The sequence below is a fragment of the Emydura macquarii genome, unplaced genomic scaffold, assembly GCF_026122565.2.
Source record: "Emydura macquarii macquarii isolate MOO-44397 ecotype Brisbane River unplaced genomic scaffold, CSIRO-AGI_Emac_v2 contig_3, whole genome shotgun sequence".
Classification (NCBI taxonomy): domain Eukaryota; kingdom Metazoa; phylum Chordata; order Testudines; family Chelidae; genus Emydura; species Emydura macquarii.
The window spans coordinates 1-134472 of record NW_027130140.1 but is presented as its reverse complement, the minus strand read 5'-3'; the positions used below and the strand labels follow the sequence as shown (position 1 = coordinate 134472).

At 43.3% G+C, this 134472-nt stretch overlaps 1 protein-coding gene across 1 annotated transcript; it reads left to right on the top strand.

Annotated features, from left to right (window-relative positions):
- The first annotated feature begins 28004 nt into the window (after positions 1-28004).
- LOC137140791 (aromatic-L-amino-acid decarboxylase-like) lies at positions 28005-95352 on the top strand. The gene is given in 14 exon segments (XM_067540365.1): positions 28005-28122; positions 28125-28204; positions 34788-34901; positions 37153-37272; positions 41457-41591; positions 42772-42915; positions 47744-47810; positions 51769-51863; positions 55081-55148; positions 72125-72201; positions 76515-76534; positions 78681-78779; positions 87004-87105; positions 93673-95352. Coding segments are annotated over 14 exon segments (1449 nt in total). The 3' UTR covers positions 93883-95352.
- Positions 95353-134472: the final 39120 nt, after the last annotated feature.

Sequence of the window (134472 nt, the reverse complement as noted above, 5' to 3'; positions counted from 1 at the left end):
GTAAAGACTCGCTCAATCGACCCTGGAAGTCGACTCCGTAAATCCACCCTGGCAAGTAGCATAGTGCTGTGTTGATGGGAGGGCATTTCCCATCGGTGCAGGGCAGTGGAGACACTGCAGTAAGTAGACGTTAGGAAGACGATGGGAGATACCCAAGTTACTGTACGTAGCTTGCGTAGCTCCCGTCAACTGCCACCAAAATCCACGCCCAATGTAAACCAGGCCTCAATGGCACATAGGTTTCTAAGGGTATGTCTACACTGCAATGAGACACTCGTGGCTGGCCTGTGCCAGCTGAATCAGGCCTGGGCTAAGGGAATGTTTAATTGCAGCGTAGTTATTCTGGGCTCTCAGGTGAGTTCTGGGATCCGCCCACCTCTCAGGGTGCTAGATCCCATGCTCCAGCCCAAGCCTAGATGTCTGCACAGCAATTAAATAGCTCCGTAGCCCAAGCCTGAGTCAGCTGGCTCAGGCCAACCACAGTTTTTAATTGCAGTGGAGACGTGCCCAAGTGTAAGATGTTGGCTTGTCCCCAGTCCTGGAAAGACCACCCACTGCCACACCAAGGGTCTTTTCAGGCACAGTTTTATTTTCAAAACATAGGCAAAGCACCCCACAAACTCAGTTCACTAGTCCACCCTGGGCTATGGCTCCCCGGAGATTTCACCCTTTCCCTCGGTCCTTCCTGCTTCAGGACCCACTGCAGGATTCTTCCTTGCTCCTTTAGCTGAGTGCTTTCTTCTGGGAGGCCCTTTTCCCCCAGCAGCTTCCCACTGCTGCTCCTCCTTCCTTACATACAGCTCAGCTCCTCCCTGGCCCCTCCTGAGCTGGACCTGATTAATGTACAGGCTGGCTGGGCCCAGGCCCCTGACCCTTAAATGGGCAAGCCACTCCGTTACACCAAATCATCTTTGAAAATGGGACTTAGGCTCCTATATCAGTCAGATGCTTGAAAATGTTGCCCTGTATCTCTCAGGGTGAAGCAGTGGGCAGGGAAAAGATCTGTTCAGGCTATTGGGTCATCTTATTCCATTTGTCATTGATATTTGGTGTCTGATGAATAAATAATAATCCCTCACATCCCTAGATCAGTGCATTTTTCCTCCACAAAGGAGAAGAACCAATAAATCTAGTTATTTTAGAACTACAGGGGTTTAATGATTAACTGGAAAAAGTGCAGTCTGAACACACCGGAAGCAAAGAAAAGGGCAGCGTGGGTCTGCAGGGTTGCTGAAAAGGCCTGGGAATTCCTTGAAGCTAGAATTCCTCAGTTGCTTGTTTCTATCTTATGTTCCTGGAAAAACTACTAAGGAAATGAGCCATTCCCCAAAACACCTGAAAAAGAACTGAAATCTGCAAAAAAGTAAGGACAAATGAATACATTAATGAACTTATCTTAGAATGCCGAAAGATACCTCTGTACCTTAACCTGGTAGCCCAGCCATATAAAGTTGCATATTTTCTTAAACATTAACTCAGTGGGAACATAGTAACATAATGGTTTAAAATTAATACAACCATAACTCTAAATGATATTTCATTAATCATCTGTTGACGTTCTCATGGGTGTAGAATAATATTTTCAGTAACATTAACTTGAAAGCACTATTTATAAAGTTTGATATAGTAAAAAAACATTTGTAGCAGTCTTGCAAAACATATGGGGAATCTTGCTGAGTGTCTTTAGCTGACAGGATGGGATCTTATAGGAAATTCCCACTTCAGACCTACAGTATCTGCCTCTGTCCAGGAATAAGTGAGTGGCTCTGATGTTGGAGTTATGGTAAAACCCTGGAAAATCTGATTTATAATTGCAGCCTGTCTGTCCAGTCAGAAAGCAAGACTGAAAACCTGTAATTCTTCTTCGAGTGCTTATTCATGTCGATTCCAATTACGTGTGTGCATGTCGTGTGCACTGTTGGCAGGAAGGTTTTTCCCCTAGCACCTGTCGGGTCAGAGCAGGCACCCTCGGGAGTGGCGCCCCCATGGTGTTGCATGTAGGGCCCTTCTGACCTGCTGCCTCCTCAGTTTCTTCTTACTGCCCATGACGGTCATTGGAGCCTCTTCCCTTGTTCTTCGGCAAGCCCTTCCTCTAGTCCAAAAAAAAAAGTTTAGTTTGGTTAATAGTTATTAGAGTTAGATTGCTTCGGGGGTGGTATCCTCCACTCTTCCCCCTCCCAATTCTTGACTGGGGCATGCCTCGGTTTCCAGGTTTTAAACCATGCGGGACTTGCCACAAGCCCATGCCAAGGGGAGACCTGCATGAATCCTGCCTCAAGTGCCTGGGAGAGGCACTCCAAGCGGATAGGTTCAGGATCTGTAGGAGTTCTTGCCCAAGGACGAAGAAAGAGAGGAGTATCAGACTTAAACACCTCCTTATGGAGGCAGCGCACCATCCTCAGCTGAGCACCGACTCAGCACCCGACACATCAATGCGGAATGTGCTGGCCTCCATGAGGGAGGCTGCGGTGCCAAAGAGGGAAGTGGTGCTCCGAATGCACTGGCACCATCATTCCACAGTACTAGGGCCGTCCCTAGTGTGTGGGGGTCAAGTCTTCATTTGTGGCCCATGCCCTCATGCGCACATACACCCCCACACAGGGCAGGAGGGGCTGGCCCAGTTCCCACAGTGTTGCCCTCATCTGCCCTGGGGAATGGGGAGTCTGTTCTTGCTTACCACATCCCCCACACTTACCCGCCACATGGCACCCGCTTCTCCCACTCCAGCCTTCACGATGCGCAGGAGGTTCTGAGAGGCGACTGCCACTGCGCATTGCATGAAGAGCCGGCTCCCTGCAGGCCGGCACCAGGGGTCCTGGCCCCCTCAGTACGTCCACTTCCCGCCCGGTCCCAGCATGAAGCCTCCGGCCTGGTCCCCGCTCCCAGCTGCCCCGATCCACCCTACCCTAGGTAGGGCTCTGTCCGGTATCGAAGTCCCGGCACCATTCTCTTTCACCGGTGCCTCAGAAAAGGAAGAAAAAGTCTGACAGGGGCGCTTGCTGACAGTAAGATTGGCAGGGAGAATCCTGGGTGGGTCCCATACTGGGACACCCGGCGTGCCTCCCCGCCCCACGGTACCCACACTGTCAACTCTGGCCCCACAAGGGGATCCATTGAGTCCGGTGCTTTTGGACTCACCCAGTCAGGAGAGGCACATGGGGGAGCTGCACTCTCCTTCCACCCCAGACATCCTTGCGACAGCGTGGGACTTCATAGCCATGATGGCGTAGATATCCCTCCCTCCAGAAGGGAAGAGCAGACGAATCCTCCAGCACCGCAGAACCATCGCAGTACCGTCCAAAGGCAAGTCGGCTATGACATGGTATTGGTTGCCCTCACTGCAGCACTGTGCCCAGGACCAACCTTGTTCAGCCCCGCCGTGGTCTCCAATCATCAGGTTCAGAAGTGGAGTCGTTTATATCTAAATATAGCTAGCACCGATTGCAGAGACCTCACCAATGGCAGGGGCAAGGACAAAACCCCTTTGTGGGACCTTGGCAGGTACCCCAGTAGCCCTTTTGGACTCCTTTGGCTTACCACCAGGCCCAGGGTTCCTATTCTAGAAGGTCATACACTATCGCCTCACACACAAGAAGCTTGAGGCTGTGAGTACCATGACCATCTCCCCATGGTGCCGAGAGGGAAACTGATTGCGGCACCAAAGGAAGGGAGGATCCTGGTACAAACTACAGTGCCAAAGAGATCCGCAGCACCACGGGAGATGCAGCAGAGGAACTGCAGGACCCCACGTACTGAGACGACCCAGCCCTCCCTAAAGCATCCTCGTCATTATCACCAGACGAGGCAGTCGTGGGGACCTCTGCTACCTTCCCCTCCTTGGACAATAGGGCCCATCAACAACTTCTGGGGAGGGTGGCAAAGAATTTGGGCCTCCAAGTTGAGGAGATGTGGGAGTCGGAGGGCCCAATGGTTGATATCCTGACCCCGGAGGGCCCCTCCTGGGTAGCACTCCCACTGATCAAGACAATTCAGGACACAACTAAGACTCTGTGGCAGACACTAGCGTCTAACCCCTCAATGGCCAAGGGGTAGAGCACAAATATTTTGCTCCATCCACTGCCTAGGAATATCTATTCACGCAGCCGCAGCCGGAGTCACTGGTGGTGTCTGTGGCATACAACAAGGAGAGGCAAGGGCAACAGGGGCCTACGTCCAAGTCCAAAAACTCTAATAAGCTGGAGCTCTTTGGTAGAAAATGTTATTCTACTGGAGGGATCCAGCTTCACATAGCAAACCAGCAGTCTATTCTTAGCCAGTACAATTTCAACTCCTATGATGCTATGTCAACATGTAAGAAGTCTCTACTAGTGGAGTCCAGGCAGGAGTTCACTGCCACCATCGAGGAGGGCAAGGCTATGGCAAAAACATCTTTGCAAGCAGCTCTAGACGCAGCTGACTCAGCCACCCCATCTCTTCTTCCTGTATCTGGACAATTGGCTTATCGAGTCACTCCAGGGACCAAATAGAGACAAAAGTCAAACTGGTATGAGTAACATTCAACAGCCTGGGCCTCCGCCCAAATGTGCCCAAATGGACTGTGTTCCTTACCCAGAGGATGGAATTCATAGATGCAGTGCTGGATGGGCAACAGCATCTCTACCAGAGTCCCGCTTCAAGGCCATGGACGCCATTATAAGGGATCTGAGTCACTTTCCAACCACAATGGCAACGGTTTTTCTAAGGCTGTTGGGCCATATGGCCTCCTGCACTGGTTGCAAGGTTGCAACTCAGTCCTCTCCAAACCTGGCTGGCATCGGTCTACCACCCAAACAGAGACAAACTGGACTAAGTAGTTTCACTTCCACTCTTGGTGATCAATTCCCTCCAGTGGTGGAGAGACGGGGAGCTGGTTTTCCAAACGACAGTCAATGCTATCCCTAATGATGGATGCATCAGAAATGGGTGGGGAGAGCATCTGGGCTCCTTCAGGACCCAAGGTCTCTGTTCTCAGGAAAAGCTGTCCCTCCACATAAAAGTCTGAGAACTGAGAGCAGTTCAGCTAGCAAGTCAGGCCTTCTGACCTCACCTAGAGCATAGGTACATTTGGTTATGACAGTCAACACAACAGCAAAGTTTTATATAAACAGACAGGGAGGAGTGCACTCGTCTCCCCGCTCAAACTGTGGGACTTCTGCATCACTCATTCCATTCACGTAGAGGCATCTTACCTTCCAGGAACAAGAAATACAATAAATAAGAGAAGCAGGGATACCTAGCGTTTAGGGCAATGTCCTAGGAGTCAGAGCTCCTGGGTTCTGTTGTTGCCTCACTCTATGGCTTTGTCTTTGGCTCCTGTTAGATAGTTTTAGTGATACTGGTTTTCATCCACCCTTAACAGAGAGCTTAGATTTCCTATGATGAGACACAGACCTGGAATACATCAGAGTGCCCCATTATCTGACCCAGCTCTCATGGTTCCACATGCTGATGTTCACCCGTCCTTGCTCCTTCCCACAGGTACGTGAGGGGATGAATCGCCTCACCATGTTGCATGGGGACACTGGAGCCGCTCAGGGGGTAACCCTCCATTCACAACCCCCATTAACAAACACACATTTTTGTGAACAAAAATGATCTTCTTTGCTGATTGTCCCAGCCATGTGCAGTTAATAAAGATCCCATTTCACAAAGGTCAGCTGTTCACCCTGGGTTTCTGGTCAAGCCCCAACTCTGTTCATCCTCAGCTCATTCTGCCTTGAATCATTCTTTGTTCCCTGCCCCTATCAAACTGCTGTTACGCCAGTACGGGGTGAGGAGATCCATTTCTGTCCCACATTTATTTCACCAGGAATCATGAGCATGTAGGCTGCTTCGAAACCCTTAGGGAGAAAGAGAGCTCAGGGTCAACGTACACTGGGAAACTCAGCTGGCTTTGAAACCATTTTCATTTTCAGAGACCCATTAGGGGTTGGACTCACTCGGCTGGTCCAATCATGGAGAAGGGAGTTGAGCTTTATTCAAATTAGTTTTTGAAAAGATAATTTCTCAGACTCTTTAGGGTAGAGCTGTGTCCTGCCCAACTGTACTGGTAGGAAACACTTTGACTGTCCGTCAACAAAAATTATTTCAGAACACGGTCAATTTCCCTGTGCAGTTGAGCCCATAAATGTACAGTATTATTTATTCCCCATGAAAACATCATTCCTTGTAGTGTCCCCTTTGGGAATGTCTACACTGCAACAAAATACCTAAGGCTATCCCAGGCTAGCTGACTCAGGCTCGCAGGTCTTGGACTGCAGGGCTATAAAATTTCATTGTAGACATTTGGTCTCTGAGACCCTATTGGGAGAAGGAGTTTGAATTTAATGTTAAAGGTAATGAGAACCTCAGGGAGGAACTTCTAGGGGCAATGGAGGTGTTAGGAGAGTAGAGCAAGGAATATGACATTACTGAACAGATGTGATCCAGATCCTACTGGATTTTTCTCTACAGAATCTCCTCGATCCACCATTAGGACAAGTTCCAAAACCCTGATCATTCCCCATCTTGATAATTGCTTTTGGATGGACTTAGAAAAGAGTGTGATGAAAAGCCAAAGCCAAAGAGGTTGCAGGAATCAAGGTGAGGGATGGCCAGGGCCTGGCCCAGGTCCTAGTGGAGAAATCCGTAGGATTTGCAACTTACCTTCTTTTTCAATATTTCAGGTATTTGTGTGTAGTGTCCCTTCCTCAGGGAGACTTATGAAAGTGCTCTGTGTAGTTATACATGTTAATAGATAAAGTGCCAGTAGTTGGTACTTCAAAGTAGGTAAGATAGCTCCTGAGTTTTCTAGGACCAATACAACTCTTTGTGCACTGCAGATGGATTCCTTTGTACAGCTCCTTACATTTGCTTTTCACAGGAGGTATGATCTGGCCAAATGGGAGTCAATTCTGTTCAGGACAAGGTGGAGAACTCCACTTATGCACTTCAATAATTTGACACCTACTCAGACAGTTTATCACATAGTGTTTTATGGAGCAGACATAAACTGTCCAGCGGTCAACAAACAATTAAAATAGAGTAGGGTGCCCAGCAAAATTGCAAAATGTCACTGTGACACTGGGCCAGAAAGGGCTGAGAAAGTTTGCAAGTTGCATGGCCCAAACCTGACCTTTAAAGACCTATTATAGGAAAATACAATGGTAATGAGGGTCATTCCTTACAAGTAGACTAGAACTTTGATATGCAAGTGTATTGTTGATAGTTATTTGATGTTGTTTACATATATCTTGTGTGATGGGGCCAGACCTGAGGGCTATAGGAGGGTGCTACTATTTGAGTCCGGGGGGGAGGAGGGGGTGGGTGGGTGCATGCCTGCCCACCGCTAAAGGCCCCTTCCTCAGCCTAAGGGGAGGAGCCACCAGATCCAGGACTCAACTGATTACGGGGGACAGCAAATGAGAAAACAGGAAGGGGCGTGAGGGTCAAAGGGTCAAACGGAGGGAACCAGAAGGGGACACCAAGCAGAGAACCCAGGACAGCGCCCACTGCTTCCAGAAAGTGTCGGGGGAGCCGGCGGATGCCGCCCAGAGGAACTCTGCCTAGATGCGTGAGTGCACAAGGGAAAGGAAGTAGGCCCCACAGTCGCAGGGTGTTAAGCCCCAGGCTTAACAAATCCCTGTTCCCTGGGTAACACACCCGAGGTTACTCCAGGTCAATCGGGTCACCTGAAGCCAATTAAGAAGCTTGCCACAGCAGTTAAAAGCCTCTGTTTCAGGCAGACAGGGGCAGTTGAGAGGGAGTTGGGTGAAGGAGCAGAGCAGAGCTGCTACAAGATTTGGAGCTAGTGTTGCTGCTACCACAGCACCAAGCTATGGGAGTTAGGAGAAGCCTGTCCAGGCACGGCCGGGGGACGCAGGCCTCAAAGGCCTGAAGGAGGACCAGCGCCGCTCAAACAACTGGACGGAGAGACTCAAGGGAGGAAGGGGGAAACCCGCCTACCCGATTCCAGGGAGTGGACTGCAAGCAGGGGGGCCATGGACAAGCGACCCAGGGAAGGTAGTAGCTCATGAACTAAGCCACTTTAGGCTACTCCTCGCAGGGTCCCTGGGTCGGGGCCCGGGGTAGAGGGTGGGACCGGGCCCCCCCACTCCCACCCAGCCACACCACCATCGTAGCTGTAGGAAGTGCAGACCCATGGGGCCGAATAGGCCGCCCTCACCACACTTGCTAGAGGTTAGCAATGTAGATAAACTGCTTTCCTGTCTATTCTTGTTGTTTTCTTTGATTAAGAGTTCAAAAGGGAATATTAACATCTAGATGGACCTTTGGTGTAACAATAACATTTGCCTGTATTGCTCTTTAAGGTGTATGTAAACTGTCTGTTAATTGTGCTAATGTAGCTAATTACCTATGTGTGCCTAGGAAGTGAAGGTTTTACTTCAAAGGACACTATACATTACTGTTCTCTATTCAAGGAAATATCTGTGGACTGTCTTGATAGTTTATATAGCTATTGCTGTCTGTATTGTCTGAGGAAGGACCCATTGAGTAAAGATCAAACATCTCTTTCATCAAAGCCTACGTGAGGGAGTTACCTGCAAGTGCCCACCTTGCTTCAACTATAAAGGAAGCTTCAGGTCTGATCCTTTTTATCTCAAATCTGTCCAAGCTTGTCAGGGAAAGTTTGGATTGCAAGAATGGGATCCCTGCACCAGCCTGGAATCATCCTGCTAATTCTCATGGGAGAATTTGAACAAACTCTGTGCATGGACTATTTCGTCTTCATTACCTGGACTGGATTTCTAACAAAGAAGCTCTAAACAAGGACCCGAAGCTGTCTGGGTAATTTCAGAGACTTTGCAATTTAAGAACTTTGCAACTCAGTTATCATTTCTATAAACTGACCTAGGAGCTTTATTTTCATTTGTGCATGTATACTGACCTTTTAACCATTACTCTCTTTCCTTTTTTAAAATAAATATTACTTTAGTTAATAAGCGCTGGCTTTAAGCGTGTATTTGGGTAAGATCTGAACTATTCATTGACCTATTTAGTAATGTGTCTGATCCTTTGGGATTGGTACAACTTTTTTACATACGATGGATAAAGATTTTCAGTAATCCCCGTCGTATCTGATGTGGCTCTCTGGGTGCTAACCAAGGAGCTAGATAGTTTTAAGGACCAGTGAGGTCATCAGAAGCTGTTTGTTGTTGGCGTGGTATATCTTATGGAAGAAATACCACCAGTATTTAGGGCTTTTCCTGCCCCATTCTTTGCAGTTTGCCCTGTTTAAACTATCTCAACATGCCTCCCTGGGAGGCCAACGTCACAGTGGTGTAGTCTGGCTAGGATACATGTTACCACTGATTAATTGAGTTTTGAATCAAAACCCCGCGCTTTTCAAAAATTAATTTTGATATTTAAGAGTTTAAGGGTTAAAACTTAGTTACAGTAAGTGAGCTGAGAGCAATCTGAGGTCTTAACAGAAAAACCCTTGAAGATTTGTGTATCTTTTAAGAAGAAAGCTGCAATCAGGAACTAAAGAACCTGTTAACAGTTGATGATCACAAGACCATAGGTCTGCCTTCCATGGGGGCAGGTACAGCTGCTGAGACAGAGGGGATGAGGCTACTGCCACAAGAATATGAGCAGCAAACATTCCAATGCAAGAGAAACAAACTTAGTTCCATCTGGGAAAAGAAGCCGAAGGAAGAGCCAAAAGAATCTCAGAGGAGGAAAGAATCTCAGAGGAGGCGATTAAAAATTCTGCAAGCTGTGACGGAAGTTACCAGACTTAAGCTCAAGATCCAAGAAATAAAAGAACAGCAGAAACGGTATCATCCTGGAAGTCTAGCTTCTTTCAACGGCAGAGATTGGGAGAGAGCCTGTCCAGTGTACAAGAATTTTGGTATGTTTGGTAACTATGTTTAACCAGTTTAATATCATAACCCAGTCCGAGGAAGAGTATGGATGTGAATCTTCTGTATTACCTGTAATCAACAGGCAGATTTGTGAAGAGGGGGTGTATGACTCTAAGTAGTTTATGGGAAGTGGTAGTGAAGCTTTGTTTAATCAGGCCAGTATCATGACCCGGTCTCAGGAGAATTATGACAAGAAAAGTAATGTTCCTAAACCTATGTCTGTTGAGGCTAATGACTCACCCATGGAGGGAGCTACCCTGGTCTCCAAGTTTATGTGTAGCCAGTGTGACAAAGAAGAGTATCTCTAGCCGTGGGATTGTGGATCGTAGCGGTTTGTCTGTTCAGAAGGGCAGTTTATCTGCTGGGGGTGAGGTTGTCTCCAGTGTTCTGTCTGTGGAGCAGGCAGAAGGTATCTCTCAGTTTATTCTGACTGAGGATTTGTCAGTTGTACCAGAGGTGGTTCTGGATTCAACTAAAACCCAGGAAGGCGGTGTTCCTGAACCTGTGTCTGTTGGCGATAATGACATTGAGACTAGGGTTAATCCAGTTAATGTCATAACTGGACCTCCAGGCCCAGATGATTTTGATGCTCCTAGTTTGCCTCTTGCTGTTGTGGGTCTAAATAAGGGTAGTGACATTATAACCAAGTTGCATCCGATTAGTGTCATAACTGGAAACCAGACTCCAGATAATCCTGATACTTCTAGTTTGCCTGGTTCTGATGTGTTTCTGGGTAAGAATATAATTACTTTCCCTAGTAATGCTCACTTTACTACTGTAGTGGCATTTCCATCTTCAATCAGCTTGTCCCTTTTCTGAGATATTAAATGTCTTTCTTCCAAGATGCTTGTTGATGGATAGGATTCACCTAGGACTTCCACATATTCCCGGGAAAAACTGTTTAACTAACTGGGCCTATGAGTTTTACGACTGCTGAGAAATGATGAGATGTCTTTATACACAGTCAAAATCCAGGGATGTGCTGCTGATATTTGAACAAGAAGCTCCCTTGAAGCATTTTCTCCTCAGTCTGTGAGAAACCCATTTTTACCAGCAAAGCATGTGCTCGCAGGGAAGAGTGAAGGACTATCCATTCCCTTTTCCTATTCAAACAAACTGCTCCCCAAGAGCCATAACCAAGGAATGTAGCACCACTGTACAAACAAATTGGCAGTAAGTGCATGTGCTGGGAATATTTACACCATATTCCTGAAAAAAATACACAGTGTTACTGATGGAAAAGCATTGTAGCACTTGGCTATAGCAGCAGGAGGAGGAGGTGTCAGGCAATATCCTCTCTGGGAGAATGGTTTGCAAATATCTGACACTTCACCCAATCTCATGCTTTCTAAAGTGTGTGGGGGAAACACACACGATCTGAGAAAACCATGCATTTCTACATATCTGTTAGCTAGTTCCTCCTTTTTTGTATTTCTTTTTCATTTTCACCACTATCATTCAGCGTTGTGAGGAGGAATGTTCAGACCAATAACTATCCCACAACAATTTAAGGTTAAATGACCTGTGGATTAAAACAGTAAAGCATTCATTTGCTAATCATGTGTCTGCCTTTCACATGACTTCTTACACAGTGGAAAAACATTTCGGTTCTTATTAAAACACGTTCTTCAACCAGAGGTACCATTTGAGTAACATTAATGACATTTTAAAGAACACAACTCTCAACTGAGCTCACTCTCAATTGTATTGTGTGTCTTTAAAAAAAACACCAACTATTACTCTGGTTTAGTACTAAACTTTTATATATATATGAACCCCATGTTTTCTGATTATTATCTGTTTGTAATCAGTCACACAAAGAATCTAAGAATTTTGGAGGGAAATTTTCAAAGGGTGAAAAGAGCTGCACAAAAGAAGCCATTCGCAGTGCACAACAAGAAGTTTTATTGGTCCTATCAAAACCAGGAACTATGTTACGTATTCTTGAGCGCCACCTCCTGGCACCTTGTTTATAAACTATTCACATATATACAGTTTCCTCTTGTAACATAAGGCACTCAACTCCGGTTAAAAGTCAATGCCTTAACTGCCTTTTGGGCCTTTGAAAATCTTCCCTTGGTCATTAAACTTTGAACTCCAATGAACAGTTAAGTTATCCACTTAAAAATAAAACCAACAGTTCCAATCATTTTAATGTTTTGGTGATACAAGCAAACACAGTATCTGTTTCGTTTCTCTTTACTTATTACTAATGGATAATTTAGCCTGTTCAGGTCTTTCTGTTTTGTCTTGCTTGCTCCCAGCACAAAATGTGCTTTCTGTCTTCCCTTTTCAAAGAGCTTAATGCAGGCTGGTTGCTGCACAATATTTTTTTAAGTATTTATTTTTATTGCTATATCTATAGGTACATAAAGTACAAATACATAGGTGTACGGTACAATCCTTGTGCTTTGGAGTTAACAAGACTATCAGATTTAATGCAATTAATTTTGTTGCCAAGTTCCAGCTCATCATCATCTTCTCTTGCCTCTGTCTTTGTGCCATACCCAATTATAAACAGGACCAGTGCTCAGCAGAGCTGTGCAAATAACTGATTTTTTGATTGGCTGGCCTATACCAAAACAAAATTGGGAGGGGGGTTGTCAATCTAAAACAAAAATGTTTTGAATTATTTAGCAAATCCGAAAAGGCAAAAAAAAAATTGGTTTTTTGTTTGGGTCAAACAAAACATTTCATTCAACCTGAAACAAAATGATTTGTTTTGGTTTTGTTTTCCAGGTTTTATTAATAAAATTGAAGCAAATTGCAAAACAAAAAGTCATTTAGAAACTGTTGAAATGAAACATTTCAGTTTTTTGCAGATTTCGTTTCAACCAAAACAATTTGACGAGTTCAATGCAAATTCATGAAATGGTTCATTCAACCCAAATCTGTATTTTTTCAGTGAAAAAATATGTGGGGAAAATTTGCACTCAGTTTAAATGCAGGATTTCTCATATGCATAAATGTGGCTATATCCAGATTATTTTTAGTTATGGTTTATCGTTACTTCATTGTCATGCACAGTCTATTTTAAAAATAGTAGCCTCTTTGAACTGTGATGAAAGATTTTTCAGGCCATTAGAATGAAGCAGCCAAATCTAGTCCCATCTTCAACAATGTAGAAGAATGATTGTTCCTCTCACAAGATCCATCTGCTAGAGGAACAGCTAGAGAAAAAGGCTAAATACACCCAATGCAGTTCTGGAAACCGCTTTTTCTAAGAAGTGCCCAGTCATTTTGAGTGCTTGACATTAGACACCTGGTCTTGGCTAAAGGATGTATAAACCATCTCATTAGCATGAAAGTGTGAATAATCCCATGGTCTGTTTTGTCTAATCTATTGCCATATATAAAGTGCTTGTCACTGCGGTATCTAATGAGAATTAAGAAAGGAAAAGAGTGTGTGTATGTAGGGTAAGAGAGAACAGCTCTCCCTTCTTTGTATACGAAAGCATTGTACCAGACTGCCTTTTCTCCTTTGCTGATGAAGTGAGGATTCACCAGAGTGGGGATGCTAGTGTAGGAGCAACAGGAGAAGTTCCTGGATGAGGAGCATCTGGGCTTCTCCTTTGAGAAGTGAGGAGTCCATTCCACATTGTTGGGTTGGGGGTAGTTTTGCTCCAGTATCTTACGAAGCATGGGCTGTGCAAACACGTATTTTGGTGTGTGGCAACATGGAGTTATGCTTGTCAAAGCCGATTGTGGCACATTTGTACAGCGAGGATGAGAAAGAGATGGTTTTGGGAGCTGATAGCTGTTCCGATGACCAATGAACAGCAGATTATTAGCTAAATTTGATGGAAGATGTTGGAGGTGTTAAGTGCAACAGACCTGTTTGTGACATTTAGAATGGCAATAATCTACAATGGCTAGGGAAAAGGCATCATGAAATCCGGTGAGACTATGGTAAATTCATTGCCTGGAGGTTCTGCACGTCACCTCACAGCTTGAAATCTTGGAGCTGGTGGAGGGCAGCTGATTTCACAAGCATGAGTAGAATCAGTGACCTTTGTTCATGTGAGTCTGAGAATATGTATATGCAATATTGATTGGAATAGTAGTCAGGTACATATTACATTTAGCAAAAGGACCATATCCAATCTGGCTAGAAAAGTGGGTGAGGTCTGAGGGAAACAACTGAAATGATTGTACCTGAATGCAAGAAGTCAGTAATAAAATGGAGGAACTGAAACTGCTGATGCTGGAGGTCAGACCAGACATAGGGATTACAGAAACATGGTGGAATATCACTTGTGACTGGAATACAGATATTGAGAGGTATGTGCTGTTTAGGAGAGAGAAGAATAAAGGTAAAGGTGCTGAGGTAACCTTGTACATCAACAAAATAGTAAAATGTAAAGAAATAAGTGATAATATGGACAAAACAGAATCTGTTTGGGTCAAAATCTCCTTGGGGAAGGATTGTAAAAGGAGTTCTATTGGGCTAGTGGTAGGGGTCTTGTATGGGCCCCCAGAGTCAGACTCGGATATGGACAGAGAGCTCTCTCAATATTATTAGAGAGAAATACTTTTGGGAATTGTGGCATAGTGGAAGACTTTAACTTCCCTGAGAAGGATTGGAGAATAAATGCTACTATTACTGGTAAGGCCCAGTTATTCCTGGCCGTGATAGACAACAATTTTCTTCATCAAATTGTCATCGAACCACCAAGAGATGATGCAATTTCAGACTCGGTTTTGGTAAGTAGTGAGGACATCATGGAAAAGCTGGTCGTAGGAAAGAACCTTGGACTGAGTGATCAGAGGTGATTCAGTTTAAATTAAATTGAAGGATAATCAAAACCAGGCTGTCACCCGCATGGGTTTTTTTTATTTGAAGAGGATACATTTATTTGAAGTCTGGGACCCTAGTAAGCCATAGTCCTTCCAACCCTTCTGCAAGGGTTCCCCCTTCCCATCCTGGGATAGAGGGTCCTATCAATTTGGTGAATCAAAAGAAGGTCCTGCATCATTTTAAACTCATCCTTATTATGCCAAAAGCCTAGCATAAAAACCTTTGCTGCTATCTGGGAAACCCAGTTTGAACCAGTAAATACAAACCCACCCTAGGAGGTGGTACCTCTGGGGGGGGAGGGGGTAATGCTTTACTCTCAACTGTTGCTGTTGTAGCCAACAATGATATAGAAACCATTTAAAAAACTTGATACAATATGGTTCCCAAAAATACTGCATGCCATTGCAATATCCGTCACACTATTACCCTCAATTTGCAGATAGGGATCTGAGGCTCAGAGTGACTAAGGGCATGTCTACATTGCCCCACAGTTCACATTAATGTGGCAGTGTGAATAGCAGTGCACACCAACATGCTACACTATAACTCCCCCGTGGGCATGAACTTAAATTCCCAAGTTTGTGCTAAAGTAAGACCACCTGTAGGTTCATGCCCACACAAGGGAGTTACACACTACAGCACTTTGGTGCGCATGCTGCTATTTGTAACCCCTTCATCCAAACCTCTGAGCAGCATAGACTTTGCTCATTGTGACTTGCCCATGATCATACAGAACACATGTTGCAGACTAGGGAATTGAACCGCTGCCGCCTGAATTCTAGGCTAGAGCCCAAACAACTAGACCCTCCACCTTCTCTAGATGCTTGTTTCCTCCAGTCACATTTAAGTCCCATCTAGCTGAGTGACCGCCTCTTCTGGCATGATACTGCAGTCACCTGAAGCACTTTGGTTAACAGCTCTGTGTGGTAAGGAGGAGAGATGACAGCAGGGGGTTCTGAAGGGTCTATGAACCTGGAACTTTCCTCTCCACCAGAGCTTGGATTTGACAATATTTAGGACACACTGTGTACCTATTCTATTTTTCTTTCTGGATTGGGGAGGGGAGGGAAGGTGTTTTTTTGGGTTTATTTGTTGTACTTAGTTAATATTTATTTTTAAAGCACATGTGATGCTCTTGGAGTAGGAGATGAGACCAGGATACATTTAAGTAAATAAAATAAATACCACTTCATGATCATTTACTATTACGCTGCTGTCATGCTTGTTAATGCTGCAAGTCACATGTGGTAATTAAGTGCTATTGCAGATTCTTTTTCTGCTATCCATGTCCTCAGATTCATCTCCTAGTTAATCCGTTGAGGAGAGTCTACTTGTGATTTGCAGAGAATGCATTTTAACTCCAGATATGATGTAAGTGTGATCTTTTTGATTTTGGAAGGCTTTGTTTGCCTTTTATTCTACTAGAGGTTTTCTACATCACAAGCTTATCTTACTTTTGCCCGGAATATCCTTACATGTTGTTCAACTACTGGGCCAGTTTGGCTCCTATCATGTGATGAAGGCCTTTCATACGATATCACAGGACATGTTCAAACAACCTTACACAAACATGCCTAGGTCCTAGGGTACAATCAGATCCTGATGGATTGTTTTCCAGTAATGCTACAGCCTCCTATTCAAAAACATCATCTCTCCTAATTCATTAGCAAACCAAAGAGCTCACTCAGGACAGTGCAGAGTCATTAAATGCCTTGGGGTCATCATTTCATTGGTATAGCACAAGTTTATCACAACTTGTCAGAAGCGGGATGTAACGTTGACCGTGCAACTGAGAGTGTGTAGCCCAGTGTTTCTCAAATAGTGTTCCGCAGAACCTACAAGTCGAAGGGTTCCACAAAAAAGCGGAACCGCGCTGCCGAAATAAACCTAAATCGCGCGCCGCCAAACAGCTGATCGTGGCACCGAAAACAGCTCCGATAGCCCACCACCGAAAGTTGCCTTCACCGTGCCGCCGAAAAGGGGTAGATAGTTTGGACTTTTTGGCGGAGGGTCTGGCATGGCTGGGCAAGGGTTCTGGGGGGGAAATATAATTGAGAAACACTGGTGTAGGCTTAAGTGTGCTCAGACTGCTTTTATTAGATGCTGTGACTAAAGTATTTGAACTTTTTGGCATTTACTCAAACTGATCCTGAACTTTGAACCTTTTAACATTACCTGTCACTTCTCACTCACTCCTATTTTGCATTTAGAAACAGTTTTTTGGTAAAGGTGAGCTGTCTAGTCTGTGTTGTGACAACACAAGAAGTTTTTCTGGTGAAATAACCAATATCGCTAGGGTAACATGAATGAATTTACACTGCTGTAGTACTCGCAGCAGAACTGACGCATTGTAATAAAGAATTCAGTACCCTTGATTCTGGCTACTACCGCAAAACTCTATTAAGCAGCTTTAGAACATAAGAACAGCCATACTGGAACAAACCAATAGTCCATCTAGCCCAGTATCCTGTCTCTGACAGTGGCCCATGCCAGGTGCTTCAGAGGGAATGAACAGAACAGGTGATCAACCAGTGATCCATCCCTTGCCATCCATTCCCAGCTTCTGGCAAACAGGGGCTAGACATACTTCAGACCATGGCTTTGCATCTCTGCTCATCCTGGCTAATAGCCATTGATGGACCTATCCTCCATGAACTTATCTAGTTCTTTTTTTGAATCCTGTTATAATCTTCGCCTTCACGACATCCTCTGGCAAAGAGTTCCACAGGTTGACTGTGTGTTGTGTGAAGAAATACTTCCTTTTATTAATTTTAAACATGCTGTTTATTAATTTCATTTGGTGACCTCTAGCTCTTGTGCTTTGAGGAGGAGTAAATAACACTTCCTTATTTACTTTCTCTACATCAGTCATGATATTATATACCTCATATCCCCTCTTAGTCATCTCTTTTCCAAGTTGAAAAGTCCCAGTTTTATTAATCTCTCCTCATATGGAAGCTGTTCCATACCCCATATCATTTTTGTTGCCCCTTTCTGTATCTTTTTTGAGATGGGGTGACCAGATCAGCAGTATTCAAGATGTGGGCACACCATGGATTTGTAAAGAGGCAATACAATATTTTCTGGCTTATTATCTATCCCTTTCCTAATGATTCCCAACATTCTGTTAGCTGTTTTGACTGTTGCTGCATGTGGAGTGGATGTTTTCAGAGAACTATCCACAATGACTCCAAGAGCTCTTTCTTGAGTGGTAGCAGCTAATTTAGACCCCATCATTTTATATGTATAGCTAGGATTATGTTTTCCAATGTGCATTACTTTGCATTTATCAATATTGAATTTCATCTGCCATTTTATTGCCCAGTAACCCCAGTTTTGTGAGATACCTTTGTATCTGTCTGATTTTGACTTAACTATATTGAGTAGTTTTGTATCATCTGCAAATTTTGCCATCTCACTGTTCATCCCTTTTTCCAGAAAATGTATGAATATGTTGAACAGTACTGGTCCCAGTACAGACCCTTTAAGGACACCACTATTTACCCCTCTCCATTCTGAATATTGACCATTTATTCCTACCCTTTGTTTCCTATCTTTTAACTAGTTTCTGATCCAGGAGTGGACCTTCCCTCTTATCCCATGACAGCTTACTTTGCTTAAGAGCCTTCGGTGAGAGATCTTGTCGAAGACTTTCTGAAAATTTAAGTATACCACATCCACTGGATCACTCTTGTCCACATGTTTTTTGACCCCCCAAAGAATTCTAGTAGATTGGTGAGACATGATTTCCCTTTACAAAAACCATGTTGACTGTTCCCCAACAAATTGTATTCATCTATATGTCTGATAATTCTGTTCTTTACTATAGTTGCAACCAATTTGTCTGGTACTGAAGTTAGGCTTACTGGCCTCTAATTGCTGGGATCACCTCTGGAGCCTTTTTTAAAAATTGGCATCACCTTAGCTATAGTCCAGTCATCTGGTACAGAAGGTGATTTAAGTGATTGGTTACATACCACAGATAGTAGTTCTTCAGTTTCACATGTGAATTCCTTCAGAACTCTTGGGTAAATAGCACCTGGTCCTGGTGACTTATTACTTATTAATTTATCAATTTGTTCCAAAACCTTCTCTAATGACAACTTAGTCATATGTACTGTCAGGAGTTGGTGAGGAGAGTTAAAAAGGTGACGTGAGCACTAAAGGAGCAGTAAATCCGACAGAGTTCTTTGAATTATGAGAGAACTATAGTGGAGTGTGAGTTTAAATGACCAGTGTGGCCATGCTTAGATTTTGTGATTTATTATTCTTTCAGAGTGGCATTTAATTCCCCTTTGTCCATCCATCTTATTGTACCTCCCATTCTCCACATCCCATGTCCTCTTTGGAACATAATGTAATGTTTTAGTTCCTGACCTGTAGGTTGATACCACTTTTTTGTTGGCTAAGGCAAGTTAAAGGAATACAGTCAAGATAAAAAAAGATATGAAAATAACATTTTTCTGTGTTACTAGAACACCTTCAGTGATTAAAAATGAAAAAAATATGTAATAAACTGAAATTGGGTTAACTTTTTATGAAGTTTGCTTACCTTTCACAAGTCATGCAGCTAACATAGTCAAATTAGACTCGGCTGCCCTTCTGGTTTTGCTATAGACAGTTTCATTTTCTACTTCTCGTGCACTACCACAAGGTTGTTGCTTTTGATTTTCCAATCCTCTACTAGAATGGTTAAATCCTGAACCAAAAACTGTTTCCATTAAATTTAAAGAATAAACTTGGAAAACACTTCTATTTATATTGGACCAAGTTCATAACAGCTGTAACTCTATTGACTGTGGAGCTGGTTTGCTGTGAACAACTCCTCCAGCTATAGGCATGTGAGTGCCTTACTTCCTGAGGGCATGTGATCATAATTTGACCATTGCAGAAATCACATCCCAAGGACTGAAAATCCAAATCAAATTCCAAAATAAAGTCAAACACAAAAGTGACATCAAAATTCTGGGCCTTGTTTGTGTTTGTGTGTTTGTTTTTTAAATAAAACATCTTTCACCATTGAAGAGATATCATCATTAAGCTAAAGGTCACAGCTAGAGACATAACCATGAAATCACGCTTTTAAAAGTGTGATCAACTCTCAAAACAACTTTTAACTCATTGTAAGTGTAATGAGTGTAGTATGCAAATGTTCTGAAGTCAACAGCATGAGAATTGGTTGTGTGAGATTTGATATAATGGTCTTGTATATAACAATGACCAGGCCATGACTGTGAAGAGTTCATAGCCTTCCTGAAAGCAAACTAAGTCTAAACAAATTTTGAAAGACAATTCACTGTGTTCCTCTATGGAAAATTTATGTTACGGAAAATAAATCTGTAGAAGAATAAAGGGGGCCCTTTTTATATATTTTAAGAAAAGTGTTTTTCTTGTTGAAAATGTTTTAGAGCTTCCAAAAATATATGTAATAAAAATAAACAAAGGGAAACTGAGGAAAAAAGCTGGAAACATATCTTGACCTTAACCTACGGTAATCTCAAGTGTGTATAGCTTTATTTACTCACAATTACCTGCCTAATATTCTATCTTTGTCTGACTGCCTGGCCTTACAAAAGAGTATTGTAGTGTTCTACAGAAGTGGCTGAAACCACTGGCTCTTACACCTAGCATTGCTTCCATGATTTGGGTAATTATTGTACAAAATTTTGGCGGACTGTGTGCGCGTGTGTGTGTGTGCGTGCGTGTGATCAAATTTGTTTAGAAAGTGTCAGTGTCATGAAAAATAATTATAGTGCCTCACCTAATCCCAAATCCAGTCGACAGTAGTTGCTCAGCTGCATGGGTTTGCTTTTTAGATAGATTCTTTTTTCCTAAATATATTTAGGATGGGTGTGGGAGAGGGAGATGCTGCTGCTGAATGTTAAATGCAAAGCACTTGGCTCTGATAGGCTAAGGGGAAGTGGAGACTCTGCCTATATAAACTGACAACAGCATCCTCTGTGCTTTATTACTGTGACACAGAGGAGCAAAGAAAGAGGGAGAGAGTAGAGAAGAAGGAATATCACCAACTGGCTGTAAGTAACATTCTTTGTTCTTGTAGCTTCCTGGTTACTAAATCCAAGAAGATTAATGCAACAGTTTGTTACTTAACTCTGAAGTTCTGCTAATTAATTTTAAATATACAGCCTATTTTATTTTAAAGGAGTAAAGCATAAAAGACATTTGCATTTTTAATCTAAGTTTGCACAGTTTAGTGTGTGCCTCTCATTTTGTATTTATTTGTGCATAAATAGAACATGCCCATTGTTTTAGTTTATGCATATGGATGTGTGACAGCCTTATGGAAAAATTAATATGCTGCCAATCCAACTGCCTGGACAACCATTTAGACCTTCAAAAATAAAAAAATGGCAAGTACTGAGGAATGAAAAGTAGGATCCACCTTATCCCGGCTTAACTCTTATTAAAGCGAATGGATGCAGAAGCAATTCACAATCAGGTCTGTTCTGTTGCCTGGAAATTTAAACCTGTTTGTGTTGCCTCTATTTCATTCAGCACATTAACTATAGGACCCTCTCCTGCAGTTCTTAGTCAGGCATTGACTTCAGTGGGAATTTTGCCCAAGAAAAGACTGCAAATCAAAGGTGTAATTGTCCTGTCATTGAATTTAAAAGCTAAAATCCCAATGACTCCAACAGGGCCATATGCAGATCTCAACCCTTTCATTTACATTGGAATCTGCAACAGTTGGGCAGAGGGATAGATAACACATTGTTCTACTCTACTGAAAATAAATGTATAAACTTATCACAATATCTTGAGCCTATGCTGCCCTCAGTTATTGAAATATGCACGCTGTTTTAAGTATTATTCATATGTCTAATCTATAGGGCTTTCTGTTTGGTGTTTTGTGTATCCCTCCCACCCACGCCCCAGAATATCCATATATATGTATGTCTCGTATGTGCATTTAATAATCTCAGTCATTGATGTTAGCTTTTTTGTTCTGGTTTTGCTTTGTGCTCCAGGTTGGGTCTGTGTAATTAGAGAACAGGTAGGTGGTGTTCACACAGTTAGAAAGCATTAAATAGTTGGTGATTAAAAACCTCCATATTCTCTTTGTGGTGTTTATTCTTTCTCTCTGCTCAGACATTTCCTGTCACTCTTTAACTAACCATAAGTAAGTTTAAAAAAATAACATTATCAACCAGAAACAGAATTTTAAAAAACCACAATACTACTGCTGCTATTTTGTCAATGTATACATAAAAATAGTATGCAAATTATAAATGGAAGCAAACTTAGGAAATAATAATCAGAAACAGTTATTTACATATGTATTATATTTATAAACTTATTGCCTAAGTTTCTCTTGGTATGTTTTATATCAGTTTGTTTTATAAATATATAAAAATATATAAAATACATAAAATATAAGATATATAAAAATGTATGGTGCTCTTGTTATTGATTTTTAAAATAAATAGAAAATAAGTTGTGAATGAACTTCACATACTCAATGCATACAATCTAGGGACTAGACACAATTCTACAGTTTCATACATATATCATTAAGATAAAATGTCAATTTGTTGTAATGTTCTAATTATAAGGCAGTATACTGGTTGGTCAAGGTGATAAAAGGCTATAATGTCAAGCGTAGGTGGTAGCGTACAATACAATATCTAATGATATACTCAGGAAAAATCTAAAAACTAAAGAACTTTAATTTTATAGAGAGAGACTGTTATTGGTCTATATATATATATATATATATATATATATATATATATATATATATATAATGTAAATGCCATGCAGTGACTGACCTTGCTGCAGAATCATTGTTGCCGTGTTGGTCCCAGGATATTAAGGACACAAGGTGGATGAGGTAATATCTTTTATTGGACAAATTTCTATGTGAGAGAGAGAGACAAGCATTTGAGCTTACACAGAGCTCTTGTTCAGGTGTCCAGCTAGCTGCAGTGACTCAAGAGCGTGAATGCCAACCTCAGGGCAGACTGTTAGGAAGCAGGGCACAATCCTCAAATTGTTTGTGAGTTCTGTCTTTAGATTTCACCAACCAATTATCAAATGTAAACTCCTCACTATAACAGCACTATATTTAGGCACTATAACAGCCTAAATATGGAATCATAGATAGTCCACTTGGGTACTCCATCTCTCTCATCACCCAGGTGAGTGTATCTTTGTGATAGATAGTCCCTTACATCAAAAATCACAACAATATTCAACTTACTCCCAGTCCCAAAGGACCAGTCACTTGCTCCAGGTCAGTTGCACCTTAGATCTTACAGCAAACACAACACTTGTAGCCATCCTATAATAAACTATATAAAGATGTATTAAGCAGGAAAAGGAAACGAGTTATTTACAAAGTTATAGCAGGTAAACATGTATATAAAATGAATTACAATCTTAAATTTCAAACTGTAATAGAAGCTTCTATAATAAGCAAGCTCTGTATGACCTGTAGCGCCAGCTCAGGCTAAGCACTGGGGACCTTTTGCTTATGCCTAGTAAGCTTTCCCCTTCTCCCCCCAAGTCCAAGCAGCACAGAGATACTGTTCTTTCTTGTTCCCATTGAAGTCAATAACTAAACTCCATTGCCTCTAATGGAGCATGACTGGACCCCCAACAGCAGATGATATATGATGGTGACACATGGTCATACATCTCTGTTGAATCACTGGAGACAAATGAAGCTCAAGTAGAACAGTTTTTGGTAATATTGCACTGTGATGGAATAGTCTGCCATAGAGTGCAGTTTTGTCTAGTTGTCAGCATAAAGTCTGCCTCCTCCATCACTGCAGACAGACACTCATAGGGGAAGACTGGCCTGCTGAACCCTCCAGAGTGGAAGTCTAAATGGGAAGATTGTTCACCTGAAGGGAGCTGGCAAAAGCCTTGCAACTGACTAAGGGTATGTCTATAATGACGGCGGCAAAGTTGCCACTGTCAGATCCATCTTTCTGGATTGATTGAGCGGTCAGTGTAGACCTGCTCAATGGATCAGGAAGTTGATGCAGTAAATCCATCCCCTCAAGTGGTGAAGTGCTGCGTCGAGGGGAATGCGGTTCCCGTCAGCACAGTGCAATGAAGACGGCGCACAGAAGGGAAGCACAGCAGTCGATGGGAGTTACGCAAACTACTCCGTGTAGCTTGCATAACTGCCCTTGACTGACACCGAATTTCCAGGTAAGTGTAGCCCAGGGCCAAGCTAAGGCAAGGGGCCAGTCCCAGAGAGTTGTAATTCAGGTGTCTCATGCACTCATTCTCCTCTATGGGTAAGTCTACACAGCAAAGAAAAACCCGTGGCTGGCCTATATCAGCTGACTCAGGCTCATGGGGCTCGGGCTGTGGGGCTGTTTCATTGCAATGTAGACTTTTGGGCTTGGGCTGGAGCGTGGGTTCTGGGACTCTCCCACCCCACAGGGTCTTAGTGCCTCAACTCCAGCCTGAGCCTAGAAGTCTACATAGCAATGAAACATCCCTGCAGCCCAAGCACTGGAAACCCAGTGGACTGGCGTGTGCCAGCCACGGGTGTGTAGTTCCTGTGTAGACACACCCTATGAGCTAGGATCCCTCGCTGGACTACATATCCCATAATGCTCTGTGGTCTCCCATCTCCTTTAACTGTCATGGTGCATCAGGGGAAAAATAATGCAGCCAGGAAGCCTAGCCCATACAAAGAATGGGAGCATGAAGCACCAGAACTGCAACTCGCATGAGGGACCACAGTGGACCCAGTTCAATAATGAAACTAAACATTTTAATGTTTCTGAATCAAAACATTTCAGAACATTCCATTCTACAAAAAATGTCCACTCTCTGTCATGATTTGTGATGAAAATAAATGTTGAAATTTTAGAACTAGCACATAAACCAACAAAACTCTTTTTGCTGGGCTAGATTGTACCTGAAAGCATCCCAGGATTAGCCCTATTTTGCCTCAGATTTATCCATCCTAGGCATAATTTCCTCCCTGCTTTCCCATTGCTTGGAGTAATCTGCTGCTAGCCTATACCAGGAAGCACAACACTTCTTCCAGCTCCCTGGCACACACAGTTTGCAGGCTATACTATCCATTTGGATGGTGCAGCTTGCTCTGTCGGTGCCTTTGGACAGCTTCCCGGGCAGGTAGCTACGGGTAGCACAGCAATGGCACTCTGGGGCTATTTGCATCCCCAAAGGCACAGAGATAGAGTGGTGCTTGTGATTCCCCAAAAAGGATGGTCTCTGGTTTTTTTATGGGATAGAGGGTTGGCTAATTACTATCCTTTCACCCCTGTGCAAAGGCCCATTGCGTCTTCAAATTACAACTAAAATTTGTATAAGTGAAAAGTGAATTTTGTAACCGAGAATAAGGTGGGTAGAGACAATTAAATAGGCTGAATAGAAATACGGAAAATGGGAAGGATCATCCATCCCCAGATCTCCTGTAATGAGAAGATATTGATCAAGTTGGCTATGCTCACCTAATGAAGATTTCTTTCTCATTGCTCTAGTGAGAAAGTAAAATCCCTGTAGGTCCTGAGTAAACTCTATATCTCAAATCAAAGTTAATATACTCTAGGGGTGAAATCCTGGCTCCGTTAAAGTTGACAGCAAAACTCCCGTTGACTTCAATAAGGTCAGAATTTCACCCCAAATCATTATCTGCATTTTAGTAGAAGGTGAGCCTAACCCACAAGAATTTGGATCTGCAATTGGATCCAAATATCTCCAAACTTTGGATCTAATGCCCCACTGCTTAAGTTGCAATAAGTGTCCAGAACACAACTAATGCCATTAACACAGAAGTGAATTAATTATATCATTTTCTGATTCTATATAGGATTATTCTCATAAGTGCAAAGATACCTTTGAATTGAAAGAAATGTCAGCTCCCAAAGAAAATCCTGTTATAAGGAAAATTTATTTACAAGATGTCACACATTAATAACTATAGTATTAAAATGATGAGAGAAAATATCAATTTATTTGTGTATACATAGAATGTTGCTGAATTGATGTCCTTTAACTTGTATTTTGGGAAAAGACAATGTCACATAAAGAAATTTGTGTTAAAACTCACTTTACATTCAGAAAAAGCAGAAGAACGGACAGCTTGTGGTGGTGGATGGTTCACTGGACATACAAATGTCAAATGAGGCATTAAACTGAACTAATCCATGTTTAAAAGTATACAAGAAATCAACTATTCAGCACTGACCATGGTTTATTCATACAAAGCTAAATTTTAAAGTCTTTACTCAGTTTTTTAACATGGTCCTCACTCAGGCAAAACTCCCATTAACTTGGCATACAAAGGTTAAAATTTTGACTACAACTCCCATCTCCCTGAAGTTTTAGACTGGGAAGAGAATAACAGGTATTACTATTCATGTGGCTTTTAAAGTATGCTATAATTATGAATTTATAAGCTTATAAAACAATCAGAAAATGGCTACAGGCAGTACTAACTGAGGGCCATGCTGCGGATATTTTGCAAACAATAAAATACGTAGTTTGCTTTTAGAGAAAACTAAGAAAACATCAGACTTACCATTGAGCTGTATAATTTCAGCAGATGTATATACTGGCTAATGGTTTACATTAATTTCTTTACAAACAGTGTGACAGAATTTCAAACAGTAACCATGTGGCAATGGCCTGTTTGATATTTGTATGATAATGCTGAGCAATAAAGCCCTTGGATTGCAGAGAAGACATACTGTTTGCTCGGTGACTGTCTTTCAAATGGGAGATCAACCTCAAGATTGGCCATCAGAACCATATAAAAAAAGAAGCCATATTGATGACAGTAATTTACTTTTTGCAAGCTAAGAACGTCTAGATACAAGATCAGGGAGAGAGGTCCTAAGCTAGCTCCAGTAATGTCATCTCAGTAAGGCACAGAGCTGCTATTAAGCACTTCTATGATTTGTGTTTTATGATTACATAACTCTAACACAACAGCAACCAGAGTCTGGTGTTGACTGCAGGCTGTAGCTCCCGGCAGCCCAGAACCCTGCCTTCCTTACCACAGCACTCTTACATGACAGTAGCATGTTCCACACAGCTTCTGATCCTCTTTTGTAGCATCAACAGATTTATCCGAGGTGGGCATTTATTAGTGATCTCTTTCTTTTTCAGTATATGAGACAGTGCTTGCTGTGATACTATAAAGACCACAATTACTGAACCAAAAGATTCTACCTCTTTTCAAGACCTTAGCCAGTCGTGAACTTCCAACACAGATATTTTATATCTAAGTAAGTTACTTGCATTCTATTAACCAGGTGATGCTCAGGTTTTTCCCAATATAGTCAATCTCTTACAAAGCTAATACCTGATTGTATGTGAGGAAAGCAGAAAATCACTTGTTTTCACAATGCGTACCTGTGTTTCACCAACCAGTTCCACTCTGGATACTGAGAAAACAACTCCGTGAATACAAATGAGTGAGTGTAAAGAACTCTGAGACCATTTAAGCACTGTACAATGGGTCTGACCTTGCATTATCTGAGTGCTCAAAACCTACATTGGCACCGCACCAGTGGAAGTTTTGTGTGTGCAAGGATTACAGAATCAGGCTCTCTCAGAGTATAGCTCATTCCTACCATTATTGATTATTATTATAATCACTATATTTTATTTCTTTATTACTACTAATAATTAATTGTGGTGGGCCTAGGGTTCCCATTAAGGACCAGAGTCCCATTGTCCTATGTATTGTACAAACGCAGAATGAAAACAGAGGGTCCTTGCCTCAATGAATTTAAAATTAAGCTATGACCTAAAGCAAAAAGTGGATATAACACTGACAGGGGGAGTGGAACACAACACTAAAATTATTGTGGAAAGCATGAAACCCTCTCTGTCTATTCATTGTCTTTTAATATGAAACAGTATCATATATGTTGTATAATGCTACAACTGAACGGATTTTGTGTGTGTGTGTGTGTGTGTGTGTGTGTGTGTGTGTGATATATATCTCTGGATCTTAATGGATTAGACTACAGTGCCTGAGCTAAAAGATTCAGGGCTGGTCTACACTAGAGAGTTTTGTAGACAAAAGTCAGCTTTTGTCGACAAAATGGTGGAGGTGTACAGACTTGTTAATAAAAGCTGTAGTGGACTCATCAACCTCTCTGTGTTCCCGCTGCCCATCATGGGGGGCAGAATGCCACACTGAATGGGTGTGGGTGATATATGCATACTAATAAACTAAGAATGGGCTAGATTTTTTTTTACAATGAGGCCATCTTTAGTTTAGACCCCTAAATAAGTGGCCAATTTTAAGAGATTCTTTCAAAAGTGACTCCTTTTCTCCTTAGGTTTCTCTGATATTGACAATTAAAACACCAGCTCGCATGGATACAACAGAGTTTCGGAAGAGAGGGAAGGAGGTGGTGAACTACGTTGCGGATTACTTCGAGCAGTTAGATAAGAGACAGGTCTATCCTGATGTGGAACCAGGATACCTGAGGCCCTCATTCCAGATTCTGCACCTCAGGAACCTGAGAGCTTTGAGGATGTCCTTAAAGATGTTGAAAGGATAATTATGCCAGGGGTAAGAACATCTGGAAAAGAGAGTTACAGCCGATGGGTGAAATCCTGGCCCCACTGAAGCCAGTCGCAAAATTCCCATTGATTTCTATAAGGCCAGGATTGCATCCTAATTTTTTATACATAGATATGACAAAGCACTTGACACAATGAACGTTTCTATTCTTATCAGAAACAATCACTCCTATATTTGTGCTTCAAGTGGGCCTGTTCTTGGAATTAATCTCCTCAATCCTAGATAGGATTGGAAAAGTCATGTTTCATCAATTTCATCTTGATCTGATCTATAGTTAATATGCTTTTTACTCATAAGGAACAGTAGATCTTTTATAAACCAGGATTTTTATCCCAAACGTGCAGTACACAAAACACGTGTTTGAATTTCTTGTTTAAATATCAAGACTTTCATGTGGCTTTTCTTTTTATTACTAGTTTGACTAGAAAAGCTTTTTCCACCTATTTGGTCTGTTAACTTACTCTCATAAATGTTGGCTTCTTCCAACATCTTTTAATGCAGTTGGCCCTTATCTAAATATCACCTTCTGGATCAGTGTTGGAACTGACCATGCAAGACACAGCAATTGGCAGTGGCTCAACTCCCTGACTCCCTTTTGCTGTTATCCCAGTCAGGATTAGCTGTCATTCTTCTTTTAAACATGAGCTTGTTTCTCAAAGTGTCTGGGCAGGTTCAAAGGTGAGTGAGTGGTTAGTAAACTCTTTAGTCTGGGATTTCCCTTTGTGTTCTAACACAGGAATGAACTGGAGTTATTTCTGAAACTTATATAGCCTCTTTTGAGATAGATAAAATTCTTATTACTGTTCTAATGCTAAACATGGATGGAACTCTTGTAGTGTAATCTTGTTTAGTATATTTTTGTGCTAATTTTTATCCCTTTTCATCTGCCAATGTAAATATTTGTTCATCTGATATGCTTTATCTATTTGCTATGGAGCCAACCCTGCTGTCTTTTCACAGGCAAAACTTCCACTGAACTCAGTGGGAGTCTTTCCACTAAGGTCAATGATCAAGCCTTAAATACAGCTGAGATAAGCATAGCAAAACCATTGTGAGTAAGAGAATTGTGGCCAAGGTGTGGAACCGTAGCTCACAGTTACCTATGTAGTCTTTTCTCTCTATAAACCTATATTGAGCAATATAATTATATGGGTGTCTAGGTTTAGTCTTGTATATACCCTGTGGGTCAGATGCTCAGTGGTACAAATTGTCACAGTTCCATTGATTTCAATGCCAATTACACCAGCTGAGGATTTGCCACATATATTTTTATGTAATTAATTAAATTTAGAACTGTTCAGGAATGGGAATGTCCATTCCATGAGCATTTTTGACATTTTCAACATTGTTTATATTTCAATTCAGAACAAAAAAACAAAAAACAAAAAAAAACCTTTGAGATTTTCTACTAAATGGAATATGTTGGGGTCATTCAGAATGGTAAGTTTTGATAAAACTGAAATGTTTCATTCTGATTTTGATATTTTTGTATAAATTTAAATTTGAAACAGTCTTTTCAGAATTAAAAATCAAAATATTACACTGAATAGCATAATCAAACCACTTTGTTCCAATTTTTTTTCAAAAGGAAATTTCATCAGAATCAACATAGCCCAGATGAAATGACATTTTCTGATTAACATTTCACTTGATTGGTTTATCAGTGTTGATAATTTAGTCACATAAATGCCAGAAAATTCTGAATCAAGGTTCCCACAGTAACTTTGACTCTGCATGTCTTATATATCTTAATGACCAAAGTCTCACCAAATATTGGCCAGGCAATACATTATGGACCAAATACAGAATAGTAGAAATTGCCCACAATTTCTTTATACGGGCACATATGTAACATTCTGTGTTATCCTGTGAAGGATTTTATCCGTTTACAGTTGTTAGTATTTTTTTAATGCGGTGGGAGATAAGATGCAAATGATTTCCCTTCCTTCCCCTCAGCACTTCTCCACCCCAAAATCACTGAAACTCCTTGCAATAATACTTGGCTTGTAGACAGTAGTTTTCAATGAGAGTACTCAAAACACCTTACAGATTGCTATATTCAATATATTCACATTACCCTTTGGTGGAAACGGAAGCCCAGAAAGGTAAAATGATATGGCTGAAGTCATACAGCAGGTCAGTGGCAGATTTGAGAATGGGACACAACTGTCCTAACTGCCAGTTTCATGCCATATCCACTGTAAGAATAAGACAAATGTATTTTGATGGGTCTGTGTGGTGATCTCTGCCACACAGTCATTCCATAGGCAGAACAGTGAGGGCTCCACTGCAAACTTCAGAATGACAAGAATCAATGGCATCATAAGATAGTGTTGAATATTTACTCCTCTCAACCTCCACACAACAGAACAGTAGGCTTCTGTGAGTCAATAAGGAGTAAACCTTCTTTTGGGAACCCCCTTAAATTAGTTAATTGAGAGAGGCAGTTTCAAAGGAGAGTTTTCACTATATGATCATGGCTATTTCTTCCATTTGAAACAGATCCCTCCCCCTTTGTGGTGGCCCAAAGTGACCAAGTTCAACAGCAGGTGCAACCACACAACAACCAAGGGTTTAATCCTTGTAGGATTTAATTCTTATAGGAAAGGTCTTTTTGCTGAAGAAAGCACATGACAGAAAAACTTGGCAGAGATTAGGGGAAATCCAACAGATAAATATCTCTGAGTGGTCTCAGGCTTAGTGTTCTTGGACCCGAGGCACTTGTAGCAATTTCTCTTTCCTCACCCCCTCCGTCACTGTTATTTATCACTGTGAGGCTGACAATAAAACAAGCACCCGCTCTACCACATTCTTTTTGACATTTGCATAAATGTGTCAATGCCCATGTGGCAACTTCCACAGATGCACAGTGGCTTTTTGCAGGGTAGCAGCCCCACTGGGGTCAGAATTATTGTCCTTTTTCTTTTCATGCTGTGGTGCAGCTAGACTCTACTGTGTTTCATCATGGAAATGGCTTGCAGCTAGTAGGCAGTTTAACTTGATTAACCCAGGATGAATGTCACGTCGTTTTAAGGATCACGCAGGATTATAGCTCTGGTGATAAGCACTTGCCTTGCTGGCTGATTATGAATGTCACCATGAATTTGTGCACCTGGGTCTGAGATTGGTGACGATGGGAGTTTTTTTGTTAGGAAGAACTGAGCCTTTTGCTGGAGTTTCTGTGGCATTCATTCTTCATGTGAATCTTTCATCTTGTAATTATGTGCAAACAATTGGAATTAACGCCACACACAACTCAGGGGTGTTTTTCATGTAAAAGGCTACAAATGAGCAATAGTTTTGCACATCTTAAATATTTTTGGGTAGGCTTATAGCTCCAGCCCTGATTGGTCCCCCTTGAAGACCCTAGTCTAACCCTTAATCAGCTAGAACCTGGGGTTTAAGATTTCTGGGTTTTTTTTTAATGGTTAGATTCTGAACTATTTAAATGTGAACTGTGTATTTAATTAAAGATTTATCCCCTATTGGAAAGGGATTAGGTGACATAATAGATCTTTCCCTTCTTTAAGTGAGCGTATTTATGGCCTATTGCACAGCTCTTTATCCTTTTTTCACAAACCTCCTCCCATGTAGCTGTTGAGTTGTATTTTGGGGCAATATTACCCATGAGGCAAGCCACGGCTATTTAAAAGGCATAAAAAGGGGGGGAATTAAGGGACTAACAGATGCCACCGGGCGACACGGTGCTGCTTTCAAGTGGCAAACTTAGAACATTTATAACATATACTGTACTTTCCAAGTGATCCATGTCATAAAGGCAGGATCCCTTCCCTTTGTAATAGGTAAGACTAAACCTGTCAGAAGTGGCCAGTGACTTTGGATGCCCCAGGTTTTGGATGTCCCAGTTCAAGACAGCTTGGATCTGATTTTTCCAAATTCTGAGCACCCTCAACTCCAGTTGAAGTTGAAGGAATTCTTAAACGCAGCCCTACATTACTATTAACTGAAAAGTCAGGCCTTAACTTGTTTTGCCAGATTTGGGTGGTCCTGTGTAACAATGTTTCCAATGCCTCTAACTCTTTACATATTCAGCCAGTTCCTGTTCACTATGATCATATCATTAATGACAAGACACGCCCGAGGATTTGGGTGAAGGTAAGTTAGATATTCTTTAGATACAGTGAATCAGTTAAATATTGGAAAACTTGAAAGGGATGAAGGAAAGGCATTATGGGAAGCGTGAGTCTCTGCTCCCACCATTATTAAACAATCAATTTATAAATATCTGGAGGATAATAGGATTATAAGGAATTTTCAAAATGGATGTGTCAAGAGCAAATCATGCTAAACCAACCTAATTTCCTTCTTTGACAGCATGACTAGCCTAGGAGATGGGGTGAAGCAGGAGATATGATACATCTTGGTTTTTAGTAAGCTTTTGATGTAGTCCCACATGACATGCTCATAAGCAAACTAGGGAAATGTGGTCTAGATGAAATTGCTATAAGAGGTGCCACATTTTGGGGGGCAATCCAGACTTGTAAGAGATTGTGTCTCTGTCTGGCCTGTATGTCTGGGTGTCTTAAATGCAGTATCTCGAGTGTCTGTGTGCTGTGTGGCCCTGGTTCAGCGTTCTGACCCCAGTGGCCTGCTACAACACAACAGCCTCACCCTGGTTTCCACCAGCCTCAGTTGATACTTCCAGGGGTGACCCCCAAGCACATGTCCAGTCCTGAATTTCCCCTAAATGGTCTGCCCTGAAGTGTTCAGCCTTCTCCTAGACCAGACAGAGAAATAATAAATTTGTTTGCTCCTTTAAAGAGTCAATACCCAGCAGCTTGTCACATGAACTGGAGTTAACAATTATTTCAATTCAAACACAGCACTGGGTTGGTTTAGATTAAAATAAAACAAGTGGATTAACAACAGGACATAGGTTAAGTGATGCCAAATAAAAGAGAGAACATTGTAGAGATGGTTACAAGTAAATAGAAATGAAAACATGTATCTAAGAGTCTAAAACTTCATTTAGCAAGGTACAGTCTTTGTTTAAGGTCGTTTCTCTCACCAATTATTCTTTGTCTAGTATGGCTGACTATCTCTTAATCAGGACCTTTTACAGAAGCATGAAGTGCTGGTTTCCTTTGTTGTCTTAGGTGAAAAATAAAGATGGACTTTTCTCTGTGTCCCTTGTTCTCAGTGTTAGGAAGGTCTCCTGGGAATTCAATCTGCAGTATCTCCATAGGGTGCAGGAACCATATTAATTCTCTCTCTCTCAAATTCAGGCTCAAGACAATCCCTGATGGTTTAGTTTGATAGCTCTGTTCATAGCCAATATGTACATTGAGATAAACCCACATTCCTTTGTCTAGGAAAGACCTGTTTATCACCTTTACCAAAGACACTAGGCTGTCTTTGTCTTAAATATGTTTTAGTAACATTATAAGAGGGGATTAATAATGTCACATATAAGGTTAAAACATGCGTTTTACAATGATATTAATGACCGGTGTGTCATTTGTTTCCAAATGATACCTTACAAGGCATATTTTGTATGAACACCATTGCAGTAGTGTGTAAGGTGTGAATACAGAAGTGCTTAGGATCATACTTCCCCCCCCTTACAAAACTGCAGTAAGATCAGCTCTGTCTGGACCATATGCAGTGGGTCAGAGCACTCCTTCCTGGACAAGGCATCAGCCGCAATCTTTTCTTTCCCCTTAATATGTACAATCTCCATGTCATATTCTTGGAGTATGATGCTCCAGCATAGTAGCTTAGAATTAATGCCTTCGTTTCTGTCTACTCAGACGAGTGGAGAATAGTCAGTTAGTACCCTGAATTTCCTGTTAAAAAGACAGGGCTGTAACTTCTTGACTGCCCACACTATGGATACCATTCCTTTTCTGCTCAGTGGGTGCCTAAGAAAGCAATGGGGTGTTCTCTTATTCCGCCTCACTTCATTAAAACATCACCTAACTCGATGTCTAATGCTTCTGAGTAGAGTTCAAAGATTGTGTCAAAATCGGGACTGGCAAGAATAGGCTTTTCAGATGAAATTTTCTTTACCTTTATCTTAACATGTTTAGCCTCCAGGAAAAAAAAAAAAAGACTGGGGTGGGAGGAGCGGGTCTGATAAAGCTTCAGATATGTTAAGGGCTGTTATAAAGAGGATAGTGACCAATTGTTCTCCATGTCCACTGAATGTAGGACAAGAAGTAATGTGCTTAATCTGCAGCAAAGCAGATTTAGGATGGATATTAGGAAAAACTAAAGTTTCTAACTATAAGCATAGCTAAACTCTGGAATAGGGTTCCAAGGGAGGTTGTGGAATCCCCATCGCTGGGAGTTTTTAAAAACAGGTCAGATGAACACCTGTCAGGGATGGTCTAGAGATTTACTTGGTCCTGCCTCAGTGCAGGGGGCTGAGTTTGGTGACTTCTCAAGGTCCCTTCCAGCCCTAGATTTCTATGATCCTGTGAAGTCTAGGTCTCTGAACGCTAATCCCTGCCCTTCATGACCTTCAACAGGTACTGAAAACAGGACGGTTTCCTAGATATCTGGATGTACCATTATAATAATTAACAGTGATATTTATTGTCCAACACAGGTGACCCACTGGCAAAGTCCATACTTTTTTGCCTACTTCCCTATGACCAATTCCTTCCCAGCTCTTCTTGCTGATGTATTGTGTGATGGTATAGGATGCCTTTCCTTCTCCTGGGTAAGTTGGTCATGGCAAATGTTGCTGTACAACATGAAGGGCCTATCCTGCAAAGACTCAAGCATGTGAATAATTTTACTTAGGTAAATAGTCAGTACTGAAGTCAATGGGTCTGCTCATGTAAGTAAAGTTATTCATGTGCTTAAGTGTTTCATAACAACTATGGAATGACTATAGTAATGAAAAGCTTTCTCTCCAAAAGATGGGGCAGTCAGTAGTGATGGGTGGGGAGGGAAACGCTCTGTCTATTCTCATTTCCTAAAGGGACACTACCAGTCACAAAAATGAGCTCCCAGTAGTTTTAGCATCATAATATCCTATTTTTCAAACAAATTGTGTTGCAGTGTGAAACTCACAAGCAATAGGGGGCACTGACTAATTAATTGACACTATAAGGGGAAATAATGATATGACTACACAAAACCCTGTCAGATACAAATGTAAGCTGAAAAATATTTGTTTTCTTCTAATCTTTTTTCTAATCATTTTAGGTGTTACAAATAGAATTTTTTTAATGAATTATTGTTAAGTGGACTTACTTTTAAACTAAGTGTCCTTCAAAACAATATTTTATTATGAGGACAAGTTTTTCAAGCTGAGGGTGATGTGGGAAATGCAGGCTCCTGCGTTAAAATAAAGTCATTGGCAGGACTGGATGTCTCCGTTCATTGCTAATGGTTTATAGAGCTTTTCAACTCTAGATTGCTCACTTGCTTGAATGTAGCCCAAATCAGCAGAGACTGGAAGTTGTTACTGACAAAATGGTTGTTTGCTGGCCTATGTGACAAGAGTTGGTGATTTCAGTCAGTTCCCACTGGAAAAATGGCCATACTATAAAAAACATGATCATGATGGGCAGTCTGTATGGCTATAGAAATTGCATTACCCTCTCAGCCCTCAGCGTGCTCTTCCCAGGTCAGAACTGAAGCACTATGGCCAGGCAGCATGGCAAAACCTGCATTGCTGCCTTTGTTCTACCTGATCTGCAGATACAGTGAGGATCTCACCCTCCTGCATTATCAGCCTGTGAGCTTTCATAGCATGACAATTCACTTACAAATAGAAATAAATAATGAAGCCATCTAATAAACTCTTCATTGAGCAGTTAGTATCAAGCAGTGAGAGGACAGGGTAGTGCAGTAGGACCCATTCTGCCACTCTTATTCATGTAGAGCAGCATCCTAGTCTATCTTGGTTCTGATACCTTCTTCATCACCTGAGCATCTTCCAGTAGTGCAGTAAGTGATGCAACTAATATCTGTCATGTGTGGTTCAGTCTCTCTCTCATCCTCTCCCCAGGAGGAGAATGGTGTGTGCAGTGGACTGTTTTGGGTTCAGGGATTATTTTAAAAATTGATGTCAATGGAGTAAGGTACTACTCTGTGTGAGTAAGTGTGGCAGAAGCAGACCCTTAGTTTGACATTTGACAGTCATGTGTAAATGAGAATAAGGTACATCGATCTTTTAATATGTAGAAGGAGTAAAGTATGGTCACCCACTCCTGTGAGCACTACACAGCTGCTACCTCAAGCAATTTCTTCTGCGATCACTGCCGTGCTGGTGCTTCCACCAAGCTTTCTCCACTCTCTACTACTAAAAGAGCAAGGAGATAAGGGAACTCCCTTCCCCTTAACCAGCTGGCTGGGCAGGCAGAGTGACTCTTCACTGACTCTCTCCTGTCTCCTCTGCACTATGCTCCCATGATCTGTACAGTGTGCCAGGTTGGGCAGAGCACAGGAACACAAATGAGCTCTCTTAATCTAACTGTGGGGAAATCCCTGTGGGGTCTCAGGGTATGTGTGCACTGCACACTCAGCCCAGGCTTGAGCCCAGGCCCCCTTCCATCCACACACAAATCTGTCTGACTCAGGTCAGCAAGCACTCAGGACCCGGGTGCTAGAACCCTGATATGGGGGTGGATCAGACCACAAGTCTCACCAAGACTCAGGTCAAGGCCTGTGTTTTTGCAGTGTGGACTCAGGTCAAGCCACAGACCCACGTCAGAAGGTCTGTGGAGTGCACTATGGACACGTTAGCACAGCTCTGAGACCTGGGTCCAGCAAGTGTACATTCAAGTTTGCAGTGCAGTGTGGACGCTCAAGCACAGGCTTGGACACACTGAGTGCACAAGCCCAGGTTCCAGAGACACCCTCAGAGACCAATGTTTGCCCACAGACTGTTGGCAAATGTAAGTTTTAAAAGGCAAGCCATTTTACTTGATTTATTCCCTTTGTTTCATTTCCCAATACAGGCTGCAAGCCCGGCTTGCACAGAGCTGGAGATTGTCATGCTGGATTGGCTGGGAAAGATGATTAATTTGCCGGAAGAGTTTTTAGCTGGGAGGGATGGAGAAGGTGGAGGAGTCATTCAGGTAAGATGGAATGAGAAAACAGATCATGCAGTCACTGTGAATGTCCTCATTGTTTAATAAAACCTTCCAACTAAAGCACTAATGAACGGAAGATCAAAATGTTCCTGCTTTGTGGAACCCCTTCAGATTTCATAGAAACAGAGACAGGCTGTAAGAATGAGCAGAAGCCCTTTATTGAACATAACACAACACAGAGAAACTTTGCACACGATTAGTACTTACAGCTAAGAGATCAGTTTAAAGACAATGAACCTCCTTCTGCTCCCAGTTTTCCCTTTGACTTCCGTGGGAGTTGAAAAGGTCCTGATTCATTTGCAAAATCAAGTTTGTGCAACAAACGTTCCTCCTATTTAATATCTGCATACAGTCTCTTGACCGTCACATTTAATAGAGTAAATAGAAAGAAACGTTTCAGTCATAACGTTTTCAGTGTCCAAGGTCAGGGAAAGTGTATTAGAAAGCCTGACTGGGAGTGTGATCTTTGGTCTTATTTGTATATGATGTTTAAAAGGTGAGATGCTGATATTTTATCAAGGGAAGGTGAACTAGAGAATAGTCTCTGGTCACATGGAGAGCACATTCATTTGTGTATCAATATGGTACAATATAGTGGGGTATGAGAGTCCTATTGTCACTGTGGAACATGTATTGTATATTGGCACTAAGTGTCTGTCCATGCTGCTGCTGGGAGATGCAATTCTCAGCTCGGGTAGGTGTAGACACGCTTGCTCTGCTAGCTAAAAATAGCAGTGTGGCCATGACAGCTCGGGCTAGATGCCTAGGATCTTGGATGAGATTGTACGTCGGTGGCGATCCTGAGACTCAGGTAGGTTAAGCTATTTTTAGTGCACTAGCTTGATCGGAGCTGGCATGTGTACATCTATCATCTACCCAAGATGGGCATTACGCCTCCCAGCTGCAGCGTGGCTGTCCCCTAAGAAGTCTCATGATTTCAGGATGGAGTGGACAGGTATATGCAGGGAGAGTTGTAATTGTTTAGGCACCTAAACTTTACACTCTTACACAGTCTGGCCTTTTCTCATCATCAAGTGGAACCTTAACTTTGAACTATATGACATTCGTTTTTATGGAGACTGTATTTACACGCTTAAATCCATCTTATCAGGGCTTTTTTTAAGCTGGGACTTTCCTTTACTGGGAAGTTTTTATTAAAGTGTCGCTCAGTGACACCCTGATATACATTTCTTAGCTTGGAAACTCTGCTCTGGTCAGTCCCAGAGTTGCTGCCTTTTGCTCAGGCAAACACCAAAGTAAACACTACCCTTAGCTCCCTTTATCTAGCAATTCCCGCTCTGACTGCACTAAGTATTCTCCATGCGTAAGGAGGCAGGAGGAGGATACGAGGCTGGCTCTTTGCCCTCCCTGATGTGGTGTTTTCCTCCCTGGTGTGGTCTGTTTTCCTACTAGCTGTGCATGCTTACATGGTGACTTTACATATGTGGGGAAACTGACATTGAGGGATGGAACAATTAATTTGGTGAGGTGGGGGAGCACTGTGGTTTAACAGACTATGTATTGGACTGGGGGGTTTTAACTAGCCTCCCTCTCTGACTCACTGTGTGGCCTTGGTCAAGTCACTTAACCTACCTGAGTCTTAGTTTTCCCATCTGAAGATTGTGGCTAATGATAATTTACCTGCCTCGTGGGAGAGTTTTGAGACATAATGAATAGTTCTAAAGCACTTTGAGATCCTTTAGTAAAAAGTGCTGTGTAAATCCGAGTAATGTTAAAATTACGTAGTATGGTAAAATGATAACAAAACTCAGAAGTACCTATCTCCCATCCTTCCTCTTCATCCAATGGGCCACACACTTCTCCCACGATATATAGACTTTCCTACAAGATCTGACATATGAGGAAGGATGTTGTTAAGGAAGTGGTCTGGGAGTCAAGACATTTGGATTCACTTCCTAGCTCTGCCACAGATTCCCTGGAAAACCTTAGGTAAATCACTTAGGGTATCTCTATACTGGAGCTAGACTTGCGTTAGCATGCTAAAAATAGCGGTGTAGTTGTGGCAGCATGGCTAGATGCCCACATATCTTCCTTGTGTTTCAGAGGGAACTGAACAAAGGTCACATTTTACAGGGAACAGCCATTTCAGTGAAAACAAAGGGCCCTGTCTTTCATCAGGGTGGGGTCTGGATTGTTCCCTCCCAGAAAAAGCCAGTGATTCCATCTCCTATAACAGAGGGACCGGTCCTCTGAATCTATGCACATCTCAGGGGACCTGTAGGAGGCAATGTGAATCTATGCAGTTGGCTCTAGTCTTCCATCTGTCACCTTGCCCCCCAGAGAAGGGCAAACACACATATAAAATACACTGAGAGAATGAATACAGACAAATGAAAAAAGACAGGATGTATGGGAAACAGAGTGACAGCCAAAAGGGGGAAATGGGGAGTGAAACATTTAAACATTTCAACCCTTTGGACTCTGCCTTCTGCAAGATCTTTTCTCATCTGCTAAGAGGGGCTGCTTCCTCTCATTACTTTGGAGACATTTATTGAGATCCTGTTTCCAAGGCTCCACTATATGTAACAGAGCAGAGTATAGTAGAAAATTCACTGATAGGAACATTTGTTAGAGAAACAAATATCATTTTATTAAGTACACTTTATGCAACAAAATGAAATATGTAGGAATAAGATGAAGCTGTTTAAAATTAGAATCTAACAGATATAATGAAATTAAATAATCCAGTTCACAGACTAAATCTCCAAGGCAAAAATCTATTTAAAAATTAACCTGCTCAGTAAATGCTATATTTCCCATATAACAAACAGAACAAAATCCAGACATCAATGAATGCCTCTTACAGAGATAGACCTGCTAGTTTGTGTGTGCGTGTAACAACAATATGTTGGGTTTCTGAAATTTCTCCATTAATGCTTGTTCTCTTTTCAAACCCACTTGTATCTAGTCACAAGGCCCCCTCAGTCAAAAATACACCTAACACACTCACTCCAGTGGCATGTATGGACAGAATAAAATTGCCAAGGCAGCCACTCAGGTTACAATTTACCTTAAAATTATCCCTTAAGTACAGACTTTCCACAACTTCTAAACCTGAGAAAATGAGTTTATAAAATGATGGTCACAGAGCAAAAAAGAAGTTTGCAGCATGTTTCTGGTTGGTGCATGGAACAGGGGAAACCACACAACAACTAGTTTCTTTTCCTATATTTCACTTGTAAAACTGACAGATTACTGGCTGCAAAAACCACCTCTCAATAACCATAAAAAATTCCAGGCAAGAATGAAAACTGAGTTACTTACTGTGAACCAACTATAGCTTAAATATTTTTATGCTTGTGTTGATGATTCTTTATTTCAGTGTGCACTTTAGATAAATAAAGGGTGTTTATCAAACCTTTAGTAAGTAGCTAGCTACATTGAATCTATACTTAATGATTTCTCTTCTGATCAATATGTGGTTTCTAACAATCAACTTCTTGCCCCAGGAAATTATAATTAATAATATAGAGTACCACGATTTTCATAAAGCTCTACAGAAGTAAGAGATGTGGTCAGATTCTGATCTCAGTTACACTTGTGTAAATCCAAAGCAATTTAATTGGAACCAAGTTACTCATTAGTTATACCGATGTAATGGAGATGATCAGTATCTGGTCCCTGTCCTGAATGGGGACACTCGTTTCCTGCAACCAGATCATTGTGCCTGCGTGCTCATTGAGGTCAGTGAGGCTCTACAAAGGTGCAGGGGTCTTTTTGTAAAGAGCTGATTCTAAGAGTGGAGTCTAAATCATCCAAGCATAGAAAATGAAGAGAACCATCAAACTAAAGAGTGAGGAAAGGAGAAGCAAAGATTAAAATGAACAGAGATTTATTACATGGTCACTTACAATTTCTTAAACATAATATTATACAGTTTATCTGACACCATCTTAGGCGCACATTTGTGTCCATCTTCTAGCAATGCTTCTTACCAGGCATGTGAGGAATCATATGAGTTCTCAAACGATACCAATCTGTACCATTTATTTTTGTACAGCTTTCACTCTAAGGCAGATCTTAAACATGCAACATTTTGTTTTCAGTATTTCTCCCTCATGTAACAGGTAACATTGGTTTTATCACGGGACCTCTCCCTTTTGAAGCTTCCTTCACTATGTCCCATAGAGTCTCTCTCTTCACCACAGGGCACTGCCAGCGAGGCTACCTTGGTTACCCTGATTGCTGCCAGAACAAAAATAATCAAATGTGTCCAATCAGAAAACCCAGAGCTAACAGAGGGAGACATCATGAGCAGGCTGGTGGCCTATGCATCTGATCAGGTGAGTACATCTAAAAATGACACTGGGAATAATGAGGTTTATTCTACTTGAAAAGTGTTTATAGTCATCTTTTCATTCTTTTTGTACGGCACCAAGCACACTGGGGCCTGGTTCATGACTGGGGCTCCTAGGAGCTACCCTGATCCAAACAATAAATAACAGCAACAGGTTAAAGCATTGTACTGTATGTTACAGATTAAGAGCCCCATGGTGCCTCCCTTCCTCACGTTGAGTGTTTATTTTGCCCTGCAAGGAATCCCATTAAAGTAAATGGAGATACTGTTTGTGGAGTAAGGTGCTAATCAAAATGAATAAGTGGCCAATAAACTGACTGATTTGGACGTTGACACACACAAAGATGTACTGCATGAGTTACAAACAAGCCTGGTTTAGTACCTGAAAAAACTACAGTGGGTTTAAAAAAAAAAAAAAAGCCTACTGAAATCTGAGTGTATCAATCCAAGTTTGCCCAACATAATCCTTGTTTTCTAACTGTGAACAGTACATAGCAGATTTACTTAAACTATGAGTTCTCAGCATGGCCAGGATCATGAAAGGCTTTTACCCTGCCTGAAAGCAAACTTTGGTCTTCCAGTTCAGCTGTGCTTGCATTTTAAAACTGCTAATCCTAACAAAGAGGGCCGAGCAATGTCACTTCTTCCAATAAATATGACATTTTATTATCTAAACGTCAGTGAGATAGGAGGAATGCTCCCACCGCTTGATATTTAATTGGAACTAATCCACTGGTTACGCAGCATAAAATGGCCAGACTTCAGGGTTAGCTAGACTTTACCATCAAGTGCATTCCTACACATGTTGCTACGTAAGAATACATCTTATCAAAGCCATTGTCCCTTAAGAAAATTCCATTGCAGAAATAGGGCCACTGCAGCAAATGGGAGTTTGCTGTTCATGTCAATAAAAGCAGGATGTAGACCACAGAGTAAATACTGGGAAATGAATATTGTCATGTGTAGCAGGATCTGTAACTGTGTAATGGCGATACAGACGTTAAGTCTGGGCATGAGAGGGCACAACTCTCATTGATTGGAAATTTTAGTGTGGACAACCCCATCACATTGTGGATCTCAAAAAATATTATCTGTGGTTTGTTGGAGTTAAAAACTGAGGTTTCTGTGGAAGGTTCATGTTTTAAAACTCACCCATTTAATTGCAGGCCCACTCATCAGTGGAAAAGGCTGGATTAATTGGTGGAGTAAAGATAAAAAATATCCCTTCAGATGACAAATTTTCTGTTCGCGGATCAGCCCTAAAGAAAGCTTTGGATGAAGACAGAGCTGCTGGTCTGATCCCATTCTTTGTAAGTACTGGCTTTAACAATCTTGACTGGTGGATTTATTGCATCTGATAGGCCACTTTAAAGATGAGCAGATGATACTGTATGTAATGTAGGAACATATAGATCTGCACACTAACTAGAATATGGAAGATCATTCCATGAATGTTCTCCACAGTACATGAACTTTGCATATGGTCTCTGTTTAACATTTTTTTCAATGGGTGCAAGGGGAGGGGAAAAAAGAAAAGAAACTAACTGAATTCCCCAGGCACTTTGGAGGTTTAGGAGACATTTCTTTCCACAGATGGCAAATCATGTGTGCAATGGATTGCCAAATAAAGGCTGTGTCCTTTAATAAAACTAAAGCAGAATGAGAAGATGCATTTAAAAGGAGGAGAGATGTTAGACTAGACAGGTGGATTGATGTGGGGGAATATCTTGGCTTCTTTCTGTACTGAAATATTATGTTATAATCTCTTACACACACCTCCAACTGCTGTTTGGAAATCTAGTGTATTTATTTTTGAGACTATGAATTGCATGTAGATCCATGTCAGACAAAATATAAAATCAACACCCAAAATGACACAATGTCTAACTTAAATATCAGCAAACAGACTAAACACCTCCCTAAACCATCAGACGCTCAATGCTACTTTAGCAAATAAATAATCCTCTTGGTGTGCCCTGAATGTTAGCAAGGTGAGGCTATATCTGACGTGTGTGTGTGAGTGTGAGTGAGACTGTATTACCATTCAACAAGATGACAAATGTCAGTAATGAGCTGTAAGTCACCACTATTGATTTTAACATTATTTTCCATTCCTATTAGAATTCATGCACAGTGAAAGTGTTCGTACTATGTGATCTTTCAGACTGAATACAGTTGTCTTTTTAAAGTGTCGTCATTTTGAGTGACTAATGAAAAATAGCATGTTCTTATTCATAGGATCTGTTCCTTGTGTGAATTCAGAATACCATGTGATCACTTTCAACTGCAGTAAATTTTTAGTACATTTTTTTCTTCTGTTAGCATGGAAGAGTTAACACCACGCAGAGAGTGAACAGTAGTCTATTGTTCTGCATCATCAACAAAATTGTTTGCTAATTACCAATAATTTACATCTGTGCAAATCTGCACAAATCTGTGCAAAACAATGGAGCTTTTAGATTTTTAAGAGGGTATAATTATGGCTAGTAAAACTTCTATCAATAGTGTTGTCAGTGAAGGGAAAAGCCCAGCTTGGATCTCACAGTCCATGTTGAGTCTGCAGAGCTGGCATTTAGAGAAAGCCCTGCCTTGTCATCTGAAGAAATTTGATATGGAAATTATTGGGAAAATACAAATGTGCAAATCCACAATACCATTTCCATAGAGCTTCTGTTCAGAGCAGTCTTATTTGATTCACAGTAGCTTATACTTTGTCTTCTCTGTTCACTTAGGGTAAAATTTTCAAAAGCACCTACATGATTTAGGTTTCTAAGTCCCATTTTCAAAAGTGATTTCGGAACCTAGGCCTCAGTGAAAGTCAGTCTGAAGTCACTTTTGGAAACTGGACTGAGAACCTTATATCACTATCCACTTTTGGAAATCTCATCCTTCATTTGCTTGTTTGCTTGATTGATTTATTTTGATTACTCGTGGCTCTGATTTTATGGTATGTTAAAAGACTATGTCATGAGCACAACAGATGTTTCCCAAGTGTAGTGTGATGCTGTTTTCCTGCCTTGGAGAAAAGGACTTGAGTAATGTTCTGATAGCCAAGTGAATTCCACCAATTGCCTTCCAGTGGCAATAAGATTATTGTCCAAAATGAAGCAGGCATCCCTAAGGTTGCTTACATAATTTACTTGTGCCATCGAACCAGCTGCAGAGGAAATGCATTTGTAATGGAGATCTCAGTTGCCTCCACTGGGGCAAGTACAGCACAGCAAATGGTATAAGCAGCTTTAACATGCAGTGGGAAAGTTTGGTTGGTTTGGTTTAGTTTAACTATTACATTAGGCAGTTCTGATTTTATTAACAGCATGCTTCATTGTTTTGTTTCTGCATTTTGTAAAAGTGCAATCATGCACCATCTCTCCATGTGCTAGCAGAAAATGAATTGAGTTGCTTTGCTGCTCAAACCTCATCTACACACCCACTGTGGAACTCCCCTCAGAAATATTCACCATCTATTAATTTTTTCAGCTGTGGAAAAGGGAAGTCAAAGAATCTGTTTACAGATTCAGTGACACTGTTACAAAGGGTATCTTTTTTAAAACTGTATGTTGTCCCCACTGTTCGCTTTGCTGTGAAATGCAAGCCTTAAAAGGAAGCATAGGCTCAGCCTGAGTTAATATGGCCACTTCCATTTATTTGTATACATAAAATATCTCAGCAAGGATTAGCTGAGATGTCATGTATCCCTATTGCTGGCCTCCTAACCAAAAAGGTGTGCTCATTCTCTCTCATATTGAGCAGTAGCCCATGCAACCCATTTGTGCTCCCTTTTCTGCTTTTCAGGTGCTTTTGTTCTTGAATAATTTGGAGCTATTTTATTCTGTTTCTGTGACAAAGATACGCACGTTACTGAAGAAACATCTTACACCACCTTATTACTCAACTCTTCTTATTCACTGATCCTTGTCTCAAGAGAGAGAGAGATGCAGAGTCAAAGCAGAAAGTTCAGCAGAAGGACCCTGACTGAGAAAGAATTGGTGACAGAGATCATAGAGCTGGGTTGCCTCTAAGTTCCCTGAGTCAGAGATCTGGGTTCCCTCAAATTTCATGCAGTCTCTTGAACAAAAATGGTTTAATTAGGAGTATGGGGATGGGAGGGGGAGGAAAAACCCTCTATTTTATGTGCCTGATTCTCCTCTCAAATGTACATGTGTAAATCAGGAATAACTCCATTCCAGTTAATAGAAGTAACCTAATTACAATACATACGTGCAAAGAAGCAGAGTTATGACTGTGTGCACGCCACAGTAATTTTGGCATTTCCTGACTTGGTTCCTTAACATTGTAATCATCGTTCTCTAGAGCTAATTGGTGTATGTGCACAGACACAGCCCCATTTTCATAAGGCTGCTTTCTCTTTTTAGGGCCCAATTTGCACCTCCACAATTTGCATCCCCATTTTTGTACCTATAATTCAACTGAAGGTGCAGTTCTGAGTATCTCTGTTTCTTCCTGACTGTGGAAGCAAATCATATAGCCAGCAATGCAAGTACTCTAGTTCATTTTCAGTTCATTTGTGGGTACAAAATCTGGGTGCATACTACACCAGTAAAATAGAGACCAAGCCTCAACCCTTTTTTAAAAATGTACCACATAATTCCTAAAGGGAGAGGTTCCTATTGGGAGTGCTTCAACCTAAAGAGGGGTTGCAAACAGGGACCGGAGGGCTGTGCCACCCTGTCCTTCACGTATTTCTGAATGGGAAGTGGAAATCAAGGTGGTCCCAATGTGGAAAAGGGGATGGTGATGTGGAAAAGGCTGAGAACTCTTACTTTTGGTACACAAGTTTTTCTCGGTGTGCAAATAAATCCCCATATCCATGTGTTTGCCATATCCATTTTTTAAAGAACCTCATTTGTTTCCAACCAAAGTTCACAGTAGTTAGATTGAAAAGACCTATTAAATCAGGCCTGCCAAATTTTAATCATCCATTTGCCATTACTCCCAAGGTTGATTACTAGGTGACAATTAAATGTACATGTCCTATTGATATATATTTTTATTATAGCATATACACATTTCACATTGTGATTGCATGTTGGTAAATTTGTGAGAGCGTAAATTGGTGTAATTTATTCACCAAGACAAGCCAGTAGGACAAGATTGTAGAAGGGTATCAACCAATAGTAAGAAGGATGGTCTTTGTCTTAAGGCACTGGCCTGGGGTTCAAGACATTTGGGTTCAATTTCTGGCCCTGCCATAGACTCCCTGGGAGGCCTGGGATAAATTAATCACTTTGGACCTCAATTTGCTAGCTACAAAGTAGGAATAATAATACTTTCTTTGTCTACCATGTGTATTGAGACTCTAAACTCTCCAATGCATAGACTGTCTCTCACCATCTGTGTATATGCAGCACCTAGCACAAAAGGGCCCCTCATTTTCATTGGGGCCTGGATATGTTTATACAGATACGAATAATAGTAATACACAAGATAAAGTACCCCCACACTTTAGCTTACACTCTGCTGTTGGTTGCTTTCCCTGCTATTGCTCCATATTTTCACCCCCTCAGTGAAAATTACAACTTACATTCACCCACTTTTATCTTCTTGCTAATGTGAAACTCTCTCCATTATTTACATCACATTTGCATTTGGCCCATTGTGTTCATAGTGCTGCAGACAGTTCAGAAGAGAGACATGCACAAATAGGAAGAGTCAGGGAAGCAAGCGGAGTTTGATTGTTTAGCATGACCCTAGAAGAGAAGAGCCTGTGGAAAAAATCAACAGCCTGTGATAGCACCTGTAACTTTTCCTTAAACCACATTCTGAGCACAGCTATACCAGCATAAATCAGAATTGATTCCATTTCCTTCAGTAGAGCTACTATAGATTGACACCTGCATAGCTGAAATTAGTGTTTGGAGATGTATGTGCAATCAAAATCTTCTGTGCAAACTCCCACAAACCCTGGAACAGTTTTAGATCCAGAATGGCACACTGCAATTCAGGTGTTGAGTAGGGACTGATTAGAAGGGTACAATTATGTGTAGGCATTCAGATGTCCTAAATCACCTGTGTTCTTTCTATTCCTTGAGCTCTTTATGGCTTGTTGTTTCTCAGTTAATAATGTCATTGCTGGAAAATTTGAATTTAAAGTGTTGCCTTTTTTTTCCTCTTTAGTTTTGTGCAACACTCGGAACCACACCTTGCTGCTCCTTTGACAACCTATTAGAACTGGGTCCTATTTGTAAGTCATTGCCCGCTGCTTCTCTCTAAAATTTAAATATAAGTCAGTGTCTTGCTGATTCATTTCCTGGGTGTTATGCAGTGTCAGTGACCGAATGCAATAATTCCGTGTATAAATCTTTCACTTGCAGTTGTTTTCTCAGATTGCTTCAAGTAGCAAACTTGTATTTTCAGACCAGATCGCTAAAGGGTAAGATGGCCATAGCTTCAGAGTTTTGTTTTGTTTTTAAGAACCCCTCCTTCGTGGGTTACAAGATATCCGAGGGCTACAAAATTCTTATGTGCTTGACTTTGTGGCTCCTTTCTTTGATCTGTTCTGCGTGGGTCAGAAAAGCTCCACATGAAGCAGATTGAAGAAAAGCTGAGCTCTGCGTCCTTCCTTGTGTTCCTCTGTCACTTGCATCAATCAGGACACACAGGTGAATGAGATGAGAAACAAGGATGGACTTAAGTGACAGGTCACAATTTTATTAATTTAACTCTATTATCTGTCCTGCCTCCCCATACCAGGCATTTACATGGGTCCAGTGCAGGGTTACAAGGCTTCTGTTACATAGCCCATAACTGGGGGTAGACTTTCCTCAGCCTATTCCTAAGATTCAGCTCACTCTGCTAAATACTCTCACCCTCCCTCCTGTGAGGGGGACATAGCATACCAAAAACGGGACCTTGTTCCTCACAGATTTCATGTCTCCCCTTTTCCCAAGACCTTCAGTCCACCAGTGAAATCACAGATCTCTTTCATTCCTGGGAGCTGGCTCTTCTGGCCTCTTCTCTGCACCGGATGCCGGCTGCAAGTTGCAACAAGCTAAGCAGTCACACAAGTTACTATTATTAAATTCTAACTTCTATTCTATTTAGCCTTAACTACACCTTCATAATGCTGTGAGGAAGGCAAAAATTCCTGCCAGGCCTCTGCTGATTTGGCCCAATGGAAAAAATTTTTTCCTGACCCCAAAAACAGGGGGTTGGACAAACATGCAGCACTCTAATAAACATGGCTGCTGTAGTACAACTGTAGTACAGGGAAGGATTTGAGATACTAAAAATGGAGCAAGAGGCTCCAAAAACTTCAGTCAGCATTAGGAGATCAAAAATCTTGAGTTGGACTCCACCAAAAATCATGAGATTGGCCCAAAAATCAAGAGACTTTTTTAAGAAAAAGGTTGTATCGTGTTTTTTCAGTCTGTATTGTAAGTTTTATGAACTTATCCTCTCTGACTCCAGTGTCTGTGAAACAATTTATTGGATAAGATGATTGTGGCCCCTGCTGCAGGAGCTCTGACTCCCATATTTGCTCATGTCCACAGGTCTCCCCACCAGTTCAGTCCCCAACTGCCCCATCCCCTCAGTTTACCCACAATCCACCACTCAGTTTAGTCTCCCAGCCCCCATTATTCAGCCCTCCTGTCAGTCAGTCCCCATTCCCCCACAGTTCAGCCCTGTCCCCTGCAACCTCACCTCTACTCCTCATAGTGCTCTTTCCCCCTGCTCCCAGCCCTGGGGGGTGACAGGAGGGTCCCCACTGCCCTTTCCCAGGCTGGGTGGCGGGGGAGATCTAGGGACTCGTCACCACCTGTACTCCTTCCCACTCCAGGTGCTTCAGCAGGGAGGAGAGGAGCAGAGTCCTGTTCAAATTTCTCACAGGAGGGGATGGGGAAGAGGGAGCAGAATTGTTCTCAGCTGCTGGCCTCTTTCTTATCTGTTCCTCTCCTATGAGGACATTGAGAGGAGGGGAGAGACTCTGCCAGTTTCCATCTGTGAGGAGGCTGGAGCTTCTTGTGTCATCGCTAGTCTGGCTCTGACACCCTCTGAAATCCCTTCACTCGTGATAAAATCGAGAGGGCAATGTGGGAATAATGAGTGGGGGGAGCAAGGAGCCAACTGGTTCCCATCTTCTTCTGCCTGGCCAACGGGAGGCAGAGAGCTCATAGAGGACGGGCCATGCCTGAGTTGCTCCAAAGTGTGCTCCCCCCTTTTTCCTTAGGAGCTCCCTACGGGTCCACTCAAGTTTTCCACCCATTGAACTCTGTGGATGTCATTCTTCCTTTCTTTGCTTCCTCCCACTAGAGAAATGAAAGAACAAACAATGGGACAGACAAGTATTTTCCTTACCCCTCCTCTGATGCAGCCACTAGGGGCTAGAGCAGGAGGGTTGCACTGACTAGACTGAGTCAGTGACTGCTGTTGCAAATTATGCTGACAAATTATGAAAAGCTTTGGACTTGAGCAATGGCTGGTATGAAACACATGCTTGCTGCATTATGAGAGTGACATATAAGTATACATTACACTTAATTTTGGATTAACATCATGTCTAGAACAATCAGTTTTTAGTTATAAAAAAACCTGAACGTTTTGATTGTTGCCATTTTTCATTTCACCATTTTGGGCCCCTTCAAAGAAGTTTTTTAGGGCACAGGGACTAAACTGTCCTGGTAAAACTAGGATGAGAGTTGATGTGCTGTGAATTCATCACGGGGGAAAACCCAGTGCATGTTGCCTTGTTTGAACGCGTGAGTTGTAATAATTTGTTTCTGTGTGCACAGTACAAACAGGCTTCAATCTGTTCCTATCCTGCTTTCTAGGGCTGTTTGTCATCATTTGCTTAACAGCTGGTAATGAATATACTGCTCAGGAAATAGCCCTCCACGACTCAATGTCATAAAATAGGGACGCAGCAGATTAGGGGTAGAGCAACAAGCTGTGAATGTGGGGTTTTTTAAAATCACTTTTTGTGTAATTGCCCTTGTGTAGAGGGGTCAGCACAGGACTAGTGTGCCACTTAAATCACACAACTTTGTCCTAGCCTCTCTGCACAGGGGTGAATTTCACCCTCAGTGTACATATGTAGATGTCATAAAATGAGGAACACATCTAGGGCTGGGTGAATTCAGTCCAAAACAAAAATAATCTCAAACCTTTGTTCAAATAAAAGCTGATGGGGGACACACATTTTTGTGTGTGTTTTTTGCAAACTTTTATGCAAATGAATTTTAGTTCACAAGACTCCAAAAACTCGTGTAATTAATCTTTGCACATGAATACTGATTTGAATGTGTGCGCTTGTATAATTATATGTATGTGTGCCAGAAGCGTTTGGTGGCTATCAAGACTGATAAATAGTTTGTTCACTCTGTTTAGGTCCCTGAAAATTCATTTCATATAAGAATGTATCATCTTGGAGCTCTCTCCATTGCTTTAAGGCTCCAGGAAAGTTAAAACTCTTGTTGCTTTTCCAGTTACAGAAATTGAGAGCTTTCTTTATAGAAATTACCACGTCACTAGATGTTTTTTCAAGAAATACCTATGTTTAAACATCCTGAATTGATTGTAAGTTGAGATTTTGTATTGCAAATTAATAGTAGCTATAAATTGGAGTGTTTAAGGACTCGATCCTGTTAAGAGAACTGTGCAGGGAAGAAGAGTCTGTGTGCATGGAGTCTTTAGCAGAACAGAGGCCTATGTGACGTGACCACTTAGATCTCTGTCCTAACTGAATGAAATTGATAACATATGAATGGCCAAAAAAAAACAAAAAAAAAACCCCAAAGTTCAGTGTCTGTGAATAGGGTGACCAGATCACAACAGTAAAATATTGGGACACATGGGGGCGGGCAGGCAGCGAGGATCTGGAGACCTGGAGCTCCCAGCCACTACGTGGGGGATCTGGAGCTCTCTGCAACTGCAGGGGCTCGGAGCTGCAGGGCCGCCCACAGCGACTAGGAACTGAATTTTTACCTGAATATTGGAACAAATGGCATCCCAATCGTACCTCAATTGGGACGCAGGACAAAGGGTTAAATATCAGGACAGTCCCGATTTTATTGAGACGTCTGGACATCCTAACTGCGAATCCCCTCTCAGTCACTTGGTGTAATGAAATTAAGAAAATGATTTAAAAACAAACAGCTGTCTTTGTTTCTTTCATTTCCTTTTTTTTTTTTCCCCCCCCCCAGGCAACAAGGAGAATATCTGGATGCATATTGATGCAGCATATGCAGGGAGTGCTTTCATCTGCCCTGAATTCCGACATCTTCTAAATGGAGTGGAGGTTTGTGATGCTTCCCAGGGGTACCCAGCGTTGTGTGGCACCTTACCATCACCTGTCCTTATCTGTGAAGCAGTCTTGTCTGTGCCTGCTGTGGATCCGCTCTCTGAAACCAACAACCTCTGGCAGTACAAGCACTGCCTTCCCAGCTCCCGCAGGCCTCACTCTGTATTCAGAAAAAATGGGATATTTTGATATAATCCTGCCATTCTTGGAGGGGACAGGGACTAGACTGGCTAAGTGCAAGGGCTTGTGGTAAAACACACAGACCTATGCTCCCCCCATTATCTTTTCACAGTGCTGGAGGGAGTGCTAGGGGCCAGAGGAAGGAAATGCTCTTCTCCAGCATGACCAGACTTACACAAAGTTTGGTTTCTATCCGTCCCCACAAATCAGCAGAAAAGATTCCAAAGGGACACGGGAGTTGCTCCTTCCCACAGTTTGGATCCTGATCAGGATATAAACTTCCAAGTATGGCAGGATTATATCAAAATATCGGATTTTTTTATTCAGTTCACTATTGAAACAAGGGTCAGCTGTTAAATTGAATCCAGATCCAAATTTCCCTCAAGTTTAGGTATAGGTCCAGTGTTTTGGTTTGGGCCCGTCTTCGTCATCATTCAACAAGTTTTGCTTCAGGCTAAGCTACAAAAGGCAGTAACCTAACCCTACTTCATAACTGTGGCTTTAGGCACATTTGTGAGGAATTTGTATCAATAGGATAACATTAAAAGATTTGAAAACAATAGATCCAATTTTGATATGCTCCTCTTTGGATGAATCCTCACAGCTGCTTTTAGAGCAGTGGTTTCTTAACCTGGAGTTTTAGAGGGGTCGCAAGTGCAGAGCTGGTATTGGGGGTGGCAAGAAAGGTAATTGCCTGGAGCCACAGGGGTGCCATGAAACTAAGTTACATGCCTCAGCCCCGTGGGGGTGGGACTCAGGCTTCAGGGGTACAGTAGTTTGGAAAGGTTAAGAACCACTGTTTTAGAGGATAAATGTTGTGCAAAAATGCAGACTTGAACACAGACAAACTTGCTCCAGAGAGAAGCAAAAATTAGCTTTGCCAACTCTCACAATTTTATCATATCAAAAATGGCTTTAGTTTATAGTGGTTACCATTTCAGGTAAAACCATTTTTGCAATCTTTACACTAAAGCGGTTATGATACCACCATTTATAAAAATTTGCTGTTCAAAATACCAAGTAGCACAGAATCAGCCAAGCATATATAATAATAAAGCTGAATAAATTAACAACTACTTTCTCACCTATTTTGAAAGCAAGGCACAGAAGTGTTAGTATATTCATCCCAAGGGACATATAGGATCAGACTGTGGCTGTCGTTATAACAAATGGTGTTAATAGTTGAAAATGGGTCAGTTGAAATTTTCTTCCAGTAACTCTCAGGTTCCTTTCTCTTTTCTTCTGACTTAGCCCTGGTCTACACTTACCGGGTGATTCGGCGGCAGTCAACGGGAGTTATGCAAGCTAGGCAGAGTAGCTTGCGTAACTCCCATCGACTACTGTGCTTCCCTTCTGCAAGGCGTCTTCACTGCACTCGCTGATGGGAACCACATTCCCGTTGATGCAGTGCTACACCACTTGAGGGGGTGGTTTTACTTTAGACTTCTGGATCAACTGAGTGGGTTTTCACTGACGGCTCAGTCGATCCAGGTTGGTCAAACTGATGGCGGCGACTTTGCCACCATCAGTATAGACATACCCTGAGTCACTAGGCACTTAGTTGCTTAGATAAGGGTGCTGTAATTTCCTGATGCTCCCCTCACGCAGTCATATAAGTCCTTGTCGTCCACATCAGTGGAAAAAATATCACTGTTTGGTAAAAACAGAAATTTAAACAGAACAGCACTGATAGGTAGAATAATAAAGGAGGTGGGGAAAAAAACTAACAAATGAAGAATTTCTCTCGCATACTCTTTTTTTTATCACCAAATGAAGCTTGCTCTAATTTCCTGTGTGGGTTTTATTTTATTATTTATTTTTATTGGTACCAGTAGGAAATGAATCAGCATCCATAGCAGAGCCAGCAACTGTCAGTGTAGCAACTATTCAACAGCTCTGAATAGATTCCCTACCTCATATATTAGAAGGATAAAGAACTCCTCTAACATGGGCAATCACTGGCCTTTCACCAAAGATGAGGAAGTTAATGAGAAACCAATGTGAAAAGATAGCTATTAGGTGGCCATTGGGCTTCAAGATTCCCTTTCTCTTTTGTGTCACTGATGTTGAACATCAATGGCTGACACAGGACCTAAAGGAGAAGACTTTTAACACAAATGTCCTTCATACCTTTCACGGAACAGGAAGCTTCTATCCTGAATACGTGTAATGTAAAGTTGACATTAAAAATTTAACATACAGCCATGTGTTCTCTGTAGAACTCGTTAAAAGTTGTTTTTAGTTTAGATGAGAAATGACTTATTGACCAAATGAAAAAAATGTAGGGAAAAAATGATTTGTGACCAGCTCTAATTCTGTGACTAGACTGAATGAAACACAATGCCAGATCAAAATCTATTACGTGAGTATGCATGCACAGATAAAATATATCTCTATGTATATAATATTGATTTCTCACTCTCTGTGAAATACTGAAATCTAGGAACTCTTGAGCAGAAAATGGGGTAAAAACCAAAATAGGTGTCTTTTGTTTATAATGAGATTTTTTTGGTTTACATTGAGATGGAGCTGTTTATATATGATATATGTGAAAATAAGGTACAAAAAAGTCTACATTAGAAGCACATTATCAATGGCACAAGTCAGACAGTCAAGATTTAGGAAATTCCAGAAGTTAGCTTGTCTAAGCACCCTGAATTCTGCTCCCTGCTGTGTATGCATAGCAGCTCTGATTCAGCAAAGTGTAATTCAGCATGTGCATAACTCTGAGCATGCATGTAGTGCTGTTTACCCCGAAAGCTTACATGAGGCATACGTGGTAGATATTCCTTTTGCTGCTCCTCTGTGTGGGGTGAAATTCATCCAGCATGCACGTGTAACTCTTATTTACTGTAGATGGAGTCACATTTATGCATATGTGTTATTTTTAAACCCCCAGTTCAGGAAAGCATCCCTTTTTCTTATGTTTTAGTGATGTCCTGAATGTGGGTACAATTGGGGAGGTTGACAGTGCTTTTATAACTCGAGGACTCAGACATATTGTTTCTAATTATTTTTTTAAAAACCCTTTCAGTTTGCAGACTCATTTAACTTTAACCCTCACAAATGGCTCCTAGTGAACTTTGACTGCTCTGCTATGTGGTAAGTAGTACAGGATACGTAAGGTTGTCAGAAATGGTGAACTTCATGATGAAGGACACACTCTCTCTAAATACTTATTCCCTTTGTCACATAGAAATATGGAGTTTTGTCTAGTGTTTGCCTGATGTGAATGATTCACAGTAGCTTGATAAACATTTAACTGAGATGGTGGAAGATCAGAGATGGGTCTGAGCTCTGCAGTTGGGAGCTAGACATGAAAATTCGGGGGGTTCAGATCTAGTCCATTTTGTGCCCATCTCTGTAAAAAACCTTAAATACGTTAAAAACATGAATTGCACACCTCACCAAGCTTCTTTCTCTATTTTAATATGGTCTCTGAGTCTTGATTGCACACTTTAAAAGCCTTTATAGAGTCTGGACTTTGGTAGATTCAGAGTAATGAGAATCAAAAAAGCATTTGTAAATGTTTTTCAATGATTTTCATTATTCATGTGTGATGAGCAAGACTGCTTTGTGTGTCCCAAAGAGTCACTGCAGAGAATCCTACAAGTGCATCATGGGCACAAAGCGAATTGACCTAAAGGAAACAATCATCATCACAAGGATACTAATAACAGTAATAATAAAAAGAAGAATAAAAAATTCCATAACAGACAATCCCATAGCTAAAACTTAACTTCCCAACAAGAACAAGTGTATTGCCAGTATCTCAGTCATACACCTTATGATTATACTAAATTCCAAAAGAGCTGCTCTGGAAATGGTAGATATTGTCCATGAATTTTTTTTTTTTAAATATGCAGTTTTCAAAAAGTGAAAAAAATTGCCTTTCGGTTTTTATTCAAAAACTTAAAAATTTGAAAAACTAAAATTTTCATTTTGGAAAAAGGCCATTTTTCATTTTAAAAAAATCAAATGAAAAATGTGGAACGATACTAATTATCAGTACTCTCCCTCTTTCCTTATCTTCAGCATTTCTTCTAATGTGTGCAACAATATGAGACTTTTGTGCCAATGTCTTCATCCCTTGTTAGAAATATATACAACACCATGTAATAGGAGTTTTTCAGCTAGTAGGTTTGAGTTGCTAGCTCTGAACTGTCCAGTTCATTGTCCTACAGCAAATGTACTTCTTTTTTGTAGGTATCAGTTGGTTCTTAGGATTATGATTATTTATTACTTAAATTACTGTAGCACCCAGGACCCCCATCATGGACTAGGACCCCATTGTGCTAGGTGCTGTGCAACTGCAGAACAAAAACACAATCTCTGTTTCAGGTGTTTTGATTCTGCCTCATCCTTAGTAGTTGTTACCCGATTTGCGCATCACCATGGAGTATGCTTATTTATTAGGGTTACCTTCCTGGAAAGGGTGTGTGATTCTAGGGGTGTGATTCTATTAATGTACTGCTTGTGTTACTTATGTGTTCATATGGCTACAAGTCCCCTCCCACTGGAGCTATCCTGCAGGACCTAAGGTTTTCAGGGCTGGGTTCCTCCAGCACCAGATTCAAATAAACCCCCCACAGATACACACACACATTCCAGATTAACCGAGAGCGTCTGAACAGACTGGGCTATCAGCACCCTCAGCTGATCCCTTATATGTCCCTGAACTCAGCAGGCTGGGTGACACCATATTTTCAGTGGCCACCCCATACGCCCCTTTGCAATGCACCAGAATAGAGCACACTGCTTGAGCAGGCTGGGTCCAAACAGCACTTTTTGGCTGCCCCCCCTTATTTGCCCCTTGACTCAATCAGGCTGGGTCAAACAGCACTTTCAGCCTCCACCCTTATTTGCCCCTGGATTCCGTAGGCTAGGCAGAGCAGCACTTCTCAGCTGTCCCCTTCATATGCCCCTTTACACCACAATTGTTCTAGTAGTAATCCCCTTGATGAGCAAACCCCATAGGAGTTTTGGGCACTCCAGGGATCTTTGGCTTAGGTAAAGAAGCGTGGCTGCAGAGTAATATAGGGAAGCCAAGAACACAAAGGAGTAAAATAAAGTTTGGAGAGAGAGAGAGAGGCAACCAGCTTGACTATAACAGTTATTGTATTGCCAAGTATATAAAACTTATGATACTAATATTAATACCATACAAGGAGAGGAAAAACAATCAAACGCTTACATACTACACAATTACAGTTGGGGTATGGGAGAAAGCTATCCCAGGCTTTATTACAAAAGTTATACCAGGACTGAGAGAGAGAGAGTGTTGGGGGAAGGGGAAAGGGGGGGTGGGGTCTCACCACTCTGTGCAGCTCAGAGGTTCCCAGGAGACAGTCTGGTCAGCTTAGGGTCTGGAGCGCTTTGAGACAGGCAGAGCCCCCAACACGATCAGTCAGGGAGAGGGGAAGTTCCTGTGGGACTGATGCAGAGTTTAGATCCAAGCATCAGAACAGGGGGTTGAACTTTGATAGGGGTTTTTGTAGATGCCAGGTTTGTTTATGGATAAACAATGTCTGGACAAAAGGAGCTGATCATTCCTGGCTATGGGCAGTTTTCCTTCAGAGAGCTCACAATGCAACCAGGATACAGTGTTTTACATATCAATACCTAGAATGGTCTGATAACTGCGGAGCTGGATGTGTGCAGGTGTGGGTTCATTTACATCAAGAGCATAGATCTCCCAACATGCAGTGCGTCCCTGCTTTGACAATCCCAGAGTTCAGTGTGCCCTGCTTTACCAATCCCAGAGTTCAGTGCGTGTTCCATCTTCGATGTAGATGAGGCTTCTGTTCTCCAGTGATGTGTTAATTGAGATGCCTTCTTTTTAAATCTTTGATGTAGATGAGACATGGAGAGTTGTATCACTGTTGATGGGAGGGTTTTAGTTGTGTCCGTTGCCTTTTCATATTGAGATGCCTTTGGTTTCTGGTTCAAGCAGCCTTTGGTTTCTGGTTCAAGCAGGGGCTGGGGGATTATTCAGGTGAGCCACAGAGAGTTGGGGTTTTGCGCCCTGGTTCCCAAGAACACAGAGCTGCCAGGTAACATAGTAGTCACATCTCAGTAAAGAGTATTTTGTGGTTTAGAATAAAGTCCCTAGAGTGGAATTCTCACAATGAGTTGTGTCTCTCTGTGTAAAGGCCGGAATTTCTTTTCTTGCTTTCCCTTCAACTCTCTTTCATGATTCAGAAAACCTGGTGTCAAAGAAGCCTCTGATGGAAGTGAGGAAATGAACCAACATACTCTCTACTGTGGCTCTCTCTCTCAGTTCTGTTCTCATAAAGTAACGGGCCTCTTATGGCAACACAAAGTAGTAATAAGATATTTGGTGACGGCATTCATGAGCAGTTAGGGCAAACAGTTTATTTCTTTGAAAGAAAAGGTTGTGCAAGTCACAAAATAACTACTCAATGATGCAATACCTAGACATTTTAGAGTCTGAGTTTGCTCTTGCTTGCACAGACATAATGTAAACCTGGTGTATATCAGAGAAGACTCAGGCCCTTAGGAGGATATTTTCAAACCTCACTCCCATTTGTGCCTTGGAAAATCTCCCTCTTAGTCCCTTCCCCTCAGAACTCTGTGAAGTCAAGTACTGTGGCACGGGCGGCTAGTTTAGCCTTCTCGTGGGTACTGTGCCCTCTTCGGCTACGACTATGGCGTGCCTGGGTGGGAGCGGGGGGGGCCCGGTCCCGCCCTCTGTCCCAGGCCCTGACCCAGGGACCCTGTGTGGAGTAGTCTTCAAACTGCCCAGTCCGTGACTTACTCCCTTCCCTGGGTCGCCTGTCTTTGGCCCCACTGCTCGCAGTCTGCTTCCTGGAACTGGGTGGGGAGGGGTTCTCCCTCAGGCCTGTGCCCTGGATCCCTGGCCATAGCCAGACAGGTACCCTCTCTTGTCTCTGCTACCTTTGGGGTTGTAATACATGGCAGTGGTTGCTCCAAGTCCTGTAGCAGCTCTCCTCCGCTCCACTCTGCTTCTTCTCCTAACTCCCTTCCAGCTGCCCCCTTCTGCTTGACAGGGAGGCTTTTAACTGCTGGGACAAACTCCTCGATTGGCCTCATCTGGCCTAATTGCCCCGGAGTAGCTCCAGCTGGATCACCCAGGGAACAGGGATTTGTTCATTCTGGGGCTAATATAGACCCCCTCTACTACTCTTCTCCTGTTGTTGGGGGAGCCTGCTGCCCTGGGGAGCCCCTGTTGTGCCTCCTTGGGGGCCCTGCCTGCTTGCCCCCCAGATGACTGTGGGGGCCTACTGCGGCCGCTGTGAGCACCCTTCCCTGCTGCTGCTGCTGCTGCTCCCGCCCTGGCCCCAGCCTTTGGGGCACCCCTACCTCTTCCCTTCCCTCCTCCCCCATTCCCTGTCACTGCCCCCTGCTCCCTCTGTAGTTCTCCCTACCCTGTAGCCTCCTCCCTGGTTTGTTTGTTTGCCCTGCCCTGCTCCCACCCTGACCTTGGCTTGTTTGTTTAAACTCTCCTGGCTCTGCCTTGGTCTGTTTTTGTTCTGTTTGAATTGCCCTGGCCCTACCTTAGTTTGCTCCCTTCCCCGCCCAGGCTCAGTGGGTTTGCCCCTGAGCCTTCCCCGCCCTGCCTTAGTCCCACCCTTCCCCCCTCCGCTGCCCTTTTCCCCCTCTGCCCTGGCCCAGTACTCCTGCCCCATGGTGCTCATGGCCCCCCTCTAATTCCCCCCCTGTTCTTTTTGTTGCCCCTCCCACACACTGCACCCCCCCCCCCAAGTTGTGATAGTCCTTGCCCCCAGTGCAGCCAGAGGAGCCGGTGTTCCACCCAGGGCTAGTGAGTGTGTTCCTTGTGCCCCTGCCTGGACTGGCCTTCCCTTCTCCCCCTGTTTTGGCGCCCTCCTTCCCTGCTTTCAGCCTAGCGGGGAGGAGCGGTTGCCGTCTTTTCCCCCTCTCTCTCCCCTCCCTTCCCACCCCCTTCCTCCTCCGTGCCTCCCCCCCCCCCCCCCCAACGGACCCGACGCTGTCCCCTCCCAAGATGGCGTATGTGTCTGGGGCCGGGACCCCCTCCCTGGACGCCCCTGACCCTTGCCCCGAGCCCCTCCTCCCGCCCAAGGCATCTAGCCTCGCCACCCCTACCGGGCCACCGGCCGTCAGGCCCAGGACTCTGGCGGCGGACGCCTCAGGTTGGGACTCTAGGGACTCTGCCGCTGCTCCAGCTCCCGCCCCCCCTGCTCAGGGGGGTGCGCCCTTGGCCGGGAAGAAGGGCCAGGGGAAGAAAAAAGGCAAAGGCCCTGCCCGGGCGGTGCCCCCGCCCGTGGTGGGGCCTCCTCCCTCCCCCGCTGTCCCTTCACCAGCTCTGGGGGCGGCGCCGCTCCCAGGGCATACGCCCAGGTCGCTGCAAGTCCACCGCACGCCACCCCGTCATCTGGCCCGCCCGCCACCTCCAGCACCATCCCTGGGGGCTGGGGCCCCTTCCCCACCCTTACCAGGAGGCATGGGGTCCGCTGCCTCCTGGTGCCTGCCTCGCCCCACGTACAAACCTACGTGCGGGCGTTGGCACGGGTGGTGGAGCCCACGGCCGTGGTGGTGGCCTCCAACATGTACGGGAAGGTGGTCTTCTTCCTGGCATCGGAGGCCACCGCCCAGGAGGCAGTGGTAATGGGCCTGGCGGTAGGGGGCGTCCACGTCCCCATGGAGCCCCTGGAAGACCTGGGCGTATGGGTGGTCCTCACCTCCGTCCCACCCTTCCTCCCCAATGCCGCCCTTCTGCCTTTCCTCTCTGCCCTGGGGAATCCCATCTCCGTCATCAGCCCGCTTCCCCTCGGCTGCAAGGACCCCGCCCTCCACCACGTCCTCTCCTTCCACCGGCGGGTGCAGCTCCATCTGCCGCCGGCGGCGCGTGGCGGAGAGGCACTAGAGGGGTCATTTCTGGTGCCCCATCAAGGGGCCCAGTACAGGGTCCATTATAGCACGGGTGAGGCCCGGTGCTTCCTCTGCCGGGTGACGGGGCACGTACGGAGGGACTGCCCCCTGGCCCGGCAAAGCGGGGAGCCCGGGACCCCCGGGACCCAGGGGGGTGCCAGCCAGACCAGCGGTAGCGCCCCCCTCAGCTGTGCGGTCCCTGTGGCTGCCCCTCCTCCATCACCTGCCACCTCCGCTCGGGCCCCGGGGGTGCCTCCCCCGGTGTGCCCAGACGAGCGGGCGGGCCCCGCTGATGCCCAGAGCAGTCCGGCAGGGCCTGCAGTGGAGAGGGAGTCAGGACTGCCATTGGCGGGCGTTGGAGAGGGATCCTCCCAGGGAGAGGCCTTTCCTTCCCCTGCTGTCCTGCCTCCGCTTTCCCATACCCTGTCCCCTGCGCTCTTGCCCCCTGGTCCTGCGCCCACCACCCAGACCTCCCCCTCGGAGGACTGGGTGCTCGTGCAGGGTAAGCGCGGCAAGCGCAAGGCCGGGACCCGGCGCCCCCTCCCCCTCGTCGCCGAGGAGGGTGAACGCCCCTACAAATCTCGCAAGGGGGCTGCTGGACCCGGGCCTTCCGCTGCGCCCCCTGCCGGGGCCCAGTGGGTGGCACCGGCCGAGGGGACTGCAGCAGCAGCTGTGGGTGGTACCATCTCCCTCCTAGACTCCCTTCTCGAGGAGTCCCTGGCGGGATGCCCCTCTGCCCCCACGCCCTTCGCACCCCTTGCCGGTGCTGAGGTTGCTCCCTCATCGGTCCCTGCCAAGGAGGACCTTGTGGTGGCGGGGGGAGATTTCTCCTCCCTTATGGAGGAGATAGATGCCTTGGGCCTAACCCCGGCGTGTCCGGGGGTGGACGAACCTTCCCGTCCAGACGGTTCAGTCGAGGACGGCCCCCAGACGCCATCCCCTTTCACCTCCCTCCTTTCCCCAGCCGCTGTCCCTGCTCCTGTCCCCCAGACTGTTCCTGACCCTTCTCCCCCCGAGGTCGACGGTGCCGCCTTTGCTGCGGCCCCTGCAGCCCTTGGGGCGATGGCTGGGCCCCACCAGTCCGGCCCCGGGCAGCTGGCCTCCCCGCCCTCCAACACGGGATGGCTGCCAGTCGCCCCAGTTCCCCCTCTCCAGGAGTGTGGAGCTGTAGATGGTGCGGCTCCTAAGCCTGACCCTGAGGCTGCCCCCCCTGCCTCGCCTGACTCTCCATCTCCCGGCCCCATTCCAGAGACACCACGCCCCGCTGGCTTAGCCGCCACGGATTCCGTACCAAATCCTGACCCTGTTCCTCCCCCTGTCCCTTCCAATGACCCTCCCCCTGTCTCAACTCCTCCCCCTCTCCTTGATCCCGTCCCTCCTCCACCTTCTGCCCCCGAACCTCCCTCCCTCCCCCTGCTATCTGTGCCCCTGCTGCCCCTGGAGTTGTCTCCTTCCCTATGGAGAGCTCCCAGGAGGCGGCCTTTGTTTTTGCCACTCCCAGCCCTTTAGGGGCTGCTGTCTTCCCTCCGCCGCTGCCCCCATCCTCTGCCCATTCCGGCAGCGGGGCCGCTGCAGGGGCCAGGCCGGAGGACGAACCCCCCGAGTCGCTGCGTGAGGAGCTGTGCACCTTCCTCCGGGACTCCCATGGTGCCCGGAACCGGGTGCAGCTCGCGCTGCAGCGCTGGGGGGGACTTCCACCGCGTCCTCCGGGCCGTGAGGGCCACATTGAAGGAGGGGAAAGGGACCGGGTGGCAGGACGCCGCGGCCTACCAGTGGGCCCGCAGCTTCCGTAACGCCCTGATGGTCTTCGGGACCGGTCACGGGCTGCTGCAGAGCCCAGCGAGAACCACTGGCGTTCCTGGCCGCGAGGATCCCCCCCAGCCCTCCTCATAATGCCTCTCATCTTTGTCACTTTGAACACCAGGGGCTGCAGGACGGGTCACCGCAGGATGCAGGTGCTCTCCTCTCCCGAAGGAAGGAGTACTCCGTGGCATTCCTGCAGGAGACCCACACGGACCCAGCTGCCGAGGCCAGCTGGCGGCTGGAGTGGGGGGATGGGGTGCACCTGATTCATCTCTCCGCCCGCGCGGGCGGAGTGGCCACCCTGTTCTCCCCCACCCTGCAGCCCGAGGTGCTGGGGATCACCGAGGTTGTGCCAGGCCGTCTGCTGCACCTCCGGGTCCGCATGGAGGGGCTGACGTTGAACCTCGTCAACGTCTATGCCCCAACTGCGGGCCCGGAGTGGGTGCGGTTCTTTCAGCAGATGGCTGCCTTCCTCGGTGCACTGGATCCTCGCAAGTGCCTGGTCCTGGGAGGGGACTTTAACACCACCCTCGAGAAGCGGGACCGCATGAGGACCGAGCAGAGCCAGGCCGCCGCCGACGTCCTCCGGGAGATCATAGACCACCACTCCCTGGTGGACGTCTGGCGGGACGACACCATCACCTTCACCTTTGTCCGGGTGGGAGAAGAGCGGTCAAGCCACTCCCGGTTGGACGCCATCTATTTCTCTTGTCACCATCTCTCGCGGGCCCACTCCTCCAGCGTACAGCCAGTCCCGTTCTCGGATCACCACCTGGTGACCGTGACGGCCTCTCTGGCGGCAGAGAGGCCGGGGCCGGCCTACTGGCATTTCAACAACAGCCTGCTGGAGGATGTGGGCTTCTTCGCGTCCTTCCGGGAGTTCTGGATGGCCTGGCGGGGGCAGAGGCGCGCCTTTCCCTCGGCGCGGCGCTGGTGGGACATGGGGAAGGTGTGCGCCCGGCTCTTCTGCTGTGACTACACTCAGGGGGCCAGCCGGCGGAGGGATGCAGGGATAGAGCAGTTGGAGTAGGAGATCTTAGCGCTAGAGAGGCATCTGGCCGCCAGCCCCGAGGATCCATCCCTCTGCGGAGCGTGCCGGGAGGAGCTCCGGGCCCTCGAAGATCTTCCGGCTGGGAGTGCCTTCGTTCGATCCCGCATCCGTCTCCTTCGGGAGATGGATCGCGGCTCCCGCTTTTTCTACACCCTGGAGAAACGACAGGGGGCCCGGAAGCACGTCTCCTGCCTTCTGGCAGGGGACGGCGCCCCCCTGACGGATCCGGTGGACATGCGTGGAAGGGCCCGGGCCTTCTACACCGACCTCTTCTCCCCGGATCCGACCGATGCCGCCGCCCGCAGGATGCTCTGGAACGAACTTCCCATGGTCGGCATGGGTGACCGGGACCGGCTGGAGCTACCTCTCACTTTGGCCGAGTTCTCGGAAGCCCTCCGCCTCACGCCCACCAACAAATCCCCGGGCATGGACGGGCGGACCGTGGAGTTCTACCGCGTGTTTTGGGATGTCCTCGGCCCGGACCTCTCCATCGTCTGGGCCAAGTCGGAGGCCAGCGGAGAGCTCCCCCTGTCATGCAGGTGGGCCGTGCTCATCCTGCTGCCCAAGAAGGGGGACCTCCGCGACCTCCGGAACTGGCGTCCCATCTCGCTCCTCTGCACGGACTACAAAATCATGGCCAAAGCTGTCTCCCTGAGGCTGGGGTCCGTGCTGCAGGACGTAGTCCATCCCGACCAGACCTACACCGTCCCGGGCCGCACCATATTCGACAATCTGTATTTGGTCCGGGATCTCCTAGAGCTTGGGTGTAGGGATGGTCTGTCGTTCACACTCCTGTCTCTGGATCAGGAGAAGGCGTTCGACAGGATGGACCACGGGTATCTCCTGGGCACCCTGCGGGCGTTCGGCTTCGGGCCCCACTTTGTGGGTTTTCTCCTGGTGTTGTATGCCTCCGCGGAGTGCCTGGTCAAGCTCAACTGGACCCTGACCGAACCAGTCAGCTTCGGGCGTGGAGTGCGCCACGGCTGTCCACTGTCGGGCCAGCTGTACGCCCTGGCCATTGAGCCCTTCCTCTGTCTCCTCCGTCGGAGGATGACGGGTTTGGTGCTCCGTGAGCCAGGGCTGAGGCTAGTCTTGGCAGCGTATGCCGACGACGTGCTCCTCGTGGTCCAGGACCTGGGCGACCTGGTGCGGTTGGAGGCCTGCCTGGCCGTCTACTCGGCAGCCTCCTCCGCCCGGGTCAACTGGGCCAAGAGCTCTGGCCTGATGGTAGGGGCTGGGTGGCGGGTGAGCTCCCTCCTACCCGCGCTTCAAGCCATCCAGTGGAGCACGGGTCCGCTGCTCTATCTGGGCGTTTACCTTTCTGCCACCCATCCCTCCCCGGAAGAGAACTGGCAAGATTTAACGGACAGGGTGGTGCGGTGGCTACGGAGCTGGACGGGACTCCTTTATGGTGCAGGTAGTCCGGCGTGGAGCCACTTGGCGCACGGCTTCCTCCGCCGCCTCCGATATGACCGGCAGCTTTTTTTTCTCCACCCGAGGGGTCTTCCGCGAGAGCTCTCTGAGCTGCCAGTCTTCTACCAGGACCTCCTCCAGACCTGGAGGCTGGTCTCTGCCTCCAGGCCCCCTTTGGTCCCCGAGGGGGAGGATCTCCTCGCAGAGCCCCTGCTACACAACCCACAACTCGGTGTGCAGGAGGCGGAGACCCCCTCGGTGCGACGGAGGCTGGTCCTGGCAGGAGTCACCAAGATCGGAGACCTCCTGGACTATGACGGGGGGGACTGGGTGGACCCCCTATGCGCTGGCTCGGCGTGTGGGGCTCTCCACCCTTCGAACTCCCCGGCGCGTACTCCAAGAAGTGAGGGCAGCCTTGCCCCCCGCTGCTCACGTCTACCTCGAGTGGGTCCTGGGAGAAGGTGCTCCCTGCCTGCCCCTCAGCCCCAGCCCTCCGGCACTCTTCATTGGGCCCCGGCCCCGCGAGCCCGCTCGGCCCCCCCTTCCCTACACACCGAGCCAGCTGCACGATATGCAGCCGGTTGTTTTCTGAACCGCGCCGAGAGACCACCTTTACACGCTCGTGCTCCACACCCTTCACTTCCCCGCCCTCGCGTCCCTCCATGACACCAAATGGCGGGATCTGTTGCCACCTCTGGAGGGCGGGGACCCTAGGTGGGCCAGCCTGTATTCCATCCTGACCCCACGGCCTGCCGGGGACATCAGTTGGCGGCTCCTTCACGGAGCCATGAGCACGGGCGTGTACTTGGCGTGGTTCACCCCCCGCCCCGACACCTGTCCCTTCTGCGGCACGAGGGAGACCCTGGCGCACGCATACCTGGAGTGCGCCAGGCTGCAGCCCCTCTTCCGGATCCTCCAGAACCTCCTGCTGAGGTTCTGGCTGCTCTTCTCCCCGCACTTGTTTATTTACGCACACCCCGTCTGTGGGCCCACAAAGTATCGGGACCTCCTGGTCAACCTCCTCTTGGCCCTGGCCAAAGTCGCCATCTATAATACCAGGGAGGGGAGGTTGGCTGGGGAGGCGCCCTGCGACTGTGGGGCCTATTTCCGTTCCCTTCTCCGTTCACGTCTCCAAGCAGAGTTCTTTTGGGTGGCGTCCACCGGCTCCGTCGACACCTTCCGGGAGCGGTAGGCGTTGTCCGAGGCTCTCTGCTCGGTATCCCCTTCCAGTTCCCTTCTTTTATACCTTTGATCCTTAGGCCCCTTCCTGTTTTTACATTTGTTGTCCCAAGCAATTAGTTACATTCTAGGTCTAGTGGCTCCTCCCCTTAGGCTGGGGGAGGGGCCTTGAGCAGTGGGCGGGCTGATGCCCGCCCACCTCCTGGTTTGTAAATAAGACTACTCTCCTGTAGCCATCAGGTCTGGCCCTGTCACAGTACATAATGACAATTATAAAGTCATTTTTTGAATTGTATTGCTCCTACTTTGCCAAAGGCCAGACATTAAAAAATCAGTTTGTACGTGTGTATACACAATTGCAAAAAAATAACCTTAAAAGAATTAGCTCAAGGTTCCGGCAACCTTAACTTTGTAAAATCCAGATTCTTTTCATTTTGAATTCTTCAAATGTTGGCAACGTTAACATTTTGAATGTAGATATTTAAAGTGAATTTTCTAGGGTTTGTGGTCAAGATTGGTAATGACAGATAAATTCTATGATGTAGAACAACTTTCTAGACAGCACTGGGACAGTGAACTCACCCTTTATGTGTTCGTTTCTGCATAATACACACCCTTTTCCGAAATCTTATGAAATGAGTTAGGGCCCCTCCTAGACTCCAGGGGCATACAGTCGCAGGCCTTAGAGGTAGTTTGGAATTCACTGTGGATGGATAAGCTATACCCGTTTATTTCTCATTTAGCCCACAGAGCAAGATCCCTATAAATCTTGTCCAAACATAGGCTTAAAGTTATGCATGTTAATCCTAGTTTAGGCACCTAAAAGTATCCTGACTTTCACAGGAGCTGAGAAACTGCAGTTGCTGTTGAAGTAAATGGGTACTCAGCAGCTCTGAAAATCAGGCCACTTTTATTCAAGTGCCTAAGATTTGGATTTATGTGCATAATTTCACGCACCCTGTTTTCCTCCAGTCTGGAGCTCAGGAGCCGCCTCCAGGGTAAGTGGGAAATGGGACTGTTTATCTCATGGGCTTCCACATGAGGGTGGGAACCACCTCTGTTGGACTCCAGGTGTGGTCAGGCTCAGTTCAACTCACTTCTTCCTATTCCCGTTGTAGTTCTGGCAGCCATCAGGGTCTCTTCCTCTCTTTGAATGCATTTCTATTATTATTATTATTATTTATTTTATTGTCTGATTTTTTTCTTATTACAATTATCTTGTTGATCTCAAGAGAGAGCAAACCCACTCCGGGCAGGCCAATAACACTAGCAGCAGAATACCATCACCTTGCGCTTCCTTAACACTACCAATCCCAATGAGATCTACGTTTTTATTCTGCCATAAAAATATAACATTGGTTTCTGACTTACGGGAAAGCTTTGGAGGAAACAAACCTCCCATGAAACAACTCTCTCCAGACATATGATTCTCTATGTGTGGGCAGCACTATGTTCCATTATTAATCCTGCTATATTTTCCCCCGCTAACTTGAAATATTTCCTTATTGTCCTACAGGATTACTACTTTGTGTTACTGTTTACACACATTCATTATCTGTGTTATCAGCAGGAGTTACCCTTCAGAGCACTATTGTGGGGAGGGAGGGGTTTGTTTGGTTTTTTTCCTACCTAATGCTCTGTCAGTCACTTTCTCTGCCTCACCCTTCCAATCAATTCCCTTTCCTATAGATCCAGTCAAAGGGGTAAAGCACTGCTGGAACAATCCAGCGCTCCCAAATTCTTCTTCAAAGGAATTGCAGAAGCTTTTTCTAAGTAAAGCTGTGGTACTTGTAAATTACTTCCTTAAACAATTTTTTCCATTAAATTTGTCCCTCAGGTTCAAATACAATGATGTTTACTTCAATACACATCCACGGACAGGGCCAATTTTTTATTCTTGCCTGTCTAATTTGCCAAGGCATTTATACTGCAGTTATTGTGGGCATCTGAGCACTTCAAAACCACAGCCTAAGATGCATATGCATCCCTATAATTTTGGTTGTGGGTCGAATCTAAAACAGAAAGGACATATTTCTGATTCCATCAGAGAGAAGATCTCATAAAAACAGCTGTTCTTATAAGAGTTTGACTGCATAGAGAGAAAATCTCATGATATCTTGGAAGATTTCTGCCACTTTGGCTGAAGCTTCATGAGAACACATTGCAAGATTTTGATGCCATTAAGCCCTCACTTCAGCAAAGCACTTAAGCATGTGCTTAAGTCCCATTGATTTATAAGGGAATTAAGCATGTACTTAAAATTAAGTATATGAGCAAGTGCTTTGCTGATGTGAGGCCTGAGCTGAATCCCTGAGTACAGCCTAAACAGAGTCCAGGTTCAAACGTCACCTCTCTTAACAATTAGAATTCCACCCAATACAAAAGTGAAAGACTAAATGGAAATATATTCATAAAGACTGGTTTTTACCTGAGGGCTTGTTTCCATGGCAATTTAGTGTGCAGCAAACCAAGGTGTGATCTACAGCTCACTAGCCTGCCACAGACTGACAGGCCCATAGTGCACTCTGACCTACTGCTGTTTCAAAGCACCCAAAGTGCACTATGGAACTTTTAATGTGCGATAACAGGGTCGGATAAACAGCCAGTTTAGTGTGAAGGAAGCTGGTGCGCTCGAGATTCACAACCTAGCTTGCAGTGCACTAAATTGGGTTAACAAGCCCTAAGGAAGTGAAATGAGAACTAAGGGAACTAACTCCTTTATGATCCTTGGAAAATCCCAGCCAAATAGGCAAAGAATGGGTAAAATTTTCAAAAGCACTTACATGATTTAGGAGCCTAAATCCCATGAAGGTTTCAATGGGACTTAAGCTCCTAAGACACATAGACACTTTTCAACATTTTCTCCAATATCTAAGCACTGCCACTTCTTTTTCCTACCAAGCCTTAGTCCAGCAAGAAGATAATGAATATTTATTAAATAAATAAAATAGTGGCACAATCTAGGACTGATATAGTTTGGGATTTGGAGGCATTTTGATTCTAAATGTTTGTTAAAGAGAAAAAAAGTCACTCCAGTTTGCAGCTGCACAGAAAAGAATGGTTGGCACCTTTGATAAGGTCAATTTAATACAGCCACACAGTGAGAGAAGTACTTTCCGTATACCGATGGTGGGGTTGATGGGTCCTCCATCTAAACTGGACTCTAAACTGGAAATACTTGTCATTTCGCCTTAGTTACTTATTAGCTGACCTGATTTGTTCTGAAATAAAATAGGAATAAAATTCTTCCTTTATGTAAGTACGGAAAAAAATCACTCCAAGTTAATACTCAGCAAACAAACAAAATCTTGGCCCAGAAGTAATTTTTTGTTACTGGCTTAAGTGTTTCAATTTATAGTCATGAAGAGAAGGAAGTTTACTGCACACAGGGGGATTTGGAGCATATTTTTTTAAAAAGGAAAATGTTTTTTATATTTTAAAATAAAATTTTACAAGCAGCTAATCCATAATGAGAAGTAATCACTTGGGTTATTTTCTTTATCAATTGAAATGGACATGATAATTGAGGTATTTAAAAGCTGCCGTTGTGCAGTCAAAATAAATAACTACTTTTCATAATGATTTCATTATTCTATTCATAGGGATTTTTATTGTGCACTTGGTGTTATGAAGCGCTAATGTGCAAATCTCAGACAGTAGTTTTCAACCTGTGGTCCTCAGACCCCTCGGGGTCCGTAGACTAGGTCTCAGATTTCCAAAGGAGTCCTCCATTCAAAAACTTTTGGGGGTCTGCAAATTAAAAAAGGTTGAAAACCACTGGGCTAGATCTTAATGGGTCCAATTACTATGATATCAGATCTTTAAGAAAATTTTAACCCCCATAGTGTATCAAAGGAACTTTATAAAATATGTACAGAGACCTTAAATCAGATAATGGGATGTGCAAATGAAGATAAAGGCATAACTTAAACCCACAGATGTATTCAGTGGTAGAAGCTAAAATCCATTAACCATTTAGAGCCAAATTTAAACCTGGTTTATGGAGATGCATATCTATTGGCTTTATTTCTTAGGATTTAGGATTTTTTTTTTTAAATAAAACTCTCTTAAACAGATGTTTTCTTATTGTCAGATAGAATCTTTGCGACACAGTTTTTATCTGGGTAAAAACATATCCCCTTTAAGTACAATAACATCAGTTTTCAGTACTTGCAGGATTCACTGACACAGTTGTTTCTAATAGTCTAGGTATCCACCTGTGAGTTAGTAGGAGTGGGAGTTTAAAGCATATAGCACTTTTTGTAAAAATTGCCACACCATAGTAAATGTTTAATCAGATTTTCTGTCTCTGATATTGATCAATACCTGATGTTTTAAAAGAAGGGTTGGTCCTCCCATAATACAACTAACTCTGGTGGCTCATTGCTTCATACCTCCACAGTATAGTAGCAATTTCCTCCTGATCTCACTTGCCCTGTGCAAATAATTAAACAGGCACATAACTTTGTGCATATTTTAATCCCATTGACTTCAACTGCTGCTCATGCGTGTAAAATTATGCTCCGACTTAACCTTCCTTAATATAAAGAATGAATGTTATCTATTAGTGTGTGTGTGTGTGTGTGTGTGTGTGTGTGTGTGTGTGTGTGTGTACACAGAGAGAGAGAGTGTGACACATACATACATGCAAACCAAGAATACGATATTGTTAATTAGAGGTTTAGGTAGAAATTTACAAATAATTCCAATTAGAAACAAACATGCAGAATATTGTACAATAAATGGGCTTTGTTGGCATTTTCTCTTCACTGTCCCATATTAATGTTCTTAGCTATTCTATCAAATATTTACAAGCCTAATATGGCGGGAGGTCTAGGTTGGACATTAGGAAAAAGTTTTTCACTAGGAGGGTGGTGAAGCACTGGAATGGGTTACCTAGAGAGGTGGTGGAATCTCCCTCTTTAGAGGTTTTTAAGCTGAGGCTTGACAAAGCCCTGGCTGGGATGATATAGCTGAAGTTAGTCCTGCTTTGAGCAGGGGGTTGGACTAGATGACCTCCTGAGGTCCCTTCCAACTCTAATATTCTATGATTCTATGACAAAACAGTCTCTACCTGTGGGGTATCTAGTCTATAATACCATTATTTGTTGTATATGAATGACTCCCTCTACAAATAAAGAATATGCCATCAAAATATTTATTATTACTGACCAACATGATGTAGCTTCTTTCCTTTACACAAAAAAAATAAATATTTGCTTTTGAAACTCAGTCAAGCTACACTGCACGCTAGCTGGTAGCCAGTGGTAGATGCTTCTCAGTTTTACACTCAGTGGAGCTTGCCTTTCAGAGATCATTACATCATATCAAGCCTTCAAAGCCATGTACCTCTTACATTGTAATTGCTTCAACATACAGCTGGGGATCCTGCATTCACCACTAATTTTACTGTTGTCTTAAGTGTGCAGTTGTTCTGGTGTGAGTGCCTGTTCACTGTGGAAGGGCTTTGTGTGTGTTTGCTTCCTGTCTTTTTTTTTAAATATGCAGTAAGAGTTCAATTCTGCAAACCTTAACTCCACGGCATCATGCTTACTACTGTGATTAGTGCCATTGTAGTAAATAAAAGTTGGGAGAATTGGACCCTAAATAAGGACTAAGCAGTACATTAGAAATATGTGCCTGAAACTGATTTTCCTTACCTAATCACCATTTAAGTGTCTTTTCTCTGAGGTGAGACAATGCTGTGAAGATCTAATCCATATTTGATTTTTTTGTGCAGGGTGAAGAAGAGATCAGACTTAACAAGTGCCTTGAAAGTAGACCCTCTTTACCTGCAGCATTGCCATCAGGAATCTGGTAATTCTGCATTTAAATAAGATCTTTGTTGTATCCACACTTTTTTTTTTCATTGCAAAACTCAGTGAAAGGTTAGGGATAAAACTTTTTAAATAATCTAAATCCCATTTTCAGAAGTGACTAGGATCAGATTTTCAAATGTATTTAGATGCCTATAGCTGCAGATAAATGCCTAGTGGGATTTTCAATAGTGCCTAACCAAAATTAAGCACTTAACTCCTATTTAAATGATTCAACGTTTTCAAATAAAAGATGTTCACAACTTTCTGTTCAGCAAAGAGTTCATTATTTTGCACAATTCAGGAAGAAAGCAGAATTTCAAAATATCTGTTTCCCACAGGACAGAAATTCTGATTTTTAACCAGCTGTAGTCATAAACCTACATAAATTCAAAATCTGCTTAAAAATAAATTGTTTTAACTTATATTTGCACAGCTCATTCCATTCACATGGATGAGGGCTCTGAGCAAAGAGATCTTTCTCCTGTTTATTTGTGGTTTTTCAGAAAGAATACTTTTATAATCCTCTAAAAAATTCTGTATATATTTGAAGTTTAAGTGTTGTGGGGCACTTTTTTTCTTAACAATATAGTGAGAAAAGATAGTGATTGGTATGTAATGCAGGGCTCCACAGAGTGACGGGATAGTTAGCTGCATTCTCCAAGGATACAGAGGTAAATGAAGAAAATTTTATCTGATATGTAGGTGATTGATGGAAAACAATTTTCTAAAGCTGCATCATGGTAATACCAGAATACTTGAAGCAAGACATACACACCCTTTATGGGGTCTCATTTATTGAGTTTCTTACAGCATATCTATCAAATTGTTCTTTTGCCCCTCAAGTCCAGCCCTTGCTCCCCTTGATTCTGGAGACACAGGGCCCTCCTTCAAAGATCTGCCCTGATAACTCAGGCCAGCTGCAGTCCTCACTCAGCTTCTCCAAGTTGGCCCTTTTCAGCTCTGTCCCTTTACCCCCAGGTAGGCTATTTGTGTCTCCGGAAGTTTCTCTTTTATCTCCAAGTCTGGGCTGATTTAACCACATGATTGACCTGTCATGTGGCTACATTAATTTTCCCTACTTGGGAAGGAGGGCGGAATGAGTCACAGGTGGGGCTGGACCCATTTTGCCTTAAAGGGTCAGCCATCCATGACACAGGGTCAGCATAGTCTACAAATCTTGTGTAGACCTGAGGTCTTTGTAAAATGCCAGTGAAAACTTAGCAGCTCTTAGGCCATGCGTAGGGTGCCTTGATGGGTCAACGTTGCTCTTGGCATATGTCCAGTAATTGCAGAATGGCTCCTGTCCCGTCACCAGCTTCTCTCCCCCCCACACTGTCCCCCTCAATTAGCTAGAGCAGTGCAGGGGCAGTTACAGTTGTGCAAGGTACCCCACACTAATGGGCAAGTTACATATTAACTTTTACTGCCCTGGAATGGGAACTTACTCTGTAGCATGGCTGTTCTCCTGATTCCTTCCATTTCTGTTGAACATGATCCCTTCAGCCACAAAGACAAGAGCCTCTGGGTAGCAGCCATGAAGGTGCTAGGAACAATTGAACTAACTGAGTGGTGCTACCATAGCCACTGCCTTTCCCCTCTGTGCATCCCTCCTTTCCCATATAATTAGGCCTATTTTGTCTCCATACTGTGTAAGGAACAGGGAGCAAATGCTTTACAGTGAAATTGCTACATTAGGAGTTTGCCCTTGTTAAATACAGTTTAAAATAAGTAATTTAATTAGATTATTTTCTTCAGTTGCACATTTAACAATTACATCTATCAAAAACAGGGGCTTTCACCTGGCCATTATAATACTGTGTGATTTGTATCTTCAAACTACTAGAGGAACAGTAAACATATGTAGCTTTGGTATATATTACCTGTTATATGAAAAAATGCACTGTTAGGAAGTTTTCTTGTTGCATCACCATTGGGCTTTGGCATCAAAACCTAGGATTTTCCAACCCCAAAGCCAACAAACATCTCATTCCAATTTAGATGAGTTAATTCCAGGAGACAGAGAAAAAAGTAATCTTTTCTACCCCAGTAACTTGACCCGGGTACTCAATGTAGGGGGATTTCCTAATTCCTGGCTATGTGGGCTGACTCTGATTTTAATACAGTGCAAATGTGAAACAAAGAAAAAACAGGAAATTGCACAAGCTGTGGAGATGAGGTTTGTCCTCTCTGGCTAAAATTTCCAAGAAATATGCCTTCTAGAACAATCTTTTTGTTTTTGGAGAAATATAAATGACTACGACTACACATAGGCTCTGAGAGTTACCTACCTTATGTGAAAATCTGCTCTTTTAAAAAAAATTAAAGTGAATATTAGTTCTCATGAACACTGTGAAATTGACAGCACTGGAATCAGAGGTCTTCTAATCTCACAAGGTAGAGTGACAGCAGAAAAAAAAGCAAGTCCTCCTTAACACTGTCATCAAAGTGTTTCCTAATTGACCTAGAAGTTCCACCTAAGGGCAGGTCAGTTCAGTCTTTATGCTTTTTCCTCTCCTTAGACTGCCACCTTCTGTGGTTGTGTTTTTTTCTGATCTGATCTGACATGTAACTCAACAGAAGATTCCACAAAGGTCATCAAACGACAACATCTCTTAGTCATTACCAACCTGATCCAGATTTGAATCAGCAGTTTAGGAGATTAATTGCTCTGTATCCCGTCCCTATCTGCCAGCCATTTCCCAGAAATAAGAGCCACATTTTTCAAATTCATGTGCCGAAAGTGGAGCTGTTAAATGCATATTTAGGCACCTAAGTAGAAGCGGCATGATTTTCAAAGCTGCTGAGCGGCCACAGGCTGCTGTTGCTATTGACTTCAATGGGATTTGTGGGAGATCAGCACTTCTGAAAATCAGACTACTTTTATTTAGGTGCCTAATTATGGATCTTGGTGCCTAACTGTGTGCGCCCCAATTTGAAAATTTCAACCATGGCTTACAAGGAAAACAGGGTGCCACTTTAAATCTCCTTTATCTGTCACTCAGGAATTTAACTGATGGGCAAAAAATATCAATCTAGTGCAATTACTCTTAATAACCATGTAACAATTACATGTGCCCAAAAGAGGAAAGTCTTTATTTTGTCAGTAATTATAATTGTGTGTGATTTGCTTCCTCACACCGGGAAAACTGTACTGGCCTGCCTGGCAACCGAAAGTATAGGTCAGATCCTAATGGCAGTGTTAGAAGGAAACCGCTTGATACTCTCTTGTGAATACCACATGCGCACCCACAATTCAATTCCTCCTGGTTAAATACAGATGTAAGAATAAGGCGTATAATCACTAGAACAAGGACTAATCATTGATTGCTTTGTACTTCACAGCTTACGAAAGGGGTTCCTAGTAGATCATTAGATGCTGCCCCTTACAGCAACATATAATTAACTTCCCATCACCAGTTGCCTTACTCTTCGCTACCAGTCTTGTGACAGCTGAATTAAAATAGCCACTGAGATGTAAAAGAAAAGAATGCTATCAAATTGCCTTGTGACTCATCTGAGGCCCAACTGGTCTTCCACTAGGTCAATAGAAGGAGTCCTGAAGGGGCCCAAACAGAGATGAGTGCCTCATTGTCCTAGGTGCTATACAAACATCTAGTAAAGAGACAGTCATTGCCCTAAAGAGTTTACAGTCATCACAAGAAGCAACAAGATAATGAAGCAAATGAATATGGGAAGTGGGGAGGATCAGGTAGTAATAGTAAAAGTGAAGAGCAAAGCATTATTGTGCAAGTATAATTGATGAGCAGTTATCATTTAGCAGTCTCAACTACTTGTCCTACAGACTCAAGTACTAGCTGTAAGTGTGTGACTGAGCAGAGTGCGGTGATCAACAGCACAAAATCCTTCTTGAAGATGTTTCCAATTCCCTAAAGTGAATACTATGGCAGTTTTATGACTGAGATCCTGTGATGACCTGTTACTACTCTTCCTCCAGATTCTACTTTGAGGCAGTGAACTCCTGTTTCAAGTCAAATTACTGACAGGTGTATTATTCAGTACTTCCCAGGCAAGTGTCCCCTTATGAGAGGAAGACAAATAGTGTATTTGGCGTGTCATCATTAACATGATTCCAAATATAATAGAAAGGAGAGCCTCATTTCTCCTCTTGAAATCTGCTTGCCTAATTCCGCCAATTGTGGAGTACTCCGTGCCCTCAACTGCCATGATACTCAACACCACTGAGAACCTCGCAGGATCATGGCCAAAGTGTATGGTGGCAATGAAATAGCAGATTGTGGTTTTTTGCTGTTACAGTAAATAGATTTAAATTATTTTTCTTGCACTTTACAGGGCTTGTTACAGATTATAGGGTAAGTACAGTGCCCTCAATAATAATAATAATAATATTCATTTATATATGGTAGCTTTTCTAAAAATATGTTTTTCTTTTAATTGTCCCTATAATAACTCAGAGTTAGCTTCATCTTTTTTTTTTTCTGTGAAAGAGGCTCAGCTTGCTATTTCCTTGATAATTCCTCAAACCAGGAAAATCTAAAACTCCAGTCCCTGTTTATTTGTAAAACCTTTTGTTGAAGGGTAAAAGTCCCCTCTCCTAGGATGTGATGGTACAGATATATACCAATTAACAGTAAAGGGGAAGGAATGGAAGCCAAAACAAGGAAATAACTAGTTAAAGAATATTTAGGTAAGTTAGATGTATTCAACTTCTAATGAAATTCATCCTTGGGTACCTAATGAACTAGCTGAAGCAATTTTGGAACCATTAGCAATTATCTTTTAGAACTCCTGAAGGACAGGTGTGGTTGCAGAAGACTGGAGGAGGGTAAGTATGTACCTATGTTAAAAACAAAGAGGATGCAGGGAATTATATACCAGTCAGCCTAACTTCAATACCTGGAAAGATACTGGAACAAATTATGAAACAATTAATTTGTAAGCAGCTAGAGGACAATAGGATTATAAAGAATAGCCATCATGGATTTGTCAAAAACAAATCATCCCAAACCAATGTAATTTCCATCTTTGACAGAGTTACTGGTCGAGAGGATGGGGGGAAGCAGTAGATGTGATATATCTTGATTTTAGTAAGGTTTGTGACATAGTCCCATATGACATTCTCATAAGCAAAACAGGGACATGTGGTCTAGATGCAATTACTATAAAGTGGGTACACAACAGGTTGAAAGACCATACGCAGAGTATCAATGGTTGCTTTCAAACTATGAGGGTGTATCTAGTGGCATCCCACAGAGGTCAGCTGTGTCTCAGTCCGGTACTATACAATATTGTAGTTAGTAACTTGGATAATGGAGCGGAGGGAATGCTTATAAAATCTCAGATGACATCAAGAAGGGGGGCGGGAGGGTTGCAAACGCTTTGGAGGACAGGATTAGAACTCAAAACAACCTTGACAAATTGGAGAATTGGTCTGAATTCATCAAGATCAAGCTGTATCCAGTTCTGGGCACCACACTTTAGGAAAGATGTGGACAAAATGGGGTCCAGAGGAGAGCAACAAAAATTATAAAAGGTTTAGAAAACCTATCTATGAGGAAAGGTTAAAAAAACTAGATATGTTTAATGTTGAGAAGAGAAGACTATGGGCGGATCCGATAACTGTCTTCATATATGTTAAGGGCTGTTACAAAGAGTACGGTGATGAATTGTTGTCCATGTCCACTGAAGGTAGGACAAGAAGTAATGCACTTAATCTGCAGCAAGGGAGCTTTAGATTAGAAACTGGGGCGGAGAGGCGAAAGAGGGAACTTTCTAACTATAAGGGTAGTTAAGTTCTGGAATAGATTTCCAAGGGAGGTTGTGGAATCCCCATTACTGGAGGTTTTTAAAAACAGGTTGGACAAACACTTGTCAAGGATGGTCTAGATTTACTTGGTTCCGCCACAACACAGGCGGCTGGACTTGGTGGCTTCTCAAGGTCCCTTCTAGCCCTACATTTCTATGATTCAATATGACTGATAGCTCTAAGCTTGCCCAACAGAAGGAATCTTCCTGAAGATATTTTCATCAAACCATGGTACATAATATGTTGTTTTAAAAACCAATTGTAAATGTATTTTCTCCTAACATGAAAATCTTTATTTCTTAAAACTTTATTTTAAAAAAAAAATGTTTATATGGACCCTTCATGGTAAGTTTTTGTCCATACGCCCTATCTTGCAAGGTGCTGAGCATCTTGTGGAAACTTTTATGGGAGTTTTGGGTGTAAAAGCAATATGTGCTTTGCCTCATGATCCCTATCTTCGGATACCTCCTCTCCTTTCCACAGTTGGGTGTTGACCGTGCCAATGTATTTGCTATAACTAGAATAATCTTTCATAATTTGATCTACCTCTAAAATTATTATACAGTGAGCGTCTAGAAGCTTGAACTGTGGTCTGTGCCAAACCGGGATGTATAAACTGTACTGTACCAGGAATGATGACTTCTGACGTGGAGACCCTTCCTTCTCAAATGTGATACTCATTCTACTTGCAGAACTGGCAAATCCCTCTTGGCCGAAGATTCCGTTCCCTGAAAATGTGGTTTGTGTTTAGGATGTATGGAGTCGCGGGACTACAGGAGTACATCCGTAAGGTGACGTTCTTTTATTTCATGGGAGAATTTGTGTTGGGGATAGGGAGGGAAGAGGGACTTAATAGGAATCTACATCTATTTACCTTCTGCATGTGTACATCTGCATGTGTAAACAGAGTTATTGCACAGCTCAGTTCATCTGAGGGCCTGCCTGTCACCCTATGTCCTATTACAGTAGTTATAGTCCAGAGGGGTAGCCATGTTAGTCTGTATACAGCAAAAACAACGAGAGTTCTGTGGCAGTTTAAAGACTAACAAATTTAATATTTGCAGACATAAGCTTTCAAGAGACTTCAACTCTCTTCTTCAGTAATTTACCTTGTTCAGAGAAACTGCTGAATTAGAAATGATCTGCAAACTTGACACATTCAAACTGGGTTTAAACAGAAACTTGGAGTGGCTATCTCACTACCCAAGGTAAATTACTTTGCTCACCCATTCTCACCACCTACTCAATGGTTGTCATTAGGTCTTAAGTATCGGACTCCACCTCCCCCCATTGTTCTCAATGCACCTGGATATCTATAAGATGCCTCTGTGTTAGCTATTTTCTGTATCACTGCATCTGAAGAAGAGAGCTGAAGTCTCTCGAAAGCTTATGTCTGCAAATATTAAATTTGCTAGTCTTTAAAGTACCACAGAACTCTCGTTGTTTTTACAGCAGTTATGATCATTGGGGTTACAGCCATTGGTCATCTTGTGGCACAACCTTGAGAGGATGTGAGGCATGGCTTTTTCTGAGTCAGGGGTCCACAACTTCCCCGGAATGATGCCACAGCACATTAGTGGGATCATTCAAAATAAAGCCAAGACTTTTAATTGCTGCCTTAGTTTGTTAGTGGTCACATATTTATCATACATTAGGGTCAGGATTAGGGTGTTAGGATTTGTGTGTGCTCCCATGATTTACTAAGCATGTTATCTAGTTTGACTGAAGCTATAGTTTCAGTTGTTTCCTGCATATAAGTGCCTTTAGGATATGGTCGTCTGCAGATTACAATTTATCATCATTATGAATAAGCATTGGGGATACTCCTGCTTTGGCTACAAGGTAGTTTGTCATCACTGCAAATGCATGTGCTGTTGTGCTATGTGATGTACGTACTTCTGTTGTAAATATAAAGTAAAACTGCAAAATATCTTCCATGTTTCCAAACACAAGAGAAACTTCTGGCAAAGATAAAGATACAGGGCCATATCCTGCAGTTACACTAGCTGAGGATCCAGTTCAAAGTTTACAGAAGTAGAGACTAATATTTAATTTGCTATCGATCCACTAATTCTGCTTGTTCTTGGTGGGAGTGTGTGTATGCACAGATGTGTCAAACTCTCCCAGGGAGACATAATCCTTAACAAAAGCAGGACTGGTACTACAGTTTTCTTCTTTCAGTACCCTATGCAGGCTATTTAGTGAGAAGATGGATGCCACTACTGTAGCAAAAAAAGGATAAATGGAAGTTTTATGCTTTTTATTTTGGTTTGGTTTTCATTTTCTTCTCCACGTAGATCCCTGGTAATTTCCTTTGGGTCCATGGACAACAATCTAAATGGGATTTTGATCCTTCTTATGTTTTGGAGAAACATATTTTGGGAACAATAAAAGTGGCTGTTTATCCCCTCTGATACAATCCAAAGTGAAATTTTGGATCTCCTCTGTGTCACATATGGAAGTGAAAATGGGCTCGTTGTTTGTTATACATTAGCCTTTATTGCAGCTTTCACTGCATTGGTCTCCCAGCTCAGGTTTTGCAGATGGCAATTAATTCAATTTACTGTTAAGGTTTTAAGCAGCACTAAATCTCATATTCTCCTGGTGGCAGAGTTGATTGATTGATTGATTGATTGATTACATGTACTTTATTGGATTAGTGTTAATACCTTATTAGTAACATTCAAGAAACTTGCCTGGCCTTTCTCTCTTTTCCCATCACCCAAACATTTCCCTATGAGCTTAGAGAGCAAATACTTGCCTTTTTAGATATTTTTTGAAGGCGGGATTTTCCCATAATCTCTGGCAATGCACTTCCAGCAGACACAGAAATATCATGGCAAATGCACCACTTTTGTAAAGCTATTAACTTCCGTAGCGATGAACAGGGATGAATGTGGGTCTTCATGTTCCTGAATAGACTTTTTTCCTTCTTTCTAATTTAACTTTTTAGTTTAATGTTTTAGATTAGGTCTTTACAGACTTGCTGAGGGGTGTGTGTGTGTGTGTGTGTGTGTGTGTGTGTGTGTGTGTGTGTGTGTGTGTGTGTGTGTGTGTGTGTGTGTGTGTGTGTGTGTGTAATTTTATTTCCTTGAGCATTAGAAAGAGCCGGGGGATATAGTTCTGCAAAAAAAGACATGGCCAAATTATGACCTCGCATTTGATACGTCAGTAGAGTTACACAGGTGTAACTGAGAGTAGAATTTGGCTGAATGAATACCTAAGTGGAGTGATTAATTTAGACTTGATTTCTTCCGTCTGGAATGAAAGATGGCTCATCACCTTCCCTGGGTTTTGCTGCTTTCCTAAAAAAAACCTCTTGTCTCTCCATTCTCACTGGAACAAGGACTGACTGAGCTTTTACTGTTTAGTAATCTAGATGACAGGACTGGTCTTGTAGATCAGTTGCCTTAGTAAACATTGCAATATTGTTGCAAACTGTACCAATGCCCACCAAAAGCAGTTGTAATGTGTTTCATACCTCTCTTCCCTGTTTCCCTCCCCTCCTCTTTCCAAAAGCTGTTCTTTATTCCCAAAAATAGTGTGGTAAATTTTCTTTTGGTGGTGTAGGAATGTTAGAAACTCTGGTACTGGATTACATTGCAAAGATGTAAACAGTTTCCCAAATGAAAAGTCTCTTGAAATTTAATCACACTTTCCCACTCCTTGTCAGTCTTTAGGAACTTGTATAATTCCAGGCCTTGGGATGTTCTTTTCCATTTAAACATATGGTAACATCTCAAAAATAACAGTTTTCATAGTCCCAGTGCTGGTCAAGGCAATCCTTCTAAAGAGAACAGCCAGTATTAGCTTGTGGGTCACACTTGGTGCTTCATTTATGCCACAAGATGATCCCTGAAGTTACCAGAACTATTTCTCAATCAGCATTTAGAGAGACAAAAAAGAGTGTTTTTTTGTTTTGTTTCTTACACTTGGTCACACACTGCAGTGAAACAAGACACGTATAAATCCTGCAGCCCTGTGTATTTAGATCTACACGGCAAAGAAAAACCTGAGGTGCTGAGTCTCAGAGCCTGGATCAACTGACTTGGACTCATGGGGTTCCGGCAGCAGGGCTAAAAATAGCAGTGTAGACATTCCTGCGTTGGGGTAGAGCTTGGCCTCTGAAATCTGGTGAGGGGAGAGGGATAGAAGCATGGGTGACTTTGGTTTAATTATAGCATAATTTTTTTCTTCTAAAACCTTTCAGTTTATACTCACCATCATTTACAAATGGAATATTTACATACTGCAAACTAAACAGTTTAAAGAGGGTGTATGGGGGGAATGAGATGTGAAATGTGAGACTCAAAGCAGAAATTTGTCCATTTTTAAACCACTTGAGAGTAAGCTAGTACTGTACTGCTGTAAGTCATGTTAGGGGGTCTTGAGCCAGTTGAGAAACTAACTTTCTTTCCTGTCTGTAGTATCTGTTCCATAGCTATATCTTTTAAAGTCTTTTCCTTTTTTAACCTATGACCCCTATGAAGGTTCTGATTCATTTATTCAAATACATCCATAGGAGTTTCAAAAGCAATTGGACTGAACATACTTTTTGCAGTAAACAGTTCTTTTGTTCTTCACCAATGACAGAGGACTGAATTCTGTATAAAACTAACAGCAGATCTCAAGGACCAGTTGCAAGGACATATAGAGTGGATTGCTCTTCTCTCTCTGCAGCTGTACCACTTCAGGTGGTGATCTAGTCAAATTTTCATAAGATAAACAGGCTTGGGCTGGGTCAGTAATTAGATGTGAGAACTCAGAGGGACACTACATGTGTTAAGTAAAGCGTTATTGGTGATTCAGTAGCTGGCACTCTTCCCAGTACTGAACCCTTGCCCAAGCATGCTGTTATGGATCACTGTGCTTTTTGGGAATGCCATCTTTTGCATGAATGATAAAAGCATTTGTTAATGATCTCATGGCATTTTTTTCCACAAAATTAAGGTTTCAACCTTGGTGTCCTGCCCAAATTCCAGTTTAGAGGAAAACACAGTCCTTGCTCCAAAAATTTACAACTGAAATTAGACAACCAGGGCAAACACTGCATCAGGTGTGATTTAGTGCTGCCCTTCACAGTGGTGCATGCAAACCTCGCAGCCCAGAAAAAGGGGAGTCTATGGGGGCAGGACGGAAGGTGTGTTTAAGACATTTTTTGCATCCTCTTGATTCCAGACTGCTGCAGGGTCCACTCAGTCTTGACTTGAGCTACCTGTGAGCAGATACGCCACCAAGAAACACTCTGGAGTGTGATGCCTCCACCCCTTGCTGTCTCCAGCCAGGCCCTAGCAAACCTATTTATGTATGATTTCTGTATGGACCCATAGTCAAAATCACAGGCCTGATGACTAGATGAAGGTGTAATCTCATAGTGCCATTTTTTAAATTAAATGAATTTTCTTTGAAAGCCTTCACAGGGGTGGGTGGGTGGGTGTGTGTGTGGGGGGGAGCTTCACAGGACTGTGTGTGTGTAAGGAGGGATTTTAATGAAAAACAGGCTTGTTGTTTGGGATTCAAGAGGGAGACTGTTGCAAACATGGGGGGAGACAGCAGAAGGTGGCCTCAGGTTGAGAATTGGGGAAGCAGCAGCAGACAAGCTGCGTTTTGTGAAAAGCACAAACAAATGAGGAGGCAGAATTGTCTTCATGTTCAAATTCTGTACAATGCCAGTGATGGAATCTGAACTGGGGAGTGACCTGGTACAAATGGCAGGAGAGAAGGGTGATTTTGGTGGTAGTATTTTGGATGGTTTGGGAAGGCTGCCAAGATGAGATTCAGAGAAGCCTGAGAGGAGAAAGTTGTAGGAAGCAAGGAAGAGATGAAGAAGCATACAAGAGATGTTATGTAAGTTTGTGTGTACACAAACATTCTGGTGACCGTAACACATTAGGCAATCTGCCATCAATATGCTAAACCATAGCAGCTTTTGAAGGATTTGCAACTGAAACTAACATACAGTGTTCAAATGCCTTTACAGCATGAGTCTGCTAACTTTTTAACTGCGTGGCCCAAATCTTAATAAAGAGAGTGCCTCGTGAGCCTACCTCTCTCTCATTCATGATCACATAAACTGTCTCCCTTCACCATTCACAATGAAACAGACCACCTCTTCTCCTATTCACAATCACATGGACCAGGCCCCATTCTGTTTGCGATCCCACAACACCCCCCTTCTATATCCCCAGTAAGGACAGCAGTTGCTTAGCTGGAAAATGTTAGGAAAGTATTTTTAGCTGGTTTTCATTACATTTATCAGCTGGAAATAAAGAGGATAACCTGTATCAAGAGGCAGACCAGTCAGCTCCCACTGACTAGCAGCAAGAGCTCTGCAGATCACCATTGTGTGGCCCAGGCCCCACAGTCCTAGAAGCTATGCTCTGAAGGAGGTGTACAGTTTCTATGGAAGGACAGTACCATAAACAGTAACAGCTACAGTTCTTTTATATTTAAAAAATGAAATCAAATTTTAAAACCTACTCTACATAATGTTCAGAGCATGGTAGGACTCAGGCTTCAAAACCAAAGCAATTTGGAGTTAAGGCTTCACTCCATCAATAACTACTCCATTTGTATCTCAACATAGCAGGAATCTAAGAACAATATGTGATCTTCCCTTCCCAGTGAGCGTGCCCTCAGTTCATCTGGCAGGACTTTATTCTTACAATTTTCACATATTGCTGATAGATATCTCAATCCTATATCCTGTTGTCCTGTTGTGAATTATCTTAATTCTGCTGCAGTACCTAGGTACCACAGTTTCAATTGCAAATGGAGAGAGAGGCCTAAACTCTAAAATCCCTTTGGTCTTGTGGATTTTAAGCTTCAAATCCCAATAATGTTCAACTCTTTTGTATTTACTGTAGTTTGGATTATTATCACTGCAGCAGTCTTTGGGAAAGCAATCATAAGCAATTCTTCCTGGTTCAGGAGTGCATGCCTTTGGCAATTGTGATTAACTCAATGGTATAGCATGCTGAAACTTTTGGGTAATATGTAAACAGCACTTTCCAGAGGTGTAAAATCCAAAGCACTTGGCACCCCCAATGTCTTTACTGATTACTGCTGTTATTAAAGTTCTCCCTCGGTTAAATACAATTGTATTGCAACTAGTTACTTTTCTTATTTCTTCTATAGTATCCATTCAGGAATGCAAAAAACTTGAACCATTTTGATTTTGTTTTGCTTTATGCTTATTTTATTTTATTGTCTAGCGAACCCTTTAGTGCAAAAACGGACAGAAATGTCATCCAGAAAAATGTATAGTAACTATTTGGAGTTTTCCGTACAAACCACTTAAAATGAGCCAAATCCTGAACACTTTACTAAGTTTTTATTCAGTTCTTACTTAGGCAAAATGGCTGTTGAAATCAGTGAGACCTTTGTCCAAGGACTGAGTAAAAATTAAGTTAAGCCTTCAAGATTTTGCCCACTAATTTAATTATATCACACCTAACTAAAGCACATACAACACAGAACAGGTGAAATTCTGTCCCCATTAAAGTCAAGGGGAGTTCTGTAAAGTGTATACATATACAGGACCCAGTTATGTCCTGATAGACCCCCATTCCATAGGGCTTTATGAGGTGCAATTCAGGCTACTGATATGGAATATATGGTTATATCAGGATACAGAATGTATGTTACAGTATAAAATATAATCTACATATATTTATATATTACTTATATCTTTAGCAGTCATGAAGAACCCATTGTTATTTATATTTGGTGGTGCCTATGTGGTTCAGACAGGATTGGGGTCTTATTGTTCTACAAGAACTGATGATCCCTTCCTAGAACAGCATCCAGTCTGATTTATACCAAGACGAAACAAATCAATGTAATAAAAAGTGGGGAGGAAGTAATAACAGCAGTAAGAACAGCTGGTTCCATGGACTATCAGTGCACATAATCTGAAAGTTCTAAATTATACAAGGTTTTTCTATTTTAAGAAATAGACAAACATCAGAAAGCTATCATTAACTTTAAAAACCTTTCCTCCACATGTGCCTAACCACATGAGGAGTTGTGATGGTGTGCAAAAAATGTGTAACTCCAATGGTTTGTTCTTCAAAGGTGCTGTGCACCTGTACCTCCAATGGGATGGTATGGAGAACTGGGTGAGGGAAGTAGAGTAGAAGTTCTTTGAGTAGAAGTGGCACAACCGGGATACCTATTCTTTTTCCTGCTCCTCCATCTACAGGCAGAAAAACTAGGAGTTCATACCAACAGGGAGCTGTGCTCCCACATCTACCCCTTACTTAGCCTCTGCTCCTTAGGCTGCTAAATATATACTTTTATATATAGAGCATGCATAATATCGACAGTGGTATTGCTTAATTTTGTCATTTCCTGAATTCTGTGTGTTTTCAGTTTGCAACCGTAATACAAGTTTTTTAAGTGTGTGTGTGTGTGTGTGTGTGTGTGTGTGTGTGAGTGTGTGCGCACGCGTGCGTGTGTGTAATTTGGGGCAAAAGAATGTTAGACATTGCATGGATGTTAGGACTTCCCAGATTGTTACTGTTCTACACTATTGGTATTTTTCTTGATATATCTGATTTCTAAAATAAACAGCATCGTCTTTATACACAGACACACACACATGATCTATGTACATGGCAGCTCTGGGGACAGGGGAGCATCTCAACCCTGTTTTAGCTTAGGATAAAAGAAAAAGTTATTACTTGGAATTACTACTATTAATGTGACACCATAAATTGGCATGATATTTTACAATTGTGTCTAGATACTACTGTGACAAGTACATTAGAAATGCCTCAGTAGGTCCAGTGGGCCAGAAGTACCAAACAAGTAAGAAGATTTCTGACCTATAAAGTCTCTAAAAGTCATGAACAAGATGTAAATTAATATGAGCAGACAAAGTGTTAATGTATGTGGCTTCTTAGAAGTTTTTGTAAAGGATGGGAGGGCAGAGTATGGGAACAGCTTGATAAATGTTATTTTTTGATGAATCTGATTGATACAATATAGAAAGTGCTCTCTTTCTCTCTCTAGCATGTAAAACTGTCGCATGAATTTGAAAATTTGGTACTTCAGGATGAACGATTTGAGATCTGTGCTGAAGTCACACTGGGGCTAGTGTGCTTCCGACTAAAGGTAAAATAGCAATGGCTTCTATTGTTCCATCTTGGTTTTTTTAGGTATTGATTTGATATATTGCACTGGACTACATATTGTTATAGTTAACCTATTTATTTATTTTAAGTTGTAAAAAACTCATGATATACTACACAAACCAAAGTGGATCAAAGAAGTAATCTTGAGCCAGATTCTTTTTTTAGTGTAAGATTAAATTTAAAGAAATCCCAGAATGATAAGCTATGGAAATACACAGTTAAAAGGCAACTGAACGAGCATAACACTGCCTGTATTGACACTATGCAATAGCCATAGAATTATGATAAAGTTCAGCCCTAAATATATAATACTTGGTTTGGGAATAATTACAACATCCTGCAATGTGGTTTTTTTTTTTAAGCTTAAGTTATTGAATGTACTCTTAACCTCAGTGCCATCTTAATATAGGGGGAGGTGGATATTCTGGAAACAAGTTTTTTTGGGGGGATTTTTTTTTGCGAGGTTATATTATTAAAATGTCATGCATGAAGACTAAACCAGAAACACACAGAGAATTATCATATAATATTTCTCATAATTTGAAGATGAGAAGTATCTACAATAAATCTTTATTTTATTTTAGCTTTTAGAGCCAGATTCACCAGTATGTTTTGGGGAACTCTGGAGCAGCACAAAGCATTGATCTTTAAATTAGGCTTACAGTTGCCTCGCATCACCAGATCAGCACATATGAGCCAGGATACATTGGTGAATCTGGCACTTAATTTTCAGTTGGCTTATTGGGTTAGTTATTCAAGATACAGGATATTTAAAAACAAACAAACAAACAAAAAACTTTTAAATATTTTTTAAATATATAATCTAATTTGGCAAATAACCTTCCAGAATATGAAAGCAGAATTCTACTGTCATAATTGAAAAGAAAAAGATGATATTCACTTTTTTTGTACATGTGGCTATCTATAAAATCCCAGAGGACAACTAGACCACCATGGGACAGCATAGAGGAATATTACTGGAGGGTTCTGTGGTGGTGTTTGGAGGGGGAACATGTCAGGGTGTGTGACTGGGGATATAGGGAAGAAGACCAGGGATAAGCATGCAACATGAGAGGTAGGTGGGAATATGGTTATGTGCCGGCGAGTTCTATGTTGCGGAGAACAGAGCAGTACACTGGGCAGGGACCTGGGATGGAGAACTAGTGACAAGACATCCACACTTGAAAGACTCCCAATGGCCCTTCTCCTTTGGCTCCTCCGAGTACGATGGCAGTATCGCAGGGCCATTCCATTACATCAGAGACATCTCTCAGGGACTGGTCTCCTTCCCTACACCTTATATCCCACCACAGGCCCTCCCATTTGCATCGCACCAGTCTCTCTAATGCAACCCTCATCCTCTCACACAGCCATAATTTCCCTCAGGATTATGCACGTCTGTTTCCTAATCCTCCTCAAACATAGCCCCCTCTCCAGACACCAGAAAGCAGTACCAGAAGGAAGTGGCCATGACATATAATTAGGAGAATGTTAGGAGATGGGGGGGAGAATGTGAGGAGGTAGAGCAGAGGGAAGCAGGAGTTCAGGAGTGGGGAAAGGGGCTGTTAGGGAGACAGTGCTGCCTCCGTGCACAGTGGAGTGGAGACAGCAGTGCTATGGGCAGCCTTTCACATACAGATATTCTAAGGCCTAGAACCTTTGAGGAGCAAGGACGGTTGAGGCTTGACACATGAGTCCAATCTCTCTCAGACCACTGACTCATTCAAACCAATAGATTTGTAGCATGCAAATTATATGTGGAGGAAGGCTGATGATTTGCTGTTAATTCTGACATCATAGTAACTCCACTTCAGTGTGACCAGAGATAGTGACCAGAACCTGTTTGTAGCCTGTATAATTATAATAATTAGCTACAACAATAGTTTATAACTTAGCTTAATTACAACCTAATTTATTCAAATACAGCCTATACACAAGATGTCAGTGAGTTTCAACTATATGTAAAGTTTAAAGAGTTTACTTTGTTCTGTTAATATTCAGAACAAAAAAAAATAGGTCCGTCTGAGTGCTAAATTTCTTGTTATTCATAAATTCCATTAAGAGACTTACTTGTAAACACTCAAAATTGATTCTCTACTCAAAGTAAATGCTGTACATTGGGGAGCGTACACATGTATTCTTTATACATCATAAAAGAGGCCAAAATCCCTACTTCAAGTCCAAAACTCAATTCAGTACTAACTAACGATGGAGATGGAACTTGCACTTTAATGGGCTGAACTGGAGCACTGAATCTGAACAACAAATGATGAGATTCCTCATAAAAGCACCTAAATGTGCTTTTAGTTTTTCTTGAGACTCACAAACAAATCCAGCCTCTTTTGATTACATGATGTTATCTTTCAGACATTCTTTTCTTGCTTGTTCAATTAGCTGAATTACCTGGGTTTCATGCAACGGGTTGAGGAGTCAAGATGAATGTCTAACAGTGAGGGCTTCAGGAAAGGCTGGGCTGATCTAGGGTTGTAAAGTAGTTTATGTGTTTGTGCTGTCAATAAAAAATATCTCCTGCTAGTAGAACAGATGCAACATGTATTGTGCAGCTTTCTGATTAATAAAGGCCTGTTAACAGTTCTGAATATTTTTTTTTCTTTCTAATAAGTTTTTCAAAAGTTTGATGGAAGGTTTTGAGGCATAGGGTCTGTGGATGTTATTGCTGACATGAAAATGTTTTTTTAGACCTATTTTCTAATATGGAACAAACAGACACAGAGATTTTTGTAGGTCCGGTGACAGCTGTTAGTGCTCTGTATGTACTTTCAAGGAGCATTCTTGGTGAAATGGAGCATGGCAACACAGGAATTGTCATATTTGATCAGACCAATGGTCCATCTAAGTCCAGTCTTCTGTCCCTGATGAGTCAAAGGAAGGTGTGTAAGACCCTCATAATGGTCAATTATGAAATAGTGGGCAGATGTTGGATGTCTTGAACACTTTGCAGAATAAAGGCTTGGCTTTAGCTTAAACGCTATGTTCTTTAGCAACTTGGAGGCAGCAAGGCCTACATATGCCCCTCCTCTTTTTTTGGGTTTGAACTTTTTTGCACAAACTTTTGCCCACTGTTGTGTCTGTGGGTTTATTCACTTTCCGAATCGCTCTTTCAAAATCAAGTTTTAGATTTATTAATTTCCCAGTAAAATCTCATTTAGATCTAATGCACCTGCAGTTTTTCTGTACTACTTGGATGGAGAATTGGGGTGATAATATAGAATACCTGGAAAGAAAACTTGATGTAATATCTAAAGATAGTGAAAAGGTTCATTTTCCCTCTTTTGTTTTTGATTAAACATTTTTATTGTCTTGCTTAATTAAGACTCTTAAATCTGTACATTTTTCCTTTCACGCTGTTGAACAGATGCACTAATAATACCTAGATATCACGTGGTAGATCTCTCTCCAAATGCCAGAGGAAGAATCTGGGGGCTAATGTGTCAACGGGTTAATTTTTGGTCTCCTTGTCATGAGTGCAGATGAATATGAGAAAAGCTGGTCATTTCTCTAAGGGGCAGGAAGAACCGTGTCTTATTAAAACTGACATGCTCGATCAGAACCGGCTACTGGCCTCCCAAAGCTCAGGGAGAGGACTAGTCATCACTAACTTCAATCTGATGTGACACCAGAGTGTCAAAGCAGCCCCTAACTGCTTCTGAGGGAATACAAGAGAAGAAAGATGTACACGGCTTTTTTTCCAGAGAGCAGTAACTTAACATGAGATAACTGGTACCTAAATGCTAATGCTGTGTTGTTGAACTTCATGTTTAATATAGACTAAATGATCGTTGGTTTTATGATGGATTATCATCCAGAACAAAGAGATGTATATTTCACTGTCACAATCAGTGGTGCCCAGGACAAAAAGCTCACCAACACAAAATTCAGTGTGTTTGGTTCATTGTCATAGTGAGCAGTGGTGAGAGCCTAGCTGAAGTTTTATGATGATTTTCTATAGAGATAAGGGCCTGCCAAAATCAAAATTCCGCAATGTGCTGGGTGAATTGCATACAGAATTTTGATTTGGCACCGTATCTATTGTAACATGTTCAAAGGGTGTGTGGAAAAAGACATTTCCCACCTCTGACAGTGGGGAAACTGTCAATTATCTTCAGTATGTTTTGTTTCCATAAGGGCGAGGTTAGTTAGGCTTGCCACTGTGTATAGTATTGAAAGAGCAAAAGCATGTGTTCAGTAGGTGGTTTTGTAACTCTCCCCTGTAGAAGTTAGGATCACAGACCCCACTGGTTTTGTGCTCCTAAATTCTTTAGGTGCTACCTTTGCAAATCTCCCCTGAAAACTTTGCAGGTTAATTCAGTCCATTTCTGAATTGCTTAATGCAGTGTTCTGACACCAGCAAAAACCTGTTTCACCCCTTTACCAGCAGTATGACATTAGCGACTCAGGGGCAGCTACAGCACCTCAGATGTATCGGTGAACAACTGACAACACTTGAGGTCAACAAAGGCTACCCTGAAAGAGTACTGCAAACTAGTCAGGAAGGTTCAGGGTGTAACTCCCAGCCTGCTGATAGAAGAGTTTGGTACATTCCCCTAAAAGGGCATAATAAAAAGACTAAGGCCTGGTCTACAGTGCCGGCGGCCGTCGACAGGAGATTCACAAGCTACGTAGTGTAGCTTGAATATTTCCCATTGACTTACTAATGTTCCGGTTGACGCTGCCTTACTCTTTTCTGAGTGGTGGGGTTGTACTGCATTGATCGGAGAGCACTTCCAGGATCAACTCTGTGGGTCTCCACTGCCCGCTCAATCAATCTTGCTGCAATGATCCATGCAGCCCAACACAGCGCCTGGCAGTGTAGACACACCCTTAGAAAAGTATGCATTTTGGGTCTTATCCTGCAGTGCTAATATAGGAAAAACTCCCAGGAATGGATCTCTTTGGATAGTTTGTGCATGAGAGTGTTGTGGTTTGGTTTGGTTTTTTTTTAAAGGATTAATTTAAAACAATTTATTTCTCTTCTGGAAAATCTGACAACTTTTGTTTCAGTCCCAACCCCTAATTGATAATCATGGCTCTTTCAGATGTTAGAGTGGTATTAGTCAACAAGCAATCCGGTCCAATTGGGGGATCAGGCCTCTCAAAAACACTGGTGGGGACATGAGGAGTTGGGACTGGCACTACATTGCTCACTCTCAAAAACAAACCCTACCACTCAGCAATGGGGAGAGTACAGAAGCCATTTCAAGCTGCCACTGCAATGGAAGAGGCATAATCTAATGATTCATGCATGGTAGACTCCCTTTGTGACTTTCAGCAAGTCATTTTAACCTCTCTGCCTCAGTTTCCCCATCTGCCACTACTTACCTGACAAATGGAGAGAATTTATGTATTAATATTTCTAAAAAACTCTGTCTGATAACGTAATCTGTATAATACGATTCCAAGATTGTCATCTGTCTTTGTGTCACTCTGAAGCCTAGAATATCTGTAGAGTCATTTGAAGTGATGGAAACAGCTATAAGCATGGTTGAGGGCTTTTTGTTTAGACTATCACCCAGATGAATCATGACAGGGATTCACGGTCTCTTAATGTCCAACTTTTAAGTTCTCAGCCATTTTGACTTTGCAAAATACAGCTGCACAGTGCACAGCTACTGTAAGGTATATAATGTAATGTATCTATGTCATCCCAAAAGTCTTAGACCATTGGGATGTCAAAGAAAAGGCAACCAATCACCGCCTTTACTCTACAGTTAATTTGCATGAAACAATGTCCTTGGTTGTGTGAAGACTGCACAGATGGTGGATCACTTGGCTCAACTGCCACACTCGTTTGACACAAAATACCCAAATACACCCAGCCCCTTGTTGCAACATACCCTTAGCCACCACTCTCACAAATCAATATGAAATCTCCAACACCATGCACACACACTCCCACCCTTGCTCATATTTACCATAAAACCATAAACTTGAGTGGCAAAGCTGCAGGTCATCACTAGTAGGTATTATATGGAGGAATAAATTCTCTACCAATGCAGAAATTCAGGCAGCCTTTTTCTTAGGGTTTCTGCTAATATATACAAAAGTCATTTCTTGATTTTAATGACATTAATTTGCATGAATTTGGCTCAACTGCCTCATCCCCCGTCCTTTCTATCTTCCTATTCAAACATGTCTTCAAGGGGAGTTGTACTTGGAAAAGGACTGTAGGATTTAGTTCACAAATATTAATATTTCTTTGCAAAATTTCTTCCTAATTGTCTTTCATTAGTTCTTAAAATATTAGAAATGCAGCTAAAATAACGAAATGTTCACATAAAGTTGCAGATATTGATGACGTCTGTTCCCCAAAATTTGTCTACCATCAGAAATGCCCCAGACCACTACTTCTCTACCAATTCACACAAACCTTTGGTGGCAAAGGATTGAGGAATTTGGATCACGGGAAGAAATAATGGGTGCAAGCTGGTGGTGGTGCTATAATTCGGTAGATGGTGCTGATTGGTGGGACCAAGAAATACCAAACCGGTATTTAAAGTTCTTGTTTATTGGTTTCCAATTATTTCAGGCCTCCAATGAACTGAATGAGGCACTTCTTAAAAGCATAAATGAGGCAAGGAAGATCCATCTGGTTCCATGTCACCTGAGAGAAAAGTTTGTGCTACGTTTTGTCGTTTGTTCCCGCACAGTGGAGTCCGTCCATATCCAGTTTGCCTGGAAGCACATCTCAAAGCTAGCAACTGAACTACTGAAAGCACAGGAACAGCAGCATCAGTGAGGAATGGGGTGCACTGAGGGGTGTTAATTGATTTTCTCCATGCTGACAAGTTTCCTGTAGTGGGAGGGGGAATTACGAGGGGGAAATGTAGAAATTGATATGATATGGTCCAAATACACTAACTAAATTAGCAAATTTTGCTGTAAGATGGTCTCCTCACTGCATAATATCATGCTTTGGATTTAGTGATTTATAGATGAAACTAGGCAGTGCTGTAGTCATGTTACCAAGCAATATTATGGTCCTGTAAAAATCAGGGCTCTATGGAGTTCTATAACATGGTTTTAACATTATGTGTTGTTGCCTATGGACACAGGACCAAACTACCTTATTATAACACCGGTGGAGCACTATCCTGTTACAGTTCTATTTGTTACCATGGTAGTTTTGTAAGCGGCCCTTGGAGAATCTTTCCTAGGTGGCAGAGCCAATGGAAAGGAAGGAATTCGAGGAACTCTAATAGCCTCTAATGTAAGAATTTTCTATGTAGATTCCCCCAGCTTCCCTTAAAAGGATTTGCTTTGGAGGTAGCCACCCTCTCAAAATGAAATGTTCTGCATTTTGGTAGTTCTGTCTGTCTACATAGGTACTTCTATGGCCCATATCAATGTAGTATCTTCTGACTACCTAACGGATGCTGCAAGTAACTAGGGAACTGGAAACACATTTTAACTGAAGAATAGGCATATTTTAGTTGGATTTGACTTCAATAATGAAATGTTCATAGACCTGATGCCATTGGAATCTAGTGCCAGTGGAATCTTTTGCCAGATAGAAGAACCACCTCAAGTCTTCTTATACTCCCTTTGTGGGAAAGGAGAACAGGAGAATCTGCACAGCCTCAGATCATTTGGCCCCTTCACCAGAAAACCCCTTCCCCACTCTCTTTTGCTCCTAGGGGGTACATACTCCCTTCACAATCATCCCACTCCTTCCCTCCCTGAACCCAGCTCTGCTGCCAAGGGGCTGATGTGCTCCTACAGTGGTCATGCTTTAAATGTTTCTGTTGATTTGATAGATTTTACTTGTGAGAGATTTCCTACAAATGGATTAAAATGTTTTAAATGAATGATGTATTATAATTAGTTTGCATTTAAATGTCAAACTATTGTAATAAAAAGAAATGTAAACCAATTTAACTCGATAAAATCAAATTTAAATTAAAATATGTTGAAAAGATCTCTAATCCATTACCAAGTAAAAATGTAGAGGGATGCATGTTTTTAAATGAACAATCAAAATAAAAATCATTTTTAAAAAGTATCATTGACGACTAAACATCTCAGAATATTGAACAGTAAAATTATTAAAATATGAATTTACTTTGAATCATTTCTGCAATTGGAGTATGTTTGTAATTTCTCAGACTGGACAATGAAAAGAGTCTGGTCAGTTTTGATCTCTTTTTCTCATGCACTAGCACAATGCTACTGTTCTGGGATTTTTAACACATCAAGTACAGGTTTACAGTCAAAGCTATTGTTTTCATTAAAAAGAAAAATTAAATTTTGAAAACAGATGTTAGGTTCACACACACTTTTTCAGTTTTAAATAGAAATTACATTTGAGCCTAACCTGCTTAAATCTATATCATACGTATAGCGATGTAAACCTCAAAAATTAATTTGCTCTGAAGCTACACAGAAGCTGTAAGAGACCATTAATTTCTTTGGTGTCTTTAAGGCACCGTTCATCATATAAACTATGTTGTGTGACATGATGCGATGTGGTCTTTAAAGCTGCTAATCTATGTGCTGTAATATGCAACAAATCTCTTTGACATAAAACCACTGTAATTGTGACTGCAAAATATTGTTCCTGTTCAGACATTAATCAAAGCTGATATATTGTTGCATCACTGTTAGTTTTTGCTCTATCTACAGTATCTTTGGAGTATGAAATATTACTTTCATAAATGTAAACCATAAATATAATTCAAGGTCCATGTTGAAAATATGTTCCTAAAATTCTGCTAAATCCACAGAATAAAGGAAATGTGCAGTTCAAGCACTCCATCATGTTACCCGTTGTTATAGATTATAGAACTTAGATATTGCAGGGGATGATCCCCAGGACCACTGATCTTACTAAGAACCTTATTTAAAATATAAATTCCAGACAGCCATTGTTGGGGTAAACTAAAAGAATAAATGGATATCAAAAGAGCTAATCTTTTACAATCCTTTTTCTGTAGTTAAAAAGGCTTCATTGCTGTATTTGCATCTATTCAAATCTTTTCTTCTCTTGGCCATAAGTGTTCTTAAGCATAAAGTCTCTTTCAGAGGTTTTGGAAGGGTTGTATTGCAAATGCATTGTGCTTTTCCTTCTCTTCATCCTCATTTCTGACCCTAGAATTCTCTGGATCTGGATTTTTTAAAAACTTATTTCAAATGCAACAAAGAGAATCAAGATATAGTAAATCAATCTGAAAAGGTAGGCAACATTCAGGCAGGTGATTGAGCAAAACACTGCCCTTGGCTACACTATTATAAATTCAAAGTAACTTAATTGACTTAAGTGGAGTTCAAGAGAAATTTTAAGAGTATACTTAAGCACAGAATGTGGTGCACTGTGTGCATTGTGCACTCAACACACTGAGTAAAGCTGAGGATTTTAGCTGTCATATTGTTCCTCTTAAGATTTAACTATAAAAAAAATACATTATTCTGGTCTCAAAACCAAGCAAGCCATTTTGTCTCCTGGCTTCTTAGCCAATAGGTCTCCCAAACTGAAATAATTTTTACAGGCTTCACATTAGAAAACACAAGTGTCTGATAACCAGAGAAGAATTACAACTTCTCCACCAGATGGCCCAATATTTTTATATGCAGTAAATAGATAAACAGCTCTGTGCAGGACAAGAGAGGTCAGATTCTGATCTTGGTCACAAGTGTAAATCCAGGATAATGCCACAGAAATCAATGGAGTTTACTCAGGAATCACCCACAGGAATCAATCTGGGTTTACTACTGTAACCGAAATTGAAACCTGTCTCATAGTAACTGAATAGGAAATGCATAATGGAAGGGAATACTGCATTGAGCATGAGTCCTTACTAGACCTGGTAGGAAAATTTCTGACAAAACGAAATTTCATTCAGAAATAAATTTTTACCAAAAAGTTGTTTGCAGGCAGCTCTGATCCAAACCCTAAGTAACCATTTTGGAAAAGAATAGCCATTTTTATAACAAATTATTCTAAATGTAGTAAAATATATTTGCTTATTTTAAAACAAGAAGTGAAAAGTCTGTAAATTTATAATGCCTCTTACTCATCATCATGCAGAAAGCTGTATTTCATATTTACTTGTTTCTAAATGCATGGGGTGATTTGACTGCTATAATTCATAAGCAAATTATGAAGGCTTTTTTCACACTTTCCTGTACCCCATTTTCCCCTGGAAGGTAAAGGATGGGCATTGGAAGGTATAATTGTTGCCTGAAGTGCTGACATTACTTTATTGAAGAAAAAAAATATCTGGCCATGTAATCAGTTCAAGAACAAAAGCATCATTTGTGAAAACTAGGTGATTAAAGCTTATGCCCACTGAAATTAAATTTGTTAGTCTTTAAAGTGCTACTGAACTCTCGTTGTTTTTGCCATAATCCTCATGTTAGTCTTATGCAGCTATAATATACATTCGTGGGTGAAATGCCTTCTGGAAACCAATGCTGGGTCAATCCTTGAACTCAGATCCATTGTGCCTTTTGTTCAAAAGTTGACACAATGTGGGCTGATTCATGTTGTTTAACATCGATGATGACTATGAAGCCTGGTAAAAGCACTTTAACAGAATATCCAAATCCCACAAGATATAATGTAGCTGCTAGATGAGGGGGAAAATAAAATAATCAGGCAATTTTGAATAATCTTGCAGATTTTTCTTAGCTAATACAACGTCATTCTTATTGTGATAGTAGATTAAAATATATTACTGTTTACAACATTCTAAAATGATGATTATTGCTAATATATAATGCATTTGACTACAATAAAATTATTAGTTTTACTGTTCTACTCTTGCTTTTTAATATTGGATTCTGTTCACTAGTTATTTTTCTTTGTTGTAAAGTACAAATATACCATCTTCTGTGAGTGTTATCAATATTACTCTTTTTCCCTCTGTTTGTCTTCTATAACTGTATTCTAAAGTATTTAGACACCTTTATACTTGAAATGCTCAAAAAGACAGGATCTAAAACATACAAGGGAGAACAAAAAAGTTGAAAAATTGAACATGGGGGGGGGGAAAAAATTCACTAGAATAACACAAATTATGGTTAGTGTCTAATTAGAATACCTGGAGTCGCTTGACTTTGGCTGGAAAATGTTTAGATTCTCAGTGCTTTTTTATTGTACGTTGCGTGTCTAGAAAGCCTCTTAGACTTGAAATCTGTATCCAAAGCCTGTTAACCAAATATGCAGGGTTAATTTACAGCATTAATTAACAAAAATGAAGCCAGTTGTGTTGCCTACTTTTGTTATTAACCCAGCCTTCTCCATTTTACGTATACCATAAATAGTTTAATGGGCCAAATTTCCCATTGCTTTAAGCAGCAGCAGCAGCTCCATTGAAGTCAATGCACCAATTTTCAGCAGCAGTGAATTCGACTCCATGCGTTCTTTAGAAGAATTGACTTGCAAGACATAGTTCCCCTAGGAACTTTTGTCTTTCCTCAGACTGCTCTGAAACATCCTGACACTAAACAGGCTCTTCATGAATTTACATCCACTCCTGCACCTAGGTGTAGGTACCATTTTGAAAAATGTACAGCCACATGTTGATCTTCTAGTGATTCCTATAACCTTGCAATCTAGAGGTGTCATTACATCCAGTAGGTCAAATTCTGGTCTGAACAACAGCTGCAGTGAAATTAACTCAGTGTAACCGAAGGGGGAAATCTGAAGGCAGTAAAGTCACAAGATGTAAACAACAGCAAAATTGGCCCCCAGTCACTAAAATAGAATAGAAATATTACCACACCCTGTACCTCCCTCAGACTGTCGTGTAATTGCCATTAATAATGGTTCCGTCATCAGAACTTTCTGGGTATTACACCCATCGGAAAATGAGATGGATCCTATACTCAACTCAGATTCAGTAGGTCTGCAGTTTTAAACAGCAATATCAAGCAGATTAAAAAACTGGTAGTCATTATGAAGTAACCCCAGTGAGGACTTTGAATAAACACAAGAAGTAGATCAGATTGGTAAGAAGGTGCCATTTTTAGTAATTATCAGATCAACCTTCCTTAAGCAGTGTTATAGTTAGAGGCCTTTGGCGTGTTATATAAGCTTTTTCTGCATTATTAGTGGCTGTACATGAGCATGCTTTACTAAATCATGAAAAATCGATTGTGCAGGATTGTAGTATGCCCATGTATAATGGCAGTGTGGAATTAAATCCTTGTCTGTGATTGAGTTAAAGCTGCATGATGACAATGCGTGCTGAATGCAAGAAGTAGAGTAGCATGTTTAACTTCTTGAGGATAAGCATAAAGCAGCCAGATAAAACTAATAGCTTTTACAAATTCTGCGTTACTGTTTAAAAACACTTAACACACATTTGTGATTCTAATTTTGGAGCCCAAACCTTCAGTGTATCTTCAAAGTTCTTATGTTGGCACATAGACAGCCAAGTAGGTTTTCAGAAAGCCTCATCCCATTTAGTCAATAAAAGTAGGAACTTCCTGTCTTTCAACTTTACATAATGCCTCCATCAAACATTCATGGGTGTGTTTAGACAAACTAAAAGGCAACGTACAAACCACATTGACAAAAGTTGGCCTAAATAATATGTCCTTGGAAGAAGCAAGACATATACTTTGACTTAAACATGTGACCTTAAAATTGAGATGAGCTTTGCACTGTGTCACGAAAGACTTAATCTCGATAAAATCAACAAGGAAAGGGAGTGCCTGATGCCGTGGCCTTTTACAGGGTACAAGCTACTATCAAATTTCTAAATTTTTAAATCCAAGGAATTTTAGGGCAAAAACACCCCACTGACCTGTTACCCTGATGGAGAAAGGGATGGTCTCAGCTAGCCAAACAACGTAATGATTTATAGATCAAACTCAATATTTCAAATTCCACTTGGAAGCCAGTGGAGAATTTGGAGATTTAGGGAGTAGATCTTAAACTGGTGTAAGGTATCACAGCCATTTTTGGGGTAAACTAAAAGAATAAATGGATATCAAAAGAGCTAATCTTCCAAATTATCTTCAGGGGTAGCCCCATGAAGAGCACAATGCAGTAATCCAATCTGGTGGTCTCAGAGGCTTGGAAACCTCCTAATCCATAATGGAATGGTCACAATTATTGAGCCAAATTCAGATGCGGAAAAGACAATTGGCCTTCCAGTAGTTCATTACTCAGGAAAAGTGAATCTTAATTGAGTCTACTAAATTAGACTGAAAGGCATGCAAGAATATGCTTGCTTTTGTGGTTTCAATCACTTTTTGCTTTTCACTGGGCTTGAAAGCACAAGAGAAGCTCTTCCCATGGTATCTTGATAATTCTGGTCCTGGCTGAAACCTGAAAGTGCAAAGATGCATGAAAGTGAAGTGAGGAAGGAGTTACCCGAACTCCTGTGAACCACAAGAGGCTTGCATTTTAGGCAGAGTTACAGGTCAATTGTGTTTTATTTGAATTGGTTTGCCCATTCTAGTTATATACTAGAAACCTTGATAAAGAACCATCTGAAAAATAGGAAAATGTTGTATGCAGTGGTGTTGGGAAATGTACTCAGAGTGTCACAGCTAAATATAAATTGGCACAGATTGTTTAGCATCATTAGGTAACACATATTTCAAGGGACCATTCAAAGTGAAGTGGCCTGTTAACACGTCTCCAGTTGTGGAGGGAGGTGGGGTAGGAATTATGGCTTTGTACAACCGATCTGTTCCACCTTATACTCAGTGTCACAGCTAAATATGTTTCCCAGACCTAAAGGAGAGCTCTGCGTAAGCTTGAAAGCTTGTCTCGCTCACCAACAGAAGTTGGTCCAATAAAGATATGACCTCACTCACCTTGTCTTTCTAATATCCTGGGACCAACACAACTACAGCAACACTTCATAGAACAGAAGTTGGTCCAATAAAGATATGACCTCATTCACCTTTCGTCTCTGAAAAACACCGAGGCGTGTTCTTAGAAACATTCAGCAGGCCTTGCCAGGACACTGACATCATTATCCCAGAGGAGAAGGCCACCAATTGTCCTCTTAAAGTCGTTACTTAAAACTTTGAGCTATGGTTTTCAATGGAATAGTTCCCATTAAGCTAGCCTGTTCATTCGTCAATATGTAGTGTTCATTTTGAGTGAATTATAAGAGGCAGTAGTGCTGGGAGGTGCATTCGTACAATGACAGATTCGGGTAGCAGAAATTTGCCCTGTGATAAGTACAAAATTTCTGTCACTGTCTGTTGGCACTCCTTTGGGAGATTGTTTGACTACTTCTATAATAAACTCAGTTATCTAGTATCTTATAAATCTGGCCTGAAGTTCACCTCAGGATCATACAAGATTTTGAAAAGTGTGGCTGAATCGGATGCTTTTTCTCACCTCTGTTATAGTGCAAGACTTTAGTGGTCCCATCACACTTTTTTCTTAAAGCCATTCCCACCCCTTCACTCCTTTACAATAGACCAAATACCACAAGAAGAATTTAGTTTGTATTACTCAAATTTCTTCCAGTCGTTGGGATGCACAAACCATCCTATGACCCCTTCCTTCCCAAAAGTCCTTACTTGTAGTGAAACCCTAACGTGTTAAATTCAAACCATTTTTTAAAGCAAAATTGCTTTATCTATGACTTATGTCCTCTAGGTCCTGTTTCAGCATAATTTGAGGTCTACAAAAGCTTATTTCCCATAAAGGCTTTTGTTAACTTCATAAAGGATATCTGTGTAATAAACAAATTCAGAGCAGTTTCACTTGTACTATTTGGAACATTTTTTCTTTTTTTCTACCTGATTAGACATTGACATTGTACTTTTCCTCCGCAGAGAGGTGCTTGGAAGACCATGAGCTCATAGTCTAAATCGAGTCCACTATGGAAAGTGAAAGTGAATTTTCATTCAGAAAGAATATGCAAAATATGAATTTTTTAAACATCCTATGGTAAGTCTCATCAGCTAGTTGCCAAACCAGAATGATAGGAAGCTGTCAGAGGGCAGGGGGGGGGGGGGGGCAGTACCTGTCGCTTACTGTAATTTTGTATAGTGCTTAGCACAGTGGAGACCCCACAATATAATGAGCATGGTATGGTCTTAGTTGTATAAAACAGTTTTCTTGAAAACAAGTAACAGTCACCCAGAGTTGCTTACCTTACTTTGTGCCCAAAAATGAGACTCTTGATGGTTATCAGACTGCCCAATCTAATTGTCTCGAGGTGCCTGTTGCTATGTCTAAGAATAACTGAAGAAAGGGAAAGCCCAGCTCCTGAAAGTTATTAGTTGATCTGAAGCAAACTGACTAAATAATATGCATATCCAGACCTCTTAGATTCTGCCTGTAATGAAGAAACCTGTTGGTAACCTCCATGGCACTTGTCATGCCCAATTATTTTCCCTATTTATCAGTATGTAAATTGAACAGGGGTTTACAATAGGTGAACCTACTACTGTTTTCCTAGTGGGTTTCTTCCTTCTCCAATACTGATCAAAGTAACTCTCCCTCTCCTTTTCCTTGGCTCCTTTCTGTCTATGTATGAAACTTCAGTTAGTTTCAGTGGTATAATGCAAAACTAACGCTAGCTTTATAAAAACCTAAAAAGCTACAGTGATTCTAACTGCATAGCTATCTTTTTAAACTTATTTGGAACCACATTTTCAAACTTATCTGGACGCAGCCCAATTGGTGCGAACCTGAGTTGTGTGCATATATAGATATTTGCAGATCCAGCTGCTGTTGCATGTTTGGCTACCTGCCCTGCCATGATATCTTGAAATATCTGGATGGAATTTACAGGATTTATAACCTTTGTATTTCTACACCCTATGTTATAGCAGCATTATCTCAGTTGAAAAGTTGGTGAACAAGCACATTCGTTGAAGTGATTTACCTAAATTGGTAGCAAAGCTAAGAATAGAACCAATAATGCTTGGCTTCCAGTCCCATGTTGTCACCATCAAATGTCCTTTTTTTGCTGTACCAGATGGTCACTGGTCCATTCAGCAGGTATCAGCGTCTGGTGTTGGCTAGTACTTAAAGTAAGTAAATTTTAATCTTCATAAGTCACCTGGCTAATTATATGATGGGGGTAGGAAGGTGATTTCTCTTTCACCCTCAATCTATTAGTGCCTTGAAGAATGAGACTTTTATTAGCTAACATAGAATGAAGAGTGTATCTAAGTGCAATAGATTTTATTGCAGTTTAGCTTGTTGGCGACCTTTAATTTTGTTTTATAGATGCCCATGCATCCTGTGTTCTAACAATGATTAATAGCTCAAAGACTAACTTAATGTAATTAATGTATACTGTAAGCTTATCAGGCAGTGAGCCAAGGTACTTATGTGATAGACGTTTTAAAATGTGGTACAGAAAGACATGTAGAGGAAGTCTGAAATAAGAGTCCGTTAAATATTAATTTTTTTCACTTTGATGTCATAACTCATCATAAATAACGAGTTCCAGAGGGGTAGCCATGTTAGTCTGTTTTTAGCAAAACAGCGAGAGTCCTGTGGCACCTTAAAGACTAACAAATTTATTTGGGCATAAGTTTTCGTGGGCCAAAATAATCGTAAATAATGAGATCGTATTGAGCATCTGTAGAGCACTCTGAGGATTGAAAAGCACCATGTTAGCTGACACAAGATACTTGGATCTTGCCCATCATTATAGCACAAACATTTGTTTATGTAAGAGGAATGGATGTTTACTTAGGTCTTGTTAGCATCGAGCATGTGCAGCAGAGGATGCTGTACCAAGTGTGCAGGTCTTGTGTAGGTGTGCATGGTCCTAAACTTTTGTATTCATTTTTCCTGGAATACTTTAGCTAACTATTCATTATGAGAAATACATGGACTTTGACATTGCCCTGAGCACAATAAAGGTATTGGAAAAGATTTTGAAGGGAGATTTGTCTTGATAGATTGAAAAGTTTCAAGATTTCAGCTGAGTTGTCAAGCAAATGGATGAAAAATGATAGTTACACATCAATGCTTTCTCATAATTAAGGTTTGGGTAATTAATATGATCCATTTTGGTGAAACTGAACAACTCTGGAGTCCAACCCAATACAGTATAAAACAGTGATTTGGTTTGAGAGAGAAAACAGCTATTTTAAAGTATTTACGGGGCACCCACGCATCATTGCCATAGAATCTGAGCATCTCACATTCTTCAATGCACTTTTCCTCACAACACCTTGTGAGGAAGGCACTATTATCCCCATTTTACTGATGGGGAGCTGAGGCACAGAGAGGCTAAGTGACGTGCCCAAAGCTGCACAGGAAATCTGTGGCAGAGCAGGGACTTTAATTAGGTCTCCCAGGTCTTATGCTAGTACCCTAACCACAGTACCATCCTTTTCCTCCATTGCTAGAAACCAGAGACTATAATTCCTAACTCCTGTCTCTTCTTGAAAGACATCTTAGATTGAGTTTTCTGTTGAAGAGGAAGGAAAAGAATCTTATGAAGAATGTTCTTTATAGAAAATAAATGTGTCCTTAATTTCACAAAGGGAGAAATGTACTTACGAAATAGTTCAAACTTAATTCTAAAAAAAGCCAATATGAATGCAGTTTTGGGGAATTTTGGCAAGGAAAAGGAAGGGAATTAAATTTGAAAGCTTTAGCATCGCTTTCAGTGTAAAGAAGCCTTTACTTTGATTAAGCAGAGCCATCACCTAATACTGACTAATCAGAAGTATGTAAATGCAATCTGACGCCAAACTTTTTTTTCCTCCTGTAGAATTTCTTTCCAGAGCAGATGGTGTCAGCAATCAAATGGCAGCATCCCACCATCACAACTATTGCAGGTACTGTAAGACAGTCTGTGTGCTAAAATAGCCTGGATAAAGGGCAAGGGAGGAAGGTTAAAAAGGACTGGAAATGTGATCAGGAAAAGGAGATTTTCGTTTAGTGTATGTCCATAATGCAGACTTTTATTTTATTGTATTTTATTGTATTTTTGGTGCAGATTCTAAGCCAATCTAATTTAGATTTTTAAAAATTGTAAACACTGAAAACTGGTAATGGTTAGTTTTGTATATGCTCACTAAATTGTTATCTGGTATTACCATGAGCTGCTGTGGTCGTTAGTGCCATGACGGCTAAGCTGTTAGAGCATTCTTTGTGTATGTGATCAGTGTCAATATGTTGACCACCCTGGGTATGTCTGCCCAGCAGCTTAAAGTATATTTTCCAGATCAGGTAGGTATACGTCATTAGTGTGGATTGAGCTATTGGGCTAAAAATAGCAGTGTGGCTGCTGCTGCGTGGGTGGTGGGACAAGATAGCTGCCTGAGTAGAATCACTTCTGAGACCCTATGTATGTACATGGACAACTAGCTTGTGCTACTGCCCACACCGTTGAAAGTCAAGCTTCTAATCTTCTTTAGGCATTTTTCAGAATCCCATTAAGCACCAATCTGAATCTTTAGGTGCCAGAATACCTTTGGAAATCTCACCCGAGGTGACCAGAAACAATCCATCCATTCGCTTACTACAGTTAATATTTCCTTTGTTTAATAACACAGTATTAAATGCAAAATTGTTTATCATAAACTTTCTTTACCTTCCTTTGTAGCCAGCACATTTACAGTAGTTTTATTTAACTAACACAGTTTTCAAATGCTGGCTTTGTACACTTTTAATTAAATGCCAGTTTCCATCCAAATGCAGCCTCATACAAATAATAAATAAAAAATCCTGTAACTAGTAAATAAGAAATGAGTCACTTACCATTTGCTAATAAATAATAATAATATAATAAAAAATATAAAAATTAAAACTCTGAATAAATGTATGTTAAAATATTTAATCCTTAAATTTGTGTAGAAATAGTCTATCCTCGTGGTTAGCAAAAAGAAGTACCGAATTTAGAGGAAAGCTTATTTGCTTGCAAATAAAGATATGTCAATGGTTATCCCAGTCAATGAAAATTAACTGTTCTTATAAACCTGGAGGAAAAATGCCCCCGGCCACAAGGTCAACCCGGAGGAACAGACCCCACCCCGGCCACCAGGTAAACTCGAAGGGGAAAAACTCCCCTGCCCACCAAGTCAACCTGGAGAAAAAAAAACAGCACAACCATGTCAACCTGGAGGAAAAGGCAAAAAATTATATGTCCCGCAAGGCGTCAGGTCAATATAAATGAACAAACCTCCCGGCCCCCAGGTCAACCCAGAGGAACAAACCTCCCGGCCCCCAGGTCAGCCCGGATGAACAAACCTCCCGGCCCCCAGGTCACCAGGTCAACCCAGGAGGAAAGAAAGCCCCAGTTACCAGGTGAACCCAAAGGAACAACGCCCCAGGTCACCATGTCAACCCAAAGGAAAAAAACCCCCACCCACCTGGTCAACGCGGAGGAACAATGCACCCAGACACCAGATCAACCCAGAGGGAAAAACCCCCCTAGCCACCAGGTCAACCAGGAGGAAAAACCATCCAGGACCCCAGGTCAACCCGGAGGAACAGACCCCCCGGCTCCCAGGTCAACCCGGAGGAACAGACCCCCCGGCCCCCAGGTCAACCCAGGAGGAAAGAAACCCCCGGTCACCAGGTGAACCCGAAGGAACAATGCCCCAGGTCACCATGTAAACCTGGAGGAAAAATCCCCCCACCCACCAGGTCAATGTGGAAGAACAACGCACCCAGACACCAGATCAACCCGGAGGAAAAAAACCCTAGCCACCAGGTCAACCAGGAGGAAAAACCATCCAGGCCCTTACATCAACCTGGAGGAACAGACCCCTCGGCCCCCAGATCAAACCAGAGGAACAATCCCACTGGCCACCAGGTCAACCCAGGGGAAAAAACCCCGGCCACTAGGTCAACCTGGATGAAAAAACCCTCTGGCTACCAGGGCAACCGAGATGATAATACCTCAAGGAAACCAGGTCAACCGCAAGGAAAAAAAACTCAGGCCACCAGGTCAAAACAACATCACAGGCCACCAGGTCAACCCAGAGGGAAAAAAACCCCAGCCACCAGGACAACGTGGAGGAACAGCGCACCTGGCAACCAGATCAACCCGGAGGAACAATCCCACCAGCCACCAGGTCAACCCAGGAGAAAAACCCCCAGCCACAAGATCAATGCTGAGGAAAAAACCTCTTGGCGACCAGGTCAACCCAGAGGAAAAACGACCCTGGCCCCCAAGTTAACCTAGAGGAACCAACCCCCAAGTCAATCTCAAGAAACAAAGTCCACCGGCTCCCAAGTCAACCCTGAGGAACAAACCCCCCTGGCCCACAGGTAAACCCCGAAAAAAATTCCTGGCCACCAGGTCAACCCCAAGGAAAAAAAACCCCGGCGACCAGGTCAACTCCAAGGGAAAAAAAACCCAGCAACCATCTCAACCTAGAGGAAAAGGCAGAAAAATTCTGTCCCCCGAGGCATCAAATCAACACGAATGACCAACGTCCCTGGCCACAAGGTCAACCCTGGTGAAAAATCCCCCTGGTCCCCAGGACAACCTGGAGGAACAAACCCCCCCATCCCACCAGGTCAACCAGGAGGAAAAACCCCCATCTCCCAACAGGACAATCCAGAGGAAAAAACTCCTGGGCCCCAAGACAACCCGAAGCAACAAAGCCCAGCTCCCACTTCAAAGCAGAGAAACAACACCCCCCAACCACCAGGTCAAGCCCAAGGAAAAATCCCTGGCCACCAGGTCAACCAAGAGGGAAAAAAACCCTGGCCACTAGGTAAACCCGGAGGAACAATGCCCCCAGACACCACGTCAACCCGGAGGAACAAACCCCCAGAACCTGAGGTCAACCCAGAGGAACAAACCCACGGGTCCCCAGGTCATCCCAGAAGAACAGACACCCTGACCACTAGGTTAACCTGGAGGAAAAAAACACCCCAGCCACCAGGTCAACCCAGATGAAAAGGCCGAAAAATTCTATGCCCCCCAGGCATCAAGTCAACATGAATGAACAATGCTCCCAGCCACAAGGCCAACCCTGGGGAAAAATCCCCCCAGCCACCAGGTCAGAGTGGAGGAACAACGCACCCACCCACCAGGTCAACCCGGAGGAACAAACCCCTCGGCCCCCAAGGTCAACCCTGAGGAACAAACGCCCAGGCCACCAGGTCAACCCCGAGGAAAAGGCAGAAAAATTCTGTGTCCCCCCAGGCACTAGGTCATCATGAATGAACAATGCCCCTGGCCACCAAGCAGCCCAGAGGAACAACGCACCCAGCCACCAGGTCAAAGCGGAGGAAAAATCCCCTGACAACCAGGTCACCCCAGAGGAACAGAACCCTGGCCATCAGGTCAACCCAGAGGAACAACGCCCCCCGGCCACCAGTGAACCCGGATGAAAAAAGACCCCGGCCACCAGGTTAATCTGGATGGAAAAGCCCCCCAGCCATCACATCAACCTGGACGGAACCCCCTCCCCTCCCCCGGCCATCACGTCAACCCAGAGGGAAAGCCTACCCGGCCATCACATCAATCTGGAGGGAAACCCTCCCCACCCTTCCCCCGGCCATCACATCAACCCTGAGGACAACCCCCCTGGCCACCACGTCAACCCCAAGGAAAAACACCCCCGGACACCAGCTCAACCCGGAGGAAAAGGCCCTTGGCTACCAGGTCAATGTGGAGGAGAAGGCAGAAAAATTCTAATTCTCCCCAGCCATCAGGTCAACCCATCGGAATGGGCTGGAAAACTTCTAAGTTTTCCCGGCTAGCGAGTCAACCCTCTGTTCTAGTGAATCGGTTGACCTGATGTCCCGCTCTCTCACAGAAGTCTAGAAGGGGTCGACAAAAGTGTCTTTACCCGTCCAGGAGAACCAGAACCTTCTACACATTTCCAAGCTTGTCCTGGTGAAGTGTACAAGTGTTTTTTCCATCATCCCCATTCTGAAAGGTGTGCAGAGATTTTTGAGGACAGGGTTTTCAGGACCTGGTGAGAACCAGAGGCAGCTAGGGACCAATCCGAGTATTGTGCCTGCCTTCTGATGAGGGGGCAAGGTGAATGCTTCAGGGTGAACCAGCCCTCCGGGACTCCCTGCTGGGTTTGCCTTCTTCCCTGGCTTCTGGTCTCTGGGGAGACCCAGGCATTTCTCCTTGCTCCCCGGTGCCCACCCAGTTGACTGGACCCAAGCATGGCAGTTCAGCGGGCACCCCCTTCCTTGTCCTCATGATCGATGTGGCAATCGATGTGGTGTTCAGGCAGCTCTGGGACCCTCCTTTTCGTGGACTGTCCTCAGGGAACAAACCAAGTCACTCCCCAGAGGATGGGAGTGTCTGGCCGATCTCCCTCACTGCCGAGCGAGGCGGAGCTTGCTCCGTCAGCCGAACCAGGGGTCTGGAAACCCAGAAGACGTGAGGTTCAGCAGGGCCAAACACGGTCTTGAAAGTGAGCAGGGGCGTGATGTGGTCCTTCATGGTCGGTGGAACCCTTATACCGCCCTCTCGCTGGAGCCCCAGCCCCCTCTCACTGGCCTCACTTTCTAAGGTACTGATGTCATCTTCTCTAGCCCATTGCCTGGAAGGTGTCCGCGGCCCCCTGTGCCGCGTTGCCATGTTGTCTCCCAGAGGGCCACCAGGGCCCAAAGCAGAGGGAAAAAAGGGGGCCTCAAGGGGTCAGGCCTAGCGTGGGCCATCCTTCCTTGGTGTTACCCAGAGCAACGGGGGTTGGGGACGAGATGAGAGGGTCCTGCCGTCTTTTCTGCCATCCTCCCTGGCTGTCACCTGGGGCACCGGGGAATGTGCGGAGAGAGTGGTTCGACTTAGGTGCTGGGGTCTCTACGTCCCTCCTGCTTTTGTTCTTGCTCTCTCTTCTGCCGGTCTACCTGGGCGTGTAACCCATGGAAGCTGGGGAAAACAGGGAGAAAAGGAGGCTCTTTCTTAAGGCTCATCCCATCTCTTCTGCTGTCATTCCCTGGCATAACACGGGGCACTCTGGGGAAGCCAGGAAGCCTGGGAAAGGGATCCCGACAGTCCTTCTCCATCTCTTCTGCCGTCCGCCCGTTGGGTGGCCTGGGCCGATCTCGGTGGGATCCGCCATCCCTGTTGGTCCTCTGCCATGCTTGCCATGGCCCCCTGCTCCTTCTCCTCCTGGGTGGGAAGGCCGGCGGGGTCCGCCGGGCAGGGGTGCCCACAGTCCTCGTGGTGGGGCCCTGCTTCTCCTTCTGGAGCACAGCTACCTGGTTGATCTTGCCAGTAGCATATGCTTGTCTCAAAGATTAAGCCATGCATGCCTAAGTACACATGGCCCGTACAGTGAAACTGCGAATGGCTCATTAAATCAGATATGGTTCCTTTGGTTGCTCCAACCCTTACTTGGATAACTATGGCAATTCTAGAGCTAATACATTCTGATGAGCACTGACCTCTGGGGATGTGTGCATTTATCAGACCAAAACCAACCTGGGCTCACCCGGACGCTTTGCTTACTCTAGATAACCTTGGTCCGATCGCACGCCCCCGTGGCGGCGACGATGCATTCGAATGTCTGCCCTATCAACTTTCGATGGTACTTCCTGTGCCTACCATGGTGACCACGGGTAACGGGGAATCAGGGTTCGATTCCGGAGAGGGAGCCTGAGAAACGGCTACCACATCCAAGGAAGGCAGCAGGCGCGCAAATTACCCACTCCCGACCCGGGGAGGTTCTGATGAAAAATAACAATACAAGACTCTTCCCTGCCTCCACACAGCTTTGGTGTGCGTGAGTGTGCAGGCAACGACAAGACAGAGGTTGGACTGGATGACCGACCGCGGGTGCTGTGGACAGGGATGTGTGGCCAGGATGGTGGACGCGAGTAGATGGCCAGGTGGCCCCAGCCACGTCTGCCTCCTAGGTGTGCTGGGAGCAGAGGGAAACCCCAGATCCCTGGGAGCGGGCGAGGCCGTGGCAGTGGTTTCTTGGTGTGCCGTCTGGGAACGATGCCCCCATGAGGCACATGGAGCCAGCTGGCAGGTGCTGAGCACCGCTCTGCATGCCATCCGTTGTGACCTGCCTCCCTGGAGGCTGGAAGTGGCCGGCGGGGGGGACACCCCAGAGGGATCGGAACCGTTTCCCTCACCCAGGTGCCAGGTACCTAGCGCTCTCTGCGAGCCTTGATGGCTGGGGGAAGGCGGTGGTTCAGAGTCTTGTGTGGCCTGAGGCTCCCCATGGACACCCACGGAGGGGGTGGGAAATGCCATGCGGGGAAGGACATCTGAGGACGCCTATACCCCCTCGGTTACACCACCCCCCAGGTCCACGGAATGCCCAGGATGGAGAGGGGCTACCCTGCCTCCCTCTCTCTGGTTGGGACCAAAAGGCTGCGGCCAATCTGCCTCTTCCCCTCCACCTGGAACCCTAACCCTCACCCTGCCTCCCTGGTGGTGGTGTGGGTTGCGGGCGAAAGGGCTGGAGTGGAGGATCGGTTAGCACGTGGCATGGCCACCTGACCGCTCTGAGTCAAGCGCCTGGACTGGAGTTTTCAAAGAATTGAGCTAACAAGACCTCATTTTCTACAGTGGAAAACCTAGAATTGCTCACTTGGGTATTACTCTGGGGTTCAGAAGTTCTGATGTTACAGTGAGATGAGAAGGCCCCTCAAGCTGTAAAAATATAATCAAAGGGTCACAGACTTTCCATTTCTGTGTGGGTTTATTTTAAGTGCCAGCATTTCTATGTTTTGAAAACCTGGAACATCTTTTGGACTGGCAGGTTTGAGTATAAAATCATCTAACTGCTGTCAAGCGGTGTGCTGGTTACATGGCCTTGGTGTTATACGTTCAGACATTCACACATAATCTCTATTTTTCACACTTTAATCACTGGGGGGGAAAAAAGCTCCTTAGGAGACCGAGTCCCCAAATTACATAGCAAAGGATCGCACTCTAAACAGAGGTAATTGCATCAGTATGACAGGCAGCATGTTTGCACTTGCAGAATGTCACTTCGAAAAATGAAGAATAAAGTACACAGTGGTCTGTTTTTAACTGTTATACCTGCAGTTTTTGTACTGGTATAACCAGGCCAGTTAGGGGGATGATTACTTTTTTAACCAATAAAGTTATATCGGTACAACCCCTAGAATGGATGCAGTTATACCAGCATAAAGATCCTCCTCCTGGTATAGCTTATGTTTATGTGGGAAGGAGAATAAGACAGAATACTTTTTACCAGTATACTGTCTTCCATGCTAAGGGTATAACGATATAACTAAACCCCAGTGTAGCTAAAATGGTCCAACTTCGGTGTGTAGGCACACCTCAGTGTGTACCTGTAGCAGTGTGTACTGGTGGCACGGTCCAGCTGGGGCATCATGACCCTTCCTCAGGCCCAGGCTCCGAGGAAGGCCACGGTGCCTTACTCTAGGGGAATGAACGGTTCCAGTTACAAGTATTTAGCCCCGGACCCCAGCGGGGCAGGCTCCCTTCCCCTCCCGTAGGGCAGTTTATAGCCCCTGGTGTCCCCAGCCCTCAGGCAAGGCAGGGCAGGTAGGTAGTCTATAGCCCCTGGCCTTCCCACAGGCGGGGCTAGCAGCGCTTGATATCCTCTGTCTCCAACTCAGAGGGTGTCAAGCGCTCCCGGGGTGGTTAGGGCAGGGGGGAGGGAACGCAGGCCCACCCGACTCCACTGCGTCCCAGCCCAGGGCCCTATCAGTGGCAAAGCAGTTTGCCACTGAGTTAGCAGGGATCCAGCCGTAACACACTGACGGGTTGCCTCTGACTCAGCCACTCACTAGTTGGTTGTCTCTGGGCTACTTCCTTTCACCCAATCCCTGGGTACCTGTCTCCATTCGTCTCTCACCAGGTCACTGGGGCAGTTGGCGGTCTGGTATCCTGCAAGTCCCTCCCTGTTGAGAGAGTTCAGTCAGCTCCAGGGGATCCATGACATCAGGCAGCTCCTCCAGATCAGGCCCGGCCTGAAGGGGTTTCTACCACCCAGTAGTCTCGGGTGGCTCTTCCCAGCTACTAGGGCCTGGCGACTTTACCCAATCAGTAGGGCCTGGTGGCCCACTCCAGTCACGAGGGCTCGGTGGTCCACTCCAGTCACTAGGGCCCGGCGGCCCTGCCCAGTCACTTGGGCCCGGCAAGCCGAGCGGGTTTTGGAAGCTCTGGTCAGTGGGACGGTTGCTCCAAACAGCTGCTGGGTCTGAGAAGACACGTCCGGCAGCAGCTTCCTCCTGACTGAGCTGCTAGGCCAGCCTTTAATATTTTCCTTTCCTGCCTTGGCTCCACCCCTCTGCTTCCAGGGGTTAATACCTGTAGGGGCTGGTTCTGCCCAGCAGGGGCGTTGCAACCCTTCCTCAGGCCCAGGCTCCGAGGAAGGCCACAGCGCCTTGCTACAGTACCCCTCTTTCTTATTGTTCCAACCAACATATCTGGTTACTTTTTCTAAAGCACTTAAATCCCATTGTCTGTCACTTGGTACTGTTGAAAAGAGGGCTACCTACTATCTGCCTCCATGTAACAGGCCCCAGGATAAAATCTGAGGAGAGGAATGAGGAGACAAGGCTGGGAGCTGCTTTTATTAATGCATTGCAAGGGTTTGGAGTGGGGGAGTGGCAGTGGAGAGTAAAGTACTGTTTGAGCAGGTCTTCACTTGCACTTAATGGATCCGGATAAATTGATCTGATGGCAGCGAATTTGCTGCCGTCAGTGAAGACATACCCTGAGACTGGTATAGTGATGGTAACTTTAAGAGCAATGTTTCTATTTTGAGACCTATTCAAGTTTTAACTTAACCAAATATGGAAGAAGGGGTTTTGTGCATTACAGACTCCTAAATGGCAAGCTTTAATTTATGCTTATGTTTTCTTACATGAGATTCTAAACACCTAGAATCTTATTGCAATATTTGGGTACTCTAATGTGCTGCCTAATTTGGAAAGGACTTTTTGTTTCTCTAGTGTGAGGATGATGGACAGATATTTTTCAGCCTCGATGATGGGAATACCAAATTCTCTGATCTAATTCAACTTGTGGAATTCTACCAACTAAACAAAGGAGTCTTGCCCTGCAAACTCAAACACCACTGCATCCGAGTGGCCTTATGACCTGCGATGTGACCCTCGCTGAAGACTGGATTTGCTGGAAGACTGGATTTGCTAGAAGGATACTTGTAAGAGAATGTTGACACTGGGGATTTGGCAGATCTGTAAGTTGGTTAAAAACATTATGCACCTTGGGACTCTGAAAGGGATGAATTCAACTGGTGCCAACAGACCAAGATATACTGGTTTGTCCAACATCTAAGAGTGAGTGCTGCTGAGTGTCCTAGCATCCCAGAAATTTGAGGGGAGCATATGTAAAATCATAATCAAATTTGAAACAAAACTGCAAAGTATCTTGGCTGGGCCACTTAACAGAAACAAGTTACAAAGAGAAATCTTTGAAAAGAACTCTTGCCCTGGGATAATCTTGACAATTAAGATTAGTGTGTTTACTTTTTGTATTGATCACTTTTTTTTGCACTCCTACTTTGTTTCGGATATTGAATTCAGCCTATATTAGGAGCTGATGTGGCTTTTAAATTCATGCAGGATTTGGATATTAATCTAAACCCTAAAATGTATGAAATGCTTCAGCCTAAAAGGATCTAGAAGAAAACCCAGAAGTGTGTGTGTCTCAAAACTTCTCTGGATACCTGAGGTTCTGTCATCTGCAAATGTCTTTGAAGAAGCAATGTGGATGCAGTTCTAAAAGAACATACCATATGTACTCTTAAAACTGTTGACTTTTAGCATAATGGCTGTAGTATGTTTGTGGCATATTAGTGATACCCAGTCATGCAAAGACTGTATTAGTCAGACTCTATGCACAAATGTTTGAATCTTTTTTTACTTATTGATGGTGGTGGTTTGGGTTTTTCAGCCTGTTGACTTTGTTTCTTGAGGAAATTTACTATTTCTAAATGGAATTGTATGACCACACTTGTATTTAGAACCAGCTGTTTTTGTGTGGAAAAAATACTTAATGCTGGTAGTCTACTTATTATGACAAAAGATCAGAATGTTTTTTAGCTTTATATCTCCTTGAATTTTCAGACTGTTTCAAAGAGCTGTCTTTCCAGATAATAAACCTACAGTAACAACCATATGTAGCAAAGCTCTTTTAGGGTATGGGACTTTAAAAGAACTTGTACCCCTTTTGCTTTTTGTAGGGTCATGGAAGTTTACATGATGAGAAACGTGCAAACTGGGTTTGGAAATCCATTTAACTATGACTGGTATTTTTGTATTTACTGCTGGCAACATCCGTTCAACAGCTGGCTGATATTTCTGACATACATAATTATGCATACCAGTATCTATTGTAAACTAGTACATATCCTGCCTTAGTGCTGGTTCATCATCAGAGCTACTTTATTGTTAATCTTTACATCAATTATTTAATGTTTACACAATAACACTTTCTCTTCTGTTGATAAACCAGTTTTGAAGTCAGGTAAGTACGAGTTTAATGTTCTCATTGGATTGCCATATTACATATATCATTGTCACTCTTTCAGCAAGATGGTGAATAGGTACAGGAAGTACTGTTGAATTAACTTTATTTTCAAATACTCCATGCCGTTTATACATAGCAGGAAATGTTTCACCCAGGGAACTTTCAGAATACTGTGGTGAGCAGAACTGTCTTCTCTTAAGGCCGGCAGTAAATGATATATGCCAGCTAATCTGTGATGAGCTCATCCTAACTAATATTAGTCACTGGGTTTGTTGAAATCCTAGCCATCTGAAAGGATAAAGAAGGAAGAACCACTCTGTACCCTTAGGTCTTCATGTAGTGTTGAGAATAGTTTAAGACAAAAACTATAACCTGCCTGCGTCATCCATATCAGCTGTAACTATGTCAATGGTATAGAAACATTGTATTTTAGTTTACAGAAGAACACATTCTAGTATTTTTCCATGTAATGTTTACGCATAAAAATATGAAGAAACTTTATTTAGTTTGTAGTGAAAACTTTTTTTTTTAAATGTACATACTGAACTGAGTGTTCCTGCTTTTTAGTCAATTAAAATGTATTTTAAAACCTTAAAATTAAGCTCAGTTAAGTCTCAGACTTCACTCTGCATGCTTCTATTTGGCCCCTTTTAAGTGGGAAAAAAATTGTATTGATTACATTCTTGTATTCACCGATTTCAGTAAGACCATTTATGCTGTAGTTTTAAGTGGTTTTTTCCGTTTACATAGTTTAGTCCCATCCGTTTTCCTGATAGGCAGTTAGCATTTGCAGTGTTTCATGTCTATAAAACTTGTATTTTATTTAAATTGAGAAAGAAAGTTTGACTATGAATCATGATTTTGTATGTAGATGTTTGACTTAGTATTTTGTACTTTTCCCAGCTAACGTGAACTGTTTTGAGAAAGTGACCACTTTCCAGGTAGCAACACTCTTACTTGAGCAGATCACAGTTTTGGGGTGGTTTTGTTTTGTTTTTGTTTTTTTCTTTTCTGCTGGAAAATAGTCAATACCACCTTAAAATTTTCCAGCAGATTCAGCTGGCTGCCAGCTTAGAATACCAAGGACTGAAGGACGTTTGACTCTTATTTTTGTATTTAAATGACATGAATGTAAAGGGGATGCTCAGGGTTGTTTTGGAGCCTATTAATTTTTTATCTTTTTTGCCTGTGATTTTATTTTCTAAATAAATACTTCATGTAGCAATCTTGAATACCTTGAGAAGGAAAATGCCAAACCATTTTGGTAATAAAGTTACTAGTTAAGTTATGTTACAATAGGTGTTAAAATACAGACCATTTTATTTGTTAATTACTCTTGAAGAAACACGTGCCTCAGTTTAGACGTTTTGTCTTATCTTTTCTGCACTAAATACCTGACAGTCTGACCAATCAGTGCACCTTTCCAGTGACGAGACTTGCTTATTGTAAATAATGTTGTCACAACGCAAGATTTTAGTGACTGTAAAATGGAATAAAGAGAGAGTTTTCAGGGAATGCAAAAGATATTAACTTAAGAGACAAAACCTTTGTTCGATATGCTTTGCTTCATACTGTAAATAGCTTTTTGCTTGTGGGCATAATTGTAATCTTTCAGGTATTTTTGTACAAATAACGGACTGATATTCTGTTTCTTGTAATTAGAAATAAACATTAATACAATGCTATTCATTTTATGTTTGGTATTAGTGTCCTTTTTTGTTGCTACTGTATATCAGTCACTGTTGACTTGATCCTAAACTATTTTGGGTGGATTGCTGAATGGTAGAGATCAAAGGAAAATAGAATCCCACAAAATATTTTGCTACTGGCTGTTGGGCCTAATGATTACTGATAGGACAGTTCATCTTAGAGGTTCCAGATAGGATAGCAATCCATTTAAACTAACCTCACTGCATCTTCCTTTAGCAAATACAAAGGGCATCTTGGGGTAATTTAAATCCAACTCCTTACTACAATTTTGATCAAGAGGTAATACGTCCTGTTTACGTCCATTCATCTGGCTTATCCCCTAACAATTGCTTTAAGGTTTTGACAATCCCCTTAATTACTTGTCCTTTCTTCAGCACTTGTGCCCTTTTGTTTATAAACCTGTTATCCTCTCAGACAGTTTTATGGTGTCCACTTCTACATGATGTTTATTTTATACATCCCAATTACATTACCCCTTAATCTTTTTCCAATGATCGTAAACTCAATTTTCTGGTCGTCTCCACATGTATAGCCCCTGAGCCTAGAACACCTTGTTATTCACAGTAGAATATTTGAGTAGCTACTACCACTATAATCTGTCCATAATGTTAGACAGTACTCCAGGAGTGGTCTTGTTAGTCCTTCATGCAGTACCATAACCACTTCCAATATGTACTTGCCTCTTCCGTTTATCCATGTTGATGTTCTGTTTGCTTTCCTAGTGACTGCCAGGCATTGAATTGAAAACTTTTCTCTGATCACTGTCTGGAGCAGTTCTATTTAGGATGGCTTGCCTTTTTTCCCTTTTTCACAGAAGATTTCATATAGCTTATTAAATATATCAGACGGACTCATAAAATATAGACAGATCATTTCATCCACCACTGAAATGCAGCAGCCATTTAACACTACACAACCACTGAGTACAAAGTGAAAATGGGATTCCCCTATCCACTAGAATGTGCGGGTATATTTTATGGTAGGTTCCCATTTACTGTAACTACCCAAATTCAGGTTTGGCAGAAGAGAAGAGGATAACACGTGAGTAAAGCACATTGGGGTCTTCTGCTGTTTTATTTGCAGTATTTGCTGCATGGTAAATGTCGCACTTGTAATGGTTCAGCACTGTCACTAGATGCTGTTACATAGATTATGGATTAGAGACAGATCTGCCCTACCATGAGAGGGAGGTATGCTCGCTGCCAACTATTCAGTTAGAAATTAATACAGTCACTCAGTACTAACACCTTTCAGCTTTGAGCACAAAACCTGTTCAAGACTTACCAAAAATAAGCTAGGTTCAGAAATAAGCTAGGGATAGGTTCATGAAGAAAATTAGATGTGGTGATGCTAAGCGTAACTTTTAGGTGCCTAGAGAATCACTGGGTTTCACAAAGCTTGGCTTTGGAGTGCAGGTTTCCTATACAGGGAAGAGGGAGAAATGGGTGCCTCAGAATATGTGATTCACAAAAGCCAGCATGCTGAGTGGCTCCCTGCCTGAACTACTCAGTGGGAATTGCCAAGGTGAGGAATGTGTGGTATGCCAAGTTCCTCTCTCAGAGATAGGTGCCTAATTCTGGGCTACAGGGAGGTGCCTCCTGCTTGAGATTCTCAGCTGTGATCCCTTTTTTTGGTGTTAGGTGCCTATGCTGTTTTTGCAAGAAGCTTGTGGGAAGAGGAGAAGGAGGTGCTCCCTCATAACTTTTAGCCCAGGGGTTAAGATACTCACCCAGACGTGGGAGACCCCAAGTACAAGTCCCCCTTCACTGGAAGGAGAGAAGGGATTTCAGGATATTCTGCTGTGGGGCTCCCTCAGTCTCTCCTGTTGAAGCTATTACACTGTGGGAAAGTAATTTTAAAAAAGAATTTCAGAATGGCCATTGGAGCAGGGTGAGTGGCTCTTGGGTCTCTTATCTCTGAGGTGAGTGCTCTAACCCCCAACCTATAAAGTCATTCTCATGTGTGTGCTTGCATGTGTTCTCTCTCTGTGAGTCTTTCATTATTTATTCACAGTGTTGGGAACTTGTTTGGGGAACACCTGACTGCTCATTTAGCTTGTGCTGATGCTGTAATTTGACATGCCAGTGGCCAACTTATGTCCTGCTTTGTCTCAAACATTATTTGTGCAACATGTCGTAGACTTTTGCAACAGGATCAAGAAGGAGAAGACTGCAATATCCTTATGATTGCTTGATTCCTGCATTGTATTAACTTAGGTTGTTCCTGGAAGCCAAATGTTATGCCGCCTCTTCTTAACGTTGAGCACAATTTAATTAGGGTTTGGAAACTAATACAGTCACATAACTGTAGCCAGAGGGATAGTGTGACTTTCATTAGGTGCTTTGATTTGTCACCTCTGAGTCATTAAAATAAATTATTGTGTTTTACCATACACAGTACAAACTCTTAGCCAGAAGAAATTCTGCCTTGCTACTCATCACTTAGCATACATACTGAGGGACCTTTTTACGGGTAAAGGCACCAGTCTGTGGTGTCATTAGACACCAGTCTGTGACTAATTGGGCCTCTTGTAATGCTTCTTCATTATTCAGGTCATATGTTTTGCTTATTGCAGGGGTTTTCAAGCATTTGGCTGCAGTCCCTAGCTGTGGTGCCATGACTCCCCCACTGAGTTCCATGCAGGTTGGGAGTCTCAACATGACTTCTAGCTTTCTGTGCTAAAAGCTGGCTAGGTTGTATAGGCTCCTGGCCTGAAATGAGCTGAGCTTCAGGGGTGTGAGGGCAAGAAAAGAGAAGGGCTGACACAGTTTGGGATGGAGGAGAATTAGAAATGGAGTGGGGAAGATACGAGTGTTGGAGAGGATGAGGAAATCTAATGTTACAATAAGACTGTGACTGGATTTGCATGCTAAATGATTGATTTCCCTGCCTCTGGGGATAAGCCTGCTGTAGATATTACTGAACCATCCTTACCAGTGTTGATTTCCCTACCAGCCCCGCAGGTCTTTGAAGATATTTTTTAATAAGAATTCCATTTTTTTTTTTTTTTGCTTTTGACACACATCAGATTCCAAGCTTTGCTAGTCCTAGATGCTGGAGAACCTCCTGTGCTGTTTATTTCGTAGCATAGTCAATCAAGATGCAAAATGGCCTAAGTGATCAGCTGCTCCAACTTCTAAAGCAGACCACCCAGAGTCTGTCTCCATCACAGTGCTATTGTGATTAAAGGACGAGCGTGTATATCTCATCATTTTTGGTGCCTGGGTGAACAGCTGTGAATTTTGAAAACAAATTGCTAAGTGCGTCCTAAGCGTAAAGAGTTGAAGAACCAAAGTGACTATTTAACCTTCAGTTTTTAAGTGAGTGTAATACTCCTGAAAATGCTGCTAACCTGTCATGGAAAATGAAATCCACCGTAACAGGTCTGATGCAGGCAATGTTGGTGCAAACTTCCCCAAACTACTCCTGAGTAAGTAGATTCCCAAACAATCTCATGAGTTGAGCAGTAAATTCAATGAGCAAATTTATTGAAAGACTGGAAAAATCATCAAATTGTCACCGAATTCCATGTGCTTTACCAAAAGGGTTGGTCAAAGAATAAAGAAAACTGTGATTTGAAATTTGTCTCAAACGATTTATAATGAACAGTTCAACCAACTCTTAACAACTGCGCCACTTTCTTGCCCTGGAACAAAGAGCAGCTTTAGAGAGGAGTGTGCTCAGAAGACAGTCCACTCCACTTTCTCTCACACACATGCCTAGTGTTAATGGAACATTGATAGCCAGGGTCTATGGAAAGCAAGAGCGCATTAGATTGAACTCTCACCAGGATAGGAAGGATAGAAGGGGATGGGGGGAAAAGGAGGGGGTGAGGGAAGAGAATCTCAACTGAGTGGAGCGGGGAATCAGTTGAGAAGGAAGGCCCAGATCCGCAAAAGGACTTGAGCATTGCAATGTTGAGTGGGATCAGGACAGACAGGATGAACCTTTTCTTCACCTGGTTTGAAGATTGCTCTGGGGCTTGAATGAGGGAGGCATCCACATGTCTGCCCGGAGACAGAAACATAGGCACCATGGGGTAGGAGATTTGAACAGTGAAAATGTAGGTCCTGAATGAATTCAGGAGCCTAAAAAGTTAGGCAACCCCTGAGTGGGGGTTTTGTGGATCATAGTGGCACCTAAATCTGGGATTTCAGCACTTAAATCTCTTTGTGGATCTGGGCTGAAATCCATATTATGGAATGGAATTCTGTGCATGGGTATGTAGCCAGTGAAAAGAAAATCTGCCCCCAAGAAGTCAAAGCTCAGTCTCCTGGCCAGTGAGTTTAAAGGGTGGCTACACTTGAGAAATGGTTATTAAAAATCAGACCTGCCCCCTGGGCTTTCAGTCCTCTCTGCTGACCATAGTGCTTAACACGATTGTCTCCTGGCTCTTCCTCCTGCAGCCTCAGAATTGTTTACTCTGTCTCAATCAGTTGCACTTGTGCAAAATCTAGTAAAGCCCATGGGGTTGCACAGGTGTAGCTGAGGGCCTAATTTGGCCCAGAGAACAGTTTAGTTTGACTCTTGGATTCCTGGGCTGAGTTTGCAGGGTTGGAAGTTTTGAGGGCAGGGGCTTAAAAAAACCAAATTTGCTGTGGAAGCTATTGAGAGACAATACGCCTCAGGCCCTTTTTGAATCCCATTCTAGACTGCAGCTACATGGTAAATTGTTCTAGTAGCAGTAGCCTTTGGGGTGAGCGTGATGGTGGCAGTGCTCGAAGAAGCCTGTTGGTAGCAACCGTGAGGACCAATGGGCTTGCGGTGTCCTTGGAAAAGCAGCCCAGGAATGGTTTGTGGCTTGCTCCACCGGTGTCTGGAAGCTGGGGAAAAACCATCGCTCAATAAAAACTGTGCTATCTTTTCATTCAAATGGGAAAGGGAAGGAGAATGGGGCACCTTTGTATGGGGCCACAAGTGGAGGACGGCCGGGGGATGCTGGCCTATTAAACTAAAATTCTACAGTGTTCACGTGCAATCCTGGGGAGCTGGCAGTTCTCAGACCTTCAATTTAGTGGGAGAATTGTCCCTGGGGAAATAACTAAAAAATGACGGGGACCATCATGCAGTTTCCTTCAAAATACATCAAATTTCTTCCTAACAAGCCTTTTATCTTAGGATGCCCACAGTTTATTGTAATCATTCGGTGCCAAGAAACAGCAAAGACATCTCCACCTCTGAGTAATCCCATGTATCTCATTTTCTATGTGTCTGACCTTGGAGAACGTAAGCTCTGGGGTAAGTAATGAAAACTCTGCAAGAATACAAAATGATCAATGCTTTGCTGTGATGAACCCAAGGTTGCTAGTTCCTAATCAAGGCTTTTCCCCCACTCTTAACTAATTTGACAAGTTATAAAAGGTAGTCTATTGAAAGTATTGTACATCTTGAAATATTAGTAAGCTTTAGTTCAAAATGAGCCTGAGATTTGTTCATAAAACTTATGTGAATGAGGTGAAATGGAATTTTGAAAGACCTATCTTTAAGAAGCCCAGATAGAGGGTATAACTCCTCTCCTGAAGAACAGAACGTAAGAAGTTGGATTTCAGATCCTATGGCAATACTTGTTCGGCAGCAGAAACTGTTCTACAGTTTAACCAACAGAGGGCGCGCATAGAGCTGCACACTAAGCAAGGCGAAGTGTTAAGAGCTGAAGACTACAGTAATATGGCTCCAAAAGCTAAACTTTTCTCTAGCAATAAGAGATGCAATAGCTGTTAGTCTGTGTGTACTGTATGTTGGTCAAATCCAGTGGGAGCTTTGCCAGTGACTTCAGTGGGACCAGAATTTGGCTCTGTGCATGTTTTATTTTTCAGAGAAATTTGAGTGTAGCTGTGCTGTACAAAAAGTAACCATCTCCTGTGAAATGTTAGTTTAAATAAATACAAGTGAACTTACTTCTCTGAAGGCAAGTGCTGCCTGTCCTCCTCCAGTGTGCAGATTGTGGAAATGTGTATTTGCACCACTTTCATTCAATTCTGATACTGCAACCAAAAGTAGAGGCAAGAACTCACAAGAAATGTAAGCACCTAGTCATAACTCCAACTGCCTGTTCCTCCATTGTTCCTTTTTTTTGTGCGGGTTGGAGCGGGGGGGACAGGGCAAGGAGAGGGAGATCGACAAAGAGAATGAAAGCAGAAATCTTGCCCGTAAGCTGCTAAGATACTATTTTAAGGTTTTATGATGTTTCTCATCACCACAATATCTAAGCACCCTTCACATAAAGTCTATAATAGTTCCCTGGGGTCTCTCTAGTTCTCTCTTCTTGGGAGTGATTATAATCCATTTTTTTTTCTTTTTTCTTTTTTTTTAATTTGACTTCTGGGGTCTCTCTAGTTCTCTCTTCTTGGGATGGGGGAGTTCTTTTGATTATAATCCATTTTTTTTTGATAGGTTCTTTTTTCTTTTTTTTTAGCTCTTAATTTGGTAGGTGTTCAGGGCTAAAGCAGGGGGTGTCAATGTAATGTCACTCCTATGGCAGAAAGGCTTTTTCAAAGAGAAAGGCTTTGCAATGTTTCCTAAAGACACTCAGACTGGATTTGCCTGATCCTCTCTAGAAACTTGCTCCATAGCCAGATTCCTGCACAAGATTCTTTATACTTCGCATCACATGCCTCCTCCTGGGGTTTTTGTGATCTTTATCCATCATATGTAAAATAGTTCTAGCAATCCCAAAGGATCGGGCACATTATCAAACAGATCAATGAAATTGCTGTATCTTTGTCAAGGAGCATTCTAGCAAAGCATGAAAAAGATGCAAAATCCCACCTGAGACTCCTAGATGGACACACAGCGCTTTGAAAGTTACCTTAAAAGACCTGCTGGGTATCAGATCTTACCCAAATACACGCTTAAAGCCAATGCTTATTAACTAAAGTAATATTTATTTTAAAAAAGGAAAGAGAGTAATGGTTAAAAGGTCAGTCTACATATATGGATGAAAATAAAGCTCTTAGGTCAGTTTATAGAGAGAACTGAGTTGCAAAAGTTCTTAAATTGCAAAGTCTCTGAAATTACCCAACCAGCTTGGGCGTCATCAGTCCTTGTTTAGAGCTTCTTTGCTAGAAGTCCAGTCTAGAGAAATGAAGACTAAATAGTCCATGCACAGAGTCTGTTCAAATTCTCCCATGAGAATTAGCAGGGTGATTCCAGCCTGGTGCTGGGATCCCAATCGTGCAATCCAAACTTTCTCTGACAAGCTTGGACAGATTTGAGATTAAAAAAGAATCAGTCCACTAGAGTCTTTTATAGATCCATGACGGCTGACTTCTTCATCTTCTTGACAGCAGGTGCCTCCTTGAACAATTATCCATAGGCACCTAAATTGCACTGAATGGCAGGCTGTGTCTACACTGCCACCAGTAGTGCAGGATCGATTTTGCAGGTTCGATTGAGCGGCAGTAAAGACTCGCTCAATCGACCCTGGAAGTCGACTCCGTAAATCCACCCCGGCAAGTAGCATAGTGCTGTGTTGATGGGAGGGCATTTCCCATCGGTGCAGGGCAGTGGAGACACTGCAGTAAGTAGACGTTAGGAAGACGATGGGAGATACCCAAGTTACTGTACGTAGCTTGCGTAGCTCCCGTCAACTGCCACCAAAATCCACGCCCAATGTAAACCAGGCCTCAATGGCACATAGGTTTCTAAGGATATGTCTACACTGCAATGAGACACTCGTGGCTGGCCTGTGCCAGCTGAATCAGGCCTGGGCTAAGGGAATGTTTAATTGCAGCGTAGTTATTCTGGGCTCTCAGGTGAGTTCTGGGACCCGCCCACCTCTCAGGGTGCTAGATCCCATGCTCCAGCCCAAGCCTAGATGTCTGCACAGCAATTAAATAGCTCCGTAGCCCAAGCCTGAGTCAGCTGGCTCAGGCCAACCACAGTTTTTAGTTGCAGTGGAGACGTGCCCAAGTGTAAGATGTTGGCTTGTCCCCAGTCCTGGAAAGACCCCCCACTGCCACACCAAGGGTCTTTTCAGGCACAGTTTTATTTTCAAAACATAGGCAAAGCACCCCACAAACTCAGTTCACTAGTCCACCCTGGGCTATGGCTCCCCGGAGATTTCACCCTTTCCCTCAGTCCTTCCTGCTTCAGGACCCACTGCAGGATTCTTCCTTGAGCTGAGTGCTTTCTTCTGGGAGGCCCTTTTCCCCCAGCAGCTTCCCACTGCTGCTCCTCCTTCCTTACATACAGCTCAGCTCCTCCCTGACCTCTCCTAAGCTGGACTTGATTAATGTACAGGCTGGCTGGGCCCAGGCCCCTGACCCTTAAATGGGCAAGCCACTCTGTTACACCAAATCATCTTTGAAAATGGGACTTAGGCTCCTATATCAGTCAGATGCTTGAAAATGTTGCCCTGTATCTCTCAGGGTGAAGTAGTGGGCAGGGAAAAGATCTGTTCAGGCTATTGGGTCATCTTATTCCATTTGTCATTGATATTTGGTGTCTGATGAATAAATAATAATCCCTCACATCCCTAGATCAGTGCATTTTTCCTCCACAAAGGAGAAGAACCAATAAATCTAGTTATTTTAGAACTACAGGGGTTTAATGATTAACTGGAAAAAGTGCAGTCTGAACACACCGGAAGCAAAGAAAAGGGCAGCGTGGGTCTGCAGGGTTGCTGAAAAGGCCTGGGAATTCCTTGAAGCTAGAATTCCTCAGTTGCTTGTTTCTATTTTATGTTCCTGGAAAAACTACTAAGGAAATGAGCCATTCCCCAAAACACCTGAAAAAGAACTGAAATCTGCAAAAAAGTAAGGACAAATGAATACATTAATGAACTTATCTTAGAATGCCGAAAGATACCTCTGTACCTTAACCTGGTAGCCCAGCCATATAAAGTTGCATATTTTCTTAAACATTAACTCAGTGGGAACATAATAACATAATGGTTTAAAATTAATACAACCATAGCTCTAAATGATATTTCATTAATCATCTGTTGACGTTCTCATGGGTGTAGAATAATATTTTCAGTAACATTAACTTGAAAGCACTATTTATAAAGTTTGATATAATAAAAAAACATTTGTAGCAGTCTTGCAAAACATATGGGGAATCTTGCTGAGTGTCTTTAGCTGACAGGATGGGATCTTATAGGAAATTCCCACTTCAGACCTACAGTATCTGCCTCTGTCCAGGAATAAGTGAGTGGCTCTGATGTTGGAGTTATGGTAAAACCCTGGAAAATCTGATTTATAATTGCAGCCTGTCTGTCCAGTCAGAAAGCAAGACTGAAAACCTGTAATTCTTCTTCGAGTGCTTATTCATGTCGATTCCAATTACGTGTGTGCATGTCGTTTGCACTGTTGGCAGGAAGGTTTTTTCCCCTAGCACCTGTCGGGTCAGAGCAGGCACCCTCGGGAGTGGTGCCCCCATGGTGTTGCATGTAGGGCCCTTCTGACCTGCTGCCTCCTCAGTTTCTTCTTACTGCCCATGACGGTCATTGGAGCCTCTTCCCTTGTTCTTCGGCAAGCCCTTCCTCTAGTCCAAAAAAAAAAGTTTAGTTTGGTTAATAGTTATTAGAGTTAGATTGCTTCGGGGGTGGTATCCTCCCCCCCCCTCCCAATTCTTGACTGGGGCATGCCTCGGTCTCCAGGTTTTAAACCATGCGGGACTTGCCACAAGCCCATGCCAAGGGGAGACCTGCATGAATCCTGCCTCAAGTGCCTGGGAGAGGCACTCCAAGCGGATAGGTTCAGGATCTGTAGGAGTTCTTGCCCAAGGACGAAGAAAGAGAGGAGTATCAGACTTAAACACCTCCTTATGGAGGCAGCGCACCATCCTCAGCTGATCACCAACTCAGCACCCAACACATCAATGCGGAATGTGCTGGCCTCCATGAGGGAGGCTGCGGTGCCAAAGAGGGAAGTGGTGCTCCGAATGCACTGGCACCATCATTCCGCAGTACTAGGGCCGTCCCTAGTGTGTGGGGGTCAAGTCTTCATTTGGGGCCCATGCCCTCATGCGCACATACACCCCCACACAGGGCAGGAGGGGCTGGCCCAGTTCCCACAGTGTCGCCATCATCTGCCCTGGGGAATGGGGAGTCTGTACTTGCTTACCACATCCCCCACACTTACCCGCCACATGGCACCCGCTTCTCCCGCTCCAGCCTTCACGATGCGCAGGAGGTTCTGAGAGGCGACTGCCACTGCGCATTGCATGAAGGGCCGGCTCCCTGCAGGCCGGCACCAGGGGTCCTGGCCCCCTCAGTACGTCCACTTCCCGCCCGGTCCCAGCATGAAGCCTCCGGCCTGGTCCCCGCTCCCAGCTGCCCCGATCCACCCTACCCTAGGTAGGGCTCTGTCCGGTATCAAAGTCCTGGCACCATTCTCTTTCACCGGTGCCTCAGAAAAGGAAGAAAAAGTCTGACAGGGGCGCTTGCTGACAGTAAGATTGGCAGACAAGGGAGAATCCTGGGTGGGTCCCATACTGGGACACCCGGCGTGCCTCCCCGCCCCACGGTACCCACACTGTCAACTCTGGCCCCACAAGGGGATCCATTGAGTCCGGTGCTTTTGGACTCACCCAGTCAGGAGAGGCACATGGGGGAGCTGCACTCTCCTTCCACCCCAGACATCCTTGCGACAGCGTGGGACTTCATAGCCATGATGGCGTAGATATCCCTCCCTCCAGAAGGGAAGAGCAGACGAATCCTCCAGCACCGCAGAACCGTCGCAGTACCGTCCAAAGGCAAGTCGGCTATGACATGGTATTGGTTGCCCTCACTGCAGCACTGTGCCCAGGACCAACCTTGTTCAGCCCCGCCGTGGTCTCCAATCATCAGGTTCAGAAGTGGAGTCGTTTATATCTAAATATAGCTAGCACCGATTGCAGAGACCTCACCAATGGCAGGGGCAAGGACAAAACCCCTTTGTGGGACCTTGGCAGGTACCCCAGTAGCCCTTTTGGACTCCTTTGGCTTACCACCAAGCCCAGGGTTCCTAATCTAGAAGGTCATACACTATCGCCTCACACACAAGAAGCTTGAGGCTGTGAGTACCATGACCATCTCCCCATGGTGCCGAGAGGGAAACTGATTGCGGCACCAAAGGAAGGGAGGATCCTGGTACAAACTACAGTGCCAAAGAGATCCGCAGCACCACGGGAGATGCAGCAGAGGAACTGCGGGACCCCACGTACTGAGACGACCCAGCCCTCCCTAAAGCATCCTCGTCATTATCACCAGACGAGGCAGTCGTGGGGACCTCTGCTACCTTCCCCTCCTTGGACAATAGGGCCCATCAACAACTTCTGGGGAGGGTGGCAAAGAATTTGGGCCTCTAAGTTGAGGAGATGTGGGAGTCGGAGGGCCCAATGGTTGATATCCTGACCCCAGAGGGCCCCTCCTGGGTAGCACTCCCACTGATCAAGACAATTCAGGACACAACTAAGACTCTGTGGCAGACACTAGCGTCTAACCCCTCAATGGCCAAGGGGTAGAGCACAAATATTTTGCTCCATCCACTGCCTAGGAATATCTATTCACGCAACCGCAGCCGGAGTCACTGGTGGTGTCTGTGCCATACAACAAGGAGAGGCAAGGGCAACAGGGGCCTACATCCAAGTCCAAAAACTCTAATAAGCTGGAGCTCTTTGGTAGAAAATGTTATTCTACTGGAGGGATCCAGCTTCACATAGCAAACCAGCAGTCTATTCTTAGCCAGTACAATTTCAACTCCTATGATGCTATGTCAACATGTAAGAAGTCTCTACTAGTGGAGTCCAGGCAGGAGTTCACTGCCACCATTGAGGAGGGCAAGGCTATGGCAAAAACATCTTTGCAAGCAGCTCTAGACGCAGCTGACTCAGCCACCCCATTTCTTCTTCCTGTATCTGGACAATTGGCTTATCGCGTCACTCCAGGGACCAAATAGAGACAAAAGTCAAACTGGTATGAGTAACATTCAACAGCCTGGGCCTCCGCCCAAATGTGCCCAAATGGACTGTGTTCCTTACCCAGAGGATGGAATTCATAGATGCAGTGCTGGATGGGCAACAGCATCTCTACCAGAGTCCTGCTTCAAGGCCATGGACGCCATTATAAGGGATCTGAGTCACTTTCCAACCACAATGGCAACGGTTTTTCTGAGGCTGTTGGGCCATATGGCCTCCTGCACTGGTTGCAAGGTTGCAACTCAGTCCTCTCCAAACCTGGCTGGCATTGGTCTACCACCCAAACAGAGACAAACTGGACTAAGTAGTTTCACTTCCACTCTTGGTGATCAATTCCCTCCAGTGGTGGAGAGACGGGGAACTGGTCATTGCTATCCCTAATGATGGATGCATCAGAAATGGGTGGGGAGAGCATCTGGGCTCCCTCAGGACCCAAGGTCTCTGTTCTCAGGAAAAGCTGTCCCTCCACATAAAAGTCTGAGAACTGAGAGTAGTTCAGCTAGCAAGTCAGGCCTTCTGACCTCACCTAGAGCATAGGTACATTTGGTTATGACAGTCAACACAACAGCAAAGTTGTATATAAACAGACAGGGAGGAGTGCACTCGTCTCCCCTCTCAAACTGTGGGACTTCTGCATCACTCATTCCATTCACCTAGAGGCATCTTACCTTCCAGGAACAAGAAATACAATAAATAAGAGAAGCAGGGATACCTAGCGTTTAGGGCAATGTCCTAGGAGTCAGAGCTCCTGGGTTCTGTTGTTGCCTCACTCTATGGCTTTGTCTTTGGCTCCTGTTAGATAGTTTTAGTGATACTGGTTTTCATCCACCCTTAACAGAGAGCTTAGATTTCCTATGATGAGACACAGACCTGGAATACATCAGAGTGCCCCATTATCTGACCCAGCTCTCATGGTTCCACATGCTGATGTTCACCCGTCCTTGCTCCTTCCCACAGGTACGTGAGGGGATGAATCGCCTCACCATGTTGCATGGGGACACTGGAGCCGCTCAGGGGGTAATCCCTCCATTCACAACCCCCATTAACAAACACACATTTTTGTGAACAAAAATGATCTTCTTTGCTGATTGTCCCAGCCATGTGCAGTTAATAAAGATCCCATTTCACAAAGGTCAGCTGTTCACCCTGGGTTTCTGGTCAAGCCCCAACTCTGTTCATCCTCAGCTCATTCTGCCTTGAATCATTCTTTGTTCCCTGCCCCTATCAAACTGCTGTTAGGCCAGTATGGGGTGAGGAGATCCATTTCTGTCCCACATTTATTTCACCAGGAATCATGAGCATGTGGGCTGCTTCGAAACCCTTAGGGAGAAAGAGAGCTCAGGGTCAACGTACACTGGGAAACTCAGCTGGCTTTGAAACCATTTTCATTTTCAGAGACCCATTAGGGGTTGGACTCACTCGGCTGGTCCAATCACGGAGAAGGGAGTTGAGCTTTATTCAAATTAGTTTTTGAAAAGATAATTTCTCAGACTCTTTAGGGTAGAGCTGTGTCCTGTCCAACTGTACTGGTGGGAAACACTTTGACTGTCCGTCAACAAAAATTATTTCAGAACACGGTCAATTTCCCTGTGCAGTTGAGCCCATAAATGTACAGTATTATTTATTCCCCATGAAAACATCATTCCTTGTAGTGTCCCCTTTGGGAATGTCTACACTGCAACAAAATACCTAAGGCTATCCCAGGCTAGCTGACTCAGGCTCGCAGGTCTTGGGCTGCAGGGCTATAAAATTTCATTGTAGACATTTGGTCTCTGAGACCCTATTGGGAGAAGGAGTTTGAATTTAATGTTAAAGGTAATGAGAACCTCAGGGAGGAACTTCTAGGGGCAATGGAGGTGTTAGGAGAGTAGAGCAAGGAATATGACATTACTGAACAGATGTGATCCAGATCCTACTGGATTTTTCTCTACAGAATCTCCTCGATCCACCATTAGGACAAGTTCCAAAACCCTGATCATTCCCCATCTTGATAATTGCTTTTGGATGGACTTAGAAAAGAGTGTGATGAAAAGCCAAAGCCAAAGAGGTTGCAGGAATCAAGGTGAGGGATGGCCAGGGCCTGGTCAAGGTCCTAGTGGAGAAATCCGTAGGATTTGCAACTTACCTTCTTTTTCAATATTTCAGGTATTTGTGTGTAGTGTCCCTTCCTCAGGGAGACTGGGAGACTTATGAAAGTGCTCTGTGTAGTTATACATGTTAATAGATAAAGTGCCAGTAGTTGGTACTTCAAAGTAGGTAAGATAGCTCCTGAGTTTTCTAGGACCAATACAACTCTTTGTGCACTGCAGATGGATTCCTTTGTACAGCTCCTTACATTTGCTTTTCACAGGAGGTATGATCTGGCCAAATGGGAGTCAATTCTGTTCAGGACAAGGTGGAGAACTCCACTTATGCACTTCAATAATTTGACACCTACTCAGACAGTTTATCACATAGTGTTTTATGGAGCAGACATAAACTGTCCAGCGGTCAACAAACAATTAAAATAGAGTAGGGTGCCTAGCAAAATTGCAAAATGTCACTGTGACACTGGGCCAGAAAGGGCTAAGAAAGTTTGCAAGTTGCATGGCCCAAACCTGACCTTTAAAGACCTATTATAGGAAAATACAATGGTAATGAGGGTCATTCCTTACAAGTAGACTAGAACTTTGATATGCAAGTGTATTGTTGATAGTTATTTGATGTTGTTTACATATATCTTGTGTGATGGGGCCAGACCTGAGGGCTATAGGAGGGTGCTACTATTTGAGTCCGGGGGAGGAGGGGGTGGGTGGGTGCATGCCTGCCCACCGCTAAAGGCCCCTTCCTCAGCCTAAGGGGAGGAGCCACCAGATCCAGGACTCAACTGATTACGGGGGACAGCAAATGAGAAAACAGGAAGGGGCGTGAGGGTCAAAGGGTCAAACGGAGGGAACCAGAAGGGGACACCAAGCAGAGAACCCAGGACAGCGCCCACTGCTTCTGGAAAGTGTCGAGGGAGCCGGCGGATGCCGCCCAGAGGAACTCTGCCTAGATGCGTGAGTGCACAAGGGAAAGGAAGTAGGCCCCACAGTCGCAGAGTGTTAAGCCCCAGGCTTAACAAATCCCTGTTCCCTGGGTAACACACCCGAGGTTACTCCAGGTCAATCGGGTCACCTGAAGCCAATTAAGAAGCTTGCCACAGCAGTTAAAAGCCTCTGTTTCAGGCAGACAGGGGCAGTTGAGAGGGAGTTGGGTGAAGGAGCAGAACAGAGCTGCTACAAGGTTTGGAGCTAGTGTTGCTGCTACCACAGCACCAAGCTATGGGAGTTAGGAGAAGCCTGTCCAGGCACGGCCGGGGGACGCAGGCCTCAAAGGCCTGAAGGAGGACCAGCGCCGCTCAAACAACTGGACGGAGAGACTCAAGGGAGGAAGGGGGAAACCCGCCTACCCGATTCCAGGGAGTGGACTGCAAGCAGGGGGGCCATGGACAAGCGACCCAGGGAAGGTAGTAGCTCATGAACTAAGCCACTTTAGGCTACTCCTCGCAGGGTCCCTGGGTCGGGGCCCGGGGTAGAGGGTGGGACCGGGCCCCCCCCACTCCCACCCAGCCACACCACCATCGTAGCTGTAGGAAGTGCAGACCCATGGGGCCGAATAGGCCGCCCTCACCACACTTGCTAGAGGTTAGCAATGTAGATAAACTGCTTTCCTGTCTATTCTTGTTGTTTTCTTTGATTAAGAGTTCAAAAGGGAATATTAACATCTAGATGGACCTTTGGTGTAACAATAACATTTGCCTGTATTGCTCTTTAAGGTGTATGTAAACTGTCTGTTAATTGTGCTAATGTAGCTAATTACCTATGTGTGCCTAGGAAGTGAAGGTTTTACTTCAAAGGACACTATACATTACTGTTCTCTATTCAAGGAAATATCTGTGGACTGTCTTGATAGTTTATATAGCTATTGCTGTCTGTATTGTCTGAGGAAGGACCCATTGAGTAAAGATCAAACATCTCTTTCATCAAAGCCTACGTGAGGGAGTTACCTGCAAGTGCCCACCTTGCTTCAACTATAAAGGAAGCTTCAGGTCTGATCCTTTTTATCTCAAATCTGTCCAAGCTTGTCAGGGAAAGTTTGGATTGCAAGAATGGGATCCCTGCACCAGCCTGGAATCACCCTACTAATTCTCATGGGAGAATTTGAACAAACTCTGTGCATGGACTATTTCGTCTTCATTACCTGGACTGGATTTCTAACAAAGAAGCTCTAAACAAGGACCCGAAGCTGTCTGGGTAATTTCAGAGACTTTGCAATTTAAGAACTTTGCAACTCAGTTATCATTTCTATAAACTGACCTAGGAGCTTTATTTTCATTTGTGCATGTATACTGACCTTTTAACCATTACTCTCTTTCCTTTTTAAAATAAATATTACTTTAGTTAATAAGCGCTGGCTTTAAGCGTGTATTTGGGTAAGATCTGAACTATTCATTGACCTATTTAGTAATGTGTCTGATCCTTTGGGATTGGTACAACTTTTTTACGTACGATGGATAAAGATTTTCAGTAATCCCCGTCGTATCTGATGTGGCTCTCTGGGTGCTAACCAAGGAGCTAGATAGTTTTAAGGACCAGTGAGGTCATCAGAAGCTGTTTGTTGTTGGCGTGGTATATCTTATGGAAGAAATACCACCAGTATTTAGGGCTTTTCCTGCCCCATTCTTTGCAGTTTGCCCTGTTTAAACTATCTCAACATGCCTCCCTGGGAGGCCAACGTCACAGTGGTGTAGTCTGGCTAGGATACACGTTACCACTGATTAATTGAGTTTTGAATCAAAACCCCGCGCTTTTCAAAAATTAATTTTGATATTTAAGAGTTTAAGGGTTAAAACTTAGTTACAGTAAGTGAGCTGAGAGCAATCTGAGGTCTTAACAGAAAAACCCTTGAAGATTTGTGTATCTTTTAAGAAGAAAGCTGCAATCAGGAACTAAAGAACCTGTTAACAGTTGATGATCACAAGACCATAGGTCTGCCTTCCATGGGGGCAGGTACAGCTGCTGAGACAGAGGGGATGAGGCTACTGCCACAAGAATATGAGCAGCAAACATTCCAATGCAAGAGAAACAAACTTAGTTCCATCTGGGAAAAGAAGCCGAAGGAAGAGCCAAAGAATCTCAGAGGAGGAAAGAATCTCAGAGGAGGCGATTAAAAATTCTGCAAGCTGTGACGGAAGTTACCAGACTTAAGCTCAAGATCCAAGAAATAAAGAACAGCAGAAACGGTATCATCCTGGAAGTCTAGCTTCTTTCAACGGCAGAGATTGGGAGAGAGCCTGTCCAGTGTGTACAAGAATTTTGGTATGTTTGGTAACTATGTTTAACCAGTTTAATATCATAACCCAGTCCGAGGAAGAGTATGGA